The sequence below is a fragment of the Salvia splendens genome, chromosome 22 (genome assembly GCF_004379255.2).
Source record: "Salvia splendens isolate huo1 chromosome 22, SspV2, whole genome shotgun sequence".
Taxonomy (NCBI): Eukaryota; Viridiplantae; Streptophyta; class Magnoliopsida; order Lamiales; family Lamiaceae; genus Salvia; species Salvia splendens.
In genome coordinates, this window is record NC_056053.1 from 18,685,723 (window position 1) to 18,829,901 (window position 144,179).

General features: G+C 38.3%; 11 protein-coding genes, 1 long non-coding RNA gene, 1 other non-coding gene and 3 pseudogenes across 17 annotated transcripts; 7 read left to right on the forward strand and 9 right to left on the reverse strand.

Annotated features, from left to right (window-relative positions):
• Positions 1-218: 218 nt before the first annotated feature.
• LOC121785691 (uncharacterized protein At1g65710-like) lies at positions 219-2,367 on the forward strand. The gene is made up of 2 exons (XM_042184094.1): positions 219-1,387; positions 1,535-2,367. Exons 1-2 carry the CDS (start codon positions 362-364, stop codon positions 2,132-2,134), a joined length of 1,626 nt encoding a protein of 541 aa, XP_042040028.1. The 5' UTR covers positions 219-361; the 3' UTR covers positions 2,135-2,367.
• Positions 2,368-7,742: 5,375 nt separating this feature from the next.
• Positions 7,743-10,121, forward strand: LOC121788063 (sm-like protein LSM8). The gene is made up of 6 exons (XM_042186923.1): positions 7,743-7,957; positions 8,197-8,310; positions 8,933-8,973; positions 9,052-9,126; positions 9,751-9,803; positions 9,900-10,121. The coding sequence occupies exons 2-6, from the start codon at positions 8,274-8,276 to the stop codon at positions 9,988-9,990; spliced, it is 297 nt and encodes a 98-aa protein (XP_042042857.1). The 5' UTR covers positions 7,743-7,957; positions 8,197-8,273; the 3' UTR covers positions 9,991-10,121.
• A 473-nt stretch (positions 10,122-10,594) lies between these two features.
• LOC121785929 (NDR1/HIN1-like protein 6) lies at positions 10,595-11,753 on the reverse strand. Its single transcript, XM_042184413.1, has one exon. The coding sequence runs from the start codon at positions 11,589-11,591 to the stop codon at positions 10,839-10,841; it is 753 nt and encodes a 250-aa protein (XP_042040347.1). The 5' UTR covers positions 11,592-11,753; the 3' UTR covers positions 10,595-10,838.
• Positions 11,754-13,789: 2,036 nt separating this feature from the next.
• Positions 13,790-20,631, reverse strand: LOC121785887 (nijmegen breakage syndrome 1 protein-like). The gene is made up of 13 exons (XM_042184354.1): positions 20,512-20,631; positions 19,764-19,817; positions 18,596-18,860; positions 18,179-18,264; positions 17,446-17,576; positions 16,171-16,217; positions 15,975-16,083; positions 15,776-15,862; positions 15,336-15,495; positions 14,738-15,240; positions 14,575-14,636; positions 14,388-14,490; positions 13,790-14,302 (listed from the first exon to the last, which is right to left on the reverse strand). Exons 1-13 carry the CDS (start codon positions 20,546-20,548, stop codon positions 14,252-14,254), a joined length of 1,695 nt encoding a protein of 564 aa, XP_042040288.1. The 5' UTR covers positions 20,549-20,631; the 3' UTR covers positions 13,790-14,251.
• A 148-nt stretch (positions 20,632-20,779) lies between these two features.
• Positions 20,780-22,797, forward strand: LOC121787084 (protein ROOT PRIMORDIUM DEFECTIVE 1-like). 2 transcript variants are annotated; one of them, XM_042185703.1, is made up of 2 exons: positions 20,780-22,093; positions 22,661-22,797. In XM_042185703.1, exon 1 carries the CDS (start codon positions 20,803-20,805, stop codon positions 21,979-21,981), a length of 1,179 nt encoding a protein of 392 aa, XP_042041637.1. In that variant the 5' UTR covers positions 20,780-20,802; the 3' UTR covers positions 21,982-22,093; positions 22,661-22,797. The 2 variants fall into 2 exon arrangements, with proteins under 2 accessions (XP_042041637.1, XP_042041638.1); XM_042185704.1 differs by having other exon boundaries at positions 20,780-22,177; positions 22,661-22,734.
• LOC121787085 lies at positions 22,362-23,129 on the reverse strand. The gene is made up of 2 exons (XM_042185705.1): positions 22,837-23,129; positions 22,362-22,761 (listed from the first exon to the last, which is right to left on the reverse strand). Exons 1-2 carry the CDS (start codon positions 23,006-23,008, stop codon positions 22,622-22,624), a joined length of 312 nt encoding a protein of 103 aa, XP_042041639.1. The 5' UTR covers positions 23,009-23,129; the 3' UTR covers positions 22,362-22,621.
• A 153-nt stretch (positions 23,130-23,282) lies between these two features.
• LOC121787083 (probable metal-nicotianamine transporter YSL7) lies at positions 23,283-27,363 on the reverse strand. Its single transcript, XM_042185701.1, has 6 exons — positions 26,786-27,363; positions 25,336-25,499; positions 25,137-25,234; positions 24,920-25,054; positions 24,656-24,845; positions 23,283-24,565 (listed from the first exon to the last, which is right to left on the reverse strand). The coding sequence occupies exons 1-6, from the start codon at positions 27,177-27,179 to the stop codon at positions 23,459-23,461; spliced, it is 2,088 nt and encodes a 695-aa protein (XP_042041635.1). The 5' UTR covers positions 27,180-27,363; the 3' UTR covers positions 23,283-23,458.
• Positions 27,364-45,074: 17,711 nt separating this feature from the next.
• LOC121787625 lies at positions 45,075-45,571 on the forward strand. The gene is made up of 2 exons (XR_006047514.1): positions 45,075-45,205; positions 45,427-45,571. It is a non-coding gene; the product is annotated as an uncharacterized LOC121787625 (long non-coding RNA).
• Positions 45,572-55,309: 9,738 nt separating this feature from the next.
• Positions 55,310-57,164, reverse strand: LOC121786140 (2-methylpropanoate--CoA ligase CCL4-like). Its single transcript, XM_042184684.1, has one exon. The coding sequence runs from the start codon at positions 57,094-57,096 to the stop codon at positions 55,462-55,464; it is 1,635 nt and encodes a 544-aa protein (XP_042040618.1). The 5' UTR covers positions 57,097-57,164; the 3' UTR covers positions 55,310-55,461.
• Positions 57,165-67,428: 10,264 nt separating this feature from the next.
• Positions 67,429-70,066, forward strand: LOC121786340 (2-methylpropanoate--CoA ligase CCL4-like). The gene is made up of 2 exons (XM_042184956.1): positions 67,429-69,140; positions 69,780-70,066. Exon 1 carries the CDS (start codon positions 67,429-67,431, stop codon positions 69,076-69,078), a length of 1,650 nt encoding a protein of 549 aa, XP_042040890.1. The 3' UTR covers positions 69,079-69,140; positions 69,780-70,066.
• Positions 70,067-72,821: 2,755 nt separating this feature from the next.
• On the reverse strand, positions 72,822-72,924 carry LOC121788116. The gene has a single exon (XR_006047569.1). It is a non-coding gene; the product is annotated as a U6 spliceosomal RNA (small nuclear RNA).
• A 1,045-nt stretch (positions 72,925-73,969) lies between these two features.
• On the forward strand, positions 73,970-75,913 carry LOC121788110 (2-methylpropanoate--CoA ligase CCL4-like). The gene has a single exon (XM_042186986.1). The coding sequence runs from the start codon at positions 74,081-74,083 to the stop codon at positions 75,725-75,727; it is 1,647 nt and encodes a 548-aa protein (XP_042042920.1). The 5' UTR covers positions 73,970-74,080; the 3' UTR covers positions 75,728-75,913.
• Positions 75,914-87,761: 11,848 nt separating this feature from the next.
• On the reverse strand, positions 87,762-89,017 carry LOC121786867 (annotated as a pseudogene).
• Positions 89,018-101,000: 11,983 nt separating this feature from the next.
• LOC121787285 (auxin response factor 8) lies at positions 101,001-106,144 on the reverse strand. Of its 4 annotated transcripts, XM_042185965.1 has the most exons (15): positions 105,817-106,143; positions 105,634-105,731; positions 105,479-105,537; positions 105,223-105,335; positions 105,055-105,153; positions 104,898-104,954; positions 104,652-104,807; positions 104,492-104,576; positions 103,897-103,987; positions 103,639-103,803; positions 103,443-103,565; positions 103,119-103,194; positions 102,676-102,823; positions 101,402-102,446; positions 101,001-101,311 (listed from the first exon to the last, which is right to left on the reverse strand). In XM_042185965.1, exons 5-15 carry the CDS (start codon positions 105,058-105,060, stop codon positions 101,182-101,184), a joined length of 2,082 nt encoding a protein of 693 aa, XP_042041899.1. In that variant the 5' UTR covers positions 105,061-105,153; positions 105,223-105,335; positions 105,479-105,537; positions 105,634-105,731; positions 105,817-106,143; the 3' UTR covers positions 101,001-101,181. The 4 variants fall into 4 exon arrangements, with proteins under 4 accessions (XP_042041899.1, XP_042041898.1, XP_042041896.1 ...); XM_042185964.1 differs by having other exon boundaries at positions 105,634-106,143; XM_042185962.1 differs by lacking the exon at positions 105,479-105,537 and having other exon boundaries at positions 105,634-106,144.
• Positions 106,145-109,846: 3,702 nt separating this feature from the next.
• Positions 109,847-118,498, reverse strand: LOC121787102 (annotated as a pseudogene).
• Positions 118,499-143,657: 25,159 nt separating this feature from the next.
• Positions 143,658-144,179, forward strand: part of LOC121787429 — an 8,843-nt pseudogene continuing 8,321 nt past the window's right edge.

The window sequence follows — 144,179 nt, forward strand, 5'->3', positions numbered from 1 at the left end:
AAATTAAACCTTTTAGATTCATATGCTGTAACTGGTACTTTTATTATTTATTTCACTATTATTTTATACAGTAATATTTTGAAAATATATGCAACCGTATTAAAAAATAATCAGAAAAATATTTTTTAAAAGAATAATGATAACGGATATGTTGAATGCCCCGCCTCTGTTAAAATTTGAATTATCTGTCTCTTTCTCCACCCTACAAAAAGTGCCATCTTTTATTGCGTTGTTTTCTTGAACACTGCACCCTTTTCTTATCATTTCTCTCCACCACAACTACAAATCTTTAATTTTTTTTTCAAACATTTCTTCCAATTTGTCTTTCAAATTTTGTTTCTTGAATCCCCGCAAAAAAAATATGGGGAGTTGCTTCAGCAAGAAGAATGTATGCGCTTCTTCTCCACCTCCGGCGGCGCTTCCCGACCCACCGGAAAAGCTCAAATCCGAAGCTGCTCAGCCGGAGAAGAAAGAAGAAACGGTTGTTAAGAAAGAGATTTTCATAATCAAACACCGGAAGAGCCACGAGGTCGAGAGGCAGAGGCCGGAGCCGGAGGAGAAGGCCGAGGTGAAAAAGATCGACGAATTTGCCGAAAAGGGCAAGAATGCGAGCTCGGGAAACGGTTTGGAAGGCGGCGTTGTCGGAGGAGCGGGTCCGGTGAGGATCTCGAGCTGCACTAAGGAAGAGGTGGACGCTATTTTGATACAATGCGGCCGCCTCAGCCGGAGCTCCTCCACCGGGAAGGCCGGCCTCTCGGCGGAGAGCGGCGGGAGGAAGTATTCGGGGTCGAAGAGGAGTTACGACTTCGACAACGACAGCAGGAGAGGCGACGGCAACAATGCTGATGGAGACGACGAGGCTGTGGCGAGGGAGAGGGAGAATCGGCGGAGGGAGCGCCGCCTGTCTCAGGGGCGGCGGAGGACGCCTAGCAGGGAGAGGGACCAGGCGGCGCAACAGCGCTCCGGGAGCCGGGAAAGGAGCGGCAGCGGCGGAGGGAGGCGGGTGAGCAGATCTCCTGGTAGAAGATCTGAATCCCCAATCACTACACACAGTGGGACTAATTCCAACTCCTCCGCCGCGAATGCCAATCCCCGGCCGGGGAAGCTGGTTTCGGTGCCGGCAATGGCCATGGAGAAGAGCACTACTGGCGGCGGGGAGACTGCGGCGGCCGTTAAAAGGATTCAAGTGAAGAGAAACGCGGGTGGGGATGCGGCGAGAAGCGCTGCCTCTCCGCGAGCGAGATCTCCGGCGAGGTTGAGAGCTCAGAACGATAATCAGAACCAGCAGCAGCCGATTTCTCTTAGCCGGAGCAATTCAAGGAAAGCAGAGCACTCTCCTTACCGGAGAAATCCTCTTTCTGAGACTGACACCAACATCATCTCACAGGTAACTAACTAATTTCTTCATTTAATTTTTCATTTCCATTTCCATTTCCATTTCCATTATTCAATTCGAAAAATCCCCAATCATCTATAAAATCGAATTAAAACAGAGCACATATTGATGAAATCGAATTCAATCGGCGTGGTGCAGGTAGCGCCACCGCAGAAATCAGCAAACGCAGAGCAGAAAACAGCAGGCAACAATGGCGGCGGGGTAAACGTGATTCCCACTGCCGTGACGCGAACCCGCTCGTCACGCTCATCTCGGGATCTCGACATCAATCCGGAAACCCTAACAAACCCTAATTCATCCTACACCGCGCTTCTGCTCGAAGACATCCACAATTTCCACCAAAACAACGCTCCGCCGGCGGCGTTTCCTCTGCCGCCATGCGTGACCAAAGCATGTTCCATCCTGGAAGCCGTCGCCGATCTCAACTCCAGCACGGCGTCGAGTCTGTCAACGACGGAGCAAATCAAGGCGAGGAAGGCTAAGCAGGATCCAATTTTGGAATCGGAGATCGTAGGGAGCGATGACCTAATGCAGCCTAGCTTCCACAAATACGTGACGGTAAGGAGGGGCGCCGGAGACGATGAAGACTTGGAAGAGCAAGAATCCTCCGGCAGCAACAGCTTTGCCGGAAGCCAGCAGCAGTGGGCGTGTTCTTCAAGCTGGGAGCCTAATTCGGCAGAATCGACGAGATCGGTGGGGTATCAGAGGCGGCAAGAAACTCGGTGCTGCAAAGAATAATGGGATTGGAAGGGCGAGAATTGCGAGTCGAGTTTCGCATACTGTTGCTTCTTCCACATAGCTACCATGGCATCCTTAAACTTGTGTTTTTTTCTGCTTCTTTCCTTGTTCAACTGGAAAAACAGATGGTTTTTTCATATTTGTAGAAATTTCTGTGTTTGGTTGCTAACTTTGGCAACCATGCTCGTTAATCACCTGAACAATCATCTTTTTAGCATGTTTCAAATTCTTTATTTTGGATGTGCGTTAAATTTGTGGGAGCATCCTCATCCATGCTCTTAGGCAAGAGCATGGAAGTAGGCCCGGACCCACTTTTATTCATTTTTTACTCTTTGGCAGGGGTGTCGAAACGGGTACCCGCACCCGATTTTGGCCGAAAAGTTAGTCCCGATACCCGTCCCGCATTTAGTCGGGTATTACCCGATACCTGAGTCGGGTATCCCGCACCCGACACCGCGGGTACCAGACCCGAAACATTTTTTTTTTGAAATCTTCTTTTTTTAAATATTATTTGTATATTTTAGATGCTTTTTAAAAAATACTACTTGCTGAATATAATAGTCTCACTTGAAACTTTTTATTACTCCCTCCGTCCCGCGCTACTCGCACTTATTTCCTTTTTGGGCGTCCCAAGTTACTTGCACTCTTTCCATTTTTAGTAAAAAATTTCACCTACAACCGTCATTTTTGACTTTCCTATACACTCATTCCTTAATCTCCGTGCCGAAAAGGAAAGGGGCGAGTAGCCTGGGACGGAGGGAGTATTATTTAATTTTGTTGAGAATTGAGATCAAGCTACGTAATCTTTGAAATATCTGCTTTAAATAATCATATGAGCTGCACAAGTACCACATGTAAAGTAAATATGTAATCTAAATTCAATTACAATGCCAAAAAATCCAAACTCCAAATTACCATTCAAAAATCTAAATATGAAAACAATTAACAAAGTAAGCAACAATGTCTTACTTTAATCAAAAGTCTAAATATAAAATAAGTAAATAACTTCAACCAAAAGTCTAAAGTAATAAAAGTTTCACACGGTTTCACCAATCATTCTTCATCTGCGCATGCATCACTCGTGCACCATGGACATTGCTCATTGCCTCATTGGAGCCATGTCGTCAATCCTGACTAAAACTAAACAAATAAACAGAAACTTAACCCTAACCCTAGTTAAAAGTTATAAACTTAAAAAATACATTTTATAATATATTACTAATAAAAAATTACATTATGATTTTTAAAATATTAAAATCTTAAAAAAATTACACCGTGAAGATCAAGTATTAAAATAAAAAATTAAAAATAAAAAATTATAAAATATCAATATATATCGGGTATTTTCGGGACTATCGGGATTACCCGGTCGGGTATCGGGATACCCGATACCCGCAAAACCCAAAATTATTATACCCGACCCCGCCCCGTTTCCCGATTCCGTCGGGTAATGGGTACCCGATACCCGGCGGATAACGGGTCGGGTTCGGGATTACCCGTTACCCGCTACCCGTTTCGACACCCCTACTCCCTGCTCTTCCCCAAGAGCATAACACCCACATCCATGCTCTTCCGTAAGGACATGCTCAAGGGTCCCACCATTCTATTATTCAATTCAAATAAAAACATTTCCACAATATTAGAATGCATTAAAAATATCCGGAATACTATTACAAATTACTAAAAAATTAAAAATTACATAATTCAAATCCAAAAAATTAAAAATTACATAATTTGAAAATTCAAAAAAATGGTAATAAACAGCTATATTTTTTGAGAATCCAATTTTTTTTTTTAAGTTTTGGTATTATTTTCGTTTTTTTGTAATTCAAAAAAATTACAACGGCTAATCTCACGCTGCCACGTCGCCATGCTCAGCGGCACGGACGTGCTCTTATTATCGAGTAGGGCCGTGCCGTTGGCGCGAGCATAGCGGCGGAGGGGCTATGTCGCGCCGCTGGCACGGACGCCGTCCGGCCCCGGAGAGTGGCGATGGAGATGCTCTCAAGTTCTTCGGTATCCTTGAGCTTCAAGTGTAAAAAACCAATACACCATTTAACATAAATATCATCTCATTAATAAAAGTGAATATACTCCCTCCGTCCTACAATAATTGTCATTCTTTTCCATTTCGGTCTGTCCCTCAATAATTGTCACACTTCATTTTTACCAAAAATGGTAAGTAGATCTCACATTCTACTACCTCATTTCACATTTTATTATAAAATCAATACAAAAAAAGTGAGTCTCACATTCCACTAACTTTTCCAACCAATTTTTCTTTATATTTCTTAAAACTCGTGGCTACAATAAGAGTGACAATTATTATGAGACTATTTATCAATGTGATTATATTATCATCACATTGATAAAATAGTTTGTTATCACTTCTAAGTTCTAACCGTTTCTTCCTTCTGATAATATGCTATTAAGACCTCTTTATTTTGTTACACTCGTGTTTAATGCCATGCTATGCACGGCTTAAATGATTTTTCACACTAATTTAAGATTATCACAAAAGTTTTCAACCTCAATATGTTCGTTTTTGCCTATTTCAATTGAAGTAAGTATATAAAAAGAAACAGAAATCTAAGTATTGAAAAATAATATAGTAGTATATTTTCTCAAAGAAGAAATCAAAATCAACTCAATTCTAAGAGTATCCATAATAGTGGAACTCAATTGGCCGGACCACAAAAACTTGTCCACCTTATTAGTGGATAAGCTCAAGCCACAAATTATTTTTTTTCATTTTTGATTATATTTTTATTTAACTAGAATAAAATTAATCGAACTATAATAAATAAATAAAAATTACATAATTTAATAAAAAAAATTAAAACCAAATCTTCGTTGTCTTATATAAAGGGAAAAATTATCGACATCACAAAAACAACACCGCGAACGCATATCACGCTGCGCCCCCTCCCCTACGATTCCAGACCTCTTCAACCAAATCAACATGCAGTGTCGTATGTGATGTTTCCCTCCGCATATCGGTGAACCGCTGAATCAAGTATGCATTAGTACGCGGTACACCCATCTGCAGGGGGGCGGTGGCAATACCGTGACTTGTGCTAGCCCCATCTTCCGGTGCCCATCGCTCTGCAGCAAATCCTTCATCATCTATTATCATATTATGCAATATGATACATGCATACATGATGTCGGCGACATCATTTTCGTGCCATTGTCGTACCGGGTACCGTAGAATGGCCCATTGCGATTGGATGACACCAAAAGCTCGCTCAACATCCTTCCTAGCACCCTCTTGTTTTCGCGAGAAATAGGATTGCTTCGGCCCAACCAGTTGCCGGATCGTTTTGACAAACACGGGTCAGCGAGGGTATATCCCATCGGCCAAATAGTATGCCATGTTGTACTACGTGCCGTTGGCCACGAATCTGACTTGCGGACCCTCACCCCGGCACTTGTCATTGAAGAGATGCGACGACTGTAAAACGTTGATGTCGTTCGACCCAGCGACACCAAAATACGCATGCCAGATTCGCAAACGGTAGTCAGCAACAGCTTCCAGGATCATCGTTGGGTGCCTCTCTTTGAATCCATAAGTGAACTGCCCCTTCCAAGCCACCAGACAGTTCCCAATGTATGCAATCGATGCTGCCAAACATTCCTGGAAAATGGTGCACAATCCCGTGCATATGTATCAATCTATGGCATTCATCGGCATTTGGCTTCCGTAAATACTCTGGACCGAAGATATCCTTGATGCCCCTACAAAACTGTCTCAGCCTCTCTAGGGTAGTCATTTCACCCATCTGTAGATATTCGTCGAACATGTCAGCGGGCCCGGCATAGGCAAGCTGCCTAATTGCAGCGGTACACTTCTGATATGTCGACAAACCGACTCGGCCGCTGACATCATGTCGCAAGGTGAAGCACCTGAATCGCTGCGCCAAACACGTTGCTATATGGATGAAGAATTGTTGCGACATTCTGAACCGCCGACGGAAAATCTCTGGCGGATAACTGGGGTTATCGTAGAAGTAGTCTTCCATCAACCGCTGGTCGGCCCAGACATAGTCACGGAAGATTGTCCGCCGATGATGGATCGGCCGAGGGACCGCCGCTGCCGCCTCGTTAGCTTCACATTGCACTGTTGCAACCAGTTCATCGAATTCCCCATCGATCACTTGTTGATACTCTTCATCGTCGGAATCCATTTTTTGAAAGTTGAATTGAGATAAATTGAAAAGAGTGGAGATTAGAATGAGGTAGAAAAATTGAGAAAAATTGGTGTATTTATAAAAAAATAAGGAAAAAAATCGAAGTTGGGCGGGCGCCGCGGCTCTCGGCCGCCACAATAGCGAGCCGCGGCCCGCGCCCCGGCCAGGCTGCCTGTGTGGCGCTCCCATGGTTCCCCCCGCTGCGGCACTTGGTGGCCTCAGCAATAGGGATCAGCGGCACAGCCACCCCCGGGCCGGGAGCCGCGGCTTCCCTATTGTGGACGCTCTAACTATGTATACGATGTTTAGTACGCCTTCCATCCGTCATTAGAAGTTTCATTTGAGTTTGACATGGATTTTAAAATATATAAAGAGAAGTGTGTGGAAAAAGATAGTTGAGTGTGCCACCCTTATTTATATACTATATTTTTATAATGAAATATGAGTGAATGAATTAGTGAAATATGAGGTATATCTATCATTCATAGTAAAAGTAAACTAAGACTCCTAATGGCGGACGCACTAAAATGGTAAACCGGGACTCCGAGCATCTCCAAGTGGAGAGGTAAATGGAGATGTAAAGTTATAGTATAACTACCATATTTACCTTCTTTTTATAAAAAAATTATTATCTAAATAAAGAAGTATTTGAGAAGGTATTATATATTTTTTCCATTTTGAATATGTATCTTTACCTTTCCATCAATGGAGAGGTAAAATCTTATAATTACCATATTTGTCTTCTTTTTTATAAAAAATCATTCTCCAAGTGGTAAGGTATTTGAGAAGGTATTACATTTTATGTTTTTTTAATGTGTTTTGTACTATTATTTTATTTTTTAAAAATTATTTACCTTTTTATTTATACTTTTTCTTTAGAATATGTTATTTTTTTGAATGATATATTTCAATTTTTGAGAAGGTAAATAGATGATATATACCTCTTTTATTTATCTTTCCTTGTTGAAGATGCTCTAATGACAGATTGATGAAGTAGTAATTTATAATCATTTCGTACTAAGGAAGATGACCACTTCTTTGAGCGACACATGATTTTTTGCAATTTTGTTTTGTGTGTTGAGTGGAGAGAATAAAGAAACAAATATAGAACAAAGTAAAGATGAACGTGTTTCTATTTTTGATAATGGACCATCTTCGATGGGACCAACGAAGTGTAGTTGTATTTTTAAATTATAATTTGTATATCAACTATAAATAATTAAATTCATTTATATACATAAAACTTAAATAAATCTAATGTACCAAATAATAACAAATTGATTAAATTAATTATATATTTAAATAAAAAAATTAATGTTAAAAACACTTTTAGTACAAAGATCAAGAAATCAAAAATCAAGAAATTAAAAATTGAAATTTGAGCTGCGACTACTCTATATCGGTTATACATATACCAATATTATATTCCCTCAAACCCTAATGAAAGTGGCGCTTCCATTTCCTTCTCTCTCACCCTTACCGGCGAAATCCACCCGCCTCTCACTCGCTGCGCCGCCTGCCTCACTGCCTTGCCGCCAGCTTGCCACGCTGTTCCACCGCCATACCTCGTCGCATTGCTGCTCGCCTGCCTCGCCGACTCTCCTTCCGCACTGCCTCAGCCGGCCTCGCTGAGGTGTGTTGCAGTATTTATTGATTTTCTTCAATTCAAGTATTCTGATCTTATTGTTTCTGCTTGAATTGATTGTGTCTCTATTCTGGATTGCTGGATTGAGTTCCCTGCTCAATTTTATATGAAATATAATAGAAGACTGGTTTTGAATTTACCATTTCGTTTTCTTGGAGTGGACTAATAAGAGGAGAAATTGATACCTCATCTGATTGGACTTGATACATACGAATTTTTTTTGTTAGGAATATCATTTGGAGCTTGAGTGGACTAATAAAGGCCATTTGCTCACTTGCTACTCATTTTCATTGAGGATTAGAAGATGGCAACAGGGGCTGGACTTGAGACTCTTGTTGATCGTACGCAATCTTTTATCCTGTCTAAGCATATTGTTGTATTATCTGAATCATTTTCAAGTTCCATAGCTTAGGCCTGTTATATTGTCTACTCCGTTATCATTGGAACTTGATGGCCTACTTTGTTAGGCTCGAAATGGTTATTTGTTCTTAAAGGTAATATCATGGTGTTTCATGATTTCAATGTCTTTTTATTTTGTGTAAGAGTTCTCTATACCGCTAAACCTATCTAACTTTGTGACATAAATCTAGTATATTTCCTATTTGTGTGGCTTCCTCGTATCTCATATTATGAATTGAAAGAGAACATGATCATATAAGCGAAAAATGGATCAAAATTTTTTGGTTATCCTGTTATAAAATTACCCATTTCAACACTTTCATGTCATCGAGAAGATTAAATCTACCAGATTCCAGGATTGTTTTCTAGGATATGCTCGTCTTGTTAGCACCTTATGAAATTTTAGTGATGGCCTAAATTGACAAACAGTCACACCTCAGTTAATACTCTCTATTTGGCTATGATTGCCAAGGGTGGAGACAACATCCTATTTGCAACATGTGTTTTTGGCATGTTTACTTCTCTACTAGTCATGACCTTTTTATTCCCTTTTCTTTGTTGTAGAGACAATTTCGGTTATCACAAATGATGGGCGGAACATTGTGGTGAGATTCATTTTTGGGCCAAAATAGAGAGAAAAAAACTTGGGCTATATTTTTACTGAAATATGACCTTTCACGCAGGGAATTCTGAAAGGTTTTGATCAAGCTACCAACATAATTCTTGATGAGTCTCATGAACGGGTGTACTCCACAAAGGTCTGTTCTCTTGCAAGTATCCAACATGTGAATATTTGCTAACTGATTATTCTGATAAACCTGCCCGCCAATTTAATGATTTTGTGGAGGGATATAACTATGTCAATTCATTTTAATGGCACTTAAACAATTTCTGTTAATTTCGCTGTAGTTCTTCAGTCAAATTGACCTTTGTCTGCCAATCTGGATTTCAACGATACGTTGCTGTGCTAATCGTGCATTAACTGAAAATATTGCCTTTGTCACTCACCCTTTTTTTAGTTTTCTTCATGCTTCTGAATTATTTAGTATGAAGTTTAGAAATTGGAAATAAGGTCTCACAGAAGAACTCCTATTAGTTAATGGCTTGAGATATTCATGCCAAAGAAATTCTGACTAAAAATTTCTTTGATATTTTATGCTTTGTTGATGTTAATGAGTGACATCTTGTTCAATTAATGAAACGGGGAGATCACATATTATCCAGTTTCCTTCATATTACCCTCGCAAATAATTAAGGACTAGTCTGTCATCCAGCCCTCCCCCAGTGTTAATAATGCTATATGCACTTCTGCTGTGCAAGAAGTAATTGTTGTGCGATTTCTGTTGGCAATATTCTAAATCTTCAGGTCTTGTTATCTGTAGGAAGGTGTACAGCAACTTGTGTTGGGTCTCTACATCATTCGGGGCGACAACATGTATGATATCCCTCATATTCTGAACTACCTACATATTTTGATCTGATTTATCATTTTTTGTTTTACATAATGTAAATTTCCTTTTTATGTCTATAGAAGCATTGTTGGAGAATTAGATGAAGAGCTAGATGCAAGCTTGGACTTATCGAAACTTAGAGCTCATCCTTTGAAGCCGGTCATCCACTGATTATTGCCAATACCTTAAAACTGTTTAGCTTTGCTTGTGAGAATCAAACTTTAGCTAGAAACAAGAGGTAAAAACGAGGATGTTTGATCGACATTTTATGCCAAATATTCCTATAATATTGTTCAGATTCATTTTTGCTGTGCCGTTGTATGCTGATCTATTTACCCTTCATAATTTAGGCTCGTTGCAGTGATATAAAAGGACGTGTGTCAATTCAGATATGTATGCTCAATATGTTGTGATTTGTTTGTTTGCTGTTTGTCTTTTTACCATCTTTTGAGACATTTCAAAATACGACATCTTCAAAAGAATACTCGTGATATGGTAAAATATTAGTTAATTTCTTTAGATCTATTCTATATTGCAGGTCGTATTAGAAACTTAGAAAAGTCCACTTTTTATTTCGTGAAGCAAGTGAATTATGTATGAATAAAGAAATAATTATCTTTTCTTCGGGATGGATGCTTAAATTGATTATTTCTACTTTTTGAATACCATCCATTTGAAAAACGTGATGACTTAATAGAACAGGCATCCCCAGGTTTTCATTAACTTTGAAGTTTGGAGTATATAGAAAATCAACACTAGCTAAAACATGAAGGTATGACAAAAACATGGTACTATTAAATAAATAATCAATAATATGCATATAATCAAAGAATATATGTAAATAATCGATGGCTCATGGCCTACAACAACATATGGAGAGCAAAACCATAACACCCATATAGTCCTCCATTGAACACAACAAAATCACCAGCAAAATTTATTGTAAAAATGAATCTATCTGATGATTGTGTGCCTAAATCAATATGTATATATATAAGCACCAAAATAAATAAAAAAGTTCAAAGCCTGAACCTAAATTTACAGCTGCTGTCTCTGATCCTGATTGCATCATTTTGAGCCAAACTGTCAACATTAACCCTGCACCTCACCAAGAACTTCCACTTCATCAGCTTCAAGCTCCCCAGCTTGATCCTCACCGGCACCGTGGCCCTGAGGTTCAACGGGACGTTCCCTGTCTGGCGCTGCGCATCCAGCGAGGCCAGCAGGCCGGACGCGTCCTGCGTCTGGCCCGTGAGCACGAGGCTGAGCAGCGTCGTGTTGCGGTGGCCCTGGTAGAATTTCGGCAGCGACCCTTCACACAGCTTCGTGCCCGTGTACCACACGCTCAGATGGCTCCCACCCTCGTAGTATATCCCGATCTTCTTGTTGGGGTTCCTCGCGGTGATGTTGACGTTGAACGTCGCGGACAGGCTGTTGTCGACGGTGCTGGGGGTCAGCTCGGTGATCCTCATGCCGTCGACCGAGTATTTCGGTATTTTCGGGTCGAATACGAAGTATATTATGGCAGCTAGTATGCCAATCAGTATGATTTGGATGATTATAAGGGCTAGTGTCCAGCACAGGCACTTCTTGAAGCAGCTGCCCCTCCTCTTCGGCGGCTTCATCGGCACGTAGGGGATCGTGCGGTGCATCGGCCTCTCCGGGTCCCCCTGCTCCGACCGGTACGAGCCTCGGCCCACGAGTGGGGCGGTGGGTTTCGGGGGAGGCCCGGCCTCGGGGTCTACCGGGTGGATTCTTTGATGATCAGCCATTGTGAATATGGAGAGGAAGTGTTGTAAGTTTCTGGTTTTTGGGCAAATGTGTGGTTGGGTTATATAATGTTTTGGAAATGTGAGAGAATGGGTGTGAAAGTGCTAAAGTGTGTGTGTTGAAGCTAGCTTCGTATATTTGACTTTGGGTAATGAAAGAGTCATATTCTAGGGAGTTTTTTTCTTATGCTAGCAAATTAAATTAGGTAACTGGTTGAGTATGTCTAATAACCCTTTTTTTTTGGTCAAACACAGACGCGTTGCAGCAATAATTATATTTTCTTGACCTTTTAAACTATGCGGCTATCAATATAATACTACTACTACTACTACTGCTTTATTATTATGTGCACTTCTTCGTTTTATTCCAATATATTGGTGGGGGCACCCCATTCTTCTAATAGCTCTGCCTCTGCCTATGATTATTATTACTATTACTATTAGTATAGTAATTAATAGGAGTAGTTATTTAAAACAAGTCGCATTAAATGCGATCAAACTAAACGAAAATCAAATAAATCTTTATTATTTTAACCATAGTTTTTCATTAGTTTAACTAGAGTTGCAATGTCACGAATGAAGCCTAATTGCCTTTCTGTCATATTCAATAAATTAAAATTCCAATGGATAGCAAGTCTTGCTTCAGATATGATATGGCATACTATAAAATAGCTTTAATTTTACCAATTCAATGTACAAATAATCTTTTATGATATTAAATTGAGTATTAAATTTAATCTAGGAATAACTTTATACTATGTTATAAACGAATGAGCCTTCACTGTTAATTTCGTGCTAATTTCACTACACAAATTTATATTCCTCTTAACATGATTCATGCTTTCTCCTCTATGTAGAGCAAAATGCCAAAAACTAATTATAATTATAATTTCTAAGATTTAGAAGCTTCCATAGTTGGAATGAAATGTGACGCGTGATATAAGTGGAATAGGTAAAAACTTAGTTAATCTAACCAAATAACTTTTGACTTTCAAGACTAGATGATATTAATTAATGTATTTGCTTATGAAACTAATAAACTTTTGTCCACACCTACACAATATATTTATTTAATTTCTCTTTCCTTTCGTCACTTTGCTATAAGTCAATATGATATTATTAACCAAATTTAGAGCCTACAATATGGTATTATATTCACATGGTTGTGTCTGCATACCTTCATCCAAACAGACAGTCTATGGTTATTTTTTGACTTTAGATGGCTAGAGAAATGTTAACTGGCCTTCCCCAAAATATCTCCCTAATTTTCTTTTCAGTATACTTTTATTACGTGTAAGATTTATAATACGAGTTTTAACATATTATAAATACAGTGAAAGCTACATAAAATAGCGAATAAAAACGTGTAATATCGAAATATTAGAAAGGAATATGTAGAGAAAAAATCGAAAATATAATACATACGTATGATTTTTTTTTTAAATTTTTTATAAACAAAAATTTATTAATAAAACTCCAAACTTGCCAATAATAATGTATTGATTGGCACAATACGATCAATGTAACAGATGAGACTTCAAGGCGTCTTAATCTTGGTCTCCCTTATTATATGACCAATTGCAAAATCGTCATTTTGAGCATTTGAAAATATTTCAAGATTTAATTTTCTTATTATTTTGAGAATAAGCATAATTATCATCCTAGGTGCATAATGACGCTAGAGCAACTCCATTGACTTGATAAATACTCAACTTCCAAAGAAGATAGATCCATTTTTTGTGTGTTAACTAGAGAGAATAAATTTAGAGGGAGAATAAAATGAAGAGAAAAATTTGAGCTTGGACATTTAGATTTTGTTGAAGATTGAAGCATTTTATGCTGTGGTTTTGAGAGGGTGTTTGTTCAACTAAGTCATAATCATAGAAAAAGGAGATAGTTTTGTTTCGAATGGGTTTTCTTTTTTAATCTTCTAGAAGAACGTGTATAATCACGTTTAATTGTAAATTTACAAATAGTAAACAAACAAATGGTGTACATGTGGATATTTAATTGGTTAAATAGTAACCCAATACTTTGAAAAGCATTTTCAAATCCATTAGTACAGAGCATCAATACTTTGCAGATTTATCACTCATGTCATGAATAACCTTTAATTTTATTGTTTATTAACCATAATTACAGATTAATAAAAAAATACTCCGGTTTATCCTCTAATTGAATCTTAATTATGATTAGGAGAGTGGATTAATTATTTGCTGTTTCGGTAATATGTAAACATACATGAACAAAAAAGCGTATATAGAGCCTAATAATACATGTTCATAGAAAGCGTGAAGCTTAACCATGGAAGAAAAACTAAATACACTTGAATTCACCAACTCATCGACCATAGGCGAGGGCGAACAGAAGATGGTGGCACGGACCGATAGTGATCAAGACATTGGGTAATTTATTTGTTACTCCATTCGTCACACTCAAGATGACAGCCTTCCTTTTTCAGTGTGTCCCAATCAAAATAGTCACTTTCGATTTTCGATTAGAGTAGTGCGTGTGTTGCATTTCACTCTCCATATCAGAGTGAAGATCGATTGACATTTAGCAATGTATAAACTCAAAATTTTACAAGACTCGATGAAAGAAGCGAGCTCTTTGGACATGGACCAACCAAATTGAAGAATTCTTGACAACTGCATACCTCTCGATCAACGACGAGCAAAGAGCGAAGGAAGGGTACCAGATGCACGTCGTCTCCCCTGAATATGCATAACCATAGTGGTGAATATTATTTTGCTTTTGATGCAAATGATGTTTTAATAACACAATATAAGCGATGCAAACCTTGTCGTTGTTAAATAAGTCATCTGCAATCGCCTCCATCTGTTTGCGCTTCTTCTCCTCTTTGATGGACTCAGCCACATCTTCGTTTCCATAGTCAGAATCTCTGAGCAAGGTCGAACATGCATTTAGACGCGTATGTTTTCTTAAAACCCCAAAAAAAACTAGAGTATGTGCAGAGAATCCGTACTTATATGGATACTCTGAAAAAGGAATAAGGTTGCTGAAGCTGTTCCCCGATGGAACACTCATCTAATAAAACAACAAGATCAACTTAGAACGCACACAACGGGATATGGGACGAGCTGGTGAGTCGAAGAAATAAAACACGTGCTAGCATTTGCAAATTTTACCTTCCTAAAACACTTGAAGTTAGCAGCTTGGCCATTTCTTGTAGACTGATCGAATTGTGCTGAGCTAGACTCTCGAACAATTAGAGACTCGCTGTATATTATATCCACATTCTCACTATCTGATGGATGCCCCTCATCATTCCTCGTCATATGTTCATCTCTGTCCCTCGATATAGAACTCCAATAAGGTGAGTCAAGCTTAGGGGTTTCCCCTTTAGGATGTAAGAATCCTTGGCTCCCAGGATCTGTTGCTCCAGCCTCTGTTTTTGCTACACTGTCATGTTCGGTAGATTCTATCACATGAACAACATTTTCTGCTTCGCAATTTCTTTCTGAACCTAAACGTTCTGTCTCGTGGATCCCCATCTTTGTTTCGCATTCATCTTCAGCAGAAGATATCAAATTAACTGCAGCAGATGTACGGACTGATGTGGCGGTTTCCATTTCTACATCAGAATCTGCAACCACCGTCTCATCTGTGGAGCATGAAGATGTGACCAGCACTGCAAAAGTGCAATAATTTAATTTAAGTATATGACCGTATGATCTTCCGAATGAAAACATACATTCGGGTACATTAATAAACTGAAGCACTTACCAGGTGCTGATGCCATAACTGAAAGATCTAGATGTCCAGAAACAACGGCTGAAATCAGTTCCATCTCATTCACCGTAGGCAGATAACTGAATTTTTTGAAATTTCCACAACTGCTCGTCATTCCAACTGGCACCACACACACTAGATTGTCTCTGGTATTCTATAAAAACCACATTAACTGATAATATAAGTATATAATTGTAACTGCAAACTGCTAAACTTCCTAGCTCATATCTCCGGCTTAGTACTACTATAGTAGTATATACCATTCCTGTAATCTATATCACATGGTTAGAATTTTTACTACTACTTTATTAATGTTTCCTTTTTCAGGAATAAAGTATAAGCTAGCAAATTTTCGGTGTAGAGCTATAATGGACTACAAACCTAAGGCTTAACAAGGCTATTGCTGTAGTTACAGGACAAAAATATAAAGGTACCTGACTGCATTGATCTGAAGTTTCAGTGTAAACAACTTTTGCACCACCAGCTTCCAAAAGCATACGCATCTTCTCCTTAAATTTATACTGCGATGAACAAAAAGGAACAGGGGGACAGGTCCAGGATTATTGATGCGCTTTGAGAATCGCTAATATTGACTATGAAAAACATGAGACTGTAAAAATGTCACCATATTACCTTGTGCTTGGAGTCCAACATAAAAGTGTATCCTGCCAAACACTGTTCTCGAGATTGTGAATCGGCGACTTTGAGAGAAGCACCTTCCAGTGTCAAGGTCGGAGCATGCCTAAACAGGAAGGCAACTATTTTTTTCAATCAACCGGCAGAGATAGGGTGTCACTACAGCTTGGGTCAATAGGAAAACTATACTCACGAGAGAAGGCTGGGAATCTCAGTGGAAAATGTTTTTCCTGCAACTACCTTAAAACCAAATCCAGAAATTAGTACATGTCTGGGCATTGAAAAACCAAATGAATCAGTTTTTCATAAACTTGATAAATAATACTCCCTCCATCCCACTTCATATGACTCAAAGCTTTCCAACACATTAAGGAATGTGGTTTTTGTGGCTATAAACTAAGGGAGCTACTTTTAAAACACATTTAAGGCACTTAAACTGGTTTTGAGTCATTATAAATGGGACAATTTAAAATGGACACTGAGCCATGTGAAGTGGGATGTAGGGAGTATGTCCTAATTACACAGACAGAGGGAGTATGACCTAATATACACAGACTATACCAGTAGATTAAATTACAAGAGAAAGAAGATATACTCAAGGCCACTTCTGAAATTTATAAGGACTCTTTCCAGTTCAGACATAACATTTACAGGAAAAATCTAAGAAAAGCAATCAACTTTAGTGCAACAGGGCTTATACATGTTATCTTTATCTGAAAGTACAAAGTAGTCAATAAGTCCACTTAACGTAGACTTGTTCTCATATTGCCAAGTATCCCTCAAAAGTGTCAAGCTTGTAAGGAAGGATAATATAGAGAGTGATGACTCAGAATGAACATGCAACAATATAACGATGACAAGGATCCGCATGTCATACCAAAACAGAATTATGTAACAATTAACGGCTGTCCACATGCTTATATGACAAGTAAATGCATATGCAACCCTCTTAAACTGAATAAAGTGATTTCCCAGCTCAAGTTGCTATTTCTATTTTAACCCATGCACATGTCCATGTTCACTTTTTAGGAGACTGAGCCGCTGAAGTACACATCACAGCTACAGTTACCACACTTTGCTTCTACGTGTACAATTTAATTCACATCTAAATGGTTGGTCGATTCAGATAAATGAAATGCTTCTACGTGTACAATTTAATTCACATCTGAATGGTTGGTCAATCCAGATAAATGAAAATCTACATGGACATTTATGAGCTATACTATACTACCAAAGTCAATTTTCAGAGTTCAGTCCCTGAGCAAAGCAGATCTTATACTTTTTCTGTATACAACACAATATAAGCACTCAGGTATAAATATAACTATTAGCAAGATTTCCCTTGAGGTCAACTGAACTTTCCTGTAAAACCAGTATATTTAATACGTTAACCATCACCATCTGCATAAGTGTTTGTGTATCTATAGCTCCTTTTTGTGGGAGGGGCATGCATAAGGAACATATATACCTCTATCCAGCTAAATCGGACAAGGGGTTTCCTAGCCACAATCGAATTGATAATTTCATCATTGATAGGGGTGAAGTCATCAATAACCATATGTGTGCATTTAGAAGTCCAAGCTTGAGTGACACTGGCACCTGCATAGTTTTATTAGTCAGTATGTCAACTTTAAAATCAAATATGCCATTCTACCTTTACACATTTACTTTCGTCCACATTTTTACTGTTTCCAAAATTATTAAAAAGAATAATCCTGGAGGCATGATAGATTTGGAAATTGTGTGTGGAGATAAAGAGATTAAATAAAGTCAAAATACGTCAATTCATTTCAGAGATGACAAGAAACAAATTAATTAAAACACCAGTAAGAAAGGAAAGGAGAGTGGTTAAGTGTGACCACAAAATATTTGATGCCAAAGTTTTTACATGGTTTTTAAATGGAATTTGAACTTCTAGATATGACTTCTTTCTTTTTACTTTCCATTCAGTTAACTACTAGTTCGTATACAGAGACAGGCAAGTTCATGTTGTTTTTCCATGTTACTCAAAATACACTCAACGTGACCAATTTCTAATTACAAAAGTACAGAATAAGAAACAAGATTTACAGTTCATGAGTAGCTGCATTGGGTTGCTCAAAGTAGAAAATAGTTATGGTAAATAAACTACATAAAAGGTGTACATGAAAAATTCACACCAACCTTCTTACTTTCATAAACATGACTCAGACAGTACTCACCGATTGTGAACATCTTGGTTTTAAGTTTATTCATCTCTGAAGGCTTGAATGATGAAGCACAAAGCACGAGGGGAACATAGGAAAACCTGCGGTACGATTGAGATCCATAAAATGCAATCTTATAGTACTCGGGATAAATAACTACGAAAACACCCCTGTGAGTTAGCCAAATTACAAAGAGGAAACCCGGTGCGGAGTGCCTAAACCACAAGATGAACTAGCCTGTGGACCTGTGAGGTTTCCATTTTTCTTACAAATGCAGCTCTTTAGTTTATCTTAATTATTCCTGGACTTTATCTTTAGACCTTTATATCAAGCATTATTTAAAAGTTTTAAGCAAAAGGACAACTGAACCGCACAATACAATGGAAACAGATCAACCAGGAAACCTTACTTCAGGAAATAGAAATGGATTACCTATATTGTGCAATTCCAGTACCAAATGTAATCACATCTCCATCCTTCAGTGTTGCTTCTTTATTTGGAAATTCATGAACTTTTTCTTTAGAATCCAGATTTCTGCCGATGAAAGTTCCATACTTCGAGCAGTCTCTTATCTGAACTTTAGAGGAATTATCTGAATGTATATTTTCTAAATTATCCATACCAACCATTTCATTTACAATAATTTCAGCATGGACCCTTGAAACCCCTTTATCTTTGGTTATGATTATGTCACATCCTGCAAATTTTCAAATGTTATACCAGATGATAAGGGAAATAAATATTATTGTTGCTAAAAAGAAGAGCATATTTTTAAAGTATAATACTACTAACATTTATTTTAAAGTACTCCCATATACATTGAAACTATTGAATCAGATTTCAACATGATGCTCTTATCACAAGCTCAAATTTTAGATTAGGAAGTCATTTGACACAATAATAAGCAGTAAATCTTGACCGTTCTCTGTTAGAATCTCATTGTCACCGGGTTGTGACAGAAACCCTACATATGAGCCTCTCAAACAAAATAAGCTAAAAATCATGTAGGAGAGAAGGGTTGAAGATGTAAAATTAAATGCCTCCTGCTAGCTTATAGCTTAAGATTTTAAATCAAGTGGTCATTCAACATTCAACCAAAGAAAGTGAGCAGAAAGACTCCTCAGGCATAACACAACTAGACCCCAGAGATAATAAAAGGCATGGAAAACAGTCTTCACTAGTATAGCTTCTAGAAAGTAGAATTATATCACAATCACACATAGATCAACTATGAAAGCTTTCAGCTCTTCACATTTCCAACCAGGTGTTACTTTTTCAGTAAATAAAATGCTCTTGTCTCAGCTACTTATATTAAACATGTTATAATAGCCACAAGATCTGGACCTGGATAAGAATTATTCATAAAGGACTCTGGTGCTATGCATAATTGTTATATTTTTTAAATAGAGAAGAAAAACACGACTAACAGGATAGTGATAAGAAATTTGTTTAAGAGACTACAGCCTGATAATCAATACTATAAAATAAATATGCTCTGCAAACAAATATACGGAGATAAATCACAGTTGGGCACATCTCACAGTGCACTGGATGAAAATTGTTTAGTAAATCAATCAACAAAGGGACCATAACATAGTACCTTTTCGTCCGACTTTGTACGTCCCTTTTTTGAAAATATAGTATTCATTTTCACCTGCAATGTAAAAATACCTGAAGCATAAGAGCTCATTCCTTCAGTAAAAAAACATTGCATAAAATACATAACGACTAGATGCAGGAGCTTCCAGTTATTCAGGAATCATAACTGATATAGTAAGCCACATCTCTAGCAACATCCCACCAGGCAATCTTCATTCAGTCGACTAAAGTATTAACACCTCAGTCCCCAAAGTAAAGTCATGATAACGAAGATCCTATTGCTACCTATTTCACAATTCTTTGCTTCCACAACAAATAACTAACATATCATTCACTTATATTGTCCAAAAATGATCAGCACTAGGACAAGTTTCATAATCCTACCCTCATTAACACGCACAAAGCGGCAGGAATGGGGTAAAACTTACTTCCCACAAACTTGACCAAAGTTCACTTCTTTAACTACCCTACACTTCCTCAAGGAACTTTCCTTTCTGAAATAATACTAGCTCAGTCACTAGAGCGCAGCAGATTATCTACTCACTGGGGTAAAATTTTGTTTGAGAAAGTCATCTAAGAAAATGTCGATAGAAATCCCAACAAAAATAAGCAGTTTGTATCCCGCCATTTTTCAATTACTGAACTCTGATTGTAAAACTATACAATTACAAGGTGTTCGAGGAAATTCCTTCGGAAAAAAAACATAATAATCACAGATAAAATAGTCAACCGGATGGTGCGACGAATACCTGGAAGTGGGTCTACGGGAAATAGGCTCCAAACCATCTCGCGATGTTGAACGGCAGAGAGGCGATTTCACGATGGATTATTAAATTTTTGAACCTTGCCACTCAATCACTCTCTTTATTATAAGTCTCATTTCCGCAATAATAAAGTTTAAAATTTGATTAATTTTTCATTATTTTTTTATTTTAAAAAAGTTTAAAATTTAATTTAATTTAATTTAATTTAATTTTTACTACTTCTTTCAATACATTTATTTACCCACAACGTTTTTTAAACCCAGACAATCCCCGGCGATGGCGACCCAATTCTTCAAGAAACTCCGCCCCTCCGCCGCCCTCTTCTCATCCCCCAGCCGCACGAAAACTACCTCCGCTCAATACGTGGCTTCAAGAGCTCGAGACCCGACCTTTGAGAAGCTAATGGAGAGATACAAGAACCTCCTTAGAGTCATCTCCATACAAGATCTCATCCTCTCCTCCAACTCCTCCCCGCCTTCCGTCTCCCTCGACTTCATCAGCCGCCTCTCCCAGCGCATCCACCTCAACCGCGGCGCCGCCGTCTTCCTCCGCAGGTACCCCCACATCTTCCACATTTTCAGCCACCCCGACAAGCTCCAGCCCTTCTGCTCCCTCACTCCCGCCGCCCTCCAAATCGTCCGCCAAGAATCCGAGGCCATTGAGAAAACTCTTCCGCTCGCAATTACCCGATTAGTCAAAATTTTATCCATGTCCCTCACAAAAAAATTACCTCTTCGGGCGATCTTCAAGGTCTGGAAGGAATTGGGGCTGCCCGATGACTTCGAGGACTCCATAATTTCACGAAATCCAGAGGTTTTCGCATTGGAAGATGGCAATGAGATCAATACTCATTATTTGGTTTTGAAAGACAGCGATGAATTTAGGGATTGTTTGGTTCCTGCGGTGGAGAATTGGAGAATGAAGGAGTGTTGTAGAGAGGATTGCAGCGTGGATAGGACTGAGCTGCAGTATAGTTTCAAGCAGGGGTTTCCACCGGGAATGCGGTTAGGGAAGAATTTTAAGGCCAAAGTTAAGGAATGGCAGAGGTTTCCCTACATTGGTCCGTATGAGGAGATGACTGCCAAGGAGAATAGGAGGAGTAAGAGTGGTGTGATGAGGATGGAGAAGCGGGCGGTGGGGGTGGTGCACGAGTTCTTGAGCTTGACGGTGGAGAAGATGGTGGAGGTGGAGAAGATCAGCCACTTTAGGCAGTGGTTTGGGATTGAATTGAATGTCAGGGATTTGTTCCTTGACCATCCCGGGATGTTCTATTTGTCGACCAAAGGGAAGGTGCATTCTGTGTTTTTGAGAGAGGCGTATACCAGGGGGTGCTTGATTGAGCCTAACCCGGTTTATGAGGCGCGGAGGAAGCTTCTTGGTCTTGTTGCTTTGGGGCGGCGGGGGTTGGATAGATCGTGGAGTGTGGATGATAATGAAGAAAAAAGGAATGTATAATGATTGGGGTTAATAGCATTAGTTGATGCTCTTCACATGCTATGGAACTATGAACTTGGATTGACACTTTACATGTGCAATGGAAGTGACTTGGCTAATCTTAGACAGAGTGGTAGAAAATGCATAAACCTTTTCTATCTTGCACATATAGCATCTCATTCATACTCTTGCTAGTGAGGCCTAATCGATGACATTGGTGTGTGTCTATGTTTTTTTTGGCGTTGTAAATTGGACGCTACTGCTTGCTAATTGATATCAGCCCAATTCTGCTGCTCTTTGTGAAATTTATTAAGATTGACTCGTATTGTTGCATACTTGATACATGTAAAGAATATGTTTCCATGTAGCATATGAATCACTCTGTTGCATGCACCTATGGATTTTTGAGGCTTAAAACAACTTGAATTGTTAATGAGTTTGATCAAATATTCGCTTTTGCACCTCTGAAAGAAGTGGGAAAGCCACTCTTGGGAATTTACACATCCAAAGATTTTGATAGTATATCTTAACCTTGTCAATGGGCACTGAATAGGAGTCTCTGCATATGATTTGAAATCCCAATTTCATAACGTGTTGGTTGACCCAGTAGAATTCATCAAACAAAAGTAGCAGATATTTTTTGTGGTAATGTTTGGATAAGCTAACACAAGCTAGTTTTCAACTGTCGAATTTTATGCAGACACTGCTGAGCTCTCTCTAGGACTGCATCAGTCTTGCACCTCTTCTCCATGGCTCCTCCAACCAAAGCGACTTCTTTTCTGTTGTTTGTGGTGGATGACTCTGCATCAATCAAAACATTAGAGGTTTGGTTAGGAAGGATTGCATAGAAGGCAAAAGAGGGTGGAGTGTTATTACCTTGAGTTTCAGAAAAGATGGAAATGGTGGTGTGTTTGAGCAGCAAGTTTTGTGAGTCCTCCAGTTCTGAGATGAAAGCTCTAAGGTCTTGCTTTAGAGAATAGAACTTGTTTGGGTGCTGATACTCCAGTATTTCCACTTCTTCCTTTGCTTGTTCTATCAAACTCTCCATTGCTCCTTCTCTCTAGAGACTAGAGTTATTAAGCATGCACGAGAAAGGGAAGTTGCACTTGTGAATAAATGCAGGTAGAGATATCATGAAAAAAGGACATTAATGGAAAAGTTGATTTTGTCTGCCTTCTCAATCTCCAAAGCACTTTGGGAGTGATGCTTGTATTTAAACAGGAAATGAAAAAGGTGCGGGAAAGAGGGAATACAACCTACCTATTTTTGGGCTGTCTTGTTTTTCTTTTTCCCAATTGTGACTTAGTACTATCAAACGGGTGTATGAAAAAACATGAGAAACAACAATGTTTGGTACAAGTATGACATTTGACTAAGTTACTTATGTCTCAATAAGCAAATTATATGCTTATCTATATACACATTTCCAAAAACAAGAAACACTACGATTGTGTAAAGTGTAAACAAATCGATTAAACCTCAAAACAGATGTATATCCTTAGCTACCACCCAAGAAATTGTCAACCCTTGTGTTCGCTTTTCTCGAAAGAAACTTCATGCAAATAGGCGGCTTCACGCCCACCAAAGCAAGCAGCGAGCTCGGCAGCGTCCATATCCCGTCTCCGCATATCAGTCCAGACGCCACCGCAGGCCCAAACGCATCTGCCTTCGCCTTGTCGACCATCTCCCAGACAAAAAGAATCAAGCTCCCAACACACATATCAATGGTGAAATATGCCCCGAGATAGAACGGGATCGCCATTGCCATAGGAATGGGAATGAACCTCGCCCATCTCGGCCCCAACGCGTCCCGGATACCATTGATCACAACCGCCCCAGCGAAGAACACGTAGCACAACGTGAGGCAGTTCTTGGGCAAGGACGAAGTTCCGTCCACTCCCAAGATCGCTATGTTGCGGTAGATGGCTGCGTAAGGGGCCGGATACTGCGATCCAGTCACCCCGAGATCATCAAAGGCCTTGTAGAAGAGCCAGAACACGCACGGTGAGATCACACAGCCCATAGCAGTACCAATTATCTGGCTCACGAACATAGACCGTGGAGACGCCAGGGTCATGTACCCGGTCTTGAAGTCCTGCGTCAGGTCTGAGGCAGTCGACACAATGTTCATCATCACACCACACGCAGCCAGCCCAGCCAGAACACCCCCGTGAGAAGCTCCAACCCACGCACCGATAACAAATATCGCCAACTTCCCATAAGTTGAAGCCAACGACCAATCAGTAAGGCCCATTCCGTAGGCATTGCAGAAGCCTAGTGCCGGTGCAAATATGTATATCACCACAATGTAGTACCATTTTAGAGGGGTGAAGATATGAGGAATAATGATAGTAGATATCACTGCAATTGTGATGTAGCTAGCAATGGCAACCCAAGTAGGGATTTGGTCCTTGTGGAAAAGTTGGATTCTACGCTGATCATCGTACGACAGAGTAGGAGGCGCATGGGTGTTGCCACCTACCGGGAGGGCTTGAGCTGCACTTTTGTTGCGTAGTTGGTGGTACAACCCGAATAAGGTCTGACCTAGGACCTTAATGAAGTTGTAGAGGCCGTCGCCAAGAATCATGGCGATGGCAATGAAGACCTAAACAACGGAAACAAACTTCAAAAAATGAGCACTCAATTGATCAAATATAGTTAGACATCAAACAAAACACTAGGATATATGAATTACCCTGTAACCTTGCAAGCCATGAAGGCTGCTGGATGGATAGTCCGCAGAGTACCAGTCGCCCTTCCGGTTGTGTATGAGTGGCCACATAATTCCCCACGACAGGATAGCACCAACCAGCAGCGATACGTTGATGAGATAGGGACATATCATACCGACACCAACATATGTTGCAGAGAAATCAAAGTAGAACCTGACAGTATGCAACACAATTATGTTACACTACATAGCCTTTTGTATAGATGTCAAACAGAGAAGTAAACTCACCTGTTATCATAAGCTTTAAGGCCAAATGTAGGGAAATTCACGAATCCGCAACCATCCGCTGCAGTGAAAAACCACTGGAAGAAACCCCAGAGGAAGCTGAAGGAGAAGAATTTCCCCAAAGTTCTTACTTGCTTCCTGAACCACCACGCTAAACATATTAGGTAACTGTTCAAGGGTGACAAATATATACGAGGCAGAATATGAAAAATCGACTAACTTAGCTAGCTTGGCTCCCTGAGGAGTGTGAAAGCTGTTGATGAGATGAGCAGTTGCAGTACCACTTGGATAAGTGAGTTTGAAATCAATGATCATTATCTGAACCAATACAAGGAACAAGGTTACTCGAAACAACACAATTTTATGTTTCATTTAAGTTGGTAGAGGCAGATGAGAGTTGGAACTTCACAAATGCATACCTTCCGAAGAGGTACAACAGCGAAGAGTCCCAAAAAGCTAACGACGAATAGGAACCCAATCATCCATGAAAGTTGAGGATTCTTAATATTCTGAGGGTTATTATCTTCTGTGGTTTGTTTGGCGATAACTTCGCTCATACCAAAAAGGTAGCTTCCAAAGCCTCCTGAAATTTTGATCAGTTTGTGTCAAGACAAAAAACTCTAGTTTTCTTGCAAGTGATCAAGTAACATGTTGTGAACACAGTCCAGTTGCTTCAGTCCAAATTCTTCAAGGTGGGAAACAAGTATGTATGATGAATAAATAACCACAAAATTTAATAGGATTGGTGATCCATCGAATCTTTATAAACTCTATTCATATTATAAGTGATGTATTTTTGTTTTTAGACTAGAAGATTAGTATGTTATGACAAAAGGGCAGCCTTGTATCGAGTGACAGTTTAATTTGGTCTAATCAAATAAGACAGCGCAAAGACTAAAATTAGGATCAAGCTGTATTACACAAATCACGCAACAATTTAGTAGAATCTCGTGACAAGTCATAAATCCCACTTGAATTATCCAACTTGCATCAACACTTAATAATTTAGAATCTCACATGCCAGCCAACTATACAAGTCAAATAAAATTCACTAAAATCCAAATTAGTAAACTTTTGAAAGGGAATACAGCGTTACAAAAAAGTCACAAGTCAAACATTAATCAATTGATTCAATAAACGTCATTTTAATTGTAGAAATCTATAAACCCAAAGACATGTGATGTGAGCACTACTGGGGGTTTGGATCCCCTGCTGTGCTCAAAGCCACAGCAGGGGATGCTGTGCACAAATACACAAATATTTTATTTATAAAAAAAATATTAAAATATTAAATTTATTATATATTAAAATAATAGTATGTATGACACAGCATCCCCTGCTGTGGCTTTGAGCACAGCAGGGGATCCATACCCGCACTACTGGACTAATTTGAAGACATGACACACTCCCAGTTTTTCCACTTTCTAGAAAAAAAAATTCCCCCCTTCCCCAAAAGCTATTATCCTTAAATATTATCCATGGGAAAATAGGATTTATTGAAAATATAAAATAAAATTAGTGGTCCAAAATTTAGACTCTCATCATGGGTTTGGTCCATCCCACCGCACGCCTACTAATACTTAAAAGATGAGATATTTTTGCGTCCAAGATTTCGGTATGTGATCAATAAAAAAAAAATCCAACTAGTACCAACCAAAATCATACCAACATTATTGGAAATTTAATCCTGATTAATTCACAAAATAAAAAAAATGCTACACTCCACACCCAACATGCTTGCATGACTTTTGAGTATATTTTAAAGATACTAAAATGGATCTTCAAACATGCTAAATAATGTAAGTTAAGAATTCCAGAGTGTGAACATCACATAATTAGTGAATGAGAGAGAGAGAGAGAGAGACGGACCGCTGAAGGCGATGCCGGAGGAGGCGACGACGCAGGTCTGAATGACGGTGTTCTCCTGCCGGGTAAAGGGCTGCTTGAGAAAGCCAGATTTCTCGAGGAATTTGGTCCACGTCTTGACGAAGAAGAATCCGAGGAGGCCGGCCGAGACGTTGAGGGAAGGGATGATCCCGGTCGTCAGGTTCAGCTTCATGACGATGAAGGTGAAGAGAATTGCGAGAATGAAGCTGACCACGAACGCCCGCAGCGTCAGCTGCCTCTGCCACGACGGCACCTCCTTGCTCTCGAAAATCCTCTCCACCGACTCATCCTCGCCCCGCTCTTGCTGCTGCTGCGCCGCCTCGTCCCCGTCCCCGTCCCCGTCCGTCTGCTTCTTCACGCTCGACGACCGATCCATGAGGATTTTTTTTATGCTTTTGGAATTCGAGTTTTGGTTTAAATTTAATAGAAAGAGAGATAGCAAAAGGGTCTATTAAATATACATGGTGAGTATGTGTATATGTGTGAATGTATGCTGTCTTCATTTCATTTTGCGGAGTTGGATAGATATTGCGGATTGCCGATTGCCAGACCAAGATTGTTAGTGCCAGACCAGATGCTGCCAAATTTGTCCATATTAACCTTCTTCACCTATTTTTAATACTCCTACATTTTTATAGTCTATAGACTATGGTGATACAATAATTGCACTTTTCTTCTCTCCCGGTACTTGCAATCACGTCACCAACATCTTTCTTATTTTTATGTCCACTTGAAATTATAAGGCCATCCGCAATGGGCGGACGATGGCACACCCGATGGCACGCATCGTCCGCGTCATTCATCGTCCGCTCCTACTGTAGGTGTGTGGCATAGGCCGCGGACGATAGTCGCGGCCTATGCTTCGGGCCCGACTTAAACCGCGGACGATGACCATCGTCCGCGCCATCGTCCGCTCCATTGCGGACGTCGCGGACGATGGTCGCGGACGATGACCATCGTCCGCGACATCGTCCGCCCCATTGTGAAGGCCGCGGACGATGGCACGCGGTTTCGTTTTTTTATAAATAGCGTTCATTTGTAACATTTCATTTCACACGATTTCATCTTCGAAACTTACATTTACATAATTACTACGAAATGGATTCAAGCCCCAATAGCCCTACGTTTAGCGGAGAGGCGCATTGGCCGGGTACAGAACCCCGCGATTATCGTTCGTTCGGCGACAACACCCATTACGATCCCGATTTCAGTACGGAATCGTATGGGTTGTCTGATATAGAGCCGTCGCCGCACCGCCCAACCGCATCGGCCGATCCCGCCCCCGCAGCGACCGGTGCCGCCAAGGGGAAGGCGAAGCGGAACCGGCAGCGGGCGCAGAAGTTGCCGCCTCCCGGTGACTGCGATGAGTACGCCCCCGGCCGTACGAACTACACCGACGACGAAACTCTCACTTTGGCCTGGTGTTGGGTAGATAAATCGGAAGATCTGATATTCGCCAACAACCAGAGACAGACCGTGTACTGGGAGCGCATCGCGGACCTCTACAATTCGGTCAAGCCGCCGACCGCGTACAAGCGCAAGAATGAGCAACTCCGCAAGCACTGGGATCAAATCAAGAAGAAAGTGAACTTGTACTCGGCGGAGTTCAAGAAGTGCGCGCGGTCACAGGGGAGCGACGAGAGCATGCACGACGTGCGCTCTAAAGCGATGTTGTCGTACCGGTCGATGTTCGGCGAGTTCAAGCACGAGGCCATCTGGGCGCTCTTGAGGGAGAAGCAGAAGCTCCAAGGTGGAATTCTGTACACTGGTGCGCCGAAGAGGACGAAGGTCACCGAAGCTGGTGACTACACGAGCAGCGGCAGCGGCACTAACCCGGTTGACCTCAACCGGACGTACGTGGATGAAGGGAGTTCTAGGACACCGGTGTCCTCCCGGTGTCCTCCCGGCATCAAGGCTGCGAAGGCCAAGGGGAAGGCGACCGCGACGTCATCGTCGACCGCTGCAACCCCTGTTCCGGACCCGGATGAGCTCCCGACGCAGACGGTTACCGTGTTTGCGTCGTTAGCTACAGCGTCGATGGCAAGGACGATGTTGCAGACGCACAAGGCCCTCAAGAAGTGCACCGACCCCGAACAAGCCGAGTATCTCCGTGCATTACTCGATGAGTTGCGTAGGAAGTTGGGAATTGACCCGACTTAGTTTTTTTCTTTTTTTAGTTGAATGATGTAATTTTTTTTATTATTAAAATTTCGCCGCTTGTTATTTAGTCGTTTTTTTTACTCGTTACATGTTATTTGAAAACAGTTAAATTAATTAAACAAAACAACAAAATGATGATGTGGCGCGTCATAGGGCGCGCCTTAGGACGCCCCACTGCAGGTGGAGAAGGAGGAGGATAAAAATGCTGACGTGGCGCGCCATAGGGCGCCCCACTGCTGATGGTCTAAAAAATTACCCAACAATGTATGTCTAGGAGTTTTTTTTATGCGGGTAATTAAATTATATTGTATCTATAAGATTTTATTACATGTATTTTTATGTAATTTTAGTTAGTCACCAAAAATTAAACATTTTGCATTTATAGTAATTACCTTTAATTTGGGATCAGTTCGTTCAACTAGTCTCTCTTTTTCTTGTTAATTGTGTCGTCATTTTACTTTGGGACATTCCGATATAAATGAGTCATTTATATTTTTGTGAAAGTAAATTTTTTCATATTCTTGGTTTATTCTCTCTTTAACTTAATTCACCATCCACATAAAATACTAAACATCTAGTTTTTCTTAATTAACGTATAAAAAAAAACGACTCAATGAATAAGGGATGAAGCTCATGAAGACACTAACTACATTTAAAGAGTGATATGTTCTCTACTAAAAAAACTAACCTTATCTATACATATATAAAGTGGGAGTTTTGGAGATATTTACAAAATTGCCATTTAAAATTAAAAATATAATTTCATTAAACCTGATTTTATAATCAATATTTGTACATCTTACCCGTTCAGTTATAGTATAACATAATCTTCAATTCCATTTAATTATGGTACACTACATATTTATAGAGTCAGGGACGCTACATAATCTCCCCAATTAATAAGGACTATTTTAATTTCACTCAATCAATGTAATGTTATTCATTATTTATAATCATAAAAAATGGGGATATTACGACTTTTAGTAAAATACGTTATTTAGTACATATATAAAGTGGGAGTTTTGGAGATATTTACAAAATTGCCATTTAAAATTAAAAATATAATTTCATTAAACCTGATTTTATAATCAATATTTGTACATCTTACCCGTTCAGTTATAGTATAACATAATCTTCAATTCCATTTAATTATGGTACACTACATATTTATAGAGTCAAGGACGCTACATAATCTCCCCAATTAATAAGGACTATTTTAATTTCACTCAATCAATGTAATGTTATTCATTATTTATAATCATAAAAAATGGGGATATTACGACTTTTAGTAAAATACGTTATTTAGTGGAGTAGTATTTTTGTTATCTATATCTATGCATACACATTTAAAAGGTGATTTTTGGAAAAATACAAAATAATGTCATTTTAATTAAAAGTTTATCTATCAATTAAAATTGTCAAATAATTAGAACTAATTTACCCAAACATTTAGAACTAAAATACTCCATCCAACTACTTTTCATGAAATTTTAAAAGGTGATTTTTGGAAAAATACAAAATAATGTCATTTTAATTAAAAGTTTATCTATCAATTAAAATTGTCAAATAATTAGAACTAATTTACCCAAACATTTAGAACTAAAATACTCCATCCAACTACTTTTCATGAAATAAAAAAGGAATCCCAAATTGAAATTTTGAAATACTTAGTACGTATAAATTTGGGACTCATGCATAAATGGCGTGAGTAATGGAATGTGATCATGGTAGCCCTTTGGCTTTTCACCTCTTATAACCTTAATTATCTTAATTTTATTGTTTAAGGTGTGCCTTTCTATATTCTCATTTTATGCCTATAAAAGGCTTAGATTTGTATATGGAATACACACCACTAAAATTCTCCCTAATTTCTCAATCGCTCGACATTTTATTGCGTATTTTAGGAGCACTGTATTGCTTGGTTTTTGGAGTTTCATTAAATTTTTCAGTGCGTAGCGGGTTTGAAGTGTTTCTACATGCTAGGAGGAATTCGTTTTATTTTTGGAGATAATACGTCAATCCTAGAGCACTAGCACAACATAATTTGTCTTAAAGAAAGATGACTTTCCTCGACTCGACTTATAATTCGTATCTTTTTTAAATTATTTTCATTGTAATTTTCATTCCTCTTATGATTGTTTTTTTTTCAATTGTAATAGTTAGAGCATCACTTGTATAAGGTTGAAGAATTTTATCTAAATATTTCTAACAGTTCTTAAGAGAATTGGGACATCCCTAAAACATGTTCATCTTTAAAATTGAGAAAGTGAAAAAGTTTTACTAATATTTAACTTTTGATAATTAGGGAAGGAAAAGTGGAAATGTTAAGGAACTAGTATCACGCCCGTGCGATGCACGAGTCATTTTAATTTCTTTATATTTATTTCATTATGCGAAATAAAATTTCTGAAATGATAAACAAAAGAATATTCGACGGTCTCTTACTTTGGATTATACTTTTTCAATCACATTAACCCCACATGGCCACATGAGTACGTTTAAATACTAACTTTTCTTTAAAATGTCAATACGATCACATTAAAATTTCAACACATATTTGTGTTGACGTTTTAATAAACCGTCTTGACATTTCAATATCAGACTTAAAATTAAATCACTTTTAATTCTGTGAAAATATGAATTAATCGTTGAGTTATAACTGCAGGAGCAAGTTTACGTTGCAATAATTTAAGATTGCACTGGTGAGACACTTCCTAGTTTATTTAAAATGTATCATATCCAAATAGCGATTATTTTTACTAGACGAATGAAGTACAAATTTATAGTAAAGAGTATGTATTTGGCAAGAAATTGATTACTAAAATTTAATTTACTAAATGTTCCAAGTATTTTGTATCTATTCAGCTTCATATAAATTTTATGCTATAATTTTATTCTACAATTGAAATGCTACATGATCTCCATTTGGTGGTTTCTATAGTTATGTACTCAATCTCTTAAGTTCCTCATTTCTTTGTGTATTTTTGTGCAGGGGTTGAGGCAAGCGCTACACAAAATAAAACAAAACGAAACATAAGTAGTACTCCCTCCGTCCCATGTTATTTGCACTGTTCCATTTCCGCTCGTTACAAACTACTTATACTATTTCTTGTTGAAGTTAGAATTAATGTATTTAATTGATATGTTAAATTAAGAGCTCATTTATTAAGTGATATCTCGTTACACTTCAAATTCTAATTTAATTATACTAAAAAATCAATCTCAAATTTACACTTAAAATGAAAAATGCAAGTAACAAGACGTAAAACACAAATGAAACGACAAAAAATGATTTGGAAGTTGCGCCATTTTAGTCTGCAGCGACTGCATTTGGAGAATTGCATTAGTACTAGTCTTTCGGGTGGCTGCATAATGTAGTCAATAGTGAAAGTGTACTGGATTTGGATATGCCAAATGCTTAATGCGTACATTATTGATTATAGTTTTAAGAGTGAACTACACTAATAGTCTCTGGTCTTATCAAAAAAATACACCAATGGTCCCGAAATTTTTTTTTATGGCATATTTGGTCCCTAAATTTTTTTTTTACCTGTCGGTCTTTTATACCCCTCTGCATTAAAAAAATCTCCTAAATACCATTGAGGACATTTTCGGTATCTGGTAATTACAGTTTTGGTACCTCTTCAATCATGCAATTATTTTGGACATACATAAAAGCACCTTTTACAACAAAAAATATTTTCTTTTGAATTAATTACTTAAATTTTTAAATAATTACTTGAATAACGTATAGATTAAGCTTTATAATGAAAAAATTACAATAGTTCGGTTTAATATTTTTAGTAAAAAAAATGTTACTTGCAAGAGTTACCTTTCATTTACGTTAGATATACTTCACTTAAATTTTAATTATTATATTTAAAAAATATTTTTCACTATACTATATTTTAATTAACGTAATTAAAATATTTATTTTTCACTTAGGTATAGTTACATTTAAATATATAAGTAACATTTTTTAAATAAAAAAATTACTATAATTCACTATAATATTTTTTCTTCTCAAATTTAAAAAATTGAAGTAAAACTTTTAAGTAAAAATAAATCCCACAAAGAATTTTCAATAATCACTTTAAATTTATATTAAAAAATATTACTATTAAATATAATTTTTTCTTCTCAGACATACAGATTAAGTTTTATAATAAATAATATTTAATTTTAAAAATAAATAAAGCATAATTAAAATATTTGGTTTCTTATTTAAAATTTTAAAATCATAAAGCATCAAATATTATTTAAATGAAAGTACAATTGAGTTTATAAAAGAAAATGGTGATAGAAGAAAAAATGAAAAAAATTAAAGAGTAGAAAGATCCAAAATGCTCCAGAACTTTAAATATTCACACCAGTGGTGCCTAGGGTTACTTTAGTCTTATTGTACCAAAAATGATATAATTTTTTTAGGGACCATTGATGTATTTTTTGACAAGATCAGAGACTATTTGTACAGTTCACTCTAGTTTTAAATGCGTAAGAATAGGGATATTATCTCGTAGTATTATACTAGTATAATTTTTCAAAGATACATGTGATACATATTACAATTGCCCAAATACCATAATCGTGCATCTTATATGGTGCTCCCTTCGTCCCATAAAAATATGCTGAATTTCTTTTTTTCATTTCGTCCATCATATAGAAATAGTCCATATCTATTTATAAAAACTTTTTCTCCTTCTCGTTTACTTTATTATTTATGGGTCCCACCATCTACTATACTAATTCAACTAGTATTTTTCTTCTCCTCTCTTACTTTACCAATTATATTAAAATTCATGCTCTCTAATCAGTCCATTTATATGGGATGAAGGGAGGGTGAAAATGTATATACTTAGATTAGATTAGATTAGAATATTGAATTTTAATTGATTATAGTTAAATTTTAATTGATTAATACAGACAAAAGAAAACAAGTTCATAGCTCAAAGCTTGTGGTGCTATTAGTATATAGTACTAGGAGTATATCTCATTTGTAGAGAAAGATGATTATAAGAACGTTTAAAACGTAGAATTATTCTTTCATCATAATAAATAATACTAGTACGTATGTTTAACAGATATTTTCTAGCTTTCTCTGACTGAACTATGTTAGGATTTGACAAATCATTGAAAACAAATACTAGCACAACAAGTAGGTTAGATTGATATAATTAAATGCTTAACGTGCAATATTAATTATCTAGATCTATTTCTTGTCCATAATTTTCCGCTGCTTAACATTATACGATGACAAGAGTTCCTTAGGTATTCAATTCATAATTAATTCTGTGATCTAATTATTTGTGGAATAATTTTAGAAACTGGATTTGGTAATTGGAATTTAAAGGTAATATTTGATGTCATCAAATCTTCGAAAATTAACCATGGTTTGTGGATTTCACTAAATTGACCGGATGTTGGGTTATAACCGGCTCTGTTTTGGTGTGGGCCCTTAGTGTTGTAATATATGGGCCAGCAGGTCTGGCATCGAAATCTATTGGTACTTGCTGCTGAGCTGCCAATTTTGTATTGGACCACTAGTCTTGGACTTTAATTGATGGAGTCGTAGTTATTGCTGCTGAAAAGAAGAAGACGGCGCATTGCATTGCTTTGCTTTGCTTTGGCACGCAGACAGTACTTCGTCCCTTTGCAGTTGAGACATTTCTCTTTAGAATGAGATTTAAAAAAAGTTGTGTTAAGTGAGGTAAGAGCATCTACAACGGCGACCATCCTGGTAGACGTCCGACCGGCGTGCCGCCATTAGGCAGCAGGGAGGCGGACGCGGACGTGCGTTGCGGAGACCGGAGTTCCGCGGCATTCCGGGGACGCCCGTCGCGACGTCAGTCGTGACGTCCGCCATTGCGGGTTCCCGACGGACGTCCCAATTTTTCATTTTTTTAAACTCTATATATACGGCTCATTGAACTTCATTTCATTCGCACCACTTGTTTTAACGAGTTTCTCTCTCTCTTAGTTTCTTTTATATATCCAAATTGGCTAGTGGTAGTGGTAGTGGTGCGGGTGGTAGTGGTAGTGGTGCGGGTGGTATTGGTGGAATTTCTGATGATGTACGTCGGCGAATTAGAGAACATTTGTGGGCTGTTACGTCTAGGGAGATAAATCGCGCGATACAAGCCGCCTTGCAGCAGCAGCAGCAGCCGGCGGTACCTCGGCCCATCTATCGTCGAACTATAGTACCCCATGACCACATCGCTGCACACCGTCGGTTGTTTGAGGACTTCTTCGCTCCGGAGCCGCGGTTTGGGGAGAACATGTTCCGGTGATGTTTTAGGATGCATCGTCCGCTATTTCTGCGTATCGTGGGCGCTTTAGAGCGTCGATACGAGTATTTCAGGATGAGGGAGGATGCGGTTGGTAAACCCGACCACACGCCCATACAGAAGTGCATTGCCGCAATCAGGCAGCTGGCATACGGAGGTGCGGCTGACATGTTTGATGAGTACCTCCACATCGGCGAGACGACTGCCCGCGATTGTTTGAAGTATTTTTGTGAGGGCATTAGGGAGATATTCAGGGATATGTATCTTCGGAAGCCTACCCCCGAAGATTGCCAGGCTCTGATGGATATGCACGGGAGTCAGCACGGGTTTCCGGAAATGTTGGGCAGCATAGATTGTATTGCATTGGGAGTGGAAGAACTGCCTCGCCGCCAGGAAAGAGGTGTACACTACCGGTTTCAAGGGCAAGAATCCCACGATGATTCTTGAAGCGGTAGCTGACTATTGGTTGTGGATTTGACATGCGTATTTGGAGTAGCTGGGCCGAACAACGACATCAATGTCCTCCAGTCATAGCCCATTTTCAACAACCAGTGCATAGGTGTTGGTCCGACCGTCAGTTTCGTCGCTAACGGCAAAGCACAATACGGGCTATTATTTGACGGATGAGATATACCCTATGTGGCCCATCTTTGTGAAGACGATGAGATGCCCAACAGAAGAAAAGAAGATTTATTTTGCGGGTCGTCAGGAGGCAGCGCGCAAGGATGTGGAGCGGGCATTTGGTGTGCTCCAGGTTCGATGGGCGGCAGTGAATGGTCCATCACGGCTATGGTATATTGACAGCATCGCTGATATCATGTACGCATGTATTATCATGCACAACATGATTGTCGAAGATGAAGATCCAGCACTGACTGATTGGGCTAATGATGATGTTGATGCTTCCGGTCCTAGCCACGGCGTGGCCACCGCCAATGTACGTATCGGGATACCCCATGAAGAGGTCGATCGAGTCCGTGTATTTACCGACATGCGCCAACGACAAGCTCATATTCGACTCCAGAACGATATAATTGAAGAGCTATGGACGCGGAGGGGTCGTCATTGATATTTAGAATGTAATTTGTTTAGACTTTTTTTTTTGTTGAAATGTACTTTTTTATTTTTTTTTATTTATTGAAAATATCATTGCACTTTCTCCGTCCGTATTCATGTCGAAATTTTAATTCCATAAATTGTTTAATTCGGTAAATTATTTAATTTGGTGAATTTGTGATTTTTTATTGTTGTGGATGTCCGTCGGGATGTCTGTCACGACCGCATTTTCTAAGGATAGAAAACACGGTTGATCGCGACTAGGGGAGGATTAAAGAAGCGGGGAAAGAAATAAGGGAAAAAAATAAAATCAAGCATTGGTTGCGAGACATGACTAATTAAATGCTGATACATAGAAGAAAGATACTCGATCATGAAGACTCGAGTAATTGTTTGTAAAAATTTCAAAATATCAGAGTTTTGAACACAATAGACTTGAGTCTTTTAAAATGCACAACGCAAGCAAATGAACGCGGTTCCATGTATGAAGACATGAACCTCCGAGAGTCAAAATCTGACTGAATTAAATGTCTTGTCTCAATAGCACTTCCTCCACCACTTCGCTGCTCAACCTGCACATTTAGAAATATATGCAGGGCTGAGTACAAAAAGTACTCAGTGAACACATTGCCGAAAATTACACATATACATTTGAAAATATTGTCAAGCCATCATCACAGTAACACTCGGGGTGTTGTTGAAAAGACCCGAGCTTACTAAAAATATCACATTGGACTGCAGTCCCTTTTTCCTGTACTTAGCCATATCTGATCACATTGTGCCGTTGAGATGGTGTTCTCACACGGTCACCTTACATACATGTGCCGGGAAGGTGGCCACCTTCCTCGGTCACCTTCTCTGCCCAACATGTCAGAGGTATCCTTGTGCCGGGAAGGTGGCCACCTTCCACGGTCACCTGCTCTGCCCAACATGACAGAGGTAGCTTGTGTACACTAGTCCGAGCGGGGACACCACCCTCACTGGGACCCGAATTCGACTTATATCATCATTCATAATTCACTTGGCCGTAGCCAACAGATAGGCATCATACACAAAATATTTATGGCATGACAACATCACTTGAAACAGCAACGAACATAGGTTCGAGTTTTCATAACATATCACCTCAAAATAATTTGCATTTTTATCCACATTAGTATGTAGGATAAGAAAGTTCACCTTGATCGTTTAGATTCCTTAACTTGAATCTTTCGTTCCGACTTTACTTGCGAAAGCACCCTTTTTAAAAAAAACACAATATAATAATACACTAATTAGACTCAATGACAAAACTACTTAAATTAGAATGCATGCACCCTCATTAAAGTCTTTTATCTCGTTTCTCGATTTTCACATATTTTCGATTATTTGGCGGCCGCCCAAGACGTCGCTTGAGACTCCGGTCGGCCGCTTACGCCCATAATTCCTCCGTTGGCTCCTCGTATTTCCCTCCACGATGTCGAATTAAAATCCCAAAAATTATAAAAGTGCACAATTAAATTATCGCAACTATTTTCCCTTGCAATTATATTTATTTCGCACTTGGGATAATATTATTCGCCTTTCAAAAAAAAAAATCCGAGATTTAATTAATTTGGCCCAAGATTATTATTTACTTAGTCCACCTTATTCCTCCAACTTATTTGATGAGGCCCAACAAGAAATAAAAGAAGAGGCCCAAAAAGTAGCCTAATTTTACTCCCATGATTAACTTATCGTAATAATTTCCCACCGAGAATTTATATTTATTTCGGCCTTGGAAAAAAAAATATTCTAAAATTAAATAAACAAGTCCCCACAATTAATTCAATTATCAACCCAATGATTTATTTACAAAACCCAAATTCTCCACCTTATCACTCAAATTAATATTTTAAAGCCCCAAAACAATTTTTAACTCATCCTTATCTCTCCATTTTATTTTGTAATGCTCAACTAAAAAGAATGGCCCAAACTAAATAAATCCTCTAATTTTAATTTATTAGCCCAATTTCTTTAAACAAAACAAAAGCCCAATCTTAAAAAAAAACAAAAGGCCCAAGTTAAAAGTCAAAGAAAAAGGAGTCAAAAAAATACTCCCCTTCTCTCTCTCGGCACTTCCGCCTCCCTCACTCTCCTTAACAAAATTTTCCCCCAAATTTTCCATAGATCCTCATTTGGAGAAATCCCAAATCTGTCGGCCTCCATCGTCCTACGCCGGCGACCTTTACGCTGTTTCGCCACCACCACCGTCTTATCTTCCGCGGAAAACGCTGATGCAGCGAGAGGACAAGGAAGCCGTCGCTCAGCCGCCACCGCTGCTGCTGATTCGTCGATTCGCCGCAGCCACCGCGGCTGTCTTCCCCGGCGGAAATCGCAGTTGTTCGCTGCTCGCTGGCGGAATCAGGGACACCGCCGCCGTTCCACACCAGAAACTGCCGCCGCTGTTCGTGAGCAGCCACGGGAACTCTTCACCGGCTTCGGACAGCCCCGACGTTAATCAGAACAGCACCGAAACCAACCCGAACAGCCCCGCTGCTGTCGCAGCAGCCCCGAAACACGGTCGCAGCCCCCGACTTCAGACGGGACAGCCCCGATTCACCTCCGAACAGCCCCGAAACCAACCCGAAAGATAAGTTTAAAACAAGGTTATATTCTTTCGTGTTTTCGATTAGCCACGGCGGTGTTCGATTGATGATTGAGTTATGTGTGGGAATGATGTACGACGAACATGATATGAATAACACCGATCAAAAGGGAAAAGATTTTTACCTTCGTTTGATTGTACGATTGTGTGAAATTCTCCTTCCTCGACTCCTCTATCCTCTATCCTCTATCCTCTATCCACGTTGGTGTATACAGAGAATTTAGATGGTGATGGGGTGAGTGATTGTTATATCTATACATATAAAAAAAAAAGGCTGCATGAGACGTGGGCGTCAAGTTGGTTTGGCAAGTTGCCTACATTCCTATCTCCAAATTAAATGCAGCATTTAATGCTATTGATACATAGGATCGGCCCTCTTTTTTTTTTTAATTTTATTTGTTTATTAAATTAATTATTTAAATATTTGTTCACTTATTCTTTTAATTTGGTGTAGGTATAATCGGTTCAAGTTCGTGGCTGTCCGCGTTGAAGTACCCGATTTTCTTTAGAACGAAGGATGTATTAAATTAAATTTTCATTGAACTTTTGTTGGATGTATCGGACATTAAAACTTTAAATTTTGGGGTTTTATTTATTTATTCACTTCCCTATCGTCAAACAAACAACAACAACAATCTATCGTAGCTCGGATTTAATCGCCTAAAAGTTACTTATATAGATAATCAAGCTAATAATATAGTTTATAATAATATCGGCTTAGCGGGTCGTTACATTCTACCCCTCTTAAAAGAAATTTCGTCCCGAAATTTAGCAAGTGTTTAGACAAAAAGCTCGGGATATTTTTCCTTCATTTTCTCTTCTAGCTCCCATGTTGCTTCGTCCTGTCCGTGGTTTTTCCACAAAACCTTCACTGTAGTAATCGACTTGTTCCGAAACTGATGCACCTTTCGATCTAGTATTTCTATCGGCTTTTCTTTGTAACTCAGGTTAGGCTCTAGAGTAATTTCTTCGTGGCGAATCACATGTTTTGGATCGAACACGTACCTTCAAAGTTGGGAGACGTGGAATACGTTGTGAACGTTCCCAAAGTTGGGTGGTATTGCCAAGCGATATGCTACTGGGCCCACTTCCTCCAGAATCTCATAGAGGCCAATAAATCATGGTTTTAGCTTACCCTTGAGTCCAAATCTGGTTATCCCTTTGGAAGGGGATACTTTCAAAAAGATCTTCTCTCCGATGTTAAATTTCAATTCGGTTCGACATTCTTCGGCGTAGGATTTTTATTTTATTTTTTTTATTTTTTTTTTTGCAGTGGTCAGTATCTTGCATCCCATAAGGGTCTCACGCGAGGAAATATAGAGTTGATCTAACCGTTTTAACTTTGATTGGGACTGAATTTGGGATCCCAAAAGAAATATTTGAATCGTTCTTGCTTTGTGTAGGCTCCAAGGTAGCCTTGAAAACAAAACAATTATAATTATTTCAATTACGTGAGTGTTTGGTTCACGACAAACTTTCACCAGTAGCTTGCAACAAAGGTTTTCATGAAGTGCAAAGACTAGGCTCAATTGGGCTCATTATGCTCACTCCCAAAAAAAAGATACAACTTTAAAGGGCTTGAGCTATACCCATAGAACTTGAGAATTTCATTGTGGGAAGAGCTTGCCAGATGAAATAAATTGCGAAAGTGAGGGTATGATGAAAAGAATGTAGATGTCAACAATAGGTTGCCAATAATATAATCAAAACGAACAGTCAAATAAAAAAAAAAGGTTTCGAGTATCCCAGATGATAACAGTAAGACCTGAGATGGTTGGTTACAATTGGATTTGAGAAAGATTAGGAAAAACAAACAATTGCAATTTGCTCGACAACACTGTGATAGAATATCATATCAACAAAATTTTTAGAGTTTATAAGCAATTCAGGAAAACTAACTAATAAAGAGGCAACAAGATGAAACTAGCCAAGGAAGAAGCAATATGCCTGCTTTAAATATAGAGTTGTAGAAAAGCTCAAATCAAGAGACAACAGTCATATTTGAATTTAGAAGATGAGAGTACTCATATAAAACAAAGAACTTGTCAATAAGTATGTCTTAAAACACAAAGGGTCAAATTAAAAGGTTTAAGGTCTCAACAGATGGTTGTTCCAATATAGTAAGACTGAAAATGATTGGTCTCAAGCGGATTTGAGAAAGAAGAATAACAAGGGACTACCCTTTTGGGTCAATAACATCGTGATACTATATCACGTTACTGAATTCACAAATTTTTAACCAAATCACGGAAATTAACTAGTAGAGAAGACAATCAGAACAAACTAGTTCAGGAAGAGAGCAAATTACTTTAGACTTGGAGTTGCTAAAGAGCTCAAAGCATGATGGAATAATTTTTAGTGGAATTAAGAAGAGGTGACTATTCTTTATAAATTAATGAGTGTCATCAAACACATTTGAAAACACTAAAGGTCTACTAATGATCTTTGAAGAATATTATCATTGAAGAGACAATAATTCAGGGAAACATGTTCATTCTGAAAGCTATAAATAAAGCAGCTCCGAGTATAAGAGTTTGCTGGCAAGAATTCAGAGAGTCAAAGTATTGCTTTTATACAGAATGCGTAAAGAAGGACCGTAGTCACTGGAGGTTATCAGAAAACATGAGGGAGCAAGCTCAAAACTGAAAGTGATTCACAACCTTGACATAGAAGATGAAAAATAATGGCACATTACCTTGCAAAGGAAGTCATTTAAGATCTTAATTCAACAAAAAGTATTTTGATCAAGGGAGTGCGAGAAAATGGAATTCATGGGAATCCCAGTAAGCATTGCTGATGAATCTTCTTGGTTAACTACGACGGTGATACTCCGTTGTTTAACTCTTTATGGAGGATGGTAACTGAGTTATGGGAAACTTTGGTCACAAGCTACTTTCACCTTACGATCACGCCAGATGACCATATGTGGGGATTACGACTCTTTGGTACTCTCGGTTCGTCAGAACGCCCATCCTCGTAACACGCCGTTTCTTTAGTCTTGTTCTATGTTGGATTGCTTTTCTCGTGACGAAGTTTATTTCTTATCGCGTCCGTTTCTTTTCATCGCTCAGGAAAGCGAGAAATGTTCATACTGTACTTCTAAGTTCGAGATCATATTGTGTTCTAGAAGGAACGCACAACTAAGTATTCTAAGTTCTTGGAAATTTTGATTTCCCCATTCTAGCAACATGATTCAATTACTAACTCAAAAAGAGATATCATTTCAACAATTGGTACCATACTCATATACTTTATACTTTCATATTTCAGTACCTTTTTCCATTCAAGAAAATTATTTCTTTTATTCATACATTCGCAGTCTTTAGCCAAGAAAAGACATACTAACTATTTCTTTAAGCACGCTACCAAATCAAGAAACATCAACTCTTTCTTTAAACTCAGTATTTTCATCTGTTCACTCAAATTAACTGCATGAGTTATTTCTCCATTTCAAACTTTCAAACATCTTGACTTTCTTTTGAAAAAAAAACAAGTTACCTTTTTCCTCGTTGAGTGCGATTGGTGGGAGTGCTAAGAGCGTTTTTATCGATTAGACAGTCTAGTGGAACAAGACTAGACCAATGATTTTCAAAGAAGACTCTCGGGTTCAGAGCGAGAAAGAATGCTCTGATACCACTCTGTCACGACCGCATTTTCTAAGGATAGAAAACACGGTTGATCGCGACTAGGGGAGGATTAAAGAAGCGGGGAAAGAAATAAGGGAAAAAAATAAAATCAAGCATTGGTTGCGAGACATGACTAATTAAATGCTGATACATAGAAGAAAGATACTCGATCATGAAGACTCGAGTAATTGTTTGTAAAAATTTCAAAATATCAGAGTTTTGAACACAATAGACTTGAGTCTTTTAAAATGCACAACGCAAGCAAATGAACGCGGTTCCATGTATGAAGACATGAACCTCCGAGAGTCAAAATCTGACTGAATTAAATGTCTTGTCTCAATAGCACTTCCTCCACCACTTCGCTGCTCAACCTGCACATTTAGAAATATATGCAGGGCTGAGTACAAAAAGTACTCAGTGAACACATTGCCGAAAATTACACATATACATTTGAAAATATTGTCAAGCCATCATCACAGTAACACTCGGGGTGTTGTTGAAAAGACCCGAGCTTACTAAAAATATCACATTGGACTGCAGTCCCTTTTTCCTGTACTTAGCCATATCTGATCACATTGTGCCGTTGAGATGGTGTTCTCACACGGTCACCTTACATACATGTGCCGGGAAGGTGGCCACCTTCCTCGGTCACCTTCTCTGCCCAACATGTCAGAGGTATCCTTGTGCCGGGAAGGTGGCCACCTTCCACGGTCACCTGCTCTGCCCAACATGACAGAGGTAGCTTGTGTACACTAGTCCGAGCGGGGACACCACCCTCACTGGGACCCGAATTCGACTTATATCATCATTCATAATTCACTTGGCCGTAGCCAACAGATAGGCATCATACACAAAATATTTATGGCATGACAACATCACTTGAAACAGCAACGAACATAGGTTCGAGTTTTCATAACATATCACCTCAAAATAATTTGCATTTTTATCCACATTAGTATGTAGGATAAGAAAGTTCACCTTGATCGTTTAGATTCCTTAACTTGAATCTTTCGTTCCGACTTTACTTGCGAAAGCACCCTTTTTAAAAAAAACACAATATAATAATACACTAATTAGACTCAATGACAAAACTACTTAAATTAGAATGCATGCACCCTCATTAAAGTCTTTTATCTCGTTTCTCGATTTTCACATATTTTCGATTATTTGGCGGCCGCCCAAGACGTCGCTTGAGACTCCGGTCGGCCGCTTACGCCCATAATTCCTCCGTTGGCTCCTCGTATTTCCCTCCACGATGTCGAATTAAAATCCCAAAAATTATAAAAGTGCACAATTAAATTATCGCAACTATTTTCCCTTGCAATTATATTTATTTCGCACTTGGGATAATATTATTCGCCTTTCAAAAAAAAAAATCCGAGATTTAATTAATTTGGCCCAAGATTATTATTTACTTAGTCCACCTTATTCCTCCAACTTATTTGATGAGGCCCAACAAGAAATAAAAGAAGAGGCCCAAAAAGTAGCCTAATTTTACTCCCATGATTAACTTATCGTAATAATTTCCCACCGAGAATTTATATTTATTTCTGCCTTGGAAAAAAAATATTCTAAAATTAAATAAACAAGTCCTCACAATTAATTCAATTATCAACCCAATGATTTATTTACAAAACCCAAATTCTCCACCTTATCACTCAAATTAATATTTTAAAGCCCCAAAACAATTTTTAACTCATCCTTATCTCTCCATTTTATTTTGTAATGCTCAACTAAAAAGAATGGCCCAAACTAAATAAATCCTCTAATTTTAATTTATTAGCCCAATTTCTTTAAACAAAACAAAAGCCCAATCTTAAAAAAACAAAAGGCCCAAGTTAAAAGTCAAAGAAAAAGGAGTCAAAAAAATACTCCCCTTCTCTCTCTCGGCACTTCCGCCTCCCTCACTCTCCTTAACAAAATTTTCCCCCAAATTTTCCATAGATCCTCATTTGGAGAAATCCCAAATCTGTCGGCCTCCATCGTCCTACGCCGGCGACCTTTACGCTGTTTCGCCACCACCACCGTCTTATCTTCCGCGGAAAACGCTGATGCAGCGAGAGGACAAGGAAGCCGTCGCTCAGCCGCCACCGCTGCTGCTGATTCGTCGATTCGCCGCAGCCACCGCGGCTGTCTTCCCCGGCGGAAATCGCAGTTGTTCGCTGCTCGCTGGCGGAATCAGGGACACCGCCGCCGTTCCACACCAGAAACTGCCGCCGCTGTTCGTGAGCAGCCACGGGAACTCTTCACCGGCTTCGGACAGCCCCGACGTTAATCAGAACAGCACCGAAACCAACCCGAACAGCCCCGCTGCTGTCGCAGCAGCCCCGAAACACGGTCGCAGCCCCCGACTTCAGACGGGACAGCCCCGATTCACCTCCGAACAGCCCCGAAACCAACCCGAAAGATAAGTTTAAAACAAGGTTATATTCTTTCGTGTTTTCGATTAGCCACGGCGGTGTTCGATTGATGATTGAGTTATGTGTGGGAATGATGTACGACGAACATGATATGAATAACACCGATCAAAAGGGAAAAGATTTTTACCTTCGTTTGATTGTACGATTGTGTGAAATTCTCCTTCCTCGACTCCTCTATCCTCTATCCTCTATCCACGTTGGTGTATACAGAGAATTTAGATGGTGCTGGGGTGAGTGATTGTTATATCTATACATATGTATAAAAAAAAAAGGCTGCATGAGACGTGGGCGTCAAGTTGGTTTGGCAAGTTGCCTACATTCCTATCTCCAAATTAAATGCAGCATTTACTGCTATTGATACATAGGATCGGCCCTCTTTTTTTTTAATTTTATTTGTTTATTAAATTAATTATTTAAATATTTGTTCACTTATTCTTTTAATTTGGTGTAGGTATAATCGGTTCAAGTTCGTGGCTGTCCGCGTTGAAGTACCCGATTTTCTTTAGAACGAAGGATGTATTAAATTAAATTTTCATTGAACTTTTGTTGGATGTATCGGACATTAAAACTTTAAATTTTGGGGTTTTATTTATTTATTCACTTCCCTATCGTCAAACAAACAACAACAACAATCTATCGTAGCTCGGATTTAATCGCCTAAAAGTTACTTATATAGATAATCAAGCTAATAATATAGTTTATAATAATATCGGCTTAGCGGGTCGTTACAATGTCATTGGGGATGTCCAACATTGTGCAGTGGGATGTCCTTATGATGTGGCAGTGCAGTGGGATGTCCTTATGACGTGGCAGAAGGTGTTTTTGGGAAGTCCGTCGGGATGTCCGCCGGGACATCCGTCCCACCGTGGATGCTCTAAGTAAATAAATAATAAAGTAGAAAAGTAAGAGAGGAGAAAAGTTGTTGCTTTTTGCCAAAAAAGGAAACAACTCAGCTACAGTGGAACAATCCAAAAAAGAATACGACTCAGCTACAGAGGGACGGAAGGAGTATATAATTGAATCATTTTGATTTGATACGTATTTTAAAAAATATATTGCAAAGTGAATTAAAAAAATTATTAAATATAGATCATATTTTTATATAGTGTTAATTTTATAATAAAATGTGAGTATGAAAGATATTTAAGTCTATTTAATAATAACAAGAAACAAAACATGAAAGAAAGATTTCTATATCTTATCTAATACTCTATTCATCTCACTTTAAGTGAATCGTTTTCCTTTTTGGAGTGTCTTACTCTAAAGGACACATTTCTAAATTAGAAACATCACTCTCTCTACTTTTTTCATCTCTCTTACTTTATTCTCTCCACTGAACTCACAAAATAACACTATATAAAATCTCGTGTCGGAACTAAAATACTCCACTTAGTATGGGACGAAGGGAGTAGAAAAGAGAGGTAGAATTTTGGGATCTCATACATGACATTATATTAACCAATCTATATATCGATGTGCATTTCTTCATTCTAAAGTTATTAAGACGACCACTCAATTAGATTAGTTAAGCTTTATCTCTAAGTACTTAATCTGCGGGTGTTTCTTAAATGTATGGTGTTTAACTCCTTACAAATCTAGGATCAAAGCTCTTTCACATAACCTCAAATTTCCCAAATTATAATGGTTGTGATGTTGATTCTTTCTTTAATTACTTCATCTTCCAAATATACCAAAATTAATCTAAGTGAGCTTACAAGATAGCTAATTCATAACTTTCTCCACATAATTCCGATTGAGACTTTCAAAGTATCCACGCGAAGCCCTTTCGAAGATGAAGAGAATGGTATGCATTAATTGTTAAGAATAATTAATCAAATGTGAACTATAGGAAATCCTGAAAGGGGTGAAACCCTTTCACATCAAATCAATTTGGTGGTTCTACCAATATTTGATCGGATACAATTCAGGTTTAGAAGTTTCGTATGTTGATTCTGCAATATCCACTTTGAACCGAAAATGATCAATAAGAAGAGGCCTGAAACGAAACGTCGCGTTTTTTCACGAAACGTTGCGTCTCTTTGTTTCTTAACCGATTTTAACTGTTTTTCAAAGGGTTTCGAAAATTGTAAATTAGTCCTTCGACTATCAGAAATTATATTTTCGGATGAATTTTCTATACAACAACTTTAATGGAAATAAGAAATTAGTCCTTCGACCCCAGCCAGGGGCTCTGCCCCTTGGACCCCGCTACGGGCGCTACCCCCGAACCCCCGTCTAATCATAATGAATTCAAACAATCGTGCACTCCGCACTTCCCAAACTTGTATGATGTCTCATTATAACAATATTGATCAATCAAGTTAATCCAATTATATTAAAATAACCAACATTAATCACTTATTGGACTTCAACAATGTTGGGAAAATCGGCTTGAACTGAGGTTGCACCTCGGCCTTTTCGCACCTTTTTCTATCGTTTTCTATCATTTCTCAACAAACACGTCAAAATACCAAAATATATAACACATGCAATTTAAGAACATAATTTACATGATTCACATTTCTTTTACTTGAATTAAATGTGCTTTCCATGCAATTTGATTTCTATTCCACTTAATCATCTAATTATAACATAAGTTGCGAATTATTCCAATCTTCCGCTGCAAATTCTACCATAACATTGCTCCCTCCAATCATGATTTAAAGTCCCGCTTCAATTCTTAGCGAATTTTTGAAATGTGAAAATGATGAAAAGAGTTAGTGAAATATATATGGAACAGTGAATAGAAAAGTATTAATTAATTTCAGATAATTAAATTTATTAATCTATGGTTAAAATTTTATTAGCATGTCCGAACCATACAACTGTCCGTGCATAATGTGGATGAGGGCTACTTCTAAATAAAGAATATCTGACATCAATTAAATATGGTATTAATTTGAACATAATGTGGTCACTGCATCAATTGAAATTTTTTTAGCTTACCATAGCCTACAATAATACAATACTATATACTTATTTTAGAATAAAAAAGGCGTTGGCATCGCTTGCTCGGAAGTAGTCGATCCAAATTTATGCATTCCGTATAAAAACGATAATAACATAAAACTGACTATACGAGATACTAGAAAATGAAATTAATGTCAACTTACACCTATATATCTATATATAATTTGTACATCAATAACGGTGAATTTATTGCCATCATAATAAAGAAACGCGTCTTCTAATCTATTATTCTTAAATGCAAGACCTTTTAACAATTAATTTATATATACATCGAACTATTTGTGCTGTTTTTGGATGGTCACTTAACTGAAAGGGGGGTGTATCATATGATTCATGGGTCACGAATTTACCAATAAACTTTTAGTTTGAAATACATAAAGAAAAATACACTCATAAATTATTATGGACGTTTAAATGGTACATAAAACATTGTGAAAAGGAAGAAATGAAGAAACTGTTTTGTGTAGAATAGGATGAATATTCTATTGTATAGAGGACCCCTTTAAATAGGGTGTAGGAAGCAATGTACATGGTAAGATCCTTAATTACAAAATATTATGTCAATCATCTAATTAGAGTAATTGATTATAATCGCAATCTTTCATTTTCTAACACTCCCCCTCAAATTGAGTGGTGGGGTCTTTAATACTCAATTTGCAAAGATCATCTTCAAAGGCTCTCGTACTGACTGTCTTCGTCAATATGTCGGCAAGCTGATCTTCTGAGCGAAAAAATGGTAGCTCAACAATTCCCCTTTCAATGTTTTCTTTGATAAAGTGTCTAACCACCTCGACATGTTTGGTTCGATCGTGTTGAACCGGGTTTTCTGAGATGCTATAGCGGCCTTGTTATCACAGTATAGTCGGCACTTCTTACTTGGAGAGAGGCCAAGTTCCTTCATCAATCTTCTTAGCCACATTATCTCAGTTAGTCCACTTTTGATACCACGAAACTCTGCCTCAGCACTGGAGAGAGCCACCACTTTCTGTTTTTTACTTCTCCAAGTTACCAAGTTACCTCCAACAAAGGTAAAGTACCCCGCGGTGGACCTCATATCATTCAGATTCCCTGCCCAATCAGCATCCGTATATGCATGAATCTCAAGGTTCCCACATTTAGAGAATAGCACTCCGTGTCCTGTTGTCCCCTTCAGATATCGACAAATTCTGAGCGCTGCCTCCATGTGATCTATCTGTGGTTTATGCATGAACTGACTCACGATCCCTACGGCGTAGGCAATGTCTGGCCTAGTATGCGATAGGTAGATGAGCTTTCCAACTAGTCGTTGATATTGACTTCGATCGGTCAACTCGACTTTATCATTAATCTGCAATCCATGATTAACTGCTACAGGCGTATCTGCCGGTTTACACTCTAGGAGACCCGTTTCTGCAATGATGTCCAGAATATATTTTCTCTGTCTCAAAAAGATCCCTCCCTGTGATCTTAACACCTCGATCCCAAGAAAAAACTTGAGATCACCTAAGTCCTTCATCTCAAACTCCTGAAACAGATTCCTCTTCAAGTTCTCAATCTCTTCCAAGTCGTCACCTGTGATAATCATGTCATCGACTTATATGATTAAGCAAGTGATTTTATCTCCTCTCTTTTTCAGAAACAGAGTATGATCAGAGTTGCTCTGTTTATATCCATAACTAATCATTGCCCCGACAAACTTCCCAAACCATACTTTTGGGGACTGCTTCAACCCATATAGAGTTTTCCTCAGCCTACATCCTTCTCCTATCTTGAAGTTTGCTGCAAATCCTAGAGGGGCCTAGATATACACCTCTTCTTCCTTTTTTAGCTCACCATGAAGAAAGGCATTCGTCACATCGAATTGATGCAGTGGCTAATCTTTATTTGCCGCCACAGATAATAAGACTCGAATTGTGTTCATCTTGGTCATTGGGGTGAAAGTTTCTGAATAATCTACCTCATATGTCTGAGTATAGCCCTTCGTGACTAGCCGTGCTTGTACCTCTCAACTGAGCCATCTGGTCTCCTCTTGATAGTGAAGATCCATCGACATCCTACATGCCGCTTCCCTTTAGGTAAGATGCACGTTTCCCAAGTGTTGTTCCCGATAAGTGCATCTATTTCCTTTTGCATTGCCTCTCTCCAGTGCTTATGTCGCATAGCCTCTTCCCATGACTGTGGGATCTCTTCCTCCCCATACAGTGCCTTCTCAAATGCTTGAGTCATTTTTGACAGATGACTCGTAACTAGGCAAGCAACAGAGTAGCGAGCCTTCCTGTTAATTCTCTCAGGTGTATATCTTTTTGGCGGAACTCCTTTGTTCGCCCGGTGTGGAAGAATGTACCCCCCTGCGTCGGGGTCAATTCTTTCGACTTCTTCTACCACACTAGTTTTTTCATCTGTGTTCTCCACATCGGGGCCTGCTTCTTCCTCTACACTTACATCATCAGTAGTAAAGGAAACTAGAGAAGTAGGGTTATCAATACTTACATTGGATAGCCTCAACGGGGAAGTAGTTGGCTGAGTGTCACCTTCAGGAACGGACTGTCATACTTCATAGACTTGCTCAGCGGGATTGCTTACTACCGCCTCTGTTAGGCCCAGTTCGGGATTACTTGGCGTTGGCATTGACGCTGATATCCAACATAGCGGGTCCTTACTACTATTCTCCCCCTGATCACTAAGGTGGGTATAAAAGTATTCGGTTTCAAGGAAATTGCAATTCATCCTGACAAACATTCGATTTGTTTTAGGATCAAAGCACTTATACCCCTTTTGGTTTACCCATACCCCACGAAGACACACTTAATTGCACAAGGAGAAAGTTTGGTACGTTCATGTTTTGGGGTATGAACAAAAACAGAGCACCCAAAGACTTGCGGTTCAAGAGTTAAAGATGGTGGAATTTTAGTGAAAGATGATAGAGCTTGAAGTTGTGTTTGGTGTTTGAGGATACTTGTGGGTAATCTATTCAAGAGGTAGGCTGAGGTGGCAATAGCTTCTGGCCAAAAGTGTTTTGGGGCTTTTGATTCAATGAGCATAGAGCGGGTCATTTCAAGGAGGGAACAATTTTTTTCTTTCGGCTACACCATTCTGTTCGGGAGTATAGGCACAACTGGTTTGATGAATCAGACCATTTTCTTGAAAAAATTGTTTCATGGTCGAATTAAAGAATTCCCTCCCATTATCTTATCTCAGGATTTTTATAGAGTGTTGGTACTGGGTTTTGATAAGGTTAAAAAAGTGTGAAAAATGTGTATAAACCTCAGATTTTTGTTTCATGAAATATACCCAAGTCATGTGAGTGCAGTCATCTACAAAAACTAAGTAGTATCTAAGACCCTGCAGACCCGTGAGTTAGCATGGCGGTCCCTTTTTGAGCTATCTCATCTACATAGTACAATCCATCACGTTCAGTGCCACGTCCAATTATTTTTTCGGTTCGGATATCCTGCAATAGACAGAAATGAGGTTGCATCAATAAGGTGCAGTTTAATTCCTTCGTGACATGGCTAATAGACAACAATTTATGAGACATCGAAGGAATGTAAAGGCAGTTAGATAATTGAAGTGTGGTCGTCGTGGCCGCCACGGTTCCAGGCACGCATGGTGGCGTGGATGGCGGTGGTGCGAATGAGTTCCTGCAGTGTTTCTCCTCCCACCAATCGGGAAATCCGATCAATTCGAAGCACGATTCTTTCGTGTGCTTCTTCTTCTTGCAATAGGAACATACAAGCTTCGATTTGTCTTCATCATTGTTTCGCCGGTTCCAGCCGCCTCCACCGCAATTGCCGCCGCCCCTTGAGCCGTTGTCGTGCTGGTTCGACCCTCCTCGGACGATAAGTCCTGCTCCGATGCCTTCTGTAGTGGCTCCGGCTCTTAACTGTAACACTTGAGACCGTGTCTCCTCTTGTTTGATCAGATTGTACGCAAGGTCAACCGAGGGAAGTGGCTCCATTTTAACTATCACCCTTTTGGTTGTTTCATAATTGCCGTCAATGGCAGTCAGAAACGTATAAAGTCTATGTTCTTGGATCCAATTATCATGTATTTCCATGTCCTCCGGGTATTTCATAGGATTTGTCCGTTTCTGATCAATTGACATCCATAAATCTTGTATGGTACTCCATGTCTCCTCTAACGATTGGCTTCCTTGTTTCACCATGCTGGCTTTGATATGCAGACCGTAGATTTGGAGTTTATATCCTCCGCTCCCTTACGTGACAGCCAACACATCCCATATGTGTTTGGCAGTCAGTTGTTTCAACACTCGGCTGACCAACCGAGGTTCGATATTCTGTGTGAGCCAAGTAAACACGCAGTGATCAGCTTGTTGCCATTGTGGGAAGGCTGGATCAATTCGTGGCGGGGGAGGTGGCACTCCGGTTACGTGAGAAACCATTCCCCTGCCGCTTATAGCCGTCTTCATTAGAACGTCCCATTCGGAGTAATTTCCTCCATTCAATTTGCTTCCTACGATGTGGAGGGGTTGTGTATCGATTTTGTACACAATGGGTTTTTCTGGTGGGTTTTGTTTGGTCTCTGGTTTGGGTGTTGATGGTATCATCATGGCAAGACTTTTGCTCATCATTTCGGCAATTTGCCGAGCAAATTCATCTGAGTGGGATGGGTTTTTTTTCGTCTGACATGGTTTGTTTTGAATGGTTTTCTGCAGATTTGGCTTAAGGTCGAGAAAGGTTAGGGACAGTGATGAAATTTTTCTGAGTCCTGCTCTGGTACCATGTTAAATGTGTTGGTTTTGCAGCGGAAATCAATTTAGTTTGATTGAACGATTTACATCTAAACATGTTTTTTTTCAATTGTAAACTAGAAACATGTTTATAAACATATAATCTCAGATCATACTGAATATATTTGCAATTAAATACAACGATTTACCGTATGAATTCAAGTAATTGAATTCGAACTCCTTCTTCAATCGTCTCTACCACGGATCTTCTGATATGTTCCCTTTTACTCGGAATTGACCTTTGTGTGGGCAAAGCTTGTCAAACCCTCAAAAGCTGGAGAAGAATTTGAAGACAGAAATCTCTACGAAAGAAATCACAGAGAACGAATTTTTTACGCGAAAAAAATTAATCTTTCTTCTCTTCTTCTCCCTCTTATATTAAGTTAATTATTTTTGGGCCAGACCAGGGATCTATGGAGGATTGGATTGGGCCATAGTTCAGGCTTTCACTAATTAAATAAAAATCAATTTAATTCAAGCCCAAACTTAAATATTATTATCATCCATTATAGATATAATATTGACTGCCCGTCCAAAACCGAAATTACGAGTATTTCGGGACTTCCTCTTTAATTAAATTATTTCCCGTGTTAAAGATATAAATATCCATTAATTAATATCAAGTCTGCTATCTGACTATTATTAATTAATTTATTTTTCCAAGAGTGGTCTAGTTTAGAAACATTATTTATTATTCATGGAATAAATTCCAACTGGCCAGTTTTCTGAATAATAAAACATTTTTCTAAACACTTCTTGAGGATATTATCATACTGGCCTCTCCCAGCACACGATTCATTGCAATAACAATACTAGCACCACTTAGACATTAATGATCATTACCCAATCTATCAGGATTCTTGGGCAACGAAATTCCCTCACCATTTGATAAGTCAAAGTAGTTTTCAATTAATATCGTATGCTCAATGTTATGTCAACAATGATTAAGAAACGACAATCACCGAGACCTCGTCTTTCAGTAAATAGCCAAGAAAGACTTATCTCACTGTTTGATCCTTTTAGTGCAATACTACACCGACGTCGTTCATTTCCTTAGGTAAGGAAACTTTCTGACTGACGTCGCAACCTTTCACGATAGGTAGTCAAATCCTATCTAGGTTGTGAAACAATTTTCCTTCTGCAAGAACCGACAAGTTACCTACTGTGAACGCTGCTCATTGCTTAAATTATGAATTTAAATGGAAAATACATTTCAACATCTCATAAATACATAAGCAATACAAAAGCAAAATACATTGTAACAAAATATTCCTTCTCATAAAATGGTAACAAATGGATGGATAAAAGAGTTATTACATATACATGCATTCGAAAGATGCTTTCAGTATACTAAACTCTAACAAAATGGTGCAAAAAAATTGTGGAAAGGAAGAAACTGTTTTGTGTAGAATACGATGATTATTCCATTGTATAGAGGACCCTTTAAATAGGGTGTAGGAAGCAATGTACACAGATCCTTAATTACAAAATATTCTGTCAATCATCTAATTGGAGTAATTGATTATAATTGCAATCTTTCCTTTTCTAACATGAACATTTATGAACAACAGCTATAGATAGATGGTGCGTCGTTCCATTTTTACCAAACTCGGCCTCACGACGACAATGAATACTTCAAAATTAAATTACTCCGAATTAATAAAATTCCCATTTAATACCTAACTTATCTGGAAACCGAGTGTAAACCTATAACTGATTCCTTTCCTAAACAATATGTCAATAAATCATCTTCCATCAAATTACACGATAGTAGGAGTATGAAACTAAATTGTTCCAAATAATATGAATCTATAGTTTAAGTGCCGCAAGGCTTGGGAATGTTCACAATTGCGAAAAAAGGTCGGTCGATCAAATACTAAATTAAAGACTGCCCTAGAAGAACAATACATAAGACACGAGTGCAATCATGGTGTTGAATAGAAGTCGTCTACTGAAGAGGAATGCACTGATTGAGATGAATGAAATAACATAGCACATGAGATTGAATGAAATTATTTAATACTACACCGCCTTGTGTAACACCGCTAGTTTTTGGCTTCGCTCGAGGCTATACTAAATGTGTTTTAGTTCTAGTTTTTTTTTATGTTTTTTTAATATTTCAACTATATATCTTTTTTTATTTTTGTTATATATAAATTTTTTTATTTTAATTATATAATTCCTCAGTTATTTCATTTATACATATCTTGATGTTAACATTTCAGTATTTTTTTGTTAATCGTAATGTAGTTAAGAAAGAATGAACGAAAAGAATAAGAAAAGTAGGTGAGATCCATGAATAACGTGAGTAAAATACTTCTTGATACTAATCGACTATACAATAAATGTAAATAAAGAGATTCGTAGTATTCAATATTGTTGGTGCCTAATTAGTCATTGTGTCATAATGTTAGAAGAAATGCACATAACATTCAACATTGTTGATGCCTAATTAGTACTAGCTAGTACTATAAAAAGAACATATTCGAAGTAAAACATAATTACGTTGCACAACTAATGGAAATGGAATCTCAAGAAATTAAACATCTATGTCACCGTAATTTTCTTAGCGTGTTAGTACAAACTATTAAAAAACAACATAAAGAAAAGCGCGATTTAATGATTTCAAAATAAATACCGAAAAAACGAAATTCTTTTATTGTTTTTTCTATTTATAAATGGTACACAAAAAGCATTTTATATTCAGGATTAACTAAGTAACCATCTCCATAAATAGCTAATCATTAAATATCAAGTAATTAAAACAAATGTTGTTTGAGTACCATCCTACATCCGGCTGGCAGCCGACAGCGTCCCCATTTTGTTTGCGATATCTCTCAGCGCATACTTCTGCACTTTCCCGGTTGCCGTTTTCGGCAGCTCCGCCATGAACACCACCGTCTTCGGCACCATGTAATGCGGCAGCCTCTCCCGACAAAACTCTATCATCTCACACTCCGGCGGCTTCGGACTCACCCCTTCCTTCAAGCTCAAGAAGGCGCACGGCGTCTCCCCCCAATACTCATCCGGCCGCGCCACCACCGCCGCCTCATTTACCACCGGGTTCGAATACAGCACCGTCTCCACCTCCACGCTGCTCACATTCTCCCCCCCGCTGATTATTATATCCTTCGACCTGTCCTTTATCTCCAAGTACCCGTCCGGGTGCATCACACCCACGTCGCCCGTGTACAGCCACCCGTCCCCCCTCATGCACTTCGCCGTCGCCGCCGGATTTTTTAAATACCCCAGCATGAGCGTCCCTCCTCTCACCACGATCTCTCCCATCGTCACTCCATCTCTTTTCACACTCCTTCCGTTGCCAGGATCCACCACGTCCACCGCCGTCAGCCCCAGCGTCCTAACCCCCTGCCGCGCCTTCAACCTCGCCCTCTCCGCCGCCGGAAGCTCGCTCCAAATCGGCTTCCACGCGCACGACACTATCACCCCGGCCACCTCCGTCATCCCATACCCGTGGCTGATTGAAAACCCCAGCGCCTCCGTCCGAAGCACCACCTGCGGCGGCGGCGGCGCGCCGCCGGTCATGAACTTGACCGGTGATCTGAGCGGCGCCGCGCGGGGGTAGTTAGCCAGCATTGTCAGAATCACCGGAGCGCCGCACATGTGAGTGACTTTATGGTTTCCGATGGCGTCGTACAGCGCCCCGGCGTCGAAGCGGCGGAGGCAGATGTTGACTCCGCCGACCGCCGCCATGCCCCAGGTGTAGCTCCACCCGTTGGAATGGAACATCGGCAGCGTCCAGAGGTATACCGGCTGTTTGGGGACGGACCAATTGATTAACGAATCTAATGTGATTATAAAAAGCGATCTATGGCTGTGAATTACGCCTTTGGGAGAAGAAGTAGTGCCGGAGGTGTAATTCAAAGTCATTGGGTCCCACTCGCTAGCCGGAACCACCCATTCAAAATTTTCACTTCCACTCTGCAACATATCTTCGTAGGTGGAAGAGAAATCGCGACGATCGTCGGTGATGAGGATAAGCTCGGGGCGGGGAGCGTCGGGCGGGAGGAGGGATATGGACTCGAGCACGAGGGAGCGGAGGTGGGAATCGATGAATACGGCCTTGGATTCGGAGTGGAGGAGGATGAGGGAGATGGTTCGGGCGTCGAGGCGGATGTTGATGTTGTTGAGGACGCAGCCGGCCATGGGGACGGCGAATTGGAGCTCGTACATGGCGGGGATGTTGGGCGCCACCACGGACACGACGGAGCCCGGGGCGAACCCCAAGGAGGCGATGGCGGAGGCGGCGCGGAGGCATCGGGAGTGGGTTTGGGACCAGGTGAAGGTGGTGGAGTTGTAGACGAGGGAAGGGCAGTCGCCGTAGACTACGGCGGCGCGTTGAAGGAATGTGAGTGGGGTAAGGGGGCATGAGTTGGCGGAGCTGGGTTTCAGTTGATCCATCAGTCTCTATCTCTCTGGCTATAGTGATGTTAATGTTTGCTTCATAGGCATATGGTCTACATATGTATATGTACATGTTGGAAAAGCGGCATTTATTGAATACTGAAGAGTAGATCCATACACATGATAGATATGATATGATATGATATTACATTTCACTTACATTCGGAGAAGGCATTTATGTCTGGGGCCGTGCCAGCAAAATCTGGTGGTATGTTGACCTGACGACCTTCTTTTCTTCTTCATTCTTTTCTTTCAAAAAGTGGAGGTGGGGTTTCTTCCGCAACGTGTCTTGCCCTGGGCGGTCGCATCTCAGCCTGAAGAGTTATGGGTGAAATAGCGTTGCAATTGGCTCATCGTGCCAAGGTTCTCCGAGGGGAGAGCATCTTGGCGCGTTCACTACTTCACTCGCCGCCTCATGAGTGGCATCGTAATATGAATTAATTTTTTTTTATTTCGAAAAATCAAAAAATTTCAAATTTATAAAATTTTCTTCTTCCCCAATTATTATAGTTTTTACTATTTTTTCATTTTTTTTATCCTCAAACTCATCCGAAAATCATCTATAAATATCAATTTATCACATCATTTTATTCACAATAGAATAATCTTTATATGTTCTTTTCTCATTCATTTTTCTCTCAAAATTTTTATTCTCATTGTGCAAATATGGTCAACCAAGGACCATAAAACTCAAATAATTGGTTAATCGATCTCAACAACGACCACATTCCTTCACCAGATTACTCGACTCCGGGTACTCAAGACTCGTCGACGGCCTTTCTACTAGAGGCCGCATCTTCCAACTGAGAGCATCTACCAACCCTCCATGTCGAACGTCAAGCACATGCCATATGTGCCAACGCAATCATTATCACAAATTAAGGAGGCCCGACCCAAAAAATTGTTCAAATTTTGGGTCGCTACTTCGAAGGATCTAATCACACTTAACCAACAAACCTGGAATGTTTTTGAGCGATGGTGAATGATAAGGCTCGTTTCATGCATCTATTTCATATATAAATTATGTGTTTTCTACTATGCTAACATGCATTTATAAGTTCAGGTGCGTGAATTATCTGTCAGGCTCAAGAACGAAGAACAGTTACCAGGGCAGAGGAATAGAAGAGAAAAAAGTGAAGAAAAAGGAGCGAAATCCTCGAGGGCACAATCGTCAAATCAAGAAGACTTTTGCCCTAAGGATCCGAGCCACACCTATAAATACCAGGAAGATTGCGTAAAAAAGAGGCACTTAGTTAGAAATTTTCCTTGGTTATTTCGGCTCGCTCTCGAAATTCACTCACATAGCTCACGCACTTGGTTGAATGAGAGATCTGGGGTAGTTAGTTGGTGTTTTGTTTTGATCATTTGGAATGTGTAAAACCACTCCGAGAATGAGTGAAGAAACAATTTATTTTCTACACGTACTCTTATCTCGCCGATTTCCTTGCCGGAAATTTGGCGATTGTTTGTGACTCGTTTACGATTTATGGGTAATCCAGTTCCGTTTTCAGCTCTCGTTTGATTCTGATGTTTACTGCTCTGATTTACTGTGTTGGATGCTTTTCGCAATTGGTTTGTTGATCGGAGTTGAGATCGGTGTTGATCTATTGAATTGAGATTGAAGCGGAGTTGGAATGATGTTGAAAGTTGTGGATCTAGTTTGTTTGGTGATGATTCTGGTAGATCTAGTTTAGATTTTTGTTAATTGTTCGAATCTGAAGTACGTGTGTTTGGATCTGCATGGAAAACTCTGTTGCTGCTTATTTACTTAGTCTAGTAGATTAGATCTGATAGCTTGTAGTTTAATTGAAGTGTTTATCGTTCAATCTGAAGTATGCTCTGTTTTCATGTTCTGTTCTGTTTATTTTCTTGCTTGCTTGTTGGAGAAGATGAAGTTGATTGGTAGTTATAGTCGAGACGCTTTAATTTGTGTATTGCAGCTTTCTGTCAGTAGCCAAATAGAGAAATCTGATCTTGTCGTTTACTTTGTGTGCTGAGTGTCTAACTATTTTAGGAAACTCTTTTACTTGACTCAGAAATTTGGTGAATACTCTCGAGTTATTTTTGGATACGAAACATGCATGCATTTATGTTTTACGTACTTTCAGTTCTCCAGATCTGGTAGTTAGAATAAACTAGATTTCAATTCCCAGGCCTAGTAGTTAAAACTCAATTCTCGTGTTGCGTGGCAGCAGCCAACCATCTAAAAGTTCTCTTAATGCATTCTAACGCTTCCATCCTCGTGGATTCGATCCCAACTTCCCTATACTAGCCAATATTGTAGAGGGTTGAGGTTTTGAAGCGGGATTTGATGTGACAACGACTGCATTCTGAAAGTTCACGATCTCCTAGACCCTGTGCTCTAGCGAATCCTCTGGACCTAAGAATTTGCATTAAAGAAAGAGCTCTTAAAACACACATCACATCACATCACATCACATCAGAGTCCATCGCTCCAGTGATAGAAAACTATAACAAAGCGCGCCCGAGATGAACGCCCCCCGCAGTCTGAAGATGCTTTGCAGTCATTTCGATCGGGTGGGCGCGGATATTAAAAAATTTTGCGGCGTATACAAGAATGAGGAATATCAGTACCAAAATGGAGCTAGTGGAGCTGACATTCTGAGGGCAACTACGATGATCTTCTGACAAGATATCATGAGGGCCTCCAAGTATGTGATACATTGAATAGTGTTTGGTATTTGGATAGGTGGACGGGTGACATCAAGTCCAGCGTAGGTTCGAGCTCGAAAAGTCGAAGCACATGGTGGTAGCCAATACTCATCAATTAGTAGAGGTGGGGGTGGCAGCGATGGTGGTGGTCGATCTAAGCCCGATGAGGAGAAGGTCACAAGCCAGTTCACTGGAGCCCGCAGGGGGATCGAGCTTCGATGCGGGTTTCGCGACGTCATCCGTCTGGGACGAAGGCAACGAAGGCTGCTAGAGTTAGAGGTAGCAGACGAGGCGAACCAAGCCAAGCGGCCCACACCCAACGGAGGCTATCCAAAAGTTTAATGTCCCTATTGTTGTTCAGTGTCACAACTGCCCACGCCGACGACACGACATTGTTCCAGTTGAGAACACATTACCAAGGAATTCAACTTCTCATGACTCAAATGGGACTTCCTCTATTGACAACTTGAGTTTGCGCCGACACAGAAACATCCACAACCACCGACAGAGTAATTTTTTAGGATTCGATAAAAGATGCCACATTTCCTTTTTTGGAAAAAATTCTCTCTCACATCATTATATGAAAATATACTTTTTCTCTCCATTCCACACCCAAAACAAAACTTCCTAAAGTCCCATGTGACCGTGTCATCCCACAAGTGTGACATCTTTTATGGAACGGGAATGTACTATGTTTTATTTCTAGAATTTTAATTATAATTTTTTTATTTATGTCATTTTAATTTTTAGGATTTTAATTTGTAATTTTCGGTATTTTTAATAAATTATTTTAATGAAATATTTTTTAATTAGTTTTAATTTTTAATTAAAGAAACTAAATAGTGAAACACATGAATAGTTAATTATGTGACATTTGGATGTGAATATGTAAATAACTATCATGTGTAGTATATGTATTGCAACGCCGAATAGCGAAAGGCAACGCAACTGCCAGCGCCGTTGGAGCAGCTAGCTTGATGTTGAACGAGAGGATAGTAGAATTTCATTCATCCACTAAAAAAATAGCTAGATTTAGTCATTAACTCCATTTTAATTCAAAACTCCCACGCATGCCTAAGGACGTGTTCACTACATCCCTTGTAGGTTCTCATTAAATGAAACAAGGGCATAAATGTGTTTCCTGGGCCCACACAATTCACATACTAAATGTGCGTTCATTGACTCTTAATTGAGCTTCAGATTTGAGGAATTGCATTTTGCCATTTTTTTAACCTGCCTTTTTCCGACTGCCAATGACAGGTTTGCCCCTAACACCATTCCATGAAAACTATTTGCCGCGCACATACGAACAATTTAGCGGCAATCGAAAATTGAACATTTTTATGAGGCGTAAATAAAGCTTCCAGTTTCATAACAAACACAGAGCATTACTGAAACAAAAATGCAATCCGTATAAAATGATAGGTATTTTTGGTGTATAAAATGACATTTTTGTTTAATAAAATGATACTTTTACCTTATAAAATGATAATCTAAGCGGATAAAATGACATTTAGCTTATAAAAATGATAGTTTAGCTGGAGAAATTGCATATAAGCTGAAAAATGATACTTTAACGTGACAAAATGACATAAAACTGATAAAATGATACTTTTGCCCGATAGAATGATACTTTCAGCCTATAGAATGATACTTTCAGCCGATAGAATGATAGGTATTTTTGGTGTATAAAATGACATTTTTGTTTAATAAAATGATACTTTTACCTTATAAAATGATAATCTAAGCGGATAAAATGACAGTTAGCTTATAAAAATGATAGTTTAGCTGGAAAAATTGCATATAAGCTGATAAAATGATACTTTAACGTGACAAAATGACATAAAACTGATAAAATGATACTTTTTCCCGATAGAATGATACTTTCAGCCGATAGAATGATACTTTCAGCCGATAGAATGATAGGTATTTTTGGTGTATAAAATGACATTTTTGTTTAATAAAATGATACTTTTACCTTATAAAATTATAATCTAAGCGGATAAAATGACAGTTAGCTTATAAAAATGAGAGTTTAGCTGGAGAAATTGCATATAAGCTGAAAAATGATACTTTAACGTGACAAAATGACATAAAACTGATAAAATGATACTTTTGCCCGATAGAATGATACTTTCAGCCTATAGAATGATACTTTCAGCCGATAGAATGATACTTTCAGCCGATAGAATGATAGGTATTTTTGATGTATAAAATGACATTTTTGTTTAATAAAATGAAACTTTTACCTTATAAAATGATAATCTAAGCGGATAAAATGATAGTTAGCTTATAAAAATGATAGTTTAGCTGGAGAAATTGCATATAAGCTGAAAAATGATACTTTAACGTGACAAAATGACATAAAACTGATAAAATGATACTTTTGCCCGATAGAATGATACTTTCAGCCTATAGAATAATACTTTCAGCCGATAGAATGATACTTTCAGCCGATAGAATGATAGGTATTTTTGGTGTATAAAATGACATTTTTGTTTAATAAAATGATACTTTTACCTTATAAAATGATAATCTAAGCGGATAAAATGACAGTTAGCTTATAAAAATGATAGTTTAGCTGGAGAAATTGCATATAAGCTGAAAAATGATACTTTAACGTGACAAAATGACATAAAACTGATAAAATGATACTTTTGCCCGATAGAATGATACTTTCAGCCTATAGAATGATACTTTCAGCCGATAGAATGATACTTTCAGCCGATAGAATGATAGGTATTTTTGGTGTATAAAATGACATTTTTGTTTAATAAAATGATACTTTTACCTTATAAAATGATAATCTAAGCGGATAAAATGACATTTAGCTTATAAAAATGATAGTTTAGCTGGAGAAATTGCATATAAGCTGATAAAATGATACTTTAACGTGACAAAATGACATAAACTGATAAAATGATACCTTTTCCCGATAGAATGACACTTTCAGCCTATAGAATGATACTTTTGCCGGGTAGAATGATAGGTATTTTTGGTGTATAAAATGACATTTTTGTTCAATAAAATGATACTTTTACCTTATAAAATGATAATCTAATACGGAATACAGTAATATAGTGATGTGTTAAACATCTAAATACGCCGTATTAGTGGTTATTAGGTCAACAACTACACAAACTAATTAATGAAAAATAGCTTATGGCCTTAATTTTGAATTGAATTAAATATATGATCTTCATAATACTACCGAATGTTAAATTAATTTTGCAAATATTGTAAACTTATTCAAAATTTCATCAATAAAATAATTACTACTATTCGATAATCTATATAGCACGCGTATGACTAAAGAATGAGTAATCACCCAGGTCAGCAGATGAGTACAATATCACATAGTTTGCAAAACCAGAAAGTTTAGTTAGAGGGGGATAAAACCAAATGAGTACAATATCACATAGTTTGCAAAAAGTTTCGAAAAAGATCAGTAGCTAACAACAAATCCTATCTATTCATCCACATGTTCATTGCTAGTTGCTCCCTGGTTTGAGTCCATTCGGCAGTTGGCTCGACACAATTCACATAATCAGCGCCTATGTTTTCTTCTGTGTTGCCCAACTCCGCCAAATTCATCAAGCTCCATTTCGACCGGATCAACCTCCATCTCCCGCCGAATAAAATTGTGTAGTAGAAAACAACACATAATCAAGCGGATCTGAGTCTCAATTGGATAGAACGATGCACTTCGAAGGATACCCCAACGCATTTTTAAGACTGCAAAAGCTCGTTCGATAATGTTTCTTGCCTTAGTATGGCGCATATTGAACATTTCTTTTGGATCCTGCGGGGACTCGGTTCCTGGGCCATACTCTTTCAGATGATAACGCCCGCCACGGTATGGTGTGAGGAAGCCATTACTGTTAGCATAAGCATTATCACACAAGTAGTAACAACCTACACGTAGATCATTCAAATAACATCAGCTTGATGATTTTCTATTTAAGAACACATATTTGAATAAGTGGACTACCCCGGTATAGAACAATATACCTTGGGGCACCTTGAAGCCATTACTTAATTGCAGAAATTGTGTGGATACCTCTACAATTGCACTGGCAAAATGACTTAACAGATACGTGCTCAATGATAAAGTAGCTCTACAACAAATTACAAAACAATACAGATACACCCAAATTAGGGGTGAAAACCGAGCACCTCAGGGCAACATTCGACTTTTGCCATCCAATTCCTGATGCGGTTTTCGATGACATTTCAATTAGCACCATTTTGTCAATAAATGCTATTGCCTTATTTACGGAGTGAACAGTGCAGGCCTTAATAAAATGCAGGGCCATCCTCATTTATATCAAGACTAGTGAACACCCAAATATGACCATAAATGAAGCATAAACTGTCTATCTCTAAAGTAGTGTGACCCAGACTTAGCTTTGTGGAGTTATTCCTAGGGGGGCAAAAAGATGTAGCTATCACAATAATTGACGAATTCAGAAAAAACTCTCTTCGAACCTTATTATTAAATGTGTTATATTTTCTTATTTGGACAGATCTGAATAAATATCTCATTTCACTTTTATATTCCACTAACTCATTTATTTACAATTATTACTCCTTCCGTCCCCAAAGAATATGCATTTTGGGTTTGACACGAGTTTTAATGCAAAATTGGGAAAGTAAGAGAGAGGTAGAGAGAAAAAGTAATTAAAGTATTGTCAGTGGAGAATGAGTCTCACCTCATTAAAGTGAAAAGAATTTTCAAAATTGAAAAATACATATTTTTGTCGGACGGACTAAAAAGTAAAGAGTTCATATTCTTGTGGGACGGAGGGAGTATAAAAGTAGGGCTCACACCTTAATAACATTTTACGCTCACTTTCCTTCATAAAGTCAAACAATTTCTTAAAACTCGTGCAGGTAAAATATGTAACATCTATTGGGGACAAGGGGAGTAATTGTAGGGAGTTATCAAATAAGGGATCAACAACGACTTAAAAATCAAATTCGATAGAATTTTATTAGTCGTGATACTGATCTTGAGCACTTTGATTTTAGAGTCTTGCAAAATGTCAATAAAGTCATTAGTTAGAACTTAGAAACCAACAAAAAATGAGGTACAATGTCTACGTGGTACATGCAAAATGTTTCACTATTGTTTCAGTTTAATTAGTATTCCTATAAAATATTTTAAAACTTACATATTTTATACAAAACGTTTACTTAGTGTTCTAAATTGATGCATTCCTCCTAATGTCAATACTTCTCTTCTTTTTTCTTTCTATTCAATCTCAAATCTCAATCCATTCTAATATTAGAATCAGACTTCCCTAAATCACCCTCCATCTTATATCTATAAACAAAAAATACACAAGAAAGCAAACATAAAATTATTCTGGACTCAATATCTTTGTTTTTTTTTAAAGTAGAAGATATCAGTATGAAACCACTATTCCTCTATCAGTATGAATCCGTATGTGAAGCACTCTATCATATCATTTCTACCATTTGCACTCTCTCACTGCAACACTGCCTCCTCTCTTGCAACACTTCTTCCCGACAAAATTATTTATCACCCCAATTAAATTTTTGCAAAGCTTTAGTAAAACTTTTATAACTATGCACTGACAGATGGTGCGCAATAAAAAGAAAGGGAAGGTCCATGAATCTAGAGAGAGAAAAGAACGACTTTGAGTTCTTCGGAGTTATTCAAAGTGATTTCTAGCAATACACAGTTAATCCTTTTCTTCTTGCTCCTCACAATGATAATTTACAGTAAATTAATTTGATAGTGAATAGGAAGAAAAAGGAAGATAAGTAACGGTGTTAAGGAATTTGACAGGAATATATTAATTTAAAATACTAAATAAACTTTTTATATAGAATATGTAAACTTAAAATTTTTTGTACTAAACTGAAACAATTGTAAAACATTAATATGTTCCATGTAATTACTCCATGCAGTGGCGGACGCAGGAATAAAGTTTTTAATATGTTCCATGTAATTACTCCATGCAGTGGCGGACGCAGGAATAAAGTTTGGCAGGGGTTTTACTAAAATTTCTCATACTCTCTTTCGTCCATAAAAAATAGTCTCGTTTTGCCATTTTTGGATATCGACTAGTCCCATTTCTAAAAATGGAAATTTTCTTTCTCATATTTTTATCTACTTTTCTTTCTATCTCTTTTACTTTACCTATTTTTTCTCTTTCTCTCTTACTTTATTAATTTCTCATTAGAACCCGTGCTGTCCATAAATAAGACTATTTTTTTGTTCGTCATCTCTTATATTTTACTCTCTTCATCTATCTTACTTTATTCCCTCTCTTACTTTACCCTCTCCACTTTAACCTTTAACACATCAATTTCTTAAATCATGTGCCAAAAAAAAATACCCCACCTACCTTGAGACGAATGAAGTAAAAATTACAAAAATGCATAAATATCAAATATATAAAATTAATCCAGCACAAGTTTAACAAAAAGAATAATATAATTCATGTTCTAGTTGTGTTTGTTTTGCTAAAACAATAAATATCTAATACGTAAAAATGCACAATTATCTAATACACTGTGATTTTGTAAACTACTTCCTTCATTTCCTAAAAATAGAAATTCTTTACTTTTAGTTTTTTTTCTAAAAATAGAAACTCTCCATTCAGGAAATGGATCCCACGACCTTTTAGTATTAATTTCATTACTTTTTCTATTTATTTAATAGATTAATTTGGATTAAAACTCGTATTATTTCTAAAAAAAATGGAGAGAATGACAAAAGAAAAAGAAAAAAATTGACTATCACCTCACCAATTACAAGTTGTAATTGTCGTTTGAATAAAAACGTTAAATTTAGGAAACAATTTAAAAAATGTTACTATAAGTATTTAAAACTTATTTACACTATTCATGATATTTGGAGAGCTAAAAGTTAAATCGTGCAACCATTTAAGTAGGGGTAGGGATTGACTTTTTCAACTGTTATTATTATATTCATTTAAGTTTTAAGAGGTTTTATTTATTTCTATCTTCTTCCTCATCCCAATTCTCTAGTGGTCATTGTTTCAAGAAGTTTAATTTTTTCTATAATTTTATCTTTCAGCTCCTCCTTTCCACTAAATCTCTTTCCCATGAAACCTAAAAGATATAAATTTAGGAAGGGCTGAAGATAGATTATTTTAATTTTAAAAAAAATATTTAAAAAAAAGGTTTGGGAAAGGCCTAAGCCCTTCACCTCCCCTCCTGAGTCCCCCTGTGACTCCATGTGGCAATATAATAATCCCTCCGCCCCACATAATTTGACCCAGTTTTCTATTTTGGGCCGTCCCACATAATTTGACTCATTTCACTTTTACCATTTTTGGTAGTGGACTCCACATTCCACTAACTCATTCCTACTCACATTTAATTATAAAACTAATATATAAAAGTGAGACACACATTCCACTAACTTTTTCAACTGACTTTTCATTACATTTCTTAAAACCCGTGTCCGGTCAAAGTGTCCCAAATTATGTGGGACGGAGGGAGTAACAACATGCAGAAAAAAAAATAAACAAATGAAATGCAAGTTGTCAACGGAAAATATGAGTAAAATATAGAGGTAATAAGCAGTGATGCGCATGAGTAAATTATAAAATCATCATTCCATTGAGTTGAAATCCAAACACTTACGTTTTGCGAAAGATGGATCACCTGAAACCAAGCCCGGCGAACTCGAGACCGTTGACGCCGATCAGCTTCATCGAGCGAGCCGCCACCGTCTACGCCGACTGCACCTCCATCGTCTACGGCTCCTCCAGCTACACATGGTCGGAGACCTATCTCCGCTGCCTCAGGGTCGCCTCCACTCTCTCTTCATGCGGCATTACCCGCGGCGACGTCGTGAGCGTCGTCGCCCCAAACATCCCCGCCATGTACGAGCTCCACTTCGCCATCCCCATGGCCGGAGCCATCCTCAACACCGTCAACATCCGCCTCAACGCCCACACTATCTCCGTCATCCTCCGCCACGCCGAGTCCAAGCTCGTCTTCGTCGATTACCAATCCGAATCAGTCGTGCTCGAAGCCATCTCTCTGTTTCCGCCTACTTGCCCTCTCCCGAGGCTCGTCCTGATCGCCGAGGAAGGCCAGCCTAGAGGTGGTTCCAAGCCAGGATTCGTGGCGGATTACGACACCGTTTTGACGAAAGGTAACCCTAATTTCGATTGGGTTCGGCCGGAGACCGAATTCGATCCGTTGACTCTGAATTATACCTCCGGCACGACCTCGGCTCCCAAAGGCGTAGTCCACAGCCACCGCGGCACTTTCCTGGTGACTATCGATTCGTTGATTTCGTGGTCGGTGCCGAAGGAGCCGGTTTTTCTATGGACGCTGCCGATGTTCCACGCCAACGGGTGGAGCTACACCTGGGGAATGGCCGCCGCTGGTGGAAACAATGTCTGCCTCCGCAGATTCGACGTCGCCGCGATCTACGCTGCGATTAACACGTACCACGTGACGCACATGTGTGGCGCGCCGGTGGTGCTCAGCATGCTCACAAATGTCCTCGGCGTGAAGCCTCTGGAAAAGCCGGTGGAAATCCTAACAGCCGGATCGCCGCCTCCGGCGGCGGTGCTTCACGGGACGGAATCGCTGGGGTTCTCCGTCAGCCATGGATACGGCCTGACGGAGACAGGAGGAGTGGTGATTTGGTCCACGTGGAAGAAGAAATGGAACAAGTTGTCATCAGCGGAGAGGGCGAGATTGAAAGCAAGACAAGGCGTTAGGAGCCCCGGAATGACAGAGATCGACGTGATCGACGCTGAAACAGGAAAAAGCGTGGAGCGCGACGGCAAGACTTTAGGAGAAATAGTGCTCTGCGGCGGCTGCGTGATGCTGGGCTATTTAAAAGACGCGGAGGGGACGACCAAGGTGATGAAAGACGGTTGGTTCTTCACTGGTGACGTGGCGGTGATGCATCGAGACGGCTATATAGAGATCAAGGACCGGTCAAAGGACGTGATCATCAGCGGCGGGGAGAATCTGAGCAGCGTGGAGGTGGAATCAGTTTTGTACGGGCACCCGGGGGTGAATGAGGCGGCGGTGGTGGCGAGGCCGGACGAGTTATGGGGAGAGACGCCGTGCGCGTTTGTGAGCTTGAAGGAAGGGGTGAAGGAGAAGCCGACGGAGAAGGATGTGATTGAGTATTGCAGGGAGAGGATGCCGCGGTTTATGGTGCCAAAGACGGTGGTGTTAATGGCGGAGCTGCCCAAAACTTCCACCGGAAAAATAAAGAAGTTTGTGCTCAGAGAGGCCGCAAAGGCGATGGGATCGGCCAACATCAGTAAGCTTTAGTTCTCAATTCTGCTATGGATTTGCCTTTTGATGGAGTTTGTGGATTCCATCTGCAATTTGATGTAAGTAATATAAACTGTTTTGTTTTGGTTTCAATATTTGATATATTGTCTTTCCTTGTCCATATTGCTGATATATTGTGGATCAGTAAGGATCTGTCAGGTTTAATTTGTGATAGTGGATTTTGTTTGAAAAGTAAAATGCGAGAAAATAAAATTGAAGAACTCTTCAAGACTACATTTTAATTGATTTGAATTATTTTTGTTGATACATAGTACATCCCTATTTATATGACTAGAGAAGTAAATGTGCCTAGAAACTAAATAATTGGAACTATAACACTATTAATGTTATATTCCTTGAAACTCTAAATTGATCATTTCCAATATTCTTGACTCTCATATTATATTTCCAACACTCCCTCTCAAGTTAAGTATCGAGTTTTTTCGACACTTAACTTGCACAATCTTCATTTGGATAAATAGTTTATACTCGTATTTAGGAGTCCTTCACTTTTCATTGATAGTTTATGCTCGTATCATAGAGTTTCTTCAATTCATCATTGATAGTTTATACTCGTATCAAGTAGTTATTTTTTTTTCTTGAAAGTTTAGACTCGTTTCAAGGAGCTTCTGCACATTTTCCGACGATGAGATTTCTCCCATCACATCTCACTTCGGTTTCTCCTCGACATTCTTCAGGGCGGTCACCTCTTGGATCGCCGCCAAATCTCGCGGTTCCTCCAGTCAGCGGGATCTCTTCTGCTGCATCTTCACGGCGATGTGCTATTCTGCTTTTTTTTTCTTTTCTGGCCGACAACGCCTCCTTTCTCATCATGGCTGGCCATCTTTTCTCCATCACCGGCACGACATCCTTTGTAACTCCGGTCACCTGCTTCTTCGGCATTGGGCTCCCCTATTCCGGGCAGCCTCTTCCTCTCGGCTGCTCGTCGTCCCTTCACGAATTGCGTCGGCTTTATTTTTTTGAATAGTTGGCTCTTTGTAATTTTTTTCAATTTTGTAATGTTGATATGCATGATAATGAATTCATTGACTTTTTGGGGTAAATCAAGCTACAACATTCTTATAATCTATTCATATTTTAGTTACTACTAGTAGTACAATTCACATACACACGCACATGAGATATGAATAAAAAAGATATGCAGCTGCGGGGACTCATCATACCTCACATGAGATGAATAAAGAGACTCACTCCCCACGTTATTTCTTAGACTTATAAAAATGTATTCCCTTTGCTAAAAAAATACTACTGATATAGTATTTCGACTGACACGATTTTTTTTATGAATAAATAAATAGAGTATCATCCGAACAGGGAGACATCATACTCTTAGACTTATCGTTTACATCATACTTTCGAGCATGTCCGAGAGGAAATATCAACAGCTAGCCAACAAGGAGACTAAGCATACCAAAAAGAATGACATGAATTTTAATAAAATAGTTTGTGGACCCCTGTGATAGGACCTCATTTTACATACATGGTAAGTATGATGATGTTAAGGGATGATTTCTCTTAACAAGATTACGACGTCACGATTGCGATCGGCTGAGAGATAAAAGGACAGTCGAGGGAGCTTACCCGTCGATCAAACCAAGAACTGTACAAAATTTAAAATAAAAGCATGAAAATAAAATAAGGATAATTGTATTTCTGGATTCATTGAGAAGAATGCAATGTCTCCTATTTCTAATGTCAAATACCATTACTTAGGGAATAACAAAATATAAAGATATGATAAATTAATAATAGATTAAATAATAGAGATATGGAGATATGCTTGTATCGGATGAGTTGTATGAATTTATTATTATAGATGTAATGAAATATTTTTAGGACTAATAACAGCTAAAAGCATGAATTTTGAATATTTTCTAGTATTTCATGTGAATTTTAAAACAAAATATATCACAAACTTGTGGAGTTATGTAGTACTTTTTCACAGCAAATAATTTAGCCAAACAACCTTTCTTACGTGTCAATTTAATCCATATAAATCTATTTTTATGTGGAAAAGTCTCAAATAATGAATAAAATCATTCAATATTAGTATATCGCAAATTTGAGGGTCACAACAATAACACGCTCAAATCACCATCCTCACACTCATAAAGTAGCCAAAGTTTATGGTTTTAGTAATTACTCCTTTTATATATCCATAACAGATATCACTTAGAATAATGACACGAGATTTTAGAAAATATTATTTTATATATTAAGTGGAAAGAGAGAAAACTAATATACAAAAAGAATTCATATAACAAAAAAAACTAACTTCATGTTGTAACAATATTGATGAAGAATCAGAAGAATACCTAAACGCGAGTCAAATTTCTCCAGAATGTTAACAAATATTGTAATGGTACAGTCTACACTCTACACTCATCTTGCTCACTATTTTTTTTACCCCACCATTCTCGTCGACGTGCAAGGCTTACAAAATCATTCCGACGCCGCAACACAACACCGAAGCCACCAAAGCAAATTCCATTTAGGAATGTGTATATTATAAGATATCAAATATCATATATTTATAGTAAAACAACGAATTACGGGTATCTTCCAAAACCTTTCACTTTCTCTATTAAACATAAGAATAAATGAAAACCTTTTTAAATTCCCCAATACCAAAAGTTACAAAAATATTATTAATGTTGGTTCCAATTGGTTTTTTTTCTTATTAAATTGGGTGCTTTAAAGAGAATTAAGGTTGTATTGCAATAATTATTATATTTAATGATTTGATAAAGATTAAAAGAACTTAATTAGTAATCTTTACCGTGGTTTTGCTATTCTTCTTGACTTTTAAGTAATCCCATTGTTATTTATTTAATTAATGTTACGCAATTTATTTTTACGTTTCATACCATGTTTGTCAATTATGCACTTATGCACAATTTAATGTGTAGTTGATTGTTACGCATGTAATAGCCACAGGAAGGAATTCATTATTCCATAAATATTCAAATTGGTTCATAAATTATAAATATTTTAGAATAAGGACAAAATTTATAAATATTTAAAAAAAGGCCAAAACTCGCCTTTTATATATGTATAGATAGATAGATTATTATATAAAGGACTTTTTTTTCATTCACTTTCAGTAACATTTCTTAAAATTTATATTCAGTCAATTACAATTAGTGAACATGGAGGAATTAATAATATTAGTATTAACTTGTATTTATTCGATTCAAACACATTGAGTACTTAAGTAAATTAACAAACAATTTAATAGTATTATTCAGTGGCGGAACCAGGGAGGGGCAAGAGGGTACAGTCGCCCCTCCCCGACGACCTGTTACCACGGATCCGAACGTATATTTTCCATATCCCTTGCTTCTAATTTCGCTTCGAAGATGAAGCGCAGTGGCAATTCCGCCTTCTCTATTTCTTAGAACGTAGAAAAAGAAAAGACCAAAGTGCCAGCCTTCGGTTTGAAGAAATACTGAAAGCTTATGCATTCTTAAAGAAGTGCTTACAATATTTTAGGATAAAATGGCATTCATATTTATCACATCTCTATCGGTTAGCTTACATTTAACGCTATTCGTTTTATTTTTTTAGATAGTAGAACTTAATACTTTAAAAATTGTTATTAACATTGTTAATTTCAAAATTACATAAAAATTCGAGACTAATTTATTATTTTATTCATTTATCTAAAATTATAGACCAAATGTAGCATTGACCTTTTAGTTTATATTTATTTATAAAATAGATAATATTATATTTTCTCGATTTATGCATGTCATCTTGTTAATGGGTCATGTTAATCTTCTCTATATTGTTCCAGAATATAGGCGAGACTCGTTGGGTTTCGACCTGCCCAGCGCACTTGACAACTCTAGTCAAGTTCGGCCCAAGGCACACTTAGACAACTGTAGTTTGTTGGATTTGTTTTCTTATGGAGCATCCTTGTGGGTGCAACCATTAAATACTAGACATTGATAGTTATTATAATATGTTACAATTATTTTTAGAATATTTTATTACTTATTTTTCCTTATTAGTGCATTAAATTTATACTTTAGAATATGTAACCGCTGACTCATTTGATACCCTTAATTATATCTCGCCCTCATCCTATACACCCCACTTTCCAAAAAAGGAAAAAAATATTTAACAAAACAAACCATTTCACCAAAAATGAAAAATACTTCCAACATGAAACGAGAAGAAAAGGAAGAGATAGATTGCAGCCATATCTTCTGATAAATTCACATGGTCGCATAGCAAAGACAAAATTGATGTCATGAGTTATGGGCTGGTTAATCAGCAAATCAGGATAAGCCCTTTTCTAAATAATTTGTATTTAGCCTCATAAACAATCTTGCAATCATCCTCCATTTATTTTCCTCCATTGTAATACTTTGTGAGGGACTTGAATTTGAATAATTTATTTATTTCACTCTTTTTCTTTTTTACTATTCACCAAAATGTAATTTTGTACTATATTACTAAATATAATTGTTGCTGTTTGTAATTAATACTCGGTATTATGAAAAGAATAATTTAACCCCCACCATTCAATATTTATAAAAGTATAAAATCTGTGTGTTTTATCACTATCATCATTGTACATAATATTCATACCAAACCACATAAGAAAATAATTTATCGCAATCTCAAATCTAAAACTTATTCAATCCAACATTATCAATAGATTTTTCTGGGTTTTGGTGACTTAAATAATTAAATTAGACAAGTTAGGTCCCCAACACACTCCATAAAGCTAAAACATGTAATTTTAAGCTTAAAAACACGACAAACAAGGGATTAGTCTTTTCAGAAAAAGAAATACTCCTACTACTAATAAAAATAAAAGTTACGTCAAATTGATAACATATATACAAAATTACACATATAAAAAAAACTAGAGGAATCAATAAATTGACTTCCATAAGCCTTATCTACCCTCCAAAATCTATCTCACTAATCAAAATCAACACACAGCTTTCGCAGAAACCAAAATCAAATGGATCAGCTGAAGCCAAGTCCGCCCAATTCAAGGCCGCTGACGCCGATCAGCTTCATCGAGCGAGCCGCCACCGTCTACGCCGACTGCACCTCCATCGTCTACGGCTCCACCATCTACACATGGTCACAGACCTATCTCCGCTGCCGCAAGATCGCCTCCACTCTCTCTTCCTTCGGCATCACCCGCGGCGACGTCGTCAGCGTCGTCGCCCCCAACATCCCCGCCATGTACGAGCTCCACTTCGCCATCCCCATGGCCGGAGCCGTCCTCAACTCCATCAACCTCCGCCTCAACGCCCAAACCATCTCCGTCGTCCTCCGCCACTCCGAGTCGAAACTCGTCTTCGTGGATTACCAATCCGAATCGATCGTGCTCGAAGCCATCTCTCTGTTCCCCCCGACTTGCCCTCTCCCTCGCCTCGTCCTGGTCCCCGAGGAAGGCCAGGTTAGAGGCGCTTCCAAGCCAGGATTCGTGGCGGATTACGACGCCGTTTTGGAGAGAGGCGATCCTAATTTTGATTGGGTTAAGCCGGAGACTGAATTCGATCCGTTGACTCTGAATTACACCTCCGGCACGACCTCCGCTCCCAAAGGCGTCGTCCACAGCCACCGCGGCACGTTCCTGGTGACAATCGATTCGTTGATTTCGTGGTCGGTGCCGAAGGAGCCGGTTTATTTATGGACGCTGCCGATGTTCCACGCCAACGGGTGGAGCTACACCTGGGGGATGGCCGCCGTCGGCGGCACCAATGTCTGCCTCCGAAAATTCGACGCCGCTGCGATCTACGCCGCTATCCGCACGTATCACGTGACGCACATGTGCGGCGCGCCAGTGGTGCTCAACTTGCTCACAAATGGCAATCCGAAGCCGCTGGAGAAGCCGGTGGAGATCATGACCGCCGGAGCACCGCCGCCGGCGGCGGTGCTCCTCCGGACGGAGTCGCTCGGGTTCGTCGTGAGCCACGGGTATGGCCTGACGGAGACCGGAGGTCTCGTGGTGTTCTGCACGTGGAAAAACAAGTGGAACATGTTTCCGGCGGTGGAGAGGGCGAAGCTGAAGGCGAGACAAGGCGTGAGAACCCCCGCGATGGCGGAGATCGACGTGATCGATGCTGAAACAGGGAAAAGCGTGGAGCGCGATGGGAAAACTCTAGGTGAAGTAGTCCTCTGCGGCGGATGCGTGATGTTAGGCTATCTGAAAGACGCGGAGGGGACGGCTAAGGCGATGAAAGACGGGTGGTTCTTCACCGGCGATGTCGGGGTGATGCACCCGGACGGGTATTTAGAGATCAAGGACCGGTCAAAGGACGTGATCATCAGCGGAGGGGAGAATCTGAGCAGCGTGGAGGTGGAATCGGTTTTGTACGGGCATCCGGCGGTGAATGAGGCGGCGGTGGTGGCGAGGCCGGATGAATTCTGGGGAGAGACGCCGTGTGCGTTTGTGAGCTTGAAGGAAGGGGTGAAGGAGAAGCCGACGGAGAAGGATGTGATTGAGTATTGCAGGGAGAGGATGCCGCGGTTTATGGTGCCGAAGACAGTGGTGTTCGAGGCGGAGCTGCCCAAAACCTCTACCGGAAAAATACAGAAGTTTGTGCTCAGAGAGGCCGCCAAGGCGATGGGATCGGCAAACCTCAGCAAGCTCTAGTGAGTCAACGCTGACTTCGGAGTATTCTGGTTTAAATTTTAATAAATACTACTGTACTGGATTTGGTTGATGCATTTCTATATTTTGCAATTTATGTAATGTAACATTTACCGAAATGTATGGTTATTTGCTGCGTTTTTATTCATACCAAATAAAATGCCATTCATGTCCTATTTTGAAATCAAACTTTGTATTGCATACTTTTTTTTAGCTAAATGTGTGCAAATAAACTAACAACGTTGAAATATCAGAACCAAGGCATTATTGAGAATTAATCATATAACTCCTTATAATCGTAATCAATTACTCCCTCCGTCTCCATCCACGAATAGAAGTCTTGTTTTTTCATTTTAGTTCGTCCACAAAAAGAAGTCCCGGTTCACTTTTACCATAAATAGTAATAGGGTGGTCTCACCTTCCACTAACTCACTCTACTCACATTTCATTTAAAACTAATATATATACAAGTGAGACTCATATTCCACTAATTTTTTTCCACTCATTTTTCTTAACATTTCTTAAAATCCGTGCCACCAAGAAATGAGACTCCTAATGATCGACGGAGAGAGTATAAATTAGACCCACTTGAATTTTGTGTATTTTGTTATAAGTTAGATATAAAGCTGCTCTTGAAATTGATATGATTCAAGATAACTCCAACTGACGTGTGATATCTATCTATGAGCGGTATAATATAATCTCAACATGTAATTTTATACTCCTACTCCGGTATATTGATAGCATATTGTTTTTATAAATTTGAGTTACATGATTACATCTACTACTCCATCTTCCCTGAAAGTTTGTCACACTTCTTTTCTGTACTCGTTTTATAAAAATAATACTACATCTATCCACGAAAAATAGAGCATATTTGTCATTTTTGGTTGTTCACAAAATAGAGCACATTTAAAAAGGGAAAGTTTTCAACAACTTCTCTATTATTTTTTCTCTTCTCTATTATTAATAATATGGACCTCACATTCCACTAATACTACTTCTCTCTTACTTCTTTACCTTTTCTCTCTTACTAAGAACATCTCCAATAAGGAAAGGTAAATAAAAGAGGTATATCATCCATTTACCTTTTCAAAAAGTGAAATATACCCTTTCAAAAAGTAATACATTCCAAAGGAAAAAAGTTATATAGAAAGGTAAATCATTTTTTAAAAAATAAATAATAGTACAAAATGCATTAAAAAATATAAAGTGGAATACCTTCTCAAATATCTTCTCCCTTTGAGAATGGTTTTTCATGAAAAGAAGGCAAATATGGTAGTAGTTATAATGGAGAGGTAAAGATCTCTCTTCAAAATGAGAAAAGGTATAAGAGTATCTCCAAGGGGAGAGGTAAACTAATATAACTACCATATTTACCTTTTTTCATGAAAAATCACTCTAATGGGAGAGGTATTTGAGAATGTATTATACCTTGGGTTGCGTTAGTGTGCTAACTAGTTTACAGTAATAACTAATAACTTTCAATTCAGTGTATTAAAATTATCAACACAAAGATATAATTATATCAATACAACATGTAAATTTAAATATCAATAGAAAGACATAATTTATCAACACAAGAAAGATTGATAAATTTATGTCTTTTTGTTGATATTTTTAACATACAAAATTGATATTTAGTTATTAGTTATTAGTTATTACTGTAAAAAAGTTAGTATTTGATCACACACCATTATACATTTTTTCATTTTGAAGATGTATCTTTACCTCCCCATCAATGAAGAGGTAAAATCTTATAACTATCATATTTTCCCTCTTTACATGAAAAACCCTTCTCCAAGGGGAAATGTATTTGAGAAGGTATTACACTTACTGTTTTTTAATGCATTTTGTACTATTATTTTATTTTTTTTAAAAATAACTTACCTTTCTATATATTTTGGAATGTGTTACTTTTTAAAAGAGTACATTTCACTTTTTTTAAATACATAATATATCTTTTCTATATACCTCTTCTCCCCTTGGAGATGCTCTAATGCCTTCTCAAATACCTTTCCCCTTGGAGTATGATTTTTCATAGAGAAAAAGTAAATATGGTAGTTATATGACTTTACCTCTCCCCTTGAAGATGCTCTAATAATATGGACCTCACATTCCACTAACATTATTTATCTCTTCCTCTTTTACTTTACCAATTCCACATTAAAACTCGTGTCATTCACAATATGTCGTATTTTTGTATATGGATGGAGTATTAATTTTATAAAATGAATGAAAAAAGAAGCGTGACAAATTTGACGAAGGGAGATTCTTGTGAATTGTATTTTAAAATTGTTCTAGGGACTTGAATACTAGTGAAAGCAAATGATAGCTGTTGATTACAATAATTTCTAATTCAAAGTGATTTGTTAATCTAACTAATGTGTGAATACGGAAAAATCCAAATCCGGATAACATACTATAAGATGCAACTCGGATAAAAAAATTTATTATGAATGTCCATATTTCAAAGAAAAGGTATGAAAGAAATCAATTACAGTATTTCAGTTTTTGCACCAGAAAGTTGAAACCCAATCTTTCTTTTTTTCTCTACTGCTCCACCTTTTTCCTTTTCTTCAACAATCATCTCCCATCTACTCCATTTATCTCATTTAAGATGTCCATATTCTTAAATGAAACAGAATTTTATCAGAGTTAAGTGAAATAAGTAGAAAGAGAAAATATTGTTAAAAATTTTATTAGGAAGAGAGAGATTTATTTTCATATGTAGTATAATTAGATATTTCGAGTGAGATAAATTAAAAAGGAAATATGAACAAAGTTGAGTGCGGCGAAGAAGAGATTGCACCAATTCAAATAGTAACGCAACGCATGGAGAGAAAAAATATTCCTTCAATAATAAAAAGTCGGTGCACGTGGTAATGCATTTTACGTAGGATCATTGAAATTTCTGCATTTTTTAGTATGATACTGCTACTATGTCTATAACAAAGAAAAATATAGGTTTTTAAAATTATTTTGGGAATAGACCTTTTCAATTTTTAATTCAATTGAATACTTCAGTTTCAACGATTATCATATATAAATTAGGTCGTAATCTTTGTTTTTCTTTTGACTTGATGTAAGTAGATAAAGAATATACTAGCCCACTCCATTACACCATAAGATCAGAAGACCACTAAGCTGTTGGACGTTCTCCAATAAACCGAATATTCTAATCTAATCTTAAAACATTTCATTAAATTACTAGTATTATGTAATCAAGTGACTATTATGGGACGACTATTATGAATTTAATTTATGATATACATATAGAGGATATCGGAAAGTTTAAGATTTAACTTATTCAAATTAATTTATGATATACGTATAAAGGACTAAAGTAGAAAATGTAAGAGAAAGTAACTAAAGAAATTAAAGTAAGAATGGTAAAAAAATTAAATGATACTCCCTCCGTTGATAAAAAATAGAGCACATTTGTCATTTTTAGTTGTCAATGAAAAATAGAGCACATTTAAGAAAATAAAGTTTTCAAACTTTTTTCTTACTTTTTCCCTTCTCTCTTACTAATAATATGAACCTCACATTCCACTAACACTACTTCTCTCTTACGTTTTTTTTCTTCTCTCTTACTAATAATACGGACTCAACATTCCACTAACACTACTACTTCTACGTTTTTTTTCTCCTCTCTCACTAATAATACGGACTCAACATTCCACTAACACTACTACTTCTCTTTTACTTTTTTTCCTTCTCTCATACTTTACTAATTCCACATTAGAACATGTGTCATTCACAAAGAATCCTATTTTTAATGGACGGAGGGAGGAAATACTAAGAGCATCCACTGTAGGGGAGGCGCGCCGGCCGCCCCGGAACCACCGCCGTCACGGTGCCGACAGGCGTGCCGGCCTATAGCGCGGCGGTGAGCGGCGCGCCGGTAGGGGGATGAAATTTTTTTTTTCGTTTTATAAAAAATTTATTTAATTTACCTATAAATACACCTCATTTCCCTCATTATTTTCACACCATTCCAACTCTTTATTCATATTTTCTCTCACTAAAATTTGTGGATTCCATTGGTATTAAAAATGGATGATTTGTGGAATGACGCGTGGAATTCTCTGATTCAAGAGGTGCACAGGAAAGCCGACGAGGAGGATGAGGCGCGGGCGGTGGAATTGGCGGAGGCCGCGCTCCCTCGTGCGATTACTCATCTTCGGACCATCCAACGAGACCATAGCGGAGCGCACCAGCGGCTAATGGCAGACTACTTTGTGGATAAACCCTGTTACCCACACGAGATTTTCCGTCGGCGTTTCAGAATGGCGCAACAGCTCTTCACCCATGTAGCGACGAATTTGGCGGAGCGGTACAAGTGCTTCACCCTCCGGAGTGATTGCACTGGCCGGATCGGGCTGTCTACTTTTCAGAAATGCACCGCTGCAATTAGGCAGCTTGCCTATGCCGGACTGGCTGATATATTCGACGAATACCTACAGATGGGTGAGACGACTACCCTAATGGTGCTCAGGCAGTTTTGTAAGGGGATTCGGGAAATCTTTGGTCCAGAGCTTCTACGAAAGCCAACCTCTGATGAGTGCCAGAGACTGCTAGATATGCACGGTTAGGTGCACGGTTTCCCAGGGATGTTAGGAAGCATCGATTGCATGCATTGAGAGTGGAAAAACTGCCCGGTGGCGTGGAAAGGCCAGTTCACTACTGGTTTCAAAAGCAAAGGTCCATCGATGATTCTGGAAGCCATTGCTAACTACCGTTTGCGGATCTAGCATGCATGTTTCGGTGTTGCAGGTTCGAACAACGACATCAACGTTCTGCAGTCATCCCCTCTCTTCAATGATGAGTGCTGGGGGAGGGTTCATAAATCAGATTCGTAGCCAGCGAAACGCAGTACCACATGGGATACTATTTGGCAGATGTGATATACCCTCGTTGGCCCGTATTCGTCAAGACATTTCGCCAACCGGTTGGACCGAAGAAACAATTTTTTGCGCGAAAACAAGAGGCTGCTAGGAAGGATGTTGACCGAGCTTTTGGTGTGCTCCAAGCGCGACGGGCCATTATACGGTGACCGACATGAGTTTGGCACGATGATGATGTCGTGAATATTATGTTAACATGTATCATATTGCACAATATGATAATAGAAGATGAAGGATTTGCTGCAGAGCGTTGGGCACCGGAAGATGGTGCAAATTCAAGTCACGGTGTTGCCTCCGTGCCGAGACATATGGGTGTACCATATAGTAATGAATATTTGCTCCAACGTTTCACTGATATGCGCAGGAGCACAACGCATGCCACACTCCAGGACGATTTGATTGAAGAGGTATGGGCACGTAGGGGAGGGGGCGCAGCGTGAAGAACATGTGTGATTTTCTATAGATTAAATTTTCGTTGTATAATTTTTCCATTACTTTAATACGACCAAAATTTAGTGTTCAATTTTAATTTATTTAATTATAGCCGTTTTTTTCTAATTATGTGTAGTTCGATAATTTTAATTATAATTGAATTCAAATATAAAAATAAAAAATTAAAGTGAAAAGTGGCTAAAAAAAGTGTCCACTATTGCTGCAGACACTTCTTTTTGTGGGCGCGGACAAATACGAAGTGGCTGTGGACAAAAAAGTGGCGGGGCTATTGGAAGTGTCCACCTTATAGTGGATGCTCTAAGAGTATCCACTATAGGGGCGGCGCGTCGGCCGCCCCGGAGGCGGTTAAGCCGCGGCGGGCTATAGTGGGCGGGGCATCCGCCCCATAGCGAACAGAAATTTTGGGGCGGATGGGCGATCGGCGCCTAGTCGCTGAGGACGCGCCTACCGCGTTGCGAAGCGCCGGCCTATAGCGCGGAGGGCAGCGGCGCGGCGATTAGGGGCCGACAAAAAAAATTTCATTTTTTTTAAAATTTAATTTAATTTATCTATAAATATACATCATTCCTCTCATTATGTGTAGTCCGATAATTTTTATTATAATTAAATTTAAATATAAAGAAAATATTAAAGTGAAAAGTGGCTAAAAAAGTGTCCAATATAGCTGCATATACTTTTTTTTATGGGCACGGACAGTTACAAAGTGGTTGTGAAAAAAAAAAAGTCTTCTGGCTATGGGAAGTGTGTGCCATGCTATAATAACCGTTTTCTTTCCCCTAGAAAAGTAGCCATTGCAAGTTGTCTTTTCTTTTAAACTTCAAAATCTCAAATTTAGCGCCTTCATATCATTAAGTCTTTAGCAATTTAATATGCAGATGTAATGGCTTAAGTAAGGGCTCGAGGTTGACTTTCAATAATTCACAAATTCAACTTTACATCTGAGTCATCATGAAATTATAATTTTATTCTAGTTTAGAAATAGATTTTAAACAATAAAAACTAATAATAAAAGTTTGTTTTAAAATTAAAAATCTATTTATTAAATTCAAATTTTTTAATCAAATTTTTTTAAAATGATGGAAATATCCTTGAAGTCAAAAAGGTTGAACAAGATAAAAATAGTGAAAATAAAAATAAAAAAAATCTAAAAATATGATTACTCTCTATATCCAGAGCCTATAGTGTTAATAAATTTCAGCAGGTACAAAAACAAATACAAATACTAAAATTTTCCAGAGAGATTAAGCAGTTCACTTTTTATTTTAAATCATCCCAAATCTGACCTCTTTCTTTATTAAGTGGAGTACTACAAAATTATAGCCATTCAATTATTGGAACACTTCCCCAAAAATTGGGAACTAGTCTAGGGACATGTATAATCAAATAATGTGATGAAGTACTTTTCTGTTCCATATTTTAAATATTAATTTCACCCTCTCTTATGCTATCTACCAACGTTGTCTCTTATTCGTCTCTTAACCGTCATATCTGTTCATTATTCATAGACCACACTGTACTTTTCATCTCATCTTTTAATTAAGAGGCAGCACCTGCAACCCTTCATCTCTTAATCATCTCATCCCTTAACTATACATTTAATTTCATTTTTTATTTTTATTTCCAACAAATTCAATTAATAAAAACACACTTCATTAAATAAAATAAAATTACAACTTAAAATTTTAAAAAAATAAAAAACCACATTAATAAAATTCTAAAAAAATAAAAACTACATAATTTAAAATCTTCTGCTCACTCTCTAAATTCAAAATCTCAAAACACAAAGAAGCAGAAGAAAGAGTTGTCTAATGGCGATCATGTGCATCTACTGGTTGCCAAATTTTGCCCAAATGTGATCAATTATATCCTCCTAGAGTTGGGCGTAGACGGTAGAATCACGTGTCCTTGCCTGAACAGACCACCGATCTTGCATAGACGGATGCACTGCACTGCGAGGCGGACTACTTGCGGTAGAGCTTCCCGGGGTTTCAGGGTCGAACCAATTTCCAGCCTCAGGTCCTTCGTCGGCGACAATCATGTTGTGCAAGATTATGCATATATACATGATGTCGACCATATTCTCCATAAACCACGTATGAGTCGGGGCTTTGATAATGTTGAAGTGAGCTTGGAGAACCCCGAACGCTCTCTCCACATCCTTGCGAGCAGCCTCTTGCTTCTGCTCAAAAAGAGCTTGTTTTTCGTTCATCGGCCTGTTGAACGTCTTCACGAAGGTTGGCCACTTCGGATAGATGTCGTCGGCAAGATAGTACCTCATTTTATACGGCCGGTTGTTAGCGATGAAGTTGATGGTCGGCGCTTTACCATTCAAAACTTCGGTGAAGAGGTTGGATTGGTTAAGCACGTTGACGTCGTTGTTCGATCTGAGGACCTCGAAATACGCATGCCAAATCCATAACCTGTAGTCGGCAACGGCCTCGAGTATAACGGTGGGGTGGGTGCCTTTGTGGCCGCTCGTGTATGACCCCATCCACGCCACAGGGCAATTTTTCCATTGCCAATGCATGAAATCAACGCTGCCAAGCATCCCGGGAAATCCATGCACTTGTTCGTGAAGTCGGAGCAGAAACTGACAATCTACGGTGCTTGGCTTCCGAAGAAATTCGTCAGTGAAAGCTGCCCGGATGCCTTTGCAGAAGTTCATCAAACACATTCTCCTAGTGCTTTCCCCAATGTGCAGGTATTCGTCGAACAAATCTGCCGTTTGTCCAGTAGCAAGCTGACGGATTGCTGCAGTACATTTCTGGAACGTCGTGTGACTGGGACGGCCAATGGCGTCGAACCCTTCTTAGAAGAACTCTTCCCGGGCTGCCAATGTATTTGCGATATGCAGAAATAGCCGTTTCCGCATGCGGAAACGGCGACGGAAGTAGGTCTCTCCCCATACCGGGTTCTGACAGAAGTAATCGCGTACCAACCTTGCGGCAGCTTCCTCCCGGTTACGATGGATGTAAGTCTGGGATCGCCTTTGAGGCGCCGCGGCTTCCTCCTCCTCCCTACGTCGATCTTCTTCTAGCGATTCTTCCATTATTCAACGCATTTGCTCAAATGGATCCATGAATGGATATAAATTTTGGAGAAGAATAATGTTTTGAGATGAAGAATATAGAGTGTTCGAGAGAGAATAGAGAGTTTTTTTTTGTGGATTAATTTGTGGGAATGATTTGATATTTATAGAAGTGATTGGGGGCTTAAAAAAATAAAAAAAAATTAAAAATTTATACAAAACGGCTATAAACGGCTAGTATAATTTTGGGTTTTTTTTTAATTTTTTCTGAATTTTTTAAAGAAAACAAAAAAAACATTTTCAATGGAAATAAACGACGCCCACTCCCGGGCCGGTGAGTGCGCGTCACGGACGAACCACAGCTCGCCCCATGGCCAACGTGCGTGGCGAGACAGCTCGCAGACTGCCTCTCCGTGACGAGACACGGGACGGGATGGGTACGGGCTGGTGACGAGACGGAGCCCACAACGCTGTCTCGATGCGGTCTCGTCTCTCCGAGACGAGATAGAGACAGCAACGAGGCGCGTTGCGGATGCTCTTATCTTCTTGATTATAGTCATAACTAACGTAAAAAATAGGAAAAGAAAATATGAACATTATTTTATGGACGGACCGAAATGAAATAATTGACAAAATTTTCAAACTATTTTTCCTATTACCAATTTGATTTAAGATCAAACACCATATTTATCTACTGTGTGACGACAAGAGTGTCATGCTCTTAGGTGACATTCGGTTGTCATGTCTAATTATCATATGATAATTCATTTACAATTGAGTTGAAAATTTATTTTAGTTTGAGAGGATCACTATAATCAATTATCAGATGATTAAGTGTAAGGGTTTAGTCGTGATATTTAATATTAAGAACTAAACATAATATATATTTAATTATGAGATATATTGAAATTTATTCTCAGACATTAATCATTTTTCTGCCGTCGATGTGGATGTCTCAATCTCATTATGGGGGTGGGTTTCATCAAGGCATAGTTGGACAGCGATGGAATTGCTTGTCGGTTTGATTTTGGTTTTTAGTGCTCATGATTCTCATTTCTCATAACTCACAAGGTCTGGGAAGGATCTCATAATTCTCATTTTGTAACAACCATACTCTGTGCTAGGTATATACGCCTCGTTTTAAATGATGCTTATAGCTACAGTTGCTCGTAATAATAATAATAATAATAATAATAATAATAATAATAATAATAATAATAATAATAATAATAATATGAGCTACAGTAGTTGATATAGCACAGGGATGGCTAGGCTGTGAAATATACTACTATCGATATTTTAGATAGTACTAATAACAAAGGATTTCAATATGATTTTCATACAACATAGAGGGGCGAATTAACAAAAATTAACATTTCCTCTACGTATATTATGGAGAGAGAATTTTGTACATACACATGGGAGAAAGAGATCAGATTAAATAGAATTTCTTCCCTCTGGAAGTTTGAATTTTTTTTGAGCATATACAAACATTATATTTTGATCTCATTTACGGGTTGGGGGTCTGCCTTAACCCCCGCCCACAAAGGGCGATTTTTGATTTAAAAAAACACTAGGCGAATCGGATAAAGTCTCAAATTTTATGGACATGGTACATGAGAGGATATTTACCCTAGTTATATTAATTTATATTTTTTAAAATCTCTCCATACACTTAATTTTTTAAAATAATTGCAATAAGATATATTTATATGTAATATTTAATACAAACAATAATATAGTATTTCATAATAATTTTAAATCATTCATTAGATATATATAATTATAAACTATCTTTCAAAATATAAGATCTTTATAAATAGTGTAATTATTGATATGAGACTTTATTTAATTTATTATATTTATTAAAGTAATGAACAAATCTATGAGAAATTTAAAAACTGCATAATCATAATTGATTTTACGTGCAAGCAGTAAGGTCACTTAAAATGGATCTGAGTTGGGCCTGGATTTATTAAAAGAAACTCAATCTATAGTCCAACTCGCATGAAAATTAGTCCTTTATTTTCTTTATCAGTTGTCCACTAAAATAAGTTTTTATTTATTTACAATAAATTTTTTCCTGTTTGTTTCAGTTTTTTACTAAGAATACGTTAACCATTTATTTTCTCTATTTATTTCTCATTTTGCAAATTTTATTTTAAATTTCATACTAAAAATATCAAAAATTACTTTTTATGAAGATAGTACTTAGAGCATCTCCAACCATTCTACTAAACTCAAATCTATTTTAGGGTAAATTTCATAATATTGATTTTGCACCAACCATTTACACTGAACTCAAACCCAAAAGAATATTCCTCACCCACTAACTTTTTATACTTTTCAATCATACCTATATATTTTATCTAAATTACACACTAACCCCATGACACTTTGTCAATATCTTAAATTAAATAAAATAATACTCCTACAACTAAATATAAAATCTATTATTCATTGAATAATAAATTACAAAATTTAGAAAATTTAAATAAAATTGGGTTCTGTGGTGGAATAAAGTGACGGCTCATTCTTAGTAAATACGTAATAGATATTTTTTTTCCAATTATATTGATTAATATAATACTAATATGGGCCAGCCCACTATTTAATAGCTAAATCAAATATTAATAAGATTAGATTACGTTAATTCATAACTTCTTCTCCGCCGCTTCCTTCTCCCTGTAAGTTTCTTTTTCACTGCATTTTAATTTCTCTTCCTTTCTCTTCTTCTATTTTGATAAATATAAATTGATATGGACTTGAATGCAATAACTCAAACCATGAAAAGTGCTTTTGGTATACTTTTAGTGCAAACCTAAAAATAGGTATTTTTTCTTCAAAAACCTAAACCTATAATGGGATTGGTTTTGCAGTACTGTTGGAGATATTATTCTACTGCATTTTAAGTTTTGCAGTGATGTTATAAATACTAGTAACACTTATTTTTAGTCCCCACCCGTCTTCTTTATAGTATATTTTAAGATATTAAGAGGAGCCGATAATTTTTTATATGTGAACCATAACGAAAGGATCCCCTCCATATCGTGGCTCTTAATTGGCTTCATACATTTTTTTAAAACTTACAAGAAATAATTCACTTATATCGTAATGAAAAAAGAAAATGAAAAAATATCTTAAATAAAAGTGGCTGGTTGTTAATAAGTTGTCTTAATCTTATAGTATTAGATATAATGAAATGCCGTGTTGTAGATGACTATAAACGTGTCGGTCGGACCTAAGAGATTAGAGTTGCAACGACGACATTCTATCCTCTTCTTTTTGTACTCCACATTCTATTTTTTGGTCTCTTATTCGTGGTTCATGTTTACCTACTTTATTTTTTATTTGATTTTAACTTCTAGTTTGTTTAGTACTAGTTTTTAACCTAATTAGCCCAAAACTCATATGTAGGGTAAAATATGTCGTAATCAAACTCATTAGTTTTCTAATTTCTCTCTTTATTTTCGATACAGTTTTACTGCCTTTTAAAGACAGTAGCCAGCTGCAAAATATGAACCAGCACAACAAAAACACGAACTCTTATTAAACCACAACAAAGAAATATATCAAATCACTACAAAAAGTAGACAATCTAATACATTTACGTTAACATCAACCATTAAACATCAGAAATGTCCGTACAAGTGAATGGTGGTAATCAAAGGAGCCAAACAGGTCTGATTGAGAGACGCCATCTTACATCTATGACAGGTAAAATGGGAAGCACCATATATATGTAATGAGATAGAATTACATAACACAAGTTAGCTGCAACAAGTAGTTTTTACTTTTCTTTGGGCGTTCTGGTTTCTGCTTCTGGCTCATCAAGGACCGAATGGCTCACAAGGCTTTCAGCTTCAGGCTCGTTGAGGCCCGGATGGCAAACGAGCCTCTCAACCGGGATCTTCATCACATCACGTCGCACTCCAATATCAGAGACAAGTCGGCTAATGCAGTAAATGCCACAACCCATTGCTGTGGCACTGGCTGCAGCTATGAACGATGTAGTCATTAATGGCACTGGCTGCAGCTATGAACGATGTCGCTTGACCACTCCGTCCTACACTGACAGTTGTGAAGATGAGCAGGCCTGTCTTGTAGTAGATTGCAAAATCCTCACAGTTGTTCTTGAAAATGTTGTAGCCGCCAAAACCATTCTGAAAGAGGTATTCAGCACGATGGATGACATCTTCGGGTGGGTCAGCTCGGGCAAGGGTACATGTGCCACCACGAGCTTTAGCAAGAAACACAGCTGGTGTGACACCATACTGAAACTGATAGAGCTCTCCATCAGAAAGGAAGCATTCAAGGCAAGAAGATATGACACCATCATCTTTAGACTGGTCACCACATCTTGGGCAGGGAGAGTCCGACGGGTTTGTTGGAGATGAGTTATGAATTTGTCTAACACCGTTCCTGTCCCAATCTCCTGCCCCGCCCCACGAGTGAAATGGATCACGTTTCCGTTCCCAACATATATTCCTGATGTTTAAATGTTGAAGGAGAGTATGTCAGGAGTCAGGAAACTTCCCTATGTTGTAAATGACAAATCTTAAAGTTCTCTATGAGTGAGTGAAATAATTGCATAGTGATACGTGGATGAGCTTCTCAATAAGCGCAGTAGGGAATCAAAGCTAAATAAGTGTGCATGGATGCATACACACGTGGATCGAATGGGATGAAATCATGCCATGAGCGCGGAATAGAGAATTGAGAGTTAGTTAGTTTGTTGCTGAGCTGTGATGAATTGTACGCACGCTCAATATATGAGCTGCATTTCCGATGTATTTCTTCCTTATGTTTTGAATTAATGCAAAATCCTCTTTCCCCTCACTCGTCTCTCTCTCCGACTAGTTCCTTTTGTATTGGTCGAATTCCGGTCGCCGTTCCGATCATCGGGGACCCCAATTCTGTACCAATAGACGATTTTTAACTCCAGAGGAGATGGCAGAGAAAAGAGCCCAGGGGCTTTGTTATGGGTGCAATGAGAAATTTGAGAGAGGGCATAGATGTGCTAGGAAGCAACTTTACTTGTTGGAGATTGAGGATGGGACTGAGGAATTGGTAATGGATTCTTATGCTAACAATGATGAAGAAGTAACAGAGGATGATAATCCTCTTATTTCCATTCATGCTATAAGTGGCTCAACTTCTAGAGGGTACAAAACTATGCGGATCACGGGAAGGGTTGGTAGGAAGGCTTTGCATATCCTCATTGATTCTGGAAGTACACACAACTTTCTGGACATTCGTTTGGCTCAGAAGTTGGAGCTTCAACTTACTCGGGTGAAATCTGTGATGGTGGATGTGGCAGATGGCAATAGTTTGGAGTGTGACTCGATGTGTAGAGGAATGAAGTGGGTGCTGAGGGGTACTACATTTACTACTGATGTCTTATTGCTTCCTCTGGGAAATTGTGACATGGTATTGGGAATTCAGTGGCTTGAGACTCTGGGTGCTATCCAGTGGGATTTTAAGACTTTAACTATGGATTTCAATTTGAATGGGAAGAGATATGTGCTACGAGGAGGCCAATCAAATCAGAGTATATCTGAAGTATCTGAGAAAGAGATGAATAAGTTACTCACTCATGGTGACGGAATTCAGTTGTGCTGTATTGAAGTTACTAATAATGGTCACTCTGAGCTGTTAACTTTGGCTGGCACAGATGCAGGTGTTCAGGCCATTCCACAGTTCATTCAATCCTTCATTGATGATCAGCCTGAGGTCTTTGCAGAACCTACCACTCTCCCTCCTATGAGATCACATAATCATCGAATTATTCTTACAAATGGAGCTTCCCCGGTCAATTGCAGACCCTATAGACACACAGCCATACAGAAAAATATCCTTGAGAAACAAGTGGCTGATCTGTTACAGCAGGGCTTCATTCGACCAAGTACTAGCCCCTTCTCTTCTCCAGTGGTGCTTGTGAAGAAAAAGGATGGGACATGGAGAATGTGTGTGGATTATAGAAGGGTGAATAAGCTGACTGTTAAGGATAAGTACCCAATTCCCCTGATTGAAGAGCTATTGGAGGAACTTCATGGTGCTTCTGTCTTCTCTAAAATCGATCTCAGGTCTGGGTACCATCAGATTAGAATGGAGCTGGATGACATCCCTAAAACTGTCTTTCGAACCCATGATGGGCACTACGAGTTTGCTGTTATGCCCTTTGGACTTACCAATGCCCCTGCAACCTTTCAAAGCTTGATGAATGATATTTTTAGACCTTATCTGAGAAGGTTTGTGCTAGTATTTTTTGATGATATACTTGTATACAGTGGTGACCATGAGACTCACTTGCTTCATCTTGAACAAGTCTTTGCTAAACTGAAGGAGCATTCACTTTTTGCTAAGAGAAGCAAGTGTGAGTTTGCTCAGGAGAAGATCGAGTACCTGGGCCATATCATATCCAAGGAGGGGGTAGCAACTGACCCTAAGAAGCTCAGAGCCATGCAAGATTGGCCTGTACCTACTGACATTTCAAAACTCAGGGGGTTCCTTGGACTTACTGGATATTATAGAAAGTTTATCAGGAATTATGGCATCATTAGCCGACCCCTTACTGATTTGTTGAAAAAGGATGCCTTCCTTTGGAGTGAGGATGCAGAGAAGGCATTTTTGGAACTAAAAAGGGCTATGATGTCCCCTCCAGTTCTTGCTCTACCTGATTTTTCCCTTCCATTTGTCGTAGAAACCGATGCTTCAAGCTATGGGATTGGGGCTGTGTTGATGCAGAAGAACCATCCCCTTGCTTTTATAAGCAAGTCTCTATCTCCAAAACACAAACTCCTCTCAGTTTATGATAAAGAGTTGCTAGCTATTGTATTTGCAGTGACTCATTGGAGTCATTATCTAGGCAACAAACCATTTGAAGTACGCACAGATCATAAGACTCTGGCTCATCTACTTAAGCAAAAGCTTACTACCCCCGGGCAATTGAGTTGGCTTTCTAAACTCATGGCTTTTGATTTTGAGATAACTTACAAGAAGGGCTCTGAAAATCTAGTTGCGGATGCTTTATCTAGGCTCCACTCCTCTGAGGTTTTTTGTATGGCTATTACTACAATCTCCACAGATTTATATCCGCTGATAGAAGCCACTTGGAGCTCTGATCCTCAGTTACAAGCTCTGATCAGTGAGCTACAGCAGGATCCTAAGAAAAATTCTAAATTTTCTTGGATTGGAGCCCAGTTGAGAAGGAAAGGTAGGTTGGTGGTTGGAAATGATGAGGCTTTGCGGCTCAAGCTCATCCAGCTATTTCACAACTCCAGTGCAGCTGGCCACTCAGGCATCCTTGCTACTTATAAACGGCTCACTTCTCTGTTTTACTGGCCTCATATGGAGAAGCATATCAGGAAATACATCAGCGAGTGTGATGTTTGCCAGAGGTTTAAGTATGATAATAGTGCTTATCCGGGCTTGCTACAGCCTCTCCCAATCCCTGATGAAGCATGGTCTCATGTCAGTCTAGACTTCATCGAGGGTCTGCCATTATCTCAAGGAAAATCCACTATTTTAGTGGTGGTCGACCGCCTCACCAAATATGCTCATTTCCTAAGTCTTGCTCACCCTTACACAGCTTTGACTGTAGCTCAGGCCTTCCTTGATTATGTATTCAAACTACACGGACTACCTACCATCCTCATAAGTGACAGAGATAAGGTTTTCATGAGTCAGTTCTGGTCTGACTTCTTCAAACTCCAGGGGGTTGAGTTACACATGTCGACGGCTTATCACCCTCAATCCGATGGCCAAACGGAGGTGGTGAATAGATGTTTGGAGACTTATTTGCGATGTATGTGTGGAGATCAACCAACTACTTGGAGCAAGTGGTTGAGCTTGGCTGAGTTTTGGTACAATACCTCTTTTCATTCGGCTATTGAGATGACTCCTTTTGAAGCTTTGTACGGGTATCCTCCTCCGGTTCATATTCCATACTTCAAAGGTACCTCAGCTGTTCATGATGTGAATGAGAGTTTGGTCGCGCGCGACGCTATGATGGAGGTTTTGAAGCATCATCTACTCAGCGCCCAGGAACGCATGAAGCAACAACATGATAAACATCGCTCGGAGAGGCAATTTTCAATAGGTGACTGGGTTTATCTGAAACTTCAGCCTTACCGACAGAATACCTTGCGTGATCGCCAGTTTCAGAAGTTGAGTCCTCGCTACTTTGGTCCCTTTAAGGTGGTGGATAAATATGGTGTCGTAGCTTACAAACTGCAGCTCCCAGCCGACTGCAAGATTCATCCTGTTTTCCACGTCTCTCAATTGAAGAAGAAGTTGGGGCCCTTAGGTCAGCTTCATGGCTCGCTGCCCACGGTGGGTAACTCCACTTTCATTGAGCCGGTCCAGATTTTGGAGCGCAGGTTGGTGAAACGAGGCAATCGGCCGGCTACTCAAGTTCTTGTACATTGGGAAAATTCCTTCCCGGAAGATGCTACTTGGGAGTACTTGCATGATCTTCAGGAGAGGTTTCCTCATTTTCAACCTTGAGGTCAAGGTTTATTTTGGGAAGGGGAGATTTGATACGTGGATGAGCTTCTCAATAAGCGCAGTAGGGAATCAAAGCTAAATAAGTGTGCATGGATGCATACACACGTGGATCGAATGGGATGAAATCATGCCATGAGCGCGGAATAGAGAATTGAGAGTTAGTTAGTTTGTTGCTGAGCTGTGATGAATTGTACGCACGCTCAATATATGAGCTGCATTTCCGATGTATTTCTTCCTTATGTTTTGAATTAATGCAAAATCCTCTTTCCCCTCACTCGTCTCTCTCTCCGACTAGTTCCTTTTGTATTGGTCGAATTCCGGTCGCCGTTCCGATCATCGGGGACCCCAATTCTGTACCACATAGCTCAAAAGGAAAACGAAGGTATCCATCCACAAATAAAAGCCAAATAATCAATGCCAATCTCTAGCCATTTAACAATATGCAGTAAATAAATAATAGGCATATAAAACTTGTTGGCGCGGCATGACACATAGAAAGTAATTTGAGATAGCTAACTTATGAAAGAAAAACTATAGATTCGGAAGATATTGACAATAAAGCCCAGAAAGGGGATGGAAGCAAGGATGCCAATGAATCCTCTTCATTCATAGACAAAAACTTGGAGATCATGGAAAAACCGTAATAAAGTGCACAACAGCACGTTTCGTTATAAAATACTCTGAAAACATATAAGAGAAAAAAACAACTAATTGTACAAAGAGCAAACTTCAATTATATCCCTAATCCTATAAAATAGGAGTGTGCACCTTTTAGGTCCCTGGAATTTGAAAATTATCACCATAATTCTCTGGGAAATGAAAAATATCCACATGTCATTTTTTCCTATTTTGCCCCTGAACGGCTGAACCCATTAAGGACATAGTATCTTTTTATTCTCTAATTATTTTAGGTTGAAGATTGTAATAAGATTTGATGGTCAATTATGAAGAAATATATTTGATATATCTATAATTAATTAATTATTTTATAATTACAGAAATTTTTTAGACTATTTTATCACCAAAAATTTAAATGGTTTTCTTCCAATTTAATTTGATACTTATTTTATATTGTAGTTTTTCAAAAAAAATATTTCAATTGATTTTAAATTTATATATCTACATCAAAATAAAATCAAGCTTTATTGAATCAATTTGTGGTATGAGTAAATATACTATTTTCAGTTAAATACTAGTATTATAATAAGATTTGAAATTTATACATTTATTTATCAATTTATTCAAGATTAACTTATATTACTACAAACAAATTATAATATTTCAATATAAAATATAACTTAAATAAAATTTGAATTTCGATAAATAGAAGGAAAATCAGTTGATTTTTATATTTAATTAATCACTTGGTTACCATTTCAACCACTTCTACAAGAGCTACATTTACTAAACAGAAATTAATATCTCATTAATTTTGTAAGAGCAATTTCAATGGTATTTTGTGTAGAAATAATCAAATAACTTGACTACTAAATAGAGAATAAAAAGAGGAGTGATGCTAAATGGCCATATTATGGCCGGCCATAAAGGTTAATTTAGTCCATTTACATATATAAAAAAATTAGAATTAATGATATAACCTTATATGCGTGTGAATGAACTTGTAAGTTGGTACTTATCTTTGAATTTCATTATGTAAAACACATTAATATCACGAATTACTGTATACGTTTAGCAACAATAAAGAAATGACAGCAGTAATAAGTTGAGCAAAATCTACGAAAGAGCAGCAGTAACATGTTGAGCAACAAATAATGAAAATGATATAAAAGTAAAATCAAGTAGTATTAAACCAAAAATATGAAGAAAAAAAAATCAGTTTTTTTTGCTATTAAATCAATTTATGGCTGGCCATAATATGGCCACGTAGCTTTATTCTAAAAAGAGGGCTCAAGGACAAAATAGGAAAAAAGGGACGTGTATATTTTTCACTTTCCCAGGAACTAAGAGCATCCACAATGGAGGCTAGCCGATCGCGGGCGCTAGCCGACCGCTTGCCGATCCGCTAGCCTCCATTGCGACAATTTAGGCTAGCCGATCGGCGAGCTCTAGCCGATTCGCGGGCACTAGCCGATCCGTTAGGCGATCTGCTAGCCGCCATTGCGGGCTCGGAATCGGCTAGCCGATTTTTTTTTAATTATGTAATATTTTTTATAATTTACTTTTTTTAATTTAAATAAAATTATTGTATTTTCCCGTATCTGTGTCGTAAATTTAATTCCGTATTTGCATGATTTTAATTTTTAATTATGTAATTCCGTAATTCGTGTGTGGAAGAGGAGTTTTTTTTAAATTAATGTAATTTTTTTTAATTAATGTACTTTTTTAAATTTTAATATTATTATTGAATTTTCCCGTATTTGTGTCGTAAATTTAATTCCGTATTTTGCTTGATTGTAATTTTTAATTATGTAATTCCATAATTCGTGTGTGGAAGATGAGTTTTTTTAAAATTAATGTACTTTTTTTAATTTTAATATTATTATTGAATTTTCTTATGTCATAAATTTAATTCCGTATTTTGTGTGAATGTTAATTATTTGTTTTTATAATTTTGTTTATTGTGGCTAGACTATGGCTTGGTTATTGCTTGTCCTAATGTTGTGGCAGGAGGAGTTTGTGGCTGGACTAAGGCTGGACTATTGTTGGGCGAAAGCCATTGCGGATGCTCTAAAAGGTGCTAACCCCATTTTTTCCCATGACTAAATTTGAAGTTCACTTTTATATAAAAGGCAAAAAATTGAAAGCTTTTAGTGAAGGAAACCAATAGAACTAAAAAGAGATTGGAACAATCTCGGAGTGATCAGAAATCTACCCAGCTCAAAGTAATAACATAGAAAACTACTAGTCTGCCTAACCTATTAATTGCATCCGCACAATAATATTTATACGTACATTCTGGATCCCCAGAATCCAAACCCAATCTATCCAGTTAAATAAAGCTTCAAAATAACAGCAACTCAAACGGAAGATACTGAAAGTCTTCTGTCAAAAACCAATTTGTTTTTGTACAAAATAAGTTTAAGCAAATAAGGACAACAATTTAGAACTATTTCAAGGGAAAAAACAACAAAAATAATCCATTTTGCATAGCAAGATATATCGTTATCAATAAAAGAGGCAAGCACAAGGAGCATCTGGGTTCTTCTCCTAACTGCTCAAAAACAGAATCCTTTAAACTAGAAAAAGTTTCAGGTTCTTAACTCAATTCCTTAATCAGTACTAATACAATCAGCTAACTGTGGTGATCAACGGTGTGAATTTTCATATTAGGTTATGCATAGAATGACATACAGCCAGATGACATATAAATATGGAGTATTTAAACATCATTCACTACCTTGATCCGACTCCATACACCGAATTAACACGTAGTCTCTAGAATGCAACTTAATAAATATACCTGCAATCTGATCTAACAAACAGGACCATGGGAAATGCAAGAAGTGTAGAATGCCCAATCAACAATTACTGGCGAATCAAGAACACTTTATTATGGTAAATTCAGACGATTTATAGTACTATCTGTTTGCAAATTGCAAGTAAGGTTCAACAACCTGAGATTCACATTGCTACAAGCATACCTTTAGAAAAATTAAACAAGAACAAGATAAGGTGTTATCATTTTGCTCAAAAACATTTTCACATTTCGCTAACAAACTAATTCCAGCAAAATCCCTTCAATATTCCATTCCTACTCCACCATTCCCATATATCGAGTTGAGTTACGCGTTACATTAAAACGTCATAAAACGAGGATAATTACATGTTTCATACTTCTTCTGTGCTATACTAATGGAGACTTTTTTTTTTACACGGAGATTAAGAAAAATTGTAGCTAAGTTAAGTAAAGGGAGAATAAAGTGAAAAATGAAAAATGTAGAGAGATGAAGAGAGTATTTTTTGACATGGAGATTAAGAAAAATTGTGTTAGCTAAGTTAAGTAAAGAGAGAATAAAGTGAAAAATGAAAAAGGTAGAGAGATGAAGAGAGTATAAAGCGAATTTTTGAAACGGCATTTGAACAATTGGATTATAACAAAACACTTTTTCCAACTCTATTCAAATTTATTTTTTTCCAAGAAAAATCGCTACAAAGACTCGGAGTAGCTAAAATTACGGACTTCTTGACGCTCAGTATACTTTGGTTCCATCACAAGATCTCAAATTTTCAAAAGAATAATTATGTCAACTTCAAGGGTTCATAGACAGGAAAAAAATACTAATACAAGTTAAAGGGTGCACCTTTTAATCAATAACTTAGGACATGTTACAAAACTGTGCATTTAAACTTGATGATCTAAAAAAAATATATCAGCGCTTATACCTGACGAATCTAAGTTTATAATCTAATATACGTTTGGAGATCCTTTCATCATATACATGTATAAAATATTTTTAACTCAGCGACGTGTGATATACCCATCAAGTTCTAGCATATCAAACACAAATGGAATTTATGACTTACATGTTTCGCATGAAATGCCCAAATGTAAACTATTCCAATAAGATCATTTTCCTACTCTGATACCACTTAAATGTCACACCCAACCCTTTTTTGACAAATATACAAATATAAATTTAAATAAAGGAATCACATATTAATTATTTCACCATCCAAATACCATAATTACAAAACTCATCATTTATTAGACTTATTTGCAAATATTCTAAATCCGCACATATTTCTATCATATAATTCATTTACAATATATAGAACATATCCATTGCACCAATCGCATATTCATATCATATTCCACCATCTATAACAAATAACACATAATTATATCAGAGTCACATCATATAATCAAATTATTCAATTTATTTAACACCTAGCTAAAAAGCACATAAAATATGTAAAATTAAAAGTGTAATTTATACACACCTTATTACACGGACGACAGATAATCTATTCTTTTTTTTGATACAGCTTAAGAATTCGTACTAATTCTTATTGACGTTCCGTGAATTTTCTTCTATCTCCACTCCCTCCTTTCTGTTTATCCTCTGTTTATAATGTGAATCAGACTCCTTAACCGCCTCATTTTGCAATAGTTACATTCTATCAACCCCCAACACCTCTCTCCTACACATAATATATTTATAGAAAATTGTAGTATCATGTATCCTCTAAGCTATACACGTATAGCACTTACATATCCTCAAAAATGTACACATATATTACCGATAACTTTGTGTACTATTATAATATTTTGATAATATTCGTTATATTTGGTAACATATACCGGTAAATTCGTTATATTCATTAGTTTTTTTGGTAATAATCATTATATTCGTAAATATATACCGGTAATATTTGTATATATCGACATAACCGATAGAATTTTCGTTACACCACGGTATAAGAAAATTCATACTGTTATCGTATCGAAAACTTATGGCAATTCTCTAGTGTATTTTACTGCATGTCATTATATGTGTGTGTGTTTGTTTATTAGGTATTTATTGATTGAAATGTACATACAATAAAAAGTGTTAATCATCCTTTTTTATAATGCAGACTATCAATGGCGCAACTGATCAACTGTAGTCGAAATTGTTTCAGAGCTATGTTGGGATGAATTTGCCATCTGAATATTGATAAATTCAATAGTGTATGTTTGGACCAATATTAGAAGGACGTGGGTCCAAACGAGATGCATAATTCATCATGTTTCCCATTTTTTTGTCAGTGGAACGCACGTGTTTGATCCAAAGCTCCATATACATGGTGTATGGAGCCTTTCTATTGTATTTAAGGATGATTTTGATAAACTTACATATGAGGAATAGGAAAGGCGAAACAATGAAATGAGTGAACTTCATATGAAGAATTTGATTCAGACAATCTTATTAAGCGTATTTACATTAAATTGTTAGAATTTTAGTATGTCTAACCTATATAACTAATTCTATTTTCATTAGATGTTTACAATATACAAGAAAGAATCTTGGAGTATTGACCCAATATGACCTACCTAGCTGATGATGAAGAAGCAACATTGCATGGTGGTTAGGAAGAAGCAAGATTGAAAGCCAGCATTGAAGTTTGTATTAGAGTGGCAAAAACACGGGATGCGGCAAGATTGATAGGGCCAACTGTTCCACGGTCTCACGATTAGAGCAGCGATATCAAAGAGTAAGTGATATGAATCCACATCAGTTCCACATAAATTAGTGATTTAATGTTTACTTATATCAATATTTGTCTAGGGTTCAATATTACTGTAGGAATCCCTTTTGAGGCTAAAGATGAGTCTCAGTGTGCACGGAATGTTATGAAAAACTTGGTGGTTTTTGGAGAGAACATCGGAGAAGATGTATCTCCTGAGATACATACCGTAGCGTCCAAAGTTCTTAACGCATTCAAAATAGATGAAATAAAACCACAATTTGAGAGAGTTTATATAGATGGGAAAGCTAAACTGAGAGTTGCTAAGATACAATCAAAACTGCATTTAAGAGCAGCTCGTAACCCATCTGATTTAGTGATTGTGCCTACTTAAAGATCAGGTACGTACATGTGCAAACGTGTTGATACATACCATAGAAAAATATTACTCCATTCGTCCACAAGAATCTGCACTCTTTCCTTTTTAGTCCGTCCTACAAGAATATGCACTTTATAATTTTAGAAATTTTTTTCTCTCTAATAAGGTAAAACTCATTCTCCACTAACAATACTTTAATTACTTTTTCTTTCCTACCTCTTTGTTACTTTACCTATTATGCATTAAACCCCGTGCCCAACAAAAGGGCATCTTCTTTTGGGACGGAGGAGTATCCACTAATATTTGACCTATGTCTTAAAGCAAGTTCTGAAAATACACCCATCTCTTGTAACTCTAAAAAATGAAAGGCTTCAGTGGCTTTAAAGCATGCAATGATGAATGCCATGGAGAAGAATTTTGATGATGCAAAACATTCAAACGAATGAGGATGTAGGTGATTACATGTTCTGCCAGTATAATTTGTTTTAAAGATGGTAGCCCCTCCTCAAATGAGTGTTTTACTGTAATTTGATATTAGGATTCAACATTGACATCTTCCTAATCAGTCGGAGTTGCTTTCTAATTGTTCATTATAGAATTGTATTATTAGATTTGCTATGTTTCTCCTTTTGTGATTTGATCTTGGCATGGGTGGTATCTAGGGGTGGTTATTCGGTCGGTCCGGTTAAAACTCTAACCGAATTACAGTAAACTCTAACAGAGTCGGTTCATTAAGTAAACTCTAACCCGATCTCAAGTTCGGTTACTTAATGAACCGACTCTGTAAGAACCAGTCGGTTATCAGTTATAACCGAACTAACCGAATTGAAATTAAAATTATTTATGGTTTTAACTTTTCATCTACTTTTTTTTATTATTATTATTATTATTATTTTTATTATTATTATTATTATTGTATTTCTATTTACAAGTAATAAATTGTTTAGGCACTTTAAAAACTTAAACTTTAAATGATCTAAAATTTAAAAGTTTTCTTCAATAATAGGTGAAGGGTTATCCTATTTTTAAAATAGTAGTAATGCTTAAGCACTGTATTGACTTTGAGAGATCTTATTTATAAAATAATATTTAGAAACTTTATAAATTTTGAGATATTATAAGTATAACTGATAGTGATACAAATGTCTCATTTTGCTGGTCGTACATATTTTGTAATACTTTGATCCACAATATAAAACGCTCATTTTACTATGTTCACAACTCAAATTTTCATTCACTTTTTTATTATTGTGGATCTCACACTTAAATATAAATTATTATATTTATATCTTTTTTATAAAACTAGTACTCTCTCCGTTCCATAGTAGTAGAGATATTTCTTTTTGGCACGGAAATTAAGAAAATGATGTATAATATATTAAATAAAAAAATAGTAAAGTAAGAGAGAGGAAAAAGTAGAGATGATAAAGTAAGGAAATGAAAAAGCAGGTGAAAAGAATTGTGTTGACTTTTACTAAAAAGGGAAATGACTACATTACTATAGAACATAACAAAATGGCAAAATGACTCCACTACTATGGAACGGGGAGAGTAATATACATAAAACTATGATTAACATTTTATTAATTTTTTCTACTATTTTCCTTCACATTTTTTAAAATCTACTTCATCCGTCCGCCATTAGGAGTCTCATTCCTTAGCGGCACGAGTTTTCAATATTATCATAGGGTCTTGAAATTAATTGAAGACTTAAAATCTTATCTTTCATGCTTAACATTCACCATGATTTGCATTATATGGATAAGGAAGGTTTTGATCCCATTACTGGTCTGCCTCTCTTCTTCTGCTCATCTTCAGTTTTGTCTCTCTGTACCTTCAATAATGGCGTATGATATACACTTTGAAATCTGGATTAATATCACATTCCAACCATTAATTCATGAGATTAGTTTCCTTCCATCATCATATCAGTCAAAAGATTGCATACAGCAGCAATGTATCAAATCTAGCAAAATACGTAGATATTGTCGATACTACAGAGGTTGGTGCATTGAAGGAGGAAGAGAGGGAGAGAAACAGAGAGCATCAATCAGTAATGAAGACTGTGAGCATCCCTCTCAACTGAACTAGCATTCAAGGACTCGCCTTCTTGCTTCCCAAGCTTGACTACATCTTGAGGTGAAAGGATCTTTATATACCACACATTGTTCACAAACGCCCTGCATATTTCCCAAACACTACTAATCAACCCCAAAGAATTCGACTTTACAAACAAGAAAAGACAGAGAAACGAATGCGTAAAGGCTTACTCCCACGGGTCGTCTCCAAGGAGAAGAATGTCGTTCTCCCTGTCAACGAATACAAGCTGCCAGCCTGATCTCTGAGGGTCTTCAACCAGCCCTTCAACCCCGAACATCTGACCAAGTTCCTGCCTTAGCTCCTCGTAGCTGCTGAACCGGCCGATGTCCACTGACCTACCAACAGATCCTGTTTTATACACCTTCACATAGGTTCCTCCGGGCGCTGCTTGGTCCACTTGTCCTGTGTTGTGCAACAAGTCGGAAGAATCTTGCACGTAGTCGTATACAGAGCTCTGGAATCCAGACGACCCTAACCCCATAGGGAATATATCTGCTGGAACCGAGGAAGTAACAACTCTGGAGACAGTAGTGGGCAGCAGGAGACCAGAGTCGATACTGGCTCCGAAGAGAGAGTGATTCTGCACATCCAAGCTGCAGTTTTCTTGTTCCAAGGAAGCATCTTTTCCAGTATATTTTGCCACCCAGGAATGCTGGGGCGAATGCTCATCGAGCGTGGCCTGGCCAGCTCCCGATAGATTTAGAAGATTGCCACTGCTTCCTTCGGGACAAAGTGAACCCAACATATTTTGCACACAAGGAGGAGCCATAGGTGCTGCTGAGTTTGAGAATTCTGGTTTTGTAAATGAAGGGGAAGGGATATCTAACGGGTGCCTCACTAAATACGCTTCCGGATAAGTTTGATGATGCTCTTTAGATTGGTTGTCGGCTTGCTGTGGCGTCAGCTTCTGCATATTATCCGACAGCATTTGGGTTTGAAGAGGAACTGATGATGGTTGGATTATATGATGCTGCTGTGTTTGAGGATTGTGGCTTCCTGAGTGCTGAAGATAGGCGACAGGCTGCTGCTGAAACTGCCCGGCAGCCATTATGGCCTGATATTGCTGGTTGAGATCGTGTCTTGAGGCTGTCGGATCGTACCTCTGCTGCATCCAAGGTAACATTCCGACAGACTGAAAGTTTATGGAATTGAAACCTACCTCACCAGCTTCGCCTCTTAACCACGGCATGCCATTGATTGCTTCAGAGCCAGCATCTGAGATGAAAGCCAAAAACATTATAGTAATGGAGCCAGTCAAGTTTGAGAACTTAAGCAATCACCACAAAAGTATGATGATAGATGTTTCATCAACAAAAGAGATTTGAGTAAATGTGTAAATTGTACTACTAATTAGTTTGAGTCATTCACTTCCTTTGACAAACTCAAACAGTTAATCTAAGTTTTAGCCAAATTCTGGTTTTGCATTCGACTTTTGAACTTATACCTTGATATGATGAAACGCCAGGATACCAGGGCCGTTTTAGTCTGAGAGGAAACAGTGAAGGATACATAGGAAACGTTGTCAAAGGCTCGATTTCCCATAATGATACCCTTGGTTGCCTCTCACCTGCTGTTGATTCATCCCAACCAACCTACAAACATACAACAGTACATAAACATTCAATTACAAGAGGTCAGAGCAGTGACAGAAGTGCATCTTTCGACTATACAGACTTCAGCAAGAAATGAGATCGACCTAATGTGCATGTAAATTAATCCACCATACCATTATCTAGATTGCTTCGGCCTAGTATACAAATATCAGTAAACAAAAACTGTTGGTATAAATCAAAACAGATTGCATATGGAATAAACATAACTTTAAGAAAAAGAAAATGAAAAAGCATGTGGCTGCTGCACTTCAAGCAAAAAAGTAAAGTTAAACACCTTAACAGAGCGCCAATGAGAATTTGCCCAACGAACAGGATCCAAGTCAACGATGCCAGTAATCGTACCCATGTATCTGGAACATGCACAAAAAGACCAAGAGTTGAACAAAAAGTTTCCCTAAGTGACTAAAAATACGATAATATGGTCATTAAGAGGGATCTTTTATTAACCAGGTAAATACTCATTGATTAGATTAGATGCTTTGCAGATCTTCTTTCTACAGGACACACATTAGACATTTATACTGGTTTATTGCAAAAAAAAAAATAGTGTGAAAATGGTTCGGAAATAAAACTAGATGTTCAAAACTGATAAATATACCTGCGAACACTAGATTCTTCAGTTTCAAACAGCATGCGGAAACGCATTCCAACTGAAATGCGTGTATGATACACAGCTTTGGCATACTTCGAAAGAGGTATGACAAACTCAGACGGACTAGCCCTGGGGTTGCAAGGTTCTATCAGAAGGTGTGCATGCGGAAAAAGAAAGAAAGAGGAACACAGTGTATTAACACCTGGGGTTATAGAAAACAGTGAAGCAGCTATTAGTCGCAGCAGCATGAGCTGCTGCAGCAAGTAGTCCGATGTGCATGCTGTCACTTGAAAGAACAGAAGACGGCATCACAGTTTGAGGTCGAGTGGCACGACGAATACCCAATAGGAGCTGATTTTTCTCATTCCTAAAGTCAAATAGGTGCGATTTTACAATATGACAACAAGATCTCAAGTGCATACACTAAAATGTGTACAGTTGGAAGCTATATGATTTTTACCAAATAAATAGAATGGAATCGCCAGCAACAAGACGTTTGGCACTGACAAAGACACTCCAGCCGGTGGTGAGCAAATGACGCTTGGGCTGGCCTGAGTGTAGAGGTGACAACATTGGTAATTAACAGATCAAAATAATTGGACACAAAATATAAAATGATTCATAACATGTGAACAAAACTAGCCATGTACTGATCATCATTCATGGATAAGTGTTTACTCTACTAGTTTTTTTCACCATTATCAAGGCATACACATTCAGCTACTAACACTCAGCAACTCAAAGTTTCTAGTGTCACCCTACATCTGTTTGGGCCTTCTGGAATTCGCAGGAAACTAAAACATAAGCATATCTTGGCATTTATGTATGTATCTCTGAATGAACAAATTCTTACAATTAAGTGTTACGTATATCGTGTCTTTCTGCCAATTCTATACTCACTTCTGTAGTTCAGGACAATAAAAAGACAAATTCATGCCAAATAGCTGAAAACCAGAATTACAATATTCACATATAGCAACTATTGCAAAGCAATAACATCATAGGATTTAACTTTAAACATTAATTTGGTTTAAAGAGTCAATAATAGAACCTACCCCGAAAAATATGCCTGAACTTCCATTCGACATCATGGAGATCTCTTGCCATAAGTTCTTGAGCAGGCGGTGTTTGTGAGAAATCCTGATGCCCCATAGAAAATTGTGAATAACTGTACAAGTAGATTTGCATCGAGGATGATTAGACAAGATAGTATACCAAGGGTGGAAAAACTTTCTCTGCAGCACGACGAGGAACAGAGAAGCCTCCATGCGTACTAGTATCACTTGCAGTGAGAGTCTTGCAAAAGTAATTGGTCGGTTGCCTGCTAGGAATTCCCAGCTCCACTGGAAGACATGTGTCTTTTTGTTCTTGCTGCATCCAAGCAGATTCAGGTCAGATTTCTGGGGAATAAGTAGAAGAAAATAAAATTAAAGACTCACGCATTCCTAAATAAAGAAATACCGGAGTCAGAGGCTGCAATGTCATCTTAGCATATACTTCATCAGTTTCAACATCTGCCTGAGAAGCAACAAACAAACCAACTACTTATTAACATTCATTCGACTAAAATGAGTTAGCTAACAAGATAAGCCATAAACGTCTACCGAAGAAAACCCACATGCATAGTAACATTGTGGAGTTGACAGATTAATTGGGGCGACAAGCTGGGGTAATTTGGTATGTGGGCATCAACTTCTTTACTAGTTGTTGCAGAAACCTGCCAACATTTCCAGTTAAGATCTATGACAGATGCATAACCTTAAGCAAGGGTTTTGAACAGAAAAACCTGCTCACTGTGACCCTGAGGAAAGTAAACCACACGAGCCCCAACTGTTGGCAACGACACTAAAGGGCCAGCACAGGCATGCCATAGCTCAGAATCCAAGAACTTCTTCTCCCCTTCCATATCCCAGCATCAATGAGAAAATCCATCAATCAAAAAGTAAGTCCCATTAACTAACTAACTCACTGAATTCTGTTTCTTTAATTGATTGACAAGCACTGAAACTGAGAGTCCATTCAAGAAAAGGACAAATGCATACTTGAGGCGACAAAAGTTTCAACGACAAGGACAAGCTGAACGAGATATATCAAAGGAATTCTACCAAAGAGAAAAGGAGAAAGAAAGTTCAATTCACATAAAGAAATGAAAAAAAGTACTATTATTTAGATAAAGATAAGACATAATTGGGAGTACCTTCTTGAGCCTGCTGACCCAACTCTGATGTTGAAAGCTTCATGCTTCTTTATCCACACTTCACCAAAATCCAAACTTTTGTTAATATTTCCCTTTCCCTATCAACAAAGCTGTTCGTTATAGTCAAGCAAGACAACCCACAATGACAATTCTTGGAAATTAAAACCTCAAAACCTAAGCTACCCATTTCTCAATTCCAATATCTCTTTCCTTCCTAGCACACTCTTCCCCATATTATTACTTCACTGCATTGCCAAGAAAACTCAACCCCATGAAAGTATTTTCATGATTATTGAGCAGGGTGAGTGAAAGATGAGAGCTTTTTTGGTGAATCCTATCGCTATCAGCCTCCAGTTTCTTTCAAAATGAAATGAGAGAAAATCAAAAGACTGGCTTCTCCTCTATTTTATAGTCCACCCGACCAAGGTCGACCTGGTGGCAGTCGTTTCAGGGGATGAGGCAGAGATATACAGAGTGAGTGAGTGAGTGAGCCTCTCTCTTTGATCAAGAGAGAGAGAGGCATCTGAGCCGTGTATTTAAGCGTACGATGAATCGAGCCCGTTGGAAGTGAAATGATTTGACAGGAAGCATGTGCCACCATCATTCAATGGTCGCTGTCAGGGTACGGAGAGAAAAATATTATACTGGCTGCCCATGACAATCAACCGGAAAAAGGGTTGAAAACGTGCCCGTTCCACTATCCCTTTTCTTGCATCACCCGTTTGTACACTACGCATATCCATGTTGTACCCGTGGTGGCACTAAGAAATTTCAAGCACCGTTTTTATTAGACTCCTGAATATTTGCCCTCATTTACTTCCATACACTGATAGACATCAAACTAGAATTTCTTCAAAATAAATACAATTACACCCTCTCCAACCATTTACATCAAACTCAAACTCATTTTTTAATATACGACACACCAAAAAGTAGTTTTATTCCAACCATTTACACAAAATTCAAAATTTACATCATTTTTGAGTTTTTGTCTAATAAAATTTTTACAGTAACACCATATTTGGTGTTGTTTAACAAAAAACATCAAAAATGAATTTGAGTTTAATGTATGATTGGAGAAGATTTCTACACCGAAACTCATTTTTGGAGTATGGTTGGAGATGGTCTAATACTTATTATCATCAACAATTCAACATCATAAGCTCAATCTTAATCAGACAATCCAGATAGATTAAAGGTAAAAGCTTTATTAAGTATCCCAAGCATTGTTTCACACTTGTTCACTAAATAAATCAACTTAGATCTTGTTATCATGGCATATTGAAAAGCACCAGAGTACTTCTGTATAACTTGCCATCAATGGTAGATTTTCCCTCTGATTTGCTTAGGTTAAGGCCTGAAATCATTGGAGTGAGATAACGTTTAGTAATTAGCATCAAGCATCCTGGCTCTTTACAAAAGCTCTTTAATGTAGGGAACTTGTGCAAGGTGTAGGCCATGAGCAGTTTTGGACACTTCAATTCCAATTCCAAGAATGTGCTTCACTTTCTTTGGATCATTAAGAGAAAACTTGTTGTGAAGTTGATCGGTGATCCGTTGAATTCCAGACACAGAATTCCATGTAATTTTGTAACCAATTAAAATTTTGGCTCTAATATAAATTACTCCTACCACTTGACAATTGTTGATAGGCAACTTGTAAAAGAAGTACAATTCAACAAATGAAATTATAATTTATTATAATATGATTTATTTTGTTGCCTAAAACATGATGTCGTTTTGGTTGGCATTTGATGGTGCCAGGTATATTAACCATCAGGCTTTATTAGCAAAATCATAATAAATCAATAGTTTAATTGAAAAATCGAAATAAATCAATAGTTTAGTATGCTAACTTATAGGAGGATTTTAAAGTTAATATACAAAACCAGAATTTGGTAAAAATTGGAAATTTATACACAAATTATACTCCATATGTTTGTCCTTTGATATTTAGTGATAACCTTTTTATCAATTGTCTTTTAATATGTAGCCAAATAGTTGAAATCGGACAACCCATTTCATTTCATTTCATCCATGATACTATTATCATTAGATACTGATGTAGTAGTAATATTCTAGTATTACTATATTTTAGGATAAATTGCCTGTAAAGTTATGTATTTTTAAAAATTTGATTTTTCTCGTAAACTTAAAATGTTGCATGAAAAAGTCATGAACTTTACCCCGTGCTCTGATTTACCAAGTCAGGTTTTCCAACTAAGTAGTATGTTGGCGCGTGTGTTTAAGTTGACGTGTAAGATGATGTGGATGCTGAGTGTGTGACGACATGGCATTTTTTTTAATTTTAGAGTACCACTCGAGAAACTTCGCCACCTCAGAAAAGGATGTGAAATCGCATATTCAACACATAAGAATGGAAATGTATTCAGCACATAAGAGTAAAATCACGTATTCAACACATGAGAATGAAATCCTAATTTTAATTTAATTCAAAACGCATAAAACAACGTCGTTTTATGCATTGCCAACGATTTGCCAAGTTACACCTCTGGCGTGCCACGCAGTATAAGTTTGTACCGAAAATCTATCGGATCGGGTCGGATGAAAATTTTACACAGCCCAGTAAAGTTCATGACTTTTTATTCAACATTCAAAGTTCACATGAAAAACTAAACTTTATTAAAAATTCATAACTTCACTAACAATTTGCCCTATATTTTATAGTACTAAAAATGGCAAATTGTCTGTAAAGTCATGAACTTTCAAGATAGTTTGATTTTTCCCGTGAACTTTAAATGTTGCATGAAAAGTCATGAACTTTACCGGACCATGCAAATTTTCCATCCGACACAAACTTATCATACCTGGCGCACCAGAGGCATGACTTGGCAAATGAATAATTTAGGGTTCAATTCGAATTGTGGAATTAATGCTACTTTTATGCTCAATTCGATTTGTGGAATTCAATTTGTATGTTTATGTTGATTTGTATGCTAAATTCAACTTGTGGAATTCGATTTGTATGTTTTCATTTGTGCTACTTGTATGTTTGTCATAAGTCCGAGGTCAGAGATTGCAAAGATAAAAGAGAAACAATAAGAATTGGTAGAGTTGCCAAGTCACGCCTCCGGCGTGCCACGTGGGATAAGTTTGTGACGGAAATCTATTGGGTCGGGTCAGATGGGAAATTTGCACGGTCCGATAAAGTTCATGACTTTTCATGCAACATTTAAAGTTAACAAAACTAAACTATCTTCAAAGTTCATGACTTCGCAGACAAATTGCCCTACTAAAAAACATGAAATAATGCTTAAAAACTTGAGATTAAAAAATATTTGGGAGCCTTTAAAATGTGAAAAATCCAATCTTTTCTCATAGCAGTCATAGAAAAGTCAGTCCCACATAATTATGCTTAGCTAACAAAAAAGATCAAACATGTCTAACAAAAAAAAGGGTGTCCTTGATATGTTTTGATCTTCAAATTTTGTGTTGAGTTGTTCATCGATTTGTTTCAATCATTTATAAGTGTGAGATGAAAATTTGAATCTCAATGTCTGTATCACCCAACTCAAAAAACAAAAGGATAAACATAAGAAACATAAAATTAAGAAGGATAGAAAGATGTGGTTTGGGAGAGAAAAATAATTGACAAAAAGTGGACCATATCCATATGAAGTGGTCCATGGCCTCTGACTGGAAAGGGAGGACCATTTGATTTAATTTGTGTGTGTCAAAATCTATGACTCAAATTACTTAATTGAAAAGGAATTTGGGAAAACAGTTAACTGTACAGAAAAAGGGTTTCCTGTTCTTGGATGGAAACACTTTTTCTTTATCAACAAAATGTGTCCAACCTTTTCTGTATCACATAGTCTTCAATTATAATAGTGTGTTGTCGTGTTACCCATTTATTTGCCCTACTGTTATAGTTATACTACTATACAGTAATTTTCAATATTTTACATTTATTTGAAAATACCTGTGCATATATGGAGTAATTCTAAATTGTTGAACAAAGTCCTATCTATAGAATCAAATACTGCAATTTTATGTCAGTTTCTAACCTTAGTTTAAATATCATAGATTATACTACTAACTCACTCATAAACTCACCTTCAATTTACAACACAATATAATAATCCAATCTAAAAACTAGGTTATGGTGTAAGCAGATGAAAGACAAGTAGGGCTGTGACAACGGAACCCACACGATGACAATGAAGACGAGTTCCAACATTACACGATCCCATGTCGAAAGTAGTTCTAGATGATATCATAATAATATCCTTAATCTCATGTATCAATCACTCAAGACAGCTTCAGCAATGCCAAATGGGAAACCAAAGTACAACTCTATTTCTACGAGCTTGCTACGCACAGGAACACTTACACGGAATCTACTCCCAGCTGCACGACTGAACGATCAAATTCATGAAAAACATTATAGTGGTGTCCATAAACAAGGAGATTTGAGGTACTTGCGTTGGAGCTGAGTGGCAGAGAGCAGGCATCTCAAGCGATCCTAGAGACGGGAGTCCAGAGACAGTTTTGGGTGTTATCCGCATCGCTCATCCTGTCCTCTGTACTTGTGCTCATGCTCAACGACTCTGCCTCTTGCTTTCCCAGCTTCATCACGTCTTCGGGAGAGAGGATCTTGATATACCACACGTTATTAACAAAAGCCCTGTCCACATTTATAACGGTCAATTCAGTCGCATGCAATTTTGCAATACAAAAGTAAACTGATGTTTTGAGCCAACACCTGAAACTTAGATTCTAGAACATACTCAAACTTAATCATCTTGTATCTATTAGAGATAATATCATGATCTTATGCATATGTGAATGAATGGATGGATGATTCTTGATTCTCAACACAGCACATGAAAAAACAAAGGTCTAAGAGTAATTATCAGACTGAAGGGAACACCTAGCATACCGTATCCTTACCACTGAAGATAATAAAAATGTTGGAAAATGATACTAAAAAGGCATAATGGAGTTCGTGAAAAACTCACTCCCATGGATCGTCTCCAAGGAGAAGCACGTCATTCTCCCTGTCAACGAATACAAGCTGCCAGCCTGATCTTGGAGGGTCTTCAAGCAACCCTTCAACCCCAAACATCTGACCCAGTTCCCTTCTCAGCTCATGATAGCTGTTGAACTGGGTGATGTCCAGTGACCTACCCACAGATCCCGTTTTGTAGACCTATACAATAAACAAAGTTATCAAACTAGTTACTTGTGGCAAACTACTATTAAGGCTTGCAGTTACGGAAGACAAATTTCTCACAAGCACCTTTACAAAAGCACGGGTGTCTTTAGGTTGGTCGAGTTCTCCTGTATTTTGCAACACATCAGAAGAATCCTGAACGCATCCATATAGAGGATTCTGATACCCCGACGGTCCTGACTGCATATCAGTATGAACAGTACCAACGACTGGCGCAGTGGTTGGCAATAGGATTGCAGAAGAGTCTATATTAGCACCAAAAAGGGCGTGAGTTTGCACATCCAAGCTACCACTTTCCAGCTCAACAGAAGCATCTTTTCCAGAAAATGGTGCACAAGTTTTCGGACTGGAACAACCATTTGCTGGTGACTGAGTAAATCTTGACATCCAGGATTGTTGCGGTGACTGCTCATTGAGTACCGGCTCACCAATTCTTGAGAAATTTAGAAGATTACGACTGCCTTCGGGACCAATCGAGCTGAGTAGATTTTGCATGGTAGAATGACCCGTGGATGATGAAAATTTATTGTTTGAAGTTGCAAAATCTGGTTTTGAGATTGAAGACGATGGAATATCGAACATTGGCCTTTGTTGGAGCTGATTGTGTTGGGCGAAGTATGCTTCCTGATAAGTATGTTCTTGCTCGCGTTTTTCAGCTTGATTGTCAATTTGCTGTTCAAGTGGTCTCTGCAGATTATCAGTCAGCATCTGAGGAGAAACCAATGACTGGGGCCTGTGCTGCAGCTGCGTGGCGGGACTATGGCTACCTGTACTTGAAAGGTACTGAACAGGCTGCTGGAATTGCATTAATTGGTTTTTCAGCAACTCCCCGCTCCCAAAGTTTTGCAGCCCTCCCCCTGCCAGCATTGCCTGATACTGCTGAGTCAGATCGTTCCTTGAGCCAATTGGATCAAACCTTTGCTGCATCAACGGAATCATCCCGACAGACTGAAAATTCAGAGAGTTGAATCCTTGCGGACCAGCTTCACCTCTTAACCATGCCATGCCATTCATAGCTTCATTACCAGCATCTGAAGAGCAGTCAAGGAATGCTTGGTAAAAACCTATACGAGGAGCATAAAACAAGCAACTAGGACTTTTTCTTATGGGTTTCAAGTTTTATGCATTTCTTTTAGTTATCATGATTAATCTTTTAAATAAGTAAGTTAGAAAATATGAAGCCAAACACTAGGACTTTCTAAGTAGGAAATATTTCAAGTAGATATTAAGATATCTTTATTAATTAATTAGGTGACAGGCAACTAGGGCCCATCGAGGTATTTCAAATCAAGGTTGAGAATTTGAGATGGGGAAATTTTGATGTCCTTTCACATTATTCATATTATTATTATTATTATTTCAAATCAAGCCTCTGCCTCAGGGGCGCAAGTCACTCGCGCGATTATGAACCAAGTTATGAGGTGCAAGTAGCTGCAGCTTTGCCCATTCACAAGTATTATTTGTTTATAAATATGTATTTAATACCATGTTTAATTGTACGTGGATAATTGTATTGTTCCTCACTAAGCATATTTAGGAATGACTCGCCCTTCCTATTTCAAATTCTAAGGTGACATCACAAGTATTATTTGTCTATAAACATATATTTAGTACCATGTTTAAATGCATGTGGATAATTGTATTGTTCCACACTAAGCATATTTAGGAATGACTCGCCCTTCCTATTTCGAATTCTAAGGTGACAGAGTTGGAATATGAAGCAGACATGGAGGTCAAGAATGGCTAGTGCAAGGATCCAAGTCATGCAAATTTTAAATATGTCTTTGTTTCAATTCTTTAAAAAATAGGATTCTAAGTTCTTTTCAGTTTTTTCATAAGGGTGCTCGGCACAGTTGTGTTTTGTTTAGGAATTCTTACCGTCAAAGAAAAACTAATTTCAATAACTAATTTGGTTTCTTTTTGTAACAGGAGTAATTGACTGTATAAATCTAAATCATGTCTTAAGCTAGCTTACATTTAAACAAACCTGTTTCGGGATTCTCTAAAAATCATTAAAAATATGTCATTAAGGTACTAAGCTTGCGCATAATGATACAAAATCTATATTAAGTAGTACTAATAATCTACTCCCTCCGTCCCACCATGAGTGAGTCATATTCCTTTTTGGCCGTCCCACCATAAGTGAGCCGTTTCCCTTTTTAGCGAAAAATAAAATAAAAATTTACTCTCTTAGAGTTTATTCTCTCTTCACTTCTCTACTTTATTCTCTCTCCACTTAACCCACTAAACACATTTTTTCTTAAATCTTGTGCCTAAAAGAACGTCTCACTCACCTATGGCGGAACGGAGGGAGGAGTTGATTAAAAAACTGGATCTTGCAAGGCAACTATTAAATTAAATATACAATTTCTGAAACAAGACTATCAGTGTCACTGGAGAATGGGGATAAAGAAAAACAAACGACAAAAACTAATCATTCCATAAACCAAGGAATCAAGAAAAGCAATTTTGTGGTGGTCATATACCTTGGGAAGATGATTGCCCGGGGTACCATGGCCGTTTCAGTCTCAGAGGAAATAATGAGGGATACATGGGAAATGTTGTCAAAGGTTCGATTTCCCATAATGATACCCTTGGCTGCCTGTCACCTGCCGTTGATTCATCCCAACCAACCTACAAATTTAGAGAAAGGGGGTAACAGCTAGCAAGTGATTAATGGGTAAATATCTAAGTCAATGAGCCTCTCACACGTGCATGCACAGAATGATTAAGTTAGCCTAACCATATCCTATGCCCGATGCGTAAAGTTAAAGTCACTTTATCAACATATATACTAGATATAACTAATTAACTATGTAATTTATAATGGTGATTATTAATTAAAGAAAAAATTCACATTATATACAGTATATATATTAGTACATATTTACATATGATAGTATGTTCAAATAAATACCAATATTAAAAGTTGACGGAGGTAATACAGTATGTGCATTTTACCTTTACTGACCGCCAGTGAGAGTTCGGCCAACGAACAGGATCCAAGTCACCAATGCCAGTAATCGTGCCCATGTATCTGGATATGTGGTGATTGATGCGTAAGAAGACCAATAGTTCATAAAAGGAAGTTCATTAAAATCAATCATAGCTAAGTATGGTATTGGACATATTTAGGTCTAAGTGCCATTTTAAGTGGGTCAGCCAACAGTTTTGAGCCCAAAAATCTATCAATAGTGAATGATGATAGGAGTAAATATGGTGAAGAAACAAGCCAGATTTCTCATCTTAACATGCTAAATGACTTTGGACATTAGCATCCATGCAGCATTACATACTAATCAACTGCCTAGATAATAAAATATTAGCAGTTATAAGAGCTATAAAGATAAAGGCGTTGTCATATTGACCAAGCATGTACTAGATACCTGCGGACACTGGATTCCTCAGTTTCAAACAGCATCCGAAAACGCATTCCAACAGAGACACGTGTGTGACATACTGCTTGGACATACTTTGAGAAAGGAATTACAAACTCTGACGGACTAGCCCTGATGAGAAATGCTTTTGTCAGATATGCTAAAACAAAAAATTTAACGAAAAACTACTATCACCTCGGGTTATAGAAAACAGTGAAGCAGCTATTAGTAGCAGCAGCATGGGCAGCAGCAGCAAGCAGTCCGATGTGCATACTGTCACTTGATAGAACAGAAGATGGCATCACAGTCTGGGGTCTAGTGGCACGACGGATACCCAGAAGAAGCTGATTTTTATCATTCCTAAAGCCAGGTTGGCGAAGCAAACATTGAGTTTTTTTAGTGCAAATTTTGAAAATTGGAATTGGAATCAACAGTATAAGTACCATATAAAAAGAACAGAGTCTCCAGCAACAAGACGCTTGGCGCTGACAAAGACACTCCAGCCAGTAGTTAGCAAATGGCGCTTCGGTTGACCTGAGAAAAGCAGCAACCACATTATAAAGTTTAGAATTTCCTTCAACATTAAATTGTGTACTGAATGAAGTTAAATTTATAGGTTATAGCACACAAATGTAAAACCATGTGACAGCAGCCAAGAAATTACAGCATAAATTGAGCTTCTCCTAACATGTTTACTCGACACATCAAGGTGTAGTTTCTAGCAGAGCAATATGAAGGGAAAAAATTCAATAAAATTTTAGATTTTCCTTCGCTTCCCTGATTTTTCCAAATCAAGAAGTCCATTAACAAAAGCATATAAACAAGATAAAGGAGACTTCTCCCTCCAGGTGCCCTCTCTTACAAATAAACACAGCATCACTTGGTCAATGCATAAACTTAGGCTAAGAGCGGAGTTTGGAGCTGACGTTAGCTATAACCTGTTCTTAGGTGTTCTAAGATTTACAATCACCTCTAGCTATCTTATATCTTGAGACCTTATGTTCTAGGGGATGCGAAGATAACTACTTTGCAGTTCGCACCAGTAAAACTTTATGACATAACAATATCAAATCAAACAGCTTTAATCTTGGGGAACCAACTCATGGAGTTATCCTTGATTTCTTTCATTCCTCTTCTAATAATCTTTCATGGGTACCTCTCATTTGTTTGCTTTTCTCTGTGAGCACCAGAAGGATGCTTACAAAGCAGGGGAAAAGAAAACAGGTCGATACTTCATCTATATATCCTAATGTGACCCTTCTGCACGTATGCTAAGCAGAACTTGAATGGATTTCAGTATCCACGTGAGGAATTAGTAAAGCCTATGGAAATTGTGTCATTCAGACTAAGCAAACGTCCATGTAGTGATTTAAGAAACAAAACATTACTTTAGGCATTCCAAAAACAAGAGGGAGGCATCAACAGTAGAAAGGGAGATATAAACAAATACAAAGCAATGATTACAGTGGAGAGTCCTTTCATAATCCACGTTGGAATGTGCATACTCCAAATCATTTTAACTCCTAAGAGTCCTCTTAAATTTTAGAAGACAACAGCCACTTAATTCCTACCACTCATAGATTATGGAACATGCTACAATTAGAAATAAACACCAAATAGATATAGCAGACATAATAATACTGATAAACCAACTGTTTTCATATTTATTCTTAACAATGATCTTAAATATAGAAGTAAAAGTGACCACTAGCCGACTGTGGTAGAGCCTAAAAATTGTCACCTATCCATCAATGTTAGTACTTGTGACCTAATAATTCAAAGTCCGATCCGGAGCTTTCCCCACACTAATCCTACCAGTAATAGCACCAAAATTCTTAAAATTTTCCTTTATTGGAAAGGGTTATTTGTACTTCAGAAACAAAACGTGGTACCCTGGACAAAATTTTACACTAAAATATTGACTGCCGAATTGATCAAAAGCCAGAGAAAGGGTCACCTCTGACCTCCCTTGATCAGGTTGAAACCAAGACTCTGGCATACCATTGACCATAATCTTCAAATGAGAAGATGTTTAACAACTTAAGAACAGTTCCCTCAGCACATGTGTATGGTGTCCTAGTAAATCCTGACATGGAAACATTTTTGTAGTGATTAAGGAGTACCATTAGTTACGCTTCTTTCTAGTTTTCCAGTAGAAATTTTAAAACTAGTGACGTTAAAGCTTAAACCATGTTTTTAAGCAGAGAGATAACTGAAAACTTATTACCTTGTGTTGAGAATTAAGCTTATTGTTAGTTTGTAGGACTCTAGTTATGATTTGGCTGGGGTTTCAAGATATGTTTCTCTGAGAATGAATGCAAACACCACAATTTCTAAGTCCTTGCCAAAGCAATGCTACATAAAGAGATCTCTAGAATTTACATAGACAATGCTAATATAGGGCTGCAATTGCATTTCGCACTAAATCTCCAAGCATCAAATTCTAACAGTGAGACAGTTTAACAAGTCAATAGCTAGTATTTACCCCGAAAAATATGCCTAAACTTCCATTCCGCATCATGTAGATCCCTGGCAATAAGTTCTTGTGCAGGTGGCGTTTGTGAGAAATCCTGAAGCACCAATGAAATTATGAACCGTTCAATGCCGGAGTTTCTATTAGAGCAATCAGGCCATAAGATAATGGTACCAGAGGTGGAAAAACTTTTTCTGCAGCTCGACGAGGAACAGAGAACCCTCCATGTGTACTAGTATCGCTTGCAGTCAGAGTCTTGCAAAAGTAATTAGTTGGTTGTCTGCTGGGCATTCCCAGCTCCACAGGAAGGTATCCATCTTTCTGTTCTTGCTGTATCCAAGCAATATATGTTATGCTAACAAATTCTGAGTCAACAAGTAAAGGACAACAATGTTAAGCAATCAAGCATTCTACTATAGTTTGAAATTTGAAAATACCGGAGTCAAGGGCTGCAATGTCATCTGGGCATATACTTCGTCCGTTTCAATGTCTGCCTGAAATTAAACAAATAAACCAACTTCTAACCAAGGTTTATACACAAGCTTTGCCAACAAGATGGGAACACACAAATCTACTGAAGAAAACCTACATGCATTGTAACATTATGGAGTTGACAAATCAACTGGGGAGGCAAGCTCGGGTAATTAGGGAAATGGGCATCAACTTCTTTATTAGTCGTTGCAGCAACCTGCAGGCATTTCCAGAAAATATCTATTAAATCTAACCTGAACGAGTACTTGACGTAAAACAAACATGCGTTGAAAGAAGGCTTCGGTAAACCTGCTCGCTGTGACCCTGAGGGAAGTAAACCACACGGCTGCCTACCGTTGGCAGGGACACTAGCGGGCCAGCACAGGCATGCCATAGCTCCGAGTTCAAGCACTTCTTCTCCTCTTCCCCTACCAGTGAATCAATAATCAAAATTTAATCAAGCTAATAATATGCTTAAAGCAAGATGAATTTATCTTGGACAACAAACATAGAGTCCTTTCAAGAAAAGAAACAATCTACTACATTTTCATGCATATACGACTCAAGACTAGACAAAACCGAAAAACATTGTTTTAAAAAGATTTAAAAAACACAAAAGGGAAATGAAAAAGTAAGCACGAGAAAAAGAAGAACAAATAAGCACCTTCATGACCATGTTGCTGACCCAGCCCTGATGTTGAAAGCTTCATAGTTTTATCCATGACTTCACTCATAAAAAAAAGGTACTTCAACAATCGCTACTTACTACAACAAACCTACAATCCTACTCATCCCTCTCAAACAAAACCCTCACTTCCAACCCTCAATATCTCAGCCCCTAAAAATCCAATCTTGCTAAGCTCCAACACTCCCACGCCCCCAATTCCACTCCTCCCCATCCCAATTCCTCGCTCACATTCCACTCCACACACCAAATTCACCACAAACCCCCTAAAACCAACACTAAACCTCATAACCCCAAATCCCCCCTAATCATCAAGACTCAACAATGAAGAGCATAAAAATGTGAAATTCCCCTCTTTTTTTCCATATTCTAAGTAAGAGCTAGAAAGTGGGTAACTTTTGATGGTCAATCGCTATCCAGCAACTATCTTCGAGAGCGAGAGAGAGGGAGAGAGAAAACCGAAAGACTGTTGCAGGTTTGTTGAGTTTTTATATCCCGGCCGACCGAGGTCGACCTGGTAGCAGGGGATATGATATCTATCGAGAGAGAGAGATGGAGCGTGTAACTCAATTCGTGTATCTAAAATGCTAGATACGGTACTGCTGATACTATGCAATGTGGCTCAGTCGCTGTCCCCTCTCTCTCTCAATCGAAAGAGAAAAAAGAAATTGGGGAAAAATGTGAGCGGTTGATTGAATCGTACGGCGGAGGGTGGCCGTGGAATGGAAAAAATGATGGTGACAGGAGCATGTGGATGTGGGGCCATGGTTGCTCTGAGAGTACGGATATTAGAAAATGATGTAGTGAAAGTGAAAGCATTGCCACTGTACACTCACGTCTTTTTATTAGGAGGCAACGTCTTTTGTTAGTAAGTTAATTATTTATCTTTCGAGGTCCATTAATTATATATTAATATCAATTCAACTATTTTTTAGCTATTTTTAATATTTTCATGACCAAAGTGCCTTAAGGACATGAAAGACAATTCAATCTATTTATTCACCCTTTTTTTCTTCTATTTTATTTGAGATTAAGTTTAATAGATCTTATACTATTATTATTAATATATATCATACCTTATTTGAATATTATGATATTACTTCTAGTGCTAGTTAATACTTTTATATGGTTACATTCTCAATTATTTAGATAAAACTAAGATAAAATATTTTATTTTAATGAATTTCGTAATTTTATTAAACTGAAAATTTAAGTTAATCATAATATATAATATATACTACATTGAAGTAAAAATTTAATAAAGTAAAAAAAATATGATTAACGAATAGTCAAAGGAATAGATATGAAAACTATGAACAGTTTTCATGAGATTGTAAATGACCTAATGATAATATTAAGACGTGACATTGTGATATTAAACAATTGATACTTTGATAGCAACTATTGATTTTTTATTTAATTAAACAATCATAGGTTTAAATTAATCATAAATTCAACTAAGAATGTCATTATCTTTTTTTATTAAATTGATTATTGATAATTTCAACTAATTTTTTAGACTACACTTACTACATAAGAGTAGATAAAATAAAACTTAAGCTCTTTGAATTATTTAAGATTCTATGTATAGCTTTAAGATTTAAAAATTAATATTCCATCTAATAAATTGAACTACTTTTATATACAAAATATGGTATAAGGATAATGTTTACATATATTTATATCTAAGTTATTTCACTATTAATATTAAATATACTACAATGATTTAAAATATTACAAATAAGTAAAACTAAACGCAAATAATTAATAGTAATAGAATATTAATGCCATTAAAATATATTTTTGTTGAAATTAAAATTAGAGGGAACATCTTTTTTGGTATATGAACTATCCCAAATTACATACTTTAATGAAAATGAGAGGATAAATAGATTGAATTGCCCCCATTGGCCTTAAGGGTACTTTGGTCATGAAAATATTAGAAATAGCAAAAACGTAGTTGAATTGATATTAACTTATAGTTGATGGACCTTAAAAGATATTATGAAATGTTACGGACCAAATTTGCTCATTTGAGATAGTTGATGTACTAAAATAGATGTTCCATCTTTTATTTTATGCACTGCACCTATCCCCATTTTATTTTCACTCTTGGATCCAAATATGTGCAACTCCCTTTATTTCCTCATATTTTCATTTCCTCGTTTGTAAAGTTCGTTCCACTGGCGAAGAAGATGAAAGCCGATATGATGATAGTATATGTTGAAATTTGAAATGGAGGTTTGGTCAAATGAGGTTACTCATTCCCCTCTAAGAGTATCCACAATGGGACGCCCTATAGTCCGCCCTATAGGTAAACATGCCCACCGGTTCCGGTTCCGAACCGGAACCGTGGCCTTTTTCCCGAACCGGAACCGTCGGAATTCGGGTTGCGGTCCGGTTTCGGTTCAAGATATTTCGAACCGGAACCGTGACCGAACCGGCGGTTCCGGACGGTTCGGAACCGGCGGTTAACCGGCCGAACCGCCGGTTCGGGCGCTAATTTCGAGGCATTTTGATGGGGGGAACCGGCGGCAGCTTTTCAGCTGGAAAACCGGCCGGTTCCGGCGGTTAACCGTGAAAACCGGCGGTTAACCGTGAAAACCAGCGGTTAACCGCCGGTTCAGGGCTTCCGGATGCGGCGCGAGAAACGAGGCGACATGACGCAGCTTTTGCAGACGGTTTCGTTGACTGAACCGGCGGTTCCGGCCTGGGAACCGGCGGTTTTGGCCGGAAAACCGGCGGTTCCGGCGGTTTTCCGCCAAAAACCGCCGGTTTTTACGAAAATTGAATTTTTTTTTTTTTTCAAATTTCAAATTCGAAATTCTTCCATTTTCCCCCCATTTTTATCTATAAATACCCCCCTCTATCCTCATTTACATTCACCCCACTCTTGTGTTAATAAGAGTTTCTCTCTTCAATCTCCCAATTCTCTCTCTTTGTCTCCAATTTCTCATTTGTGCTATTGTGCTTCCATTTAATTACGCAAGTGCTACTCTTATTACGCATTGTTATACACTTATACTTGTTCCCGTAGTTCTATCTATAAGTTGTCTTCCTTTCTCAATTGCTAAAACAAAAAAAATATTATTCCATATTTCTACATTTCTACTTCTACATAGCAATATGTCTTCATCCCGAGAAGGTCGTGTTGATAAGGGAAAGGGAAAGGCCAAGAGGCCATCTCGGAGATCCGTTATTGATGAAATTTCTCAAATGAACATGGATGAGTGGCAGGTTAATATTTATTATCTACTAATTTAATTAATTTTGAATTACATTACATTATTGTTCATAATTTTATTTTGTATTTACAATACAAATATTATTTTGTAGGCTCGAGAAGAGCAAGATGTGGCACATGCTATTGCTCTCTCTCGCTCTCAATACCAAGGCGATGCTTATGTTGGTATCGGTAGTGGTGCTCCCGGTCGCGGTGCCTATTCCCAACAAAGTCCAACCCCTGTGAATGTTGATGAAGACGATGATGATGATGACGACGAGGAGGAGGAGGTAGAAGAGGTTCAAGAAATGCCACCCCCACCACCACCAAGGAGTCGGCGTGGTCGTGGACAACCTCGTCCTCCTCAACCTCCTAGACCAGCTGAAAGGTCTTTAACCTCCAACATCATGGTGAAACACTTCAAGAAGGTACAAGATAGTAACGATCCTAACACTTATAATGTGTATTGCAACTATTGCGAAAACGTATACACATTCCGAAGGGGTGGAGGATACGGTACATTTACCCGTCACATGGAGAAAGCGCATCCGGTCGAGTTTGGTATCGCTCCAACCCAAACTCAACTCAACTTTCAACATGGAGTCGGGACCGGTAGTGGGACGGGTTCATCCCAAACATCAGGTACGTGTAGCAATACTCTTTTGAAATATGATCACAAAAATGCTCTTAATGTGATGTCTAGATTTGCCGTTATGAAACATCTTCCATTCAATGCTTTTGATAACGATGCTTTTGAGTCGAGTATGCGGCAAGTTTATAATGCCGCTGCAAAAAAATTGAGTCGAACTTCAATGACTCGGGCCGTTGTTCGACAATGCATGGAAAAGAAAGCGCAATTAGGTACGTTTATTATTAACTTAGGGCATAAAGTTTCTATTTGTTCTGATGTGTGGACTGATTGTTTTTGTAAAAATTCGTATATGGGCATCACTGTGCATTTCGTTGATCACAGTTGGACTTTAAACAAACGTTTGATTGCATTTCGGGAATTTCCCGCACCACACACTGCACAAGCAATTGCTCAATTGATCATTCAAGTTTTGAATGAATTTCAATTGATCAATAAAATTTTTTCTATTGGTTTTGACAATGCTAGCGCTAACACTGCTAGCATAGATGAACTAATCAGTGCATGTTCTCCTATTATTGATGGTAAATATTTTCATGTGCGATGTATTGCCCATATTTTGAATTTGTGTGTTCAAGATGCGATCGATTTGTGGCAAAAGTATGTTGATCCTATTAGAACTGCTGTGAAGTTGATTCATAACAAAGCTCATATTGGTAGAGCTTGGAAGAGATATTGTCATGGTAAGCAATGCAGGTACACCAACTTTCGTTTGGATGTTTCAACTCGTTGGAACTCGACATATGATATGTTGGAGTCGACTTTGAACCACATTGAGTATTTATGTGATTTTTTTAGAAGTTGTCCTCATGTTCCTTCTGATTTGATTTTGATACCCGCTTGTTGGGACCACAGCATGGATTTATTTCGATTATTCCGCGCTTTCAAAAATGCCACTGTTGAGTTATCCGAAGTTTATTATCCTACTTCTGTGCGCGTTTTGGAGCATTGCATGTATGTGGCAATTGGTTTTAAAACTTGTGTGAAAAATACTCAATTCATTGAGTTGAAGGCTATTTTGTTTTACATGGTTGAAAAATGGTTAAAATATTTTTCACGTATTCCAAATGTGTTTTTGATTGCAAAATGCTTGGATCCAAAGTGGAAGTTGCATGGTGTTTATAAAATTTTAGACATGTACTATGGTTGTTTGCACGCTTTGGATTTTTCTCAACTCCGCGAAATGGGCTTGACAAGAGGAGAATGCTTCGAACTAAGTATTCCGGATGTTGATGAAATCAAACTAAGGTTAGATAGTGCACTTCGTTCTCTCTACGCGGAATATGAAATGCGGTATAACACCGCTCACCAGGTACGTGCTCCTCCTAGTCCGTCTACATTTGATTTTGGTGGAGGGGATTTTACCAATATCATGATTGATCCCGACGTAGTATCACAATTGCAAGATCTATACGGTACTACAACCAATAGGACTAGAGCGACTAGTGAATTAGATATATATTTGGAATCGCGCTCTATTTTTCAAGATGCAGGTCCTCCTACTCAACAAATTGACGTCCTTAATTGGTGGGGAACACATGACAAAGAGTTTCCGGTACTCTCCATCATGGCTAAGGAGATATTCGCCGTTCCCGCTTCCACCGTCGCCGTTGAACAAGCTTTTAGTGTCGGCGGTTGTGTCCTAGACGACAGAAGGAGCAATCTCTCCGCCAAGAACATGGAAGCCACTATGTTACTTGACGATTGGGAAAAGGCGGACATGAGAGCACAAGAGCCGGATTTCGACTTCCGTGTAGAGAATGATGGTGAAGAATTTTCTTCCGATGGCGATGACGAGGTCAAAAGCGAGAGCACTCAACATTAGCAATGAGTCGACGGGGGGCGGTGAACGGTGAGCACAGCCGACCAAAAAGGTAAGCAAGGTAAGAGAACTACGTGGGCTTTGATTCCTCAATAAAATTGTGGATACGTAGGCACCCCAACTTAAATTTGAAAAGTTTAACTTCGAAAGTTTAAGTTGAGCTCAAGCCCTTTTCAATTTCCCCCCCCCCCCCATTTCATGTTTTTTTATTTGTAATTGTAATGTATCATTAAAATATATTCCCCATTTGATATGTATCTTATTGGTGAAAAAGTGGATATCTTTGGGGCAAATGGTACTGGAACATAAATTTATATATGATCTTGAAGTATCATCCAGATTCCATATATAAATTTGTGTTCCAGTACCATCTGCCTCAAAGATACCCACTTTTTCACCAATAAGATATTTACCAAATGGGGAATATATTTTAATGATCTTCAAGTACAATTTACCTTAGGATCAACCATTTTTTCTTGCAAAATGTTGCCCATTTTCTAAGCAAACACGTATCAGCACGCCATATACACATTGCTGCATTTCTAATAGGGGCAATTTGATCTTCCAAAGCAATCAATGCATCTCGAACACACATAGTCAGAACATTATTCAAGCATCTATCATGGAAAAAATCAGAACAAACTATCTATTAGTGCTAATTTTTTCCATGCTTGAATAATATTCTGACTATGTGTGTTCGAGATGCATTGATTGCTTTGGAAGATCAAATTGCCCCTATTAGAAATGCAGCAATGTGTATATGGCGTGCTGATATGTGTTTGCTTAGAAAATGGGCAACATTTTGCAAGAAAAAATGGTTGATCCTAAGGTAAGAGAACTACGTGGGCTTTGATTCCTCAATAAAATTGTGGATACGTAGGCAACTCAACTTAAATTTGAAAAGTTTAACTTTGAAAGTTTAAGTTGATCCCAAGCCCTTTTCAATTTTTCCTTTTTCCCCCCCATTTCATGTTTTTTTTATTTACCTTCCGAGTCCCACGAGGCGACGACACTTGTAAATTATATTATATTGTTGTATGTTGTTGTATTGTATACTTATGTATTGTAAATTGTAATGTATCGTTGTCCGTTACAACTCAAAATCAATAAAATTTATTTCATTTTCTCCTTATTCGTCTTATTTGTACTTGAATTATGCATTGTCTTGTTCCGATTTATTGTATAAAGCCAAATTTCAAATTTAAAAAAAAAAAATTGAACCGGCGGTTCCGCCGGTTCGAAAACCGGAACCGCCAAAACCGCCGGAAAACCGGCGATTCCGAACCGGAACCGGAACCGCCGGTTTTCGAACCGGAACCGGAACCGTGAAATAGCCTCACGGTTCGGTTCCGGTTCCGAATACGACCGAACCGGAACCGCCGGTTCGTGAACCGTGGGCATGTTTACCTATAGGGCGCCCTATGCTCCGCCACATCATCATTCTATCCTCCTACCCTTCCACCTGCAGTGGGACGCCCTAAAGTCCGCCCTATAGTTTTAACTACTATTTTGTTAATTAATTTTTTATGTTTTCAAATATGTCATGCAAATTATAAAAAAAGCACCACGATGAAAGGCAAATCCTACATTACTAATTTAAAAAAAAAAGTTACAAGAGTTAGAAATAAAAAACAAGTTCACTACAAATAATAGGAAGATCATACTCTACATCATTCCCAGCTTGCAGCGCAGATCATCGATCACCTACTTGAGGTATTCGGCTTTGTCCGGGTCCTCGCACTGCATGAGAGCGTGGTGCGTGTCCAACAACATCCTCCGGTTGGCGGCCGCCACCAACTCCGCGTAGGTATGTCCCGCAGCTGAAGTCGGGGTAGAGGCAGCGGCCGCAGCCTGTGAGGATGTCGTCTTCGCCTTGCCCTTGTTCTTGGCAGCCTTACTGCCAATGGGATGCCGGGAGGACATCGGTGTGCTAGAACTCCCATCCTCGTACATCGGCTGGTTGAGGTCCATCGGAGGTGCGCCGTTGTTGATGCTCGTATAATCACCGGCGGCGGTGTTCTTCGCCCTCTTCGCCGCAGCCGATAGGGGCAGAATCCCTCCTTGGAACTTCTGCTTGTCCTTCAAGATGAGTCAGGAGTTGTAATGCTTGAAATCGTCGTACAATGAAATGTATGACGCAACCGCTTTATCGCGGACATCCGTCAAATTCTCATCGCTGTCCTTCTCCCTCAATCACTTCTCGTACTCCAACGAGAACAAATTGACATGCTTCTTCACCTGATCTCAGTGCTTGCGGAGCTGCTCCCTATGGCGCTTGTAGGCGGCTTGGCATCATTGTAGCGATCAGCGATGCGCTCCAAGTACGTTATTTGCTTTTGTTTGTTGGCAAACACCGGGTCCTCTGAAATATCAATCCAACACCTCGTCAAGACGATGGTTTCATCCGGGTTGTAGTTCGTCCTCCCTAGGGCGAACTCTTCATTCTTCTCCGGAAGTGGCAACTTCTGGGCCCTTTGCTTGTTCCGCTTCTTCCTGGTGGCGGAGCCCGAGGGGGAGACGGCGGCAGCGGGGGCGGCGGAGCCAGAGGCGCGGCGGGGTGGGGCGGGGGCGGGGGCGCGGGTGGGAGACGGCTCCATGTCTGACAGTCTGTACGAATCGGTACTGAAATCAGGATCGTACTAGGTGTTGGAGTCAAATGGCCGGTATTCATCAGGGTCTGTACCCTGCCATCGTGCACCACCACCGAACATCGGACTATTCGGACTTGGGTAATCACCGGGATTCATTTTATAGTGTAAATAGAGAATGGAAGAGTGAATGGAAGAGTGAAAGGAATAGTGAAAGGAAGTTGTGGTGTATATATATAAATTTTAAAGAATTAAAAAAAAAAGGAAAACGCGTTGCATCGTCCGCCTCACCCGCAGTGGGGCGGACGATACGGCGGATGATGCCTGGTCGAAGGCCTATCGTCCGCGGACGAAGCATAGGGCGCGGACGATGGATGTGCCATCGTCCGCATGGCTACAGTGGCGGACGATGGATGTTCTAAGAGCATCCACAATGGGGCGGCCTATGCTCCGCCACATCAGCATTTTATCCTCCTACCCATTCACCTGGAGTGGGATGCCCTATAGGCCGCCCTAAGTATTTTATTTGTTTGAATATTAAAAACTACAAAAATTGGAAAAAAAAAACTTCATTTTATTTAAATTTCAAACATTACAGTATGAAATAAAAAAACTACAAATTCTCAACGGCGGTTACGGTCCAAAACTTCTTCAATCATGTCGTTCATGAGCTTAACATGGTTTTGTTAGTTGCGCATTGAGGCCTGTCTAGATAGAACCTAATTGTAGCCTATCAGTAATCCTCGAACGTGGGGCGGGGTCGTCGTGCTAGAGCTAGATCCACCTTCATGATCGCCCCAATTGGTGACTCTTCCACCTTCGTGTTCGACTATCATGTTATGCAAGATGATGCACGCATACATGACATCGACGATGACTTCCTTGTACCAGAAACTCGTCGGACCTTTCACTATTGCCCACCGCGCTTGGAGCACACCAAATGCCCGCTCCACATCCTTCCGCGCAGCCTTCTGCTTTTGCGTAAATAAAACTCTCTTGTCACTCATTGGACAGCTGATCGTCTTCACAAAAACAGGCCAACTTGGGTATATGCCATCGGACAAGTAGTACTCCATATGATATTGACGTTTGTTGGCAGTGAACTCGATGGCCGGGCCGTTGCCATTGCATTGCTCGGTGAAGAGGTTGGATGAGTTGAGGACGTTGATGTCGTTGTTCGACCCCGCTACACCGAAGTAAGCATGCCAGATCCAGAGCCAATGGTCAGCGACGGCTACGAGGATCATCGTCGGGTGGCTGCCCTTGTATCCACTAGTAATTGGCCTCTCCACGCCGTCGGGCAATTCTTCCACTCCCAGTGCATACAATCTATGATCCCTAGCATACCAGGAAAGCCGTGCGTCGTCTCGTGCATCTTCATCAGGGCCTGGCAATCCACAGCAGTCGGCTTTCGCAAATATGTGCTGCTATAAGCCTCCACAACTCCCCTACAAAAATTCTTCAGGCACTCGCGGCCAGTTGTCTCTCCGATGTGAAAGTACTCGCCGAACATGTCCACCGTGGTGCCGTAGGCCAACTGCCGGAGCGCAACCGTGCACTTCTGCAACGGCGTAAGTCCGGGTCTGTGATAAACTCGTATTTTAACTGTTTTATTGGGCGTTAAACGTGGTGATAATTGGTTTTTAAATGCATATTACTTGAGTTTACGTTCATATTTCACTATAAAGGTGCTTTGATGAGTTTATCAAGTGTTTGAAGTTAAAATAGGTAAAAAATGGTCAAAATGAGCCAAGCCGTGACTGGGGTCTGCTTCAAACGTTAATCTGCCTATCAATATGGGGTACCTCACACGCCCCAATCGGAGTTCGGATGAGAGAGATATGGCTGATCTACGAAAGCCGCGCGGACTGCCGGGAGCTACCCGACCGGGTGGATTTTATGTGCAATAATTCCACCCGGCCGGGTCCGTCTGACTGACGATTTTTAGCCCAAACGTGATTTTTTTGAAGGAAAAATAAAAGAGAGAAGCTAGGGCAGCGAAAAATCATTCTTTACAAGCCGCAAAAACACACTCTCTCTCTCTAGGAAGCACTCTTGGAAGAAGATTGGAGATTCAAGCTTCAATTCATCCGCCAATTGTATTCCGTATCAGGAATTCTTTTGTTTTCTTTAGTTTTTGTTTGTTTTTTTACTTTGAACATGAGTAGCTAAACACTTTGTGTATAATTCTTGGTGAAGATGCATTGATTCATAGTTATTCATCCAATTGACTTCGTTTTTATCTTGCTCTTGTAATTATTTGAATTATTCTTGTGCTTTTTCCTAACAATTGCTTGATCACCAATTGGGAGTGTAGGGTTTCTTAGAGTAATCGGGAGATGAAATAATTAATCTTGAAAGAAGAATAATTCACACCTTAATTCAATAGAACTCGGGAGAGTTGAGGTTTTGAGTGGAATCTGTTATCTAATCGATCTATTGGGAGTTAGGTTTAAGAATTAGAAGGGGACTTCAATTGTTACACTTAATCTACAGGTTTCTCACCTCGGGAGGGGGTTTAATCTACATGTGTGATTGATTCAATAATTCTAGAGACTTTAAATGGTAAATCGATTTCAATTGGGTTAGGCTATGAGTTGTGCATCGGATCCTTGAATTCTGCATATTTCTCCACCATCTTACACAGCTTTCTTAATTGCTTTCGTGTTTAAGTGTTCTATTCTATTCTCTGACTTTACATGCTTTTAGTAGTTGTTAGTTTTAAAACCAAAAATTCCTGATTGTCTGGATAGTAGTTGAAGTTTGTTCGTGGTACTTATGTTTACACTTAATTGTCTCTGTGGGATACGATATACTCTTGCTTGCTATTTGCTACGATAACCCCGTACACTTGCGGGTATTATTTGGGTAAAATAAAGTTGAGTCAAGTTTTTGGCGCCGTTGCCGGGGACAATTTTGTGTTATATAACTTGATATCGTGATAATAATCAAGATTACTACTTCAGATTTTATTGCTTTTTGTTTCTTTTTACTTCATTTTTAATTTTTTGAGTTCTCACATTTGTGTTTCTTGTTCAGGTGTATGCACACACGTTCTAAAGGCTTGCCTCTAGAACCTTTCGATCCGGAGATCGAAGCAACAAACCGGAAGAGGAACGCCTATAGGAGACTCACGCAGAAAATTCAAGCTTCTTCGCCTAACCGCATAGGAGCATCTTCAGTTCAAAGCGACCTTTCACCCATCCGATCACCAGTTCAGGACCATATTTTGTTTGATCCCGTTTCTCCTAGTCTGATGGAGTACGAAGAAAGTAACAACGGTCCACCACCCCCTCCTCCCAATTATGCTGAACTTCTACGACAGCTGGAGGAGTTGCGTCAACAGGTCAACCGGGACCACCTGTGCCTGTGCAGAATCAATATGTATACCATGGCCAGGCAAATCCAACTGTTCATAGCAACATCGCGGCTAATACTTTTGAGCTGAAAAGAGGACTAATCCAGATGGCGGAGAACATTGCTTTTAGGGGCAAATCCACTGACAACCCTAACAAGCATATCACCAAGTTCATCCAGATTTGCAACACAACAAAGATGAATGGAGTTACAGATGAGCAGGTTCGACTAAGGCTGTTTCCTTTCTCATTAGAGGATTCAGCAAAGGATTGGTTGGAGAGTTTGGAGCCAGGATCGATTAGAACATGGGATGCTATGGTGGAAAATTTTTTGGAGAAATTCTACCCCCCTAGTGAAGCTATAAAGAGGCAACACGAGACCATTGCCTTTCAGATGACTCCTGCAGAGAATATCAGAGACGCATGGGGAAGGTTTAAATCTTTGATGAAACGGTGTCCCAACCATGGGTTAACCCCGACAGTTCAAGTCATTACATTTTTTAAGGGATGCGTGCCTGAAGCACAACGGGAGTTGAACTTGAGCTCAGGCGGTAATTTTCTCAAGAAAGGAGTGAATGAAGCCATGGAAGTGATTGAGGAGCTCGCATCTAATGACGAAGGATGGAGCAACGACAGGAGTAAGGTGCATAGGGTGGCTTCTACTACAGATCATGATCCTATGAGCGCCCTATCCGACAAGTTGGATGCGCTGACCATGAAATTCGACTGTATAGCAATGGGGCAACCGTCTCAAGAACCCCAAGGAAAAATGGGGGACGTGAACTATGTGAATCAAGGGGACAACAACCGGTACTTCAATAATCACTGCCCCAACTTTCAGGGTGGAGGATATAATCAGTTCGGGAACAAATGGCATCCCAATCTCTCTTATGGAAACCCAAATAATGCTCTGCAACCACCCCCGGGGTTCACAGTTACTGATGGAGTGGTTAATGATCCGAAGAAGATGACCACGGAAGACATACTCAAGTCTTTCATGCTACAGTCCAACAAGCTCATGGAGCAGAACAATCAAAGGATGGAGAAGGTTGAGACAGATGTGCAAAGTATGGCCACTCATCTGAAGAACATCGACCCACGGATCAGCCAGATTTCCCAGACTGTGAGTACTATTACTCAATCGGGAAAATTCCCTTCGAACACCATCATAAATCCCAAAGAATGCAAAGCTGTGCATCTAAGGAGTGGCACTATTTATGAAGCTCCCTCACTGCCTGCGACCACATCTGATACCATTCTTGAGCCCAAGGCTGCCGTGGCAGAGAAGGAAAAGGAGGCTGAAAAGGAGAATACTGGCACCACTTTTGGAGTAAAGGTGCCATTCCCGCAGGTACTGAATCAGAAGAAGAAGAAAGATGAACAGTTCACTCGATTTCTGGACATCTTCAGAAAGGTGCATGTGAACATCCCTTTGATCGAGGCACTGCAGCAGATGCCTAAGTACGCTAAGTTTCTGAAGGAGGTGATAGCCCAGAAGACCAGTTGGGGGCAGGTTGACACTATTAATCTAACTGAAAATTGCAGTGCTCTGCTGCAAAGGAAACTGCCTGCCAAGCTGAAGGATCCTGGAAGTTTCACTGTCGACTGCCTCATTGGGGGCTATAAGGTGGAGAATGCTCTCTGCGATCTAGGCGCGAGCATTAATCTAATGCCACTATCGGTGTTCAAGCAAATGAACATTGGTACTTTGAAGCCCACCTCAGCCACTCTACAGATGGCAGACAGATCTGTCGTGTATCCAAAGGGCATCGTGGAAGACCTACTGATTAAGGTCGGGGAATTTATTTTTCCCATCGACTTTATGGTCTTGGACATGGAAGAAGACAAGGGAGTCCCCCTACTACTAGGACGTCCCTTCCTTGCCACTGCCGAGGCAAATATAAACGTGAAAAGGGGAGAGTTGACAATCTTCATGGGAGAAGAAAGTCAAACGTTTTCCCACAAACCGAGAAGCATGGATGAAAGAACTGAGGAGTGCAAAGTGGTGCGTCTGAAGCACCAAGTGACTACTGAAGAAGGAGGATCGAGTGCAGTCAGAAAAGTGAAGCAGAAGGACTTTTATGAGCTTCACATGGAGATGATGGCTTCCATTGACTCGGAGCCAATAACATGGATCGATGCAGACCATAGTCACCCTTCACCGGTGCACGCGGTGATCACTACTGAACCCCCTAGGATGGGGGGTAAAATACCAACTGCTGCCAAGGGAAGAAAGACAACTGCTCCAACACTGAAGGAGCTTATCCCGAGAGAGCCTGAAAAGTGGTGGCTCACCAAGACTTGGAATGATCTATTTCCTCATGGAGGAGGAGCCAAGCGATCACCTGGAGGCAACTCTGGGATGAAAGAGGATCTCGGTTGATATTTAGAGACGTCGGGCATACGACGGTAAAAAGTTGCGCTACCATGGGAGGCAACCCATGGAAGGTATCTTTTATTGTTTTATGTATTTCTTTTGGTGTTGTTGCTAAGTAAGCATCACCTCTCCACCAACGTTTCAAACTTATTTCTTTGCGTAGCTTTGAATAAGTTTGGGGGGGTGATATGGTGGATGGTGAAGTTTACTGTTTTATTGTTTTTTTTAGTTTATTTTTGAGTAGATTTTTAATTTTTTTTTGTTTAGGATTTTAGTTTAGGATTAATAAACCCCGTGGATGAAATTGAATGGGGGGTCGGATCAATTTGAATTGAATTCAAGCATGTTTGTTGGATGAGTTGCTAATGATGCTATGTGCTAAATTGTTTGTGAAAACTTGTTGATATGACCAAGCATGCTTGTATGTCCTTATTGTGATTTGTCTAAAGTGGATTGCTCGTTGCCTTGTCCTTTGCCATAACCTTGTGAGACTTGAGCCTATATATTTCTAAATGTGTGATTATCGTCATTGTGTTATATGTTTCTAGAACTTGCTCGCGATCTTCCTTGAGTCTACATAGTGAGTATAGATTTAGGAAGTGACGTTAGGCCATCCGTTCTAGCCTTATCTTTACTTTCACCCTAAAATAAAAATCATAATCCTTTGTTAGCCATATTTGAGCCTAATAGCCTATTATTTGATAACTTGGGGTTGTATATATGCTTGAAAATAAGTTTGGGAGAAAAGAACACTTTTGGATGATAAGAAGAGTTTAAAGATGAAGTATTGGCTTGAATATCTTTGGGAAAGTGGATGTATGCTTTTAGTTGTGAAAAAAAAAGAATAATTTGGTGGCATAAGCTAGGCGAAGCCTAGAGGGGGTATAAGCTAGACGAAGTCTAGAAATGCGTAAGAAACCAAGTTTGGGGGAGAATTGGTAGATGAGAAGAGTCTATAAAGACTACTGAGGAGTTGAGTTGTTTTAAGAACGAAGTTATTATAGTTTCGAAAGGGATTATAAGTCACTTTGGCCAAATTTTCCTCACCTAACCAAAAAGCCTACATTACAACCTACAAATAAGACCTTTCAGATCCTTGATTTATAGTCACAAAATAGTAGAGGAGAGGTTAGATTTCGAGCAAGCCTATGGTAAACTATGCATGATTGATTGATTTGAGAGCTTGTATTTTACCTATACACTTTGAGAGTGGGAGAATTACACTACATATCTATCTTGTGAGGGCAAATTGACAAGGTTGCATACGTGTTAGTAACTTGAAGCAATGATCAGTTGGTTTACATGTGTGTTAAGTTATTGATGCATGCTATTGTTTATTAACTGAGGCAATGATGAGATCCAACTTATGTGTACGAGTTTATATTTGATTGTTGTCTGCTTCTTGTTTGAGGACAAACAAGTGATTAAGTTTGGGGGAGTTGATAAACTCGTATTTTAACTGTTTTATTGGGCGTTAAACGTGGTGATAATTGGTTTTTAAATGCATATTACTTGAGTTTACGTTCATATTTCACTATAAAGGTGCTTTGATGAGTTTATCAAGTGTTTGAAGTTAAAATAGGTAAAAAATGGTCAAAATGAGCCAAGCCGTGACTGGGGTCTGCTTCAAACGTTAATCTGCCTATCAATATGGGGTCCGAATCCTATTTTGAGAGTACCATTGTCTTCATCATCGAAAGAGCTTCGCGTGGGTACCTCACACGCCCCAATCGGAGTTCGGATGAGAGAGATATGGCTGATCTACGAAAGCCGCGCGGACTGCCGGGAGCTACCCGACCGGGTGAATTTTATGTGCAATAATTCCACCCGGCCGGGTGGCCAATTTTGTTCATAAAGAGTCCAGAGACTTCTACCCGACCGGGTGGATTTTATGTGCAATAATTCCACCCGGCCGGGTCCGTCTGACTGACGATTTTTAGCCCAAACGTGATTTTTTTGAAGGAAAAATAAAAGAGAGAAGCTAGGGCAGCGAAAAATCATTCTTTACAAGCCGCAAAAACACACTCTCTCTCTCTAGGAAGCACTCTTGGAAGAAGATTGGAGATTCAAGCTTCAATTCATCCGCCAATTGTATTCCGTATCAGGAATTCTTTTGTTTTCTTTAGTTTTTGTTTGTTTTTTTACTTTGAACATGAGTAGCTAAACACTTTGTGTAGAATTCTTGGTGAAGATGCATTGATTCATAGTTATTCATCCAATTGACTTCGTTTTTATCTTGCTCTTGTAATTATTTGAATTATTCTTGTGCTTTTTCCTAACAATTGCTTGATCACCAATTGGGAGTGTAGGGTTTCTTAGAGTAATCGGGAGATGAAATAATTAATCTTGAAAGAAGAATAATTCACACCTTAATTCAATAGAACTCGGGAGAGTTGAGGTTTTGAGTGGAATCTGTTATCTAATCGATCTATTGGGAGTTAGGTCTAAGAATTAGAAGGGGACTTCAATTGTTACACTTAATCTACAGGTTTCTCACCTCGGGAGGGGGTTTAATCTACATGTGTGATTGATTCAATAATTCTAGAGACTTTAAATGGTAAATCGATTTCAATTGGGTTAGGCTATGAGTTGTGCATCGGATCCTTGAATTCTGCATATTTCTCCACCATCTTACACAGCTTTCTTAATTGCTTTCGTGTTTAAGTGTTCTATTCTATTCTCTGACTTTACATGCTTTTAGTAGTTGTTAGTTTTAAAACCAAAAATTCCTGATTGTCTGGATAGTAGTTGAAGTTTGTTCGTGGTACTTAGGTTTACACTTAATTGTCTCTGTGGGATACGATATACTCTTGCTTGCTATTTGCTACGATAACCCCGTACACTTGCGGGTATTATTTGGGTAAAATAAAGTTGAGTCAGTCTGCCGATGTCATCTTCCCGATACTGGAAGTATTCATCACGTGCCTCCAACGTTTGAACAATGTTGAGAAAAAGATCTCGTCGCATTCTAAAACGGCGGTGAAAAACCGTCGGGCCCCACCATGGTTGCTCGGTAAAATAGTCTGCAAACAGACGTTGGTGAGCTACGTCGTGCTCGCGGCGGACAAACGTCCGACGCCGAATCTGCCTCGGGATCTGCACCGCCTGGACCTGCTCCGCCGCTTCACGCTCGCGCTCCTTTTCGGCCAAGCATTCCGCCGCGGCCTCATGAACGCAATCGAATAAGGCCCGAGTCAAGGCTCGAGTAATGCCCTCGAGGTACTCCAGTCGTCGTCGGGTCTCATTTTTTAGTGAGAAAGAATGGGAGAGAAATATTGGTGTGTGTGGAAAGTGAGAGATGGGAGAGAAAATTTTGTGTGGAAAATGGAATGAGAAATGCGGTGTAAATAGATAAAAATTCGAAATAAAATGCGTTGCATCGTCCGCGTGACCCGCAGTGGGAATGACGATACCGCGGACGATGAGTGTTCCGACGCCATCGTCCTCGGACGATGTATAGGGCGCGGACTACAGTGACGGACGATAACCCGCCCGATGCATCGGACGGACTATCGTCTATCCCATAGTGGATGCTCTAATTATCAGTGATATCTTCAGGATAAATTTAGAATGCTTGGACAACTGCAGTTTTCCTTTATTTTTTAAATCTTAAATATGTGAATTTAGGATTGGTGAAGAGGATGTGTGTAGGTGAAGATGCATGCATCAAAGTGTTAGCATGTTAAATAAAATACTTTAATTAAATAAAAATATTTAGTGATAGTTTATACGAGTATTACACGAACCAAAATTGGTAGATCGAATTTGTGTATATTTCGAGGACCAGATATCCAACAATAGGCGGTGACAGACAACACGTAAGTAAATGATGTTCTTTCATATTTGAAGTGAATAGATTTTGTGAACACATAAAGTATTGTTTTATGAAGGTTCTGGTTATTAACTCTACATAAAATTACTTATGAAATCATCTATAAGGACTAGTCCGGAGCTATTGTCCTAGCGACAAGGAGTTTAGACATTAATTTATGAGGGGTTGAGTTCGAGCTCTCTTGACATCATTTATAATTTCCTCCTTATATAGGAGTTATATATTTTTTTTAAAACATCATCTACAAGGACCACAACGTAACCTTAGAGAGGGCATGGATGTGGGCCCATAACCTCTTTTATTCATTTTTTACTCTCTGCTCTTCTACAATAGCACAACACTCACATCCATACTCTCCAGATGCTCAATGGTCTAACCATTCTATTATTCAATTTAAATACTTCAATTACTAAAAACATTTCCACAATATTATGCATTAAAAATGCTCGAAATACTATTACAAATTACTAAAAAAATAAAAATTACATAATTAAAATCCTAAAAATTAAAAATTACATAATTAAATTCATAATTTAAAAAATTTGAAGTATAAATGAGAGATAATTTGATGTAAAGAATGGATGATGAATGTGCGTATTTATAGATGATTTTGGGATAAAACATTTAAAAAAAAACAAAAAATTTTTAAAAAATGGTAAAAAGGCTATATTTTGGGGAATTCGAAAATATTTTTTTTCTTTTTCCGGATTATTTTTTATTTTTTTATGAATTTTTAAAAATAAATAAATTTAACGGAATAAAAACGAGTCAATCAGGAGGCGCCACGTAGGCGTGCCCTTCGGCACGGGCGGTGCTCTTGCTATCGAGCAGGGCCGTGCCATCGGCAAGAGGTCAACACCCCACAGCGGCGAGAGCACAGCTCTTCTGCAAGAGCACCGATGCAGATGCTCTTAGATTCATTCCTTTATCTAATACACAATGATATGAGTATGACAACATAATGTAATATTAACGTTGTACAAGTATTATATTAGCATATTTTAATAGATATATTGATATTCAACTGATTATCAAAATATATGAAATTTCAACTCAATATTATCAAATTTTATCATCCAGACATATGCAATAGCATATTGTTAAAGTCCTTATAAAATTACTTTTAATTTGATATATGTTTTGTGAGAAAATAATTATAATTGAGATAAGTTATATGAATTCAAACTTTTGTATATTTTTAAAGAGAAAGAAAAAGTAATTAGTTTTTACTAATAAGCATTAATTCAACTGCACTGATATTGTTAGAAATTTACACAGAATACCTTTTTATAGATAATTTAAATCTGAATGATTATCAGATAATAATATTCTTGAAGCCAGGTATTTGATTATGTTCTTATGATCATATCGTGAGTAATTGTCTTTCTACTATGTACAATTACCTGTCAATGAACAACGATAGGTCAATTAGTTGTCCTACTTTGTAACCAGGCCATAATGCAAGACCATAGCATGCATGAATATATATAATTTCACTTATTAGTAAAAAAAAACTATCCCTATGTTAAAAAGAGCCATTGTCACAGTAACAACTAATTTAGAAATGCCGCATTTTACCTTCTTTTCAAAAAAATATACTACTATAAATTCAATTTAACATGTTAGATGGCCTCTAACCAAACATATGTCTATGGCCACAATCTTGTTACTACTATTAACCTCGACAAGATAGCATTGAGAATACCACCAACAATTGATATTATTCAAAATAACAATTTGGTCTCCATTATTGGTCTTTTATGGATGAAAATCATCATTCCATTCTTTATTCTTATACTTAATTTTTTCTTTAAGAAAACCCCCCAAGTGCATAAGATGGATGAAATGGCCCATACCGCCGCTAGAGTAGAGAGGGAGGGACCAATTTATAAACAATTTACATAATATATCGTCATGGGCTATGATATTGATAGGTATTGCTACTGGTTCATAAGTTTTTGAACCCATGTTCTTGGATAGTCAATATGGTTACCAATTTTAATAAAAAAATATTTCCTTCCCTCCAATCTTATTATTTCAGTCGTATTGTATGTACCTAAAACTCAAACAATTCGCCAATTCCCTACTCAAACACATCTTTTTCATATGAAAAACAATGCAGACATAATTTTGATCGTAACAAAATGACATTTTACCGTAAAATTGCCATTTTAGAAGAATTTAGAAATTTATATGTTTTGATTAATTAGATAATAAATATGATATCAATATAGATATTTTGTAATTCTTCTTGATGATCAATAATTGGAACATTCTCCAACATTTTAAAGTTAAGCATGATGTAGTATTTTTTACTAGTATTCAAGCATATGCTTTGCGACTTGCATTCAACTAAACAAAACACTCTTTAAACATCAAACTTTATTAATATCAATTATCGTTTTCTTGTCTTTGAAAAAAAAAGGAAGCCTTGGGATCGATCCCTGCCTTTGGATATGGAGCAGCTTTAAATCCGTGGGTCAGCTGTCCCACCCTTTGAGGTGCCTACAAATCAGCGCAGAGAATAGTCGCTGGGTCCGCCGGTGGATACCTTTGTTATTACCAAAAAAAAGGAAGCCTTAATAGAATTGTCAATTGGGTCGAGTCGATTCAGTCTTGCATGACGACGCGTATAAGCGGTTAAGTTGAAGTGAGCTTTAATTAGATTGTTTTCAAACTCAGGTCCATCAGAAATCAAACCCAGTTCAGGCCCAAACATAGCCCAGTCCATCCCAGACTTAGGACTACCCTAGCATAGTCTATGCCCAAGTGAGCTTTAATTAGATTGTTTAATATAATTGTTTTTCCGTTAGTTCTTTTTCCTCCACAAACTCCGTGTATAAAAAAATTATTCTTCTTCTTCTTCTTCATTTTTGTATATATGTAGTTAACCCATATTTGCATAACAAACTAGTAATAGTAAAATGTGCAAAAACATGCTCAAAGTTTATGCTAGAGCGCAAGAACTGGTTTAGTGTGCGTGACATCAAGTTAGAATTCTGAATATAATATACTACAGAAAGCTCATGTAGTTTTGAGAAAATGCGTAGGATTTGTAGATCATCTTTCTGGCACAATTCCATTTATGCTAAATTGGAATTTTGACTCAAATATTACCAATGCACCTTTGAGTACACATGAACTATATATCTTAAATATTTTTCGTGAGTTTCGTAGGGGTCTATAAGTCTCAAGTTTATCTACAAGGATGAGCAATGAAGGTTGGAGTTTCTGAAATTGATTGGGGCTACAGAATTCATCCGTACACTTATATTGCTTTGATCTCGTTAGTATAAAGTAATATGATGTTCATTTCATATATTAATTCCAATTTGTGAGTTGATACTAATCTTAGGGGCTTCTTCGGTTAGATTGAATTTTCACAATTGTCTATCACCAACTTTTATATACTATCAGTATATCACTAATTAATGAAATATATAGCATGAGAATTATATGCACGGACCACCGCGGTTTGAATTTATAACCCTTTGTGCTGCTGCTATAAGGATGGATCGAAGCCATGACTGGAATCTAAATGACATTGCACAAATATCTTCTTATATAAATAAATATATCACACAAATACAATGAGTGGCTACACCATCTCTTAGCTATATTTACTCTTTTTGGGTTCAAACAAGAAAATTATTACAATACATACTTTTATTTTAGGTTTTTTTTAATAGTGAACCTTTTTTAAATTTAATCAAACACCTAAAGGTATTTGAACATTTTCCCTAAAATTTTAATAAAAATGTATAAGCATTATGTTTGTACTTTGCAATGTTGCATCGTACTATGCGCATAAAAATTACTCTTTCGATTCCCACTCAATGCGATATTATATTTTATTTGCATGCTTCATTTCAATATCCCACTGTCTAAAATCAAAATTCAATGCATAACATGTTCAAATGGTAACTAAATATTGTTTCACAACATGCCATACTTGAAAACCCTTTTAATTTGTTTACTTTCTCTCTCGTATTTTATTAATTCAATTTCCCACCTTTTGAACAATTAACTACTCTTTTAACAAGAAGTTAGAGCATGCACAGCTCCGCAAGCACTGGGATCAGGTGAAGAAGCATGTCAATTTGTTCTCGTCGGAGTACGAGAAGTGCTTAAGGGAGCAGGGCAGCGGCGAGAGTTTGACTGATGTGCGCGATAGAGCGCTTGCGTCGTACATTTCATTGTACGGCAATTTCAAGCATTACAACTCCTGGCTCCTCTTGAAGGACAAGCAGAAGTTCCAAGGAGGGATTCTGCCCCTATCGGCTGCGGCGAAGAGGACGAAGAACACCCCACCGGTGATTATATGAGCAGCGACAACGGCGCACCTCCGATGGACCTCAACCAACCGATGTACGAGGATGAGAGTTCCGGCACACCGATGTCCTCCTGGCGTCCCATTGGCAGCAAGGCTGCCAAGAACAAGGGCAAGGAGAAGGCGAAGGCGATGGTGACATCCTCACAGGCCCCGGCCCGATCGCGGCCCCGACCCCTGTCCCGACTTCAGTTGCGGGAAATGCCTACGCGGAGTTGGTGGCGGCCGCCAACCGGAGGATGTTGTTGGACACGCTCCACTCCCTCAGGCAGTGTGAGGAACCGGGCGAAGCCGAATACCTCAAGTGGATGATCGATGATCTGCGCCCCAAGTTGGGAATGATGTAGAGTATGCCCTTTTTATTTGTAGTGAACTTGTTTTTTATTTCTATCTTGGAACTTTTTTTAATTAAGTAATGTAGGATTTGCCTTTAAATCGTGGTGCTTTTTTATTATTATTTTGCATGACATATTTGAAAACATAAAATTAATTAACAAAACAGTAGTGAAAACTATAGGACAGACTTTAGAGCGTCTCACTGCAGGTGGAAGGGTAGGAGGATAAAATGATGATGTGGCGGAGCATAAGGAACCCTATAGGGCGGACTATAGGATGCCCTATTGTGGATGCTCTCGTGCACTTATAGTTAAAATGTTTTATTACGGTCTGAAATTTGAGAACCATTCTAATGAAACTTGATCATATATGCTTATACATAAATCCACCAAATATGCTTAATTATTTGTATTGTATTTATAGAGTTCTGCAATCATTGTGGAATCATAAATGCTAGTACTCCTACTTGATTGACTCTCAATGACTCGAATATAGGAGTATCAAATTTCATGCTTCCGACGTTTTTTTATGGAGATATATAGACCTATAATACGCCTATGGGCTATGAGCTTTGAATCCTTAAAATAAATATATTTGTAAAGCTAATGATGTTAATAAACAGATACTATTCGTTGATTTTAATCAACGCATCATGAAAATGTATATTAAGTGCATAGTTATTTGCATTGACATTCTTTTGTTTAAAGGCGATGAAAATAAATTGAAGTAAAGATCATTATACTAAGACCATCCACAGTAGAAATAGCCCAGCAATAGCTCAGTCATAGCCTAGCCACAAACTCCTACTGCCACATCATCAACACTAAAAATCCTCCTGACACATCATAAATAGCCCAGCCATAGCCTAGCCACATCATAAATAGCCAGCCACATCAATAGCCACCTCACTCAAAATTATATAAAACAAATAATTAACAATCACACAAAATACGGAATTTAATTTACGAGACATATGCGAGAAAATTCAATAATATTATTAAAATTTAAAAAGGACATTAATTAAAAAAAATTACATAATTAACAAAAAAAACTACTGCCGTGCAGTCCTCCGAGCCCATAACTCTTCAATTAAATCCTTTTGGAGTCGAATATGAGCCTCCGTTTGGCGCATGTCGGCATGTGCTTGGAGGCGGCCGTCTTCATCGTGAGGTACCCCACTCCGTACGTTGGGGGCGGCCACGCCGTGGCTTGCAAGGCCCTCTGCATCCATTGATCAATCTCACGGTTCGTATAGGTCTCTAGCGCTTCGTTCATTAAACGCTCGTACTTCTCAGCATCTCCACCACTACTACCACCGGCGTTACTCATTTCTAGGTGTTGATCTTGTACAGAAATTAAAATAGAGAGAGTACTCGTTAAAACAAGTGGTGCGAATGAAAATGACGTGCAAAGCGAGTATATATAGTGTTTCAAAAAAAAATCGCGTTAGGCGATCCGGACGCTTCACTAGCGCCAAGCGGATCGCCCAGCGCACCGCCTAGCGCCACGGAACCGCCGAGCGCTAGGCGGTTTTTAAATCCGAAAATGGCTAGGCGGTTGCAATAGACCCCCTAGCACACCGCCTAGCGCCGACGCTCGACTAGGCGGTGCGCTAGGCGCTATTGTGGATGCTCTAAATGACCTTAAGAAACAACCCAACATGAAAAAACAAAAGAATTTTCATGTATTCATAAAAAAGGAAAGTAGTAATCCTATTTTATTCGGGTCATAATTTAAAGATATAATGTCTTTGCCGGGATTAATTTGTAATTTTTTACTATTATTTTTTATTTTTAATTAATCTATAAATCTATAGTATTTGTAGATCTTCTTATCCTCTACCAACTAAGATTACAGTAATCTTTTAACCACAAATAAAATTTCATCTATTACAATAAATCATATACTACTATCGTAAGCAATTTTAATTTCCCCTTTTTGGACTGACAAATATAGTAGTTAGTGAAAATCTTTATTCATTTTTGATTCACAATATCTAAAACACACATTAAAGTACAAAAATTTAGAAAAAAAACACTCTTATCCAATATTCACCTATTTTGTGCTTGGATCCATAATTAATTTGCAAGGTGTGCTAATCAATACTAGTAGTATCTATTTCTTTGGCAATACAACATATTCACACAATTTAGTTTGAAATTTGAATAACTCTATCATAATTGCTAAGGGCATCAGCAGTGGTGCGGATGTCCCGGCGGAATTCCCACTGCCACGTAATAAGAACTTTCCACTGCTCTGCCACGTCATACGGAATTCCCTTTGCACAGTGGCAGAATTTCCCTGCGGAATTTCCGACGGAATTCTCACATAAAAAAAATTCACAAATTCACAAATTAACAAATTTCCGGAAGTAAAGAATTTACGGAATTAAAATTTATAGAAAAAAAATTTAATGCAAAGGCCGGAATTCCGTGCGGAATTCTGTGACAGTCCACGCAATGGCGGACGTCAGGACGGAATTCCGTGCGGAATTCCGCGGAAGGCCGCGGACCTGCGACGCCCTCTTCGGAATTCCGTATCCGCATGTGTGTGGCCTAATGGCGAACGTCCGCCACGTCCGTGGGAATTCCGCGTCGAAGTCCGCCATTGCGGATGCTTTAATAAATGTTGACTAAATATGTAATACTACTATTTTTATAAGATTATTCAATTGAATTTAATTTTAAAAAGGACAAATGTTATCGTAGAAGAAAAGAAAATTTAAAAATCCAACCTTTACCCACTTTCTTCTTGCTTCACTCTCCCCAGATGGATTTGGGCAACCGAAATGCCTTCATCAGACATTGAATAGCTCACGCGGTACATTCTGTGCTCTGATTTACTTATTGCTATTCCTTGCTTCACTAGATTTGTTTCGTGCATTTGGTGAACTTTCTTCAATTTGGGCGTTTGCTGAGTGTTATTCCTTCAATTTCTGCTGCCAATGTTGGCGTTTAGTGCTTACTATCGTCTATCAGTACTTCATTCTAGTTTAACTTTTGCGATCTTAATTTTTTGTAAATTCGTTCTGTCTTCTCAGCTGCAATTTTCGTAGTTAGATGCTGTTAATCCACTGTTTTATGTCTGGAATTTGTGCCGGATCTCAGAGATTGGGTTTATCAAATTCTGATCTTAAATAGGGTATTATTAATTGCAAATGCGATTCATTACTTCTGCTTAGTTCTATTCTGTTCCTCATTTCTGTTCTTTTTTTTATAAAAAATTCGGTAGCTTTTAGTACGGAGTATTATTTAATTTTTATGGCTATTATTGGGATTTACATGCTGATTGTTCAATGTGCTGTACAGAAATTTTCCCCGAGATAGCCAGGGACTTGATTGAATTTAATTCAGATAAGAGAAATAGAAAAAAAGAAAGAACTATGGTTTGAATTGATCTCTCGGGCATTGCTGCTTAGAAGAAATGGCAACTGATACGGCACACAGTTTGAGATCAAGCAGGTCTTCATTTGGCTCTAGCAATGGGTTGGGGACCCCTTCGCACAACTCTTTTGCCACCTCAAACGGTGATGATTATGACTCTGATGGTTCCAGTTTTGCTCCACTGTAAGTTATTTTGTTACATCGCATGTGCTACTTTTGAATTGCGTTTATATGTTTTTGGTGCGTAGTGAGAGACTGAGTTGGATTTAAATATAGATTTTTAAGATTACAATGCGATTACGCCAGTCTTACTGATTTGTCATTTGAGTTGCAGTACACCTAATACACTGTCTTCAGCTATGCCACCTGAACTTGCTGGTGCTTTACCACTGACTAACAAGTTCCAGGTGAATATACAATTTTTTTTCCAGATATTGCAGTGAATGA

Bases quoted from the DNA above. Each gene is read 5' to 3' on its own strand.
- LOC121786140 (XM_042184684.1), bottom strand. From the start codon at position 57,096: ATGGATCAACTGAAACCCAGCTCCGCCAACTCATGCCCCCTTACCCCA.
- LOC121786340 (XM_042184956.1), top strand. From the start codon at position 67,429: ATGGATCACCTGAAACCAAGCCCGGCGAACTCGAGACCGTTGACGCCG.
- LOC121785929 (XM_042184413.1), bottom strand. From the start codon at position 11,591: ATGGCTGATCATCAAAGAATCCACCCGGTAGACCCCGAGGCCGGGCCT.
- LOC121788110 (XM_042186986.1), top strand. From the start codon at position 74,081: ATGGATCAGCTGAAGCCAAGTCCGCCCAATTCAAGGCCGCTGACGCCG.
- LOC121787285 (XM_042185962.1), bottom strand. From the start codon at position 105,676: ATGAAGCTTTCAACATCAGAGTTGGGTCAGCAGGCTCAAGAAG. The intron at 104,808-104,897 runs GTATTTCTTTAT...GCTTGGATGCAG, and splicing joins CATTGCAGCCTCTGACTCCG to CAAGAACAAAAAGACACATG. The intron at 103,566-103,638 runs GTGTTAATACAC...TTGCAACCCCAG, and splicing joins ACTGTTTTCTATAACCCCAG to GGCTAGTCCGTCTGAGTTTG.
- LOC121787085 (XM_042185705.1), bottom strand. From the start codon at position 23,008: ATGGAGAGTTTGATAGAACAAGCAAAGGAAGAAGTGGAAATACTGGAG. The intron at 22,762-22,836 runs GTAATAACACTC...TGATTGATGCAG, and splicing joins CATCTTTTCTGAAACTCAAG to AGTCATCCACCACAAACAAC.
- LOC121788063 (XM_042186923.1), top strand. From the start codon at position 8,274: ATGGCAACAGGGGCTGGACTTGAGACTCTTGTTGATC. The intron at 8,974-9,051 runs GTGAGATTCATT...CCTTTCACGCAG, and splicing joins ATGATGGGCGGAACATTGTG to GGAATTCTGAAAGGTTTTGA. The intron at 9,127-9,750 runs GTCTGTTCTCTT...TGTTATCTGTAG, and splicing joins AACGGGTGTACTCCACAAAG to GAAGGTGTACAGCAACTTGT.
- LOC121785691 (XM_042184094.1), top strand. From the start codon at position 362: ATGGGGAGTTGCTTCAGCAAGAAGAATGTATGCGCTTCTTCTCCACCT. The intron at 1,388-1,534 runs GTAACTAACTAA...GGCGTGGTGCAG, and splicing joins ACACCAACATCATCTCACAG to GTAGCGCCACCGCAGAAATC.
- LOC121785887 (XM_042184354.1), bottom strand. From the start codon at position 20,548: ATGGTTTGGAGCCTATTTCCCGTAGACCCACTTCCAG. The intron at 15,241-15,335 runs GTAAGTGCTTCA...GCACTTTTGCAG, and splicing joins AGTTATGGCATCAGCACCTG to TGCTGGTCACATCTTCATGC. The intron at 14,637-14,737 runs GTAAAATTTGCA...TTGTTTTATTAG, and splicing joins ACTTCAAGTGTTTTAGGAAG to ATGAGTGTTCCATCGGGGAA.
- LOC121787083 (XM_042185701.1), bottom strand. From the start codon at position 27,179: ATGGATCGGTCGTCGAGCGTGAAGAAGCAGACGGACGGGGACGGGGAC. The intron at 24,846-24,919 runs GTGAGTTTACTT...GCATACTGTCAG, and splicing joins CTTAAAGCTTATGATAACAG to GTTCTACTTTGATTTCTCTG. The intron at 24,566-24,655 runs GTAATTCATATA...TCCGTTGTTTAG, and splicing joins ATGGCTTGCAAGGTTACAGG to GTCTTCATTGCCATCGCCAT.
- LOC121787084 (XM_042185703.1), top strand. From the start codon at position 20,803: ATGGCGACCCAATTCTTCAAGAAACTCCGCCCCTCCGCCGCCCTCTTC.